Below are 144,179 nucleotides of genomic sequence, written 5' to 3' on the forward strand. Positions count from 1 at the left end.
AAAATATAAGAAAGAAGAAAATAAAAGTAAACACAACAAATATGAGTTAGAAAGAGAAAAGAGTTAGAAAATGAATGAGATGAAATGCTCACACAAAGATCATATTTATAGAGAAAAAAATGGGCATGTGCAATTAAACTCATTAAAAACAAATATATTGATTCCTTTTCTAATTTTAAAAAATAACGATTTTTTTTAATGATAACAATTATTTGACTTTTACACACATTAATTCACTATTAATGAAAGGCATATGTATTCCATTTGATTATAAAATATAAAATAATAATAAAAATAGTAGAATATAAAAATTAATAATAATTCCTTCCAATAAAATAATAGCAACAATAATAATAATTTCGAAATTTATTATAAAATATTTTAAAATCTATTATTATTTTAATTTATATTTGAAAAAAAAAAAAGAACTTTTATAAAAAAACTTGCACGAAAATAATATATTAATTTCAAAATAAGGGAATTTTTAATCAAATATGAATTGTTTTTAAAAATATTAATTTAATTATTAATTATTGTAATAATAGCATTTAATATCAAATGCATGAGGATTGAAAATGAATGAGAAGATGAGAGAGAAAGACAAATAACCTTGACTTTATTCATATTATAGATTACCTTATATACAAAAACTATCATTAATATTATTAGTCAAAATTGATTTGATCCTTAATAATAGTAAATGATAACATGATATGGACAAAATTGAATAGGGGAATGAGTAATTGGACAAATCCACTATTAAATGTTGAATCAGTTAACATGTTCGTCCACTTATAGTAATACTAAATAACTTTTGCAAAAAAAACATTAAATGTGAGGAATGAGGTTGAATGAGGAGAGGAGAGAGAAAGGGAAATAAGTCTGGCTTATTACATATTATAGATAGACAAAGAAAAATCTCAAAAGGGTCTTAAATTAGGGACGGAGGTAATATAATAATTCTCCATTTTTTTTCTTCTTCACACTACTTTGTCATCATCAACTTCATCTCACAAAGTAAAGAAGATTATTCTCACGATTAACCATACTTATAGAAGAAGTACTTTTCAAAAATTGTTTCTCTCTTTTATGGTGCGTTTGGTTCTAAGGATTCTAAGGAAAGAAAGTGAGAGGAAAAAAAATTACGCAAATCAATGCATGAATATAGAATAACATTAGTCCAAGTTTATGCATTGATTTGCGTAATTTTCTTTCCTCCCACTTTATTTCCATGGAACTTTTGCAAAACATCAATGAATTTTGAACATTTAATTTGTATGTGACAAAGCTCTCAACAATAAGGACACTTTTTTTTTAAACACCAAATGTTTTTTTTTTAAGAGGCCAAAATTTACACACCACCAAATGTTACTAATATTTATAGGATCATGCTAAACAGTATCTCGTGACACTGGTTAAACATACTAAAAAGGAAACAAATGACAAAATTAATGATAAGAGAGAATGCTTTATACCCTTAACTAGTGTCCCGGAGGCACTATTTAGGATTTTCCTATGAATTCTAATTGTAAAATTAATGTACTTTTTCAATGAGCATTAAAAGTGTACATAAATGTTCCCCTAAGTTTGGGTTAGGATCCAAAAATAAATTCCCTAAAGGTAAGATAATACAGTACTTCAACAACTTCTTTTATGCTATGTTTGGAATAGAGAAAAGGAAAAGAAAACATTGAGAATGATGGGCACCAAATTCAGGTTTTAAAAACGGTGAATGAACACAACCACCAACACGGTAACAACCAATAACCCACTGACCAGCAATAAGAAATAACGACCATTTCTAACCACCAAGGCACCGATATGAGGATGACGAAGAAATAGTGACCACCCTTCCCAAAAATCAGCACTTATTTGACTCAATAAAACCAGGATATCGTTGTCACCCAAAACGTAAACAGTCACCACCAGGCACCAACAACAGCAACACCATTAACCTAGATAACCCTAAACTCTTCGGGGCGGAGGAGAATATCCAATCTATGAAACTAAGCGCTTGTTGGAAGGAGAGATGGAAACACGTGGAGCGGAGTATAGAACTCATCTTTCCACCCCCGTTGCGGCTACATCAGTCACCTGTGATGGCATGACGCGAACAAAGGCGTAGCAGTGATGGTGCGAGGTGGTGTGGCATTGAGTGACAACACAATCTGGAGCGGTGGAGATTGTAGGATGAGAGCGAGATTTAGGTTCACGTATGATGGATAATTTTCGCAAGTGAACGAATTACCACGTAGTAATAAAAATATCGATCCACAGGGATTGTGTGATTAAACTAGTCGAATAGTGCTCATAAACATTATGCAAGAAATACACATAAATTGGGGGTAAGTTGAGTGATGAATTGATAGAAAACGTGCTTTGATATAATGGAAAAGCGAGGTAGAGTCATCGGAATCGCCTAGTCTATAGCTAAACCACATACAATCTACTATATCATAGGAATCTACTCAAGTGTGGACAACTAGATCGACAAATTAGTGAATCGCAATCTCTTGTCAAAATCCACTCTATTCGTTGTCGATACTCCCCCGATCTCTCGGGCGGAAGCTACCTACAACGAATGATATTAACGCGCGTCAATCGTTCGCTACACTCTATGCCTCAATCTCTCGACCGGAGACACTCGAGCGCTTAATGCAATTCAGTTCAGAAATTAAATCAATACTCTCGCACGTGACTTAACTCGAAATCATTACAACACTAATGAAGGATTATAAAGCATTAAACATCGAATTGCATTAAATCAACACTATGAAAAGAGTAGTTTCTTACACATATAGCAGATTACATGAGGTCTATCTACATCCTAGGCTATCCTAGATCCTACCTCCGAAGAACTTAGCTCCTCATCCCCCTTTGTTCGCGTCCGAGCTTCAATGTCATGGCTTGTGAATCCATGCTATCGATGTGCTTGGAGCTATCCTTCGGAGTCTTGAATCCCAATCTTGAAGTTCCAAACCCAGAATGTAGATCAAAATTGCAGAATTTTCCAACCCGAAAACAGAATTATGCAGAAACTATATATACAGAAGGCAACCACGCCGCGCGCCAGATCTATCACGCCGCGCGTGGTTGCAAATCCATCAACTACGCCGCGCGTGGTAACAGAATCACGCGGCGCGTGATCAAGTCAGAGAGCAATCTTCTTCTTCAACAAGGCTTCACGCCGCGCGTGGTAAGGCATCACGCCGCGCGTGATCAGAGTGAAAATCTTGGCTCCCTGTGAGCTCCACCACGCGGCGCGTGATGGGCTACGCCCCCAGCGTAGTGAAAAACATCCATTTCCTGCAATTTTTCCTGTTTTCTTGCAAAACAAGTAATCAAGCTTATGGTTAGATTTCTCTTATATTTATTGCTAAAAACCTACTAAAATGCATCCAATGTTGCTAAAATAGGCCTGGATTAGAGAGTGTGACGTCGTCATCACAACCCCAAACTTGAACCTTTCCTTGTCCTCAAGGAAACAACTTTTACCTCAAGCTTTTGTGTCAAGACCTTGGCATTTTCCTTAAATTCACTCGAATCATACATACGTGAGAATCACCTGATGATCAATGATCCACCCGCAAGCAATGCTCAATTGCACACTCGTTCCCGCAGGACATTTTCAAGTAGTTCACACTTTTCGACCAAGGCTCTATGATTTCATCACACTACTCACATGCACTCTTCAGTTTTTGGTAATTCACTCAAATCAACACATCAATGCAAGTCAACAATAATTTTGCAAGTAATCTAAGAATTCATTCGGTTCACTTTGTGCACACACATTAGAGGTCTTTTAGGGTTATAACGTGGCTTGGCTAGGGTGGATGGTGGCATTTTGGATAAGTAGTAGAAAAACTTGGAGTTAGATCCCCCTATTAGTCAAAGAACATTTTCATAAACCAAACCCTTTTGAAATATAGTGGACTAGAGGACTTTTTCAAATCATCAAACAAAGTTTTGCAATTCTTTTGAATTCAAGGCTATCACTTCTTTTTCATATTTCTTTCACATTCATTCATCATGTTTGGTTTTTGTTTTTTTTTTCATTTTTTTTTTTTCATTTTCTTCTTTGCCTTGCAATTTTTGAAATTTTTCAAACAAACCTTTTATAAGTTCTCTAGTACCCTCACCCCAAACTTTATTTGTTGCTAATTCCAAAAAGCAACCCCAAACTTAGCGGTGAGCAATGCGCATCAACCACTAATTAGGTGCCTAACCTCCAAGAAAGTCATTCCTTTTTTTTTTTTTTTTTTTTAAAAATGTTCCCAAGGTTGTACAAAATAACAATTTCTTTTTCAGCTCAAATTGGTTAAGCAAAGGATAATTATATGTAAGGGTGGATAGAAAGGCTCAAAGGTACCAAGGAACATGCCTCGTGTGTGCTACAAAAGTACCAATCAAATAAAAAGACGACAAGCAAAATCGAGAGACAATACATGAGTGGATATCACACATAGAAGGAAAAGGAGTGTTTGGCTCAATACCTCTCGGTTGGGTCGAATCAAAGAACCGGTCAAAAAGTGTGTGTTCCCTTCCTTTGCCTCTTGATCACATGAGTGCAACAAGCTATTGCACTGCAGGTTTCACATATCACACACGGAGAAAATCAAGCAATTGATACTCAAGTAACTAGAAGGAACATGCCAAAATATTGAAACAAACTCTAGAAGTATAAACCATTCCACAATTATACAAGGGAAGATTCAAATTCAGAGTACACAAATAAAATATCCAGCCAATATCCAAGCAACATCAAAATATTATTACAAACCAACGAAAGTAAAAGACAATTAAGTAAAGATAGAGTAGTAGAGCAGCAGCAGCAGAAGATTAGATAGATGGATCTGAGGCCTAAAACCAAACACCAGATTGTATACCTTAATACCTGCAAAAAAAACCCTCATAGCTTGAATTAATGAAATGAAGGTTTACTGAATTCACTTGCACTGATTTTAGGCTTCACATCGCACTTAAGAACTTAGTGAAATTTATAGATCTGAAGCCTAAAACCACGCAGATGAATTTGAACCCTGATGAACGGTGCGTCTTTAGCTAGAAATTGAGAGTTTAAATAATCAGAACAGAGTCACCTGATGACGCTGCGCGTGACTTACTCCACGCCGCGCGTGATCTTTTTCAAATTCCTCTTTTGCCCAAAACTCCAACGGTCATGTTGACCCAATTCAAACGGTCAGGTTGACTTGACGACGCCGCGCGTAGTCTTACTCACGCCGCGCGTGATCATTTTAACAAAACCACTTTCCTCTCTGCCTTGTTCACGCAGCGCGTGAAAGATACCATGCCGCGCGTGATCACTAGTCAGAGAGCTAACTTATCCAATTCCATCATCACGCCGCGCGTAGAAAGTCTTCACGCCGCGCGTGATCGCTACTCCAGTGGCACCCTTTTCCTCAACTTACACTACGCCGCGCGTGATTGCACGACGCCCCCAGCGTAGTTCACTTCAACAGTCCTCTGTTTTCGCTCTGTTTGCTGCTGAATGCTGCGCACCTACCTACATATTGCAAAACAAAACAACTAATCATTAGAAACCGTTGGGTTGCCTCCCAACCAGCGCTTGTTTAACGTCCCGATGCTTGACGTTCCATGCCCCTAGGGGTCTTGGAAGAAAAGAGCCACATTGTGCCGAACGAGCTCTCCACCACGATAAACTTTCAACCTTTGACCATTCACCTTAAAACTCTGATTCTCCTCCCCTGATTTGAAGATTTCCACAGCCCCATGTGGAAACACTTCCTTAACTACAAAAGGACCAGACCACTTGGACTTGAGCTTACCGGGGAATAACTTGAAACGGGAGTTAAACAGTAATACCAACTGTCCTTCGTGAAACTCTTTTGGAACTAATTTCGCATCATGATAGCGTTTAGTCCTTGCCTTGTACAGTACCGCATTCTCATATGCCCTTTCGCGCCATTCTTCCAACTCATTGAGCTTCAACAACCGAGCTCTACCGGCGAGTGTGGCATCCATGTTCAGTTGCTTAACAGCCCAGTATGCTTTATGCTCCAGCTCTACGGGTAAATGACATGCTTTTCCATAAACCAACTGATACGGGGAAAACCCGAGGTGGGTTTTAAATGCAGTACGGTATGCCCATAACGCATCATCGAGTTTGAGTGACCAATCCTTCCTAGAGGAGGAAACCGTCTTCTCAAGAATCTGTTTCAACTGGCGATTGGGCACTTCAACTTGTCCGGAAGTTTGAGGATGATAGGGAGTAGCAACCTTGTGCTTAACATTATACTTCCTCAACAAATTTTCAAGATGCTGATTAATGAAGTGCTTTCCCCCATCGCTGATTAAGATCCTTGGCACCCCGAACCTTGTAAAAATGTTCTTTTTGAGAAACCGCACCACAGTGGCTGAATCATTAGCTTGGCAGGCTGTAGCTTCGACCCACTTTGTAACATAATCCACACAAACCAAAATGTGCACATTAGATTGGGACGAAGGAAACGGTCCCATGAAATCGATCCCCCATACATCAAATGGTTCGACTTCAGTTAGGCCATGCTGAGGCATCTCATCTCTTTTAGAAACACTCCCCGATCTTTGACACGCATCACAAGCTTTTACAAACTCCATACAATCTTGAAAGATCGTTGGCCAAAAGAATCCACATTGTAAAACCTTTGCGGCTGTTCTTGGGCCACTATGATGCCCTCCACCAGGTGAGTTATGGCAATGCCACATAATACCTCGGATCTCACTATCAGCCACACATCGACGAATCATGCCATCATTGCTCACCTTGAACAAAAATGGGTCATCCCAGAAATAATGTCGCGAGTCTGCGAAGAGCTTCTTCTTCTGTTGTGCCGTCATTTCTTCCGGAATGAATCCACTAGCCTTGAGGTTGGCAATGTCACCGAACCATGGAAACTCGGATATTGCAAGTAATTTTTCATCCGGGAATTCACACTTAATAGCTTCTTCCTTATTAGTCACATCCGGGTTGCTTAGCCTTGAGAGGTGGTCAGCCACCACATTCTCTACCCCCTTCTTGTCTCGAATTTCCAAATCAAACTCCTGCAAGAGCAACATCCATCGCAACAATCGCGGCTTGGAATCGCCCTATGTCAACAAATACTTCAAAGCTGAATGATCTGTAAAAACAATCACTTTTGACCCAATTAGATAGGAACGAAACTTTTCCAAAGCGAATACCACTGCTAGCAATTCCTTCTCTGTTGTGGTGTAGTTAATTTGATTCTCATTAAGGACCTTGCTAGAGTAGTATATCACATGGAAAAGTTTGTTCTGGTGTTGGCCTAGGACCGCTCCAACCGCGTAATCACTTGCATCGCACATCAATTCAAAAGGGAGGTCCCATTGTGGCGCAACGATCACGGGAGCAGTGACCAACTTAGTTTTAAGACAATTAAACGCAGTCACACAAGCCTCATCAAAAAGAAACACCGTATCCTTGACTAGTAAAGATGATAAGGGTTTTGCAATTTTTGAAAAATCCTTAATGAACCGCCGGTAGAACCCGGCATGTCCGAGAAAACTCCTTACCCCCTTTACATTTAACGGTGGGGGTAGCTCTTTGATTACCTCAATTTTGGCTTGGTCTACTTCAATCCCCTTTGAGGAGATTTTGTGGCCGAGAACAATTCCTTCTCTTACCATGAAGTGACATTTTTCCCAATTTAAAACCAAATTGGTACTTATACATCTTTTCAGCACATCATTCAAATTAGAAAGACAAAAATCGAAGGACTTACCGAAAACCGAAAAGTCATTCATAAATACCTCCATAGTGTCCTCCATCATATCGGAGAAGATGGCAAGCATACATCTTTGAAATGTTGCTGGGGCATTACATAATCCAAATGGCATTCTTCGATATGCGAACACCCCAAAGGGACAAGTAAAGGCAGTTTTTTCTTGATCTTCCGGATCGACGGTGATCTGATTGTAACCGGAGTAACCATCAAGGAAACAGTAAAACTCCTGCCCCGCTAACCGTTCCAACATCTGATCCATGAATGGCAAGGGAAAGTGATCCTTCCTAGTAGCGGTGTTGAGTCGGCGATAGTCGATGCACATGCGCCATCCCGTAACAGTCCTAGATGGGATAAACTCATTCTTATCGTTTTTCACCACAGTCATCCCCCCCTTTTTTGGCACCACATGGACCGGGGATACCCAAGCACTATCGGAAATAGGGTATATCATGCCGGCCTCCAAGAGTTTCAGCACCTCTTTCTTCACAACTTCCTTCATGGTAGGATTGAGTCTTCGTTGAGGTTGCACAACCGGTTTAAACTCAGCTTCCAACTTGATTTTATGCATGCAAAAAGTGGGACTTATTCCTTTTAGATCGGAGATAGTCCACCCCATTGCGGCTTTGTTGGACTTCAAGACCCTCAACAGTTTTTCCTCTTCCAAATGAGTGAGTTTGCTGCTAATGATGGCTGGAAACGAAGCATCATCACTTAAGAACACATACTTTAGATGTGAAGGGAGTTGCTTCAGTTCGGGAGCTTTCCTTTCGTCTTCCATTTGATCCTTATCATTCACTTCAAGGAGGTTTTCAAACTTAGGACTTTCATCTATCCGATTAGCATTCAAATTGCTAAGACATAACTCAATTTCTCGCTCCCATTCGTCTTCCAAATTATCCATGGAGTTAACTAACACTTTTTCAAGAGTGGAAGAGGAATGTTGAACCTTAAAAATATCTTCAATGACCTCGTCAACCAATTCAATTCTGAAACATTGAGTGTCATCATCATGTTGTTTCATAGCTTCAAACACATTAAAGAGGATTTGTTCGCCATCAGTTCGGAGCATTAGTTCTCCCAACTCCACATCGATAAGGGCGCGTCCGGTAGCTAAGAATGGTCTTCCTAGCAGCAGGGGTTCCCAATTCTTATCTTCTTCCATGTCTAAGACAACGAAGTCAGCTGGGAACACAAATCCGCCGACTCGGACTAGCACATCATGTAAGATGCCTTCCGGATCTATCCGCCAAAGAAGAGACTCATCTTTGTCGGCTTTGCTACGGCTCCCGGTATCTTCTTCATTATAGATAAAGGCATAAAATTTACACTTGCACCTAAGTCACACAAAGCCTTTCCAATAGTAAGATCCCCAATGGAACAAGGAATTGTAAAGCTCCCCGGATCTTTCTTTTTCTGAGGTAGCTTCCGTTGAATGAGGGCGCTGCACTCTTCCGTCATACTTACCATTTCATCATCTAATGGTTTTCTTTTCTTTGTGAGCAGCTCCTTCAAAAACTTTGCATAACTCGGCATTTGCTCCAATGCCTCAACCAATGGTATAGCCATCTCAAGCTTGTTCAACACCTTCATGAACTTCTTGAACTCCTTCTCTCGCTCAAGATTCTTAACTTTCTTTCTCCTAGGAAAAGGCATCCTAGCATATGGCGATTCATCAACTCCTTTACCTTTCTCAACCTTCTTACTCTCTTTTTCTTTTATCTCCCTCTGTTTTTCAACTTCTTCTACTTCATCCTCACTAATCTCCACTTCCTTAGACATATTTTCATTTTCTACTTCTCCTTCAACTCTCTCCTTTTCGACTACATCCTCTTGCTTATTTTCAACTTCTCCCTCATTGACCTTCTTTTTCAAGGGCTTCTCCACAGGTGGCCGTTCCGGTATCTCTCTACTCCTCAAAGTGATTCCATTGCAAGTTTCATTTTTCGGATTATCATGAGTGTTTCCACCAAAACCTCCTTGATTTTGCAACATAGAAAACTGTCTTGACAGCTGACCCATTTGCACCTCAAGATTCTTTATAGAAGCTTCATGATTCTTGTTAGAGGTTGCTTGACTCGATTTCATCGCTTCAAAGTTGCTTTGGGTCATGAGCATGAACTGATTTAGAGTCTCTTCCATCCTTGATGGAGGCCTTTGCTGCTGTTGCGGTGCACCTTGACCTTGCATACCGTTCCCCCACCCGGAACCGTTGTTATTGTTGTTGTACGGCTTCCGGAAATTGGCTAAGTAGCGAGCCTCCTCTGAACCCTCCGGGAAGCATCCGCCATTTGGGTGGTCCTGCAAACAAAAATCACAGCGCACATTGTCAATTTTACCTATTGGAGAAGATTGAACTTGTGGATTGGAACCGGTGGAACCTGTGGAACTTGAGGAACCGGTGGAACCTGTTCTTCTTCCATCGTTGCTGAAGTCTGTCCTTGACAGTCCGGTGTATCCCTTAGCAAAGCTGTTCCCCTTGAAGCTTGGGCTTCCCTTGTTGCCTTCCGAATTGCGCGAGCTGTCTTTTCAATTTCGGGATCGAATTGTAGCTCCGTGGGACCTGTTCTCCGCATGCACAAGGAAACACACAAGTAGAACGCTCCGGTAGAAAAAATATCAAACAGAAAATTAAAGAAAACACAGAAAATACGAACACTATTGCCTTGTCGAATCAATCACAATCCCCGGCAACGGCGCCAAAAACTTGATGGATAATTTTCGCAAGTGAACGAATTACCACGTAGTAATAAAAATATCGATCCACAGGGATTGTGTGATTAAACTAGTCGAATAGTGCTCATAGACATTATGCAAGAAATACACATAAATTGGGGGTAAGTTGAGTGATGAATTGATAGAAAACGTGCTTTGATATAATGGAAAAGCGAGGTAGAGTCATCGGAATCGCCTAGTCTATAGCTAAACCACATACAATCTACTATATCATAGGAATCTACTCAAGTGTGGACAACTAGATCGACAAATTAGTGAATCGCAATCTCTTGTCAAAATCCACTCTATTCGTTGTCGATACTCCCCCGATCTCTCGGGCGGAAGCTACCTACAACGAATGATATTAACGCGCGTCAATCGTTCGCTACACTCTATGCCTCAATCTCTCGACCGGAGACACTCGAGCGCTTAATGCAATTCAGTTCAGAAATTAAATCAATACTCTCGCACGTGACTTAACTCGAAATCATTACAACACTAATGAAGGATTATAAAGCATTAAACATCGAATTGCATTAAATCAACACTATGAAAAGAGTAGTTTCTTACACATATAGCAGATTACATGAGGTCTATCTACATCCTAGGCTATCCTAGATCCTACCTCCGAAGAACTTAGCTCCTCATCCCCCTTTGTTCGCGTCCGAGCTTCAATGTCATGGCTTGTGAATCCATGCTATCGATGTGCTTGGAGCTATCCTTCGGAGTCTTGAATCCCAATCTTGAAGTTTCAAACCCAGAATGTAGATCAAATTTGCAGAATTTTCCAACCCGAAAACAGAATTATGCAGAAACTATATATACAGAAGGCAACCACGCCGCGCGCCAGATCTATCACGCCGCGCGTGGTTGCAAATCCATCAACTACGCCGCGCGTGGTAACAGAATCACGCGGCGCGTGATCAAGTCAGAGAGCAATCTTCTTCTTCAACAAGGCTTCACGCCGCGCGTGGTAAGGCATCACGCCGCGCGTGATCAGAGTGAAAATCTTGGCTCCCTGTGAGCTCCACCACGCGGCGCGTGATGGGCTACGCCCCCAGCGTAGTGAAAAACATCCATTTCCTGCAATTTTTCCTGTTTTCTTGCAAAACAAGTAATCAAGCTTATGGTTAGATTTCTCTTATATTTATTGCTAAAAACCTACTAAAATGCATCCAATGTTGCTAAAATAGGCCTGGATTAGAGAGTGTGACGATTCGTCATCAACGTAGAAGAAGAGGACTTCACGAGATATGGAGGTAAGGGTTGAGTACTCTTATACTTCTTATAATTCAAACTTTGCTTATATGAAAAAATAAATAAAAATAAATAAAAGAGATATGGAGGTAGTGTTAATATAAAAATGCATTAAATTAAGATCAATTAATGTCTACTACAAAGTCTATATCTCGTGAAACCGTCTTCTTCTACGCAAACCTAAATTTCGTCATCACCCTACTCGTAGAATTAAGACTTGTGGTAGACATTAAATTAATCTCTCTATTAGAACGAATAAAAAACTTTTTTTTTTGTTTTTTTAGAGAATAAAAAACTAATGTATCCTTACTATAAAAGTCAAGGGTATTGTTGGTATTATGAAAAGTCGACACCAAAACTTTTATATCCTCTTTATATATACTCCCTCCGGCCTTATTTATAAGCAAAAGCCAACAAATTTTTTTTGTCATAAATATAAGCAAAAATTATCAAAATCAACTTTATTTAATGTTATTTTTCCAAAATTACCTTAATTAATTGTTCTACTTTTTAAGATGATTGTAGAGTCTCAATGCAAAATCTATACACTTGACACGTAGAGAACGAATTTTGGACACTGTAGATTTAATTCACTTATGCCACGTCGACTCCGTTTTAAATTTTTTTTCAAATTTGTTTTTTTGTCATGTTTTTGTCTTTTGTGGTTCTGCATAAAACAAAACCCATCGCCTTCCCCTGATATACCTTCATGTTTTTATGGTGCAGTCATTAACCGGTGGCGGTGGTTTAATTTTCCCTCCCATTCTCAATCACGCTGATTTGAATTCTGAATCACGCTTTTTGTTTGTGTAAAACACCTTCCTCAGATATCGTCTCGTCGTCTAGGCGTTATCTGGTGCTCTAATTTTCCCTCTACAAACAGTTTCATCTATAAATTTGGGTTGGGTTGAGATGGAAGGTAAATTGGTCATCGCTTCCAGTTTCTTCTCGTGTGTGCTATTTCTTGTGGTTTCATCTATAAATTTGTCATCGCTTCAGGTACTGTTGATTTGCAAAAGATTAGGGTTCTCGGTTTCATCTATAAATTTGAATTATGAATCCTTCGATTTTCAAATTTTTGTTGTTGGCCAGTTTAAATTGAAGTTCTTTGTATCCACACTGTCTATAAATTAGGGATGGAAAGGATTGACGATGCAGAATGAATGAACAGGGAGCACACACAACAACGGCGGCAGCCTCCGATGTAGAGGCAAGGATTCAGATCCATTCTATTTTGGCCCTCAATTTGTTTGTGATTTTTCTTCTTGCTTCTACTCACATCATGTTTTATTTTGTGCATGTGAAATCAGAGATTGCTATTCATGAGACTGAGTAAATAGGTATGATATTTAAAAATATTAGTTTAGCCTTGAGATTTGAGTTTTTGATTTTATATCAATGAACAACATTTCGATTTTGATTATTTTGTTGCAAGTTCAGTCTGTTGTAGCTATAACATATTTTGCCTTTTGTGCCATGGAATTGCATAAAAAATTTATGATGTAAAATCACATGAAGTGTAACATAAAAACTTCAATTTGAACTACTTAATGGTATGCAAGAGGAACTTTCATTCAATTTGAGCAGCATGGAGTTTGATTTTACTAGCTAAATTATCAAACCTGTTTGAAGCCTTTTTTTAGAATGATTATAATCTCATATGAGCTTTGCAATAAGAAACAAAAAATACAATGTTTGATTCAATGTTGGATTGGTTTCAAAAACATAAGATTACTTTTTAATGAATGTTTTGTTTGTGAAGAATCAATGAATGATTTTTAATGAATGTTTTGTTTGTGAAGAATCAATATTTTCTATGCAAAAAATAACATGTTGAGTGTGATACTATTAGGTTGGGTTAAAGTGTGATAGTCATTTAATAATAACATGCTACTTGAGAGGGATAAATGGTGCAGAGAATAAGAAAACATTGACTTCAATCATTTAAGGGTTGTTGAGGGGTATTGAGTACAAAGAGTATTTTAATTGTTTCCTTTAATTTCTATGTTTGGTATATGTATATTTTGTAGGGAGGTATTGATTTATAATTGAAAGGGAAAATTGGAACCAGCTGTGTTTGCTTTAATAACATGTTTACAGTCTGGCTTCAGATTCAAAGTCATGCGAAGGAATGCATAATGTTTGGGTGTTTTGGCACAGAACGGATGAAACATTACTTGCTGGCTTTGCTACAAACTAGAAGCGTTAATGAATGCATTCTCTTTTTAACCACGTTAATATTTCATGTCTCGTAAATTACCATTTTTGTTAACTAATCTTTTTCTGGCTCCATCATCCCTATTTGTTTTTGTTTCATATTTTTAAACCAATTTAATTTAATATAGACATGATAAATAGTGGGTACACTTGCAGGAGTGAGATTGATAAGGCAAGCGAGTATTTGACTGAATAGTTGGTGTTGTATACATATGGGTATGCATTGAAGTTTTCCCTTGCGATTAATTTTGTAAAACTTTATATTTATGCTTGAATATTGTTCCTTTATCATAATTTTATTCATGCAGTGAAACATAATGGCTCAATTGAAACTGGGATTCTCAATACCATATATTGTAAGTCATAGGAATCTTTATCTTAAAGAGGTATATTAGTTGTTTACTATGTGATGGTTTCTTTGTAAATTTGGTAACAGCTTTACAAAATCATCTTACCCACCAAGTAGTATATTGGTTTACTCTTTTGTTTTGTGACTGGGAGATGGTATCCACAAATGTACTTTTTTTTATATTTACAAATACAATGCTTGAATGTTAATGCCACTGATACAAAAACAAGTAATCTTTTTATTGCCTTCAATTCGGCCATTAATTGATTTAGAATTTTTATTTTCTGTTCTAAAATGAAATTGCATCTTTAGTTTTGTTTTTGTTGTGATAATTGTTTATGGATGTGAAGAGAAGACTTATAGTTATAACTATGAAACTTATTTGATAGTTTAAATTTGATGTTTTTATACTCTAATGTATCTCAAAACATGGTTTGTGAGTTTTTGAAAAACCAATTTGAATGACCATGCCACTGATACAAAATTTGATTTAAACATAAATAAGCCAAAGAAAATAAAAATGAATATAAACATGCTTTCAATATATCAGTAGGTACTACTACCGTGTGCAGGCAAATGTGTAGTTAGCTAATTGAAGCTTAGATAAATAAGTTGTTTTTTACCTTATAAGCTGCTTAAATACTATCCATTGCCTTTTTAGATATCATATGTTTATAATTCTGTTATTTTAAATTATTGTATAGCCTCGTGAAAGTTACCGACATGTTTGGTGAATGATTTTCGTGTATACATTGGTAATTATGCAATCTTGCAAGATCCAAGTAGGCATCGGATGGTGCAGTTGGTTATACAGGGATAATGGCATATAGATATAATTTAGTTGACTTTTCACAACCTTATATTGAATCTGACCTCCACATGGTGGTTACTGAACAACCAGCAAAATCAAAAACATGGAAATTTTTGGATGCCTTTACAAAAGAGATGTGGCTTTTGATAGCAGCTATTCATATTTTTGTAGGCTTTGTTATTTGGTTGATTGAAAGGGAAGATAATCGAGATCTAAGGGGAATTGGTTTCATGCTATGGTTTTTAGTCACTGTACTATTTTATGCACACAGTAAGTCCTCAAACATTAAATTTCAGCATGTTTATTTAACTAACTTTGAAAAGCATGCATAATAATCCTAATTTTGGATACATTTTGAATATGTGCGCAGGAGAACCAACGCAGGGAACATTTTCCAGCTAGGTGACTTTGGCTTTGTTATTTCAAGGATGGTTGCTATGACTTGAAATTTTTTATGATATTGGTTTAGGTGCTTGGGTTACAATCTTATTTGTAAAGCCTTGAATAAAAATAGCAAGGAAAATATTCTCACACCTTGCCATGTTGAATATGAATGAGAATTACTTATGTCCTTTTTGAAACCAATCTTGAATTGTGAGCACAATAAAGAAAAAGCACATGCTGTAAAAATAGCTTAACTTTCGCATCTTTAATTAGTTCACTACAAATTACCTGCAACTGCAAGTAGCCTACCGATATAAGAAAAACAAACAAATTCGAGCTGCATGTGAAATTATAGTTCAATGAATGATTCCTTACTATTTGATAGCTCTGTCATTATAATTAGCGTGCATTTCAAATTTATATATGCAATTGGTGTTACATAGTGGGTGCATTAAGAAAATATATTCATATATATATTTTGGTTTGCGGTGCAATCCTTATTGATATGTAAATATGTGTGTATATTAATTTTTATTAACTGAGTCATTTGATTGTTGACTTATAATAGACCAATTCCAATAAATAAAAGTATGTCAAAAAAAAAAAATAGTTACATCCGTGCGGAAGCACGGCTTTAAAGACTAGTTAATATATTATAAGGTCATTTTAGTAATTGTAATAGAATTTTTACATAAAATCAAAACAAAAAACTTCTTAATAAGTATGCAAATTAAAATACTATATTTACGTATAAAAGAGGTCGGAGGGAGTAGGTATAGATGACACATTAATTTTTTTTTTTTTTTTTTTGACAAGTATGACACATTAATTAAAATATAATTTTTGTGATAAATTGAACTAAGCCGTTAGATAATTTGTGATGTGAAGACCCTATCCTATATGCGGTCTTCACTCTAGACTAGAAGTACTCCCTCCGTCCCAAAATATAAGCAAAAAGTGGTTAACCAAAATGGATGTATTTGGACTAAATTTTTAACCAAATACATCCACTTTAGTTGACCACTTTTTGCTTATATTTTGGGACGGATGGAGTATTTCATTATGGAGGGAAGGAGGGAGGGAGGGAGGGTGTATTTATATTTATAAGCAGCATAGAATAGAAGGGACTGGGGAAGGGAGTTATCGATGATCTGTTGGGACTCACCACTGTGACACACTACACTTGGGTTGGGCAGGCATTACTGTCATATCTCTCTCTCTCTCTCTCTCTCTCGCTATGGTTGCTTCATTCATCATCGAATCTCTTTGGCAGGTTTTCTCCGTTCCCTTCATTCTTCTTCCATTTTATTTCCCCTTTATTATCATCACATGCATTTTTCTTAATCAATTCAACAAACAATCATAATCACTCTCTCATTTTCTTGATTACATTTTTCATTGCATATCGCGAGATTATGCATTTATTAGGGAGCAAAAACAGTGCTTCATCATAAATCATTGCATTTCAATATCAGATTCTTGTTTATATTCAAATGTATTCATAAAAAAAAAAAAAAAAGAGGAAATAACAAACAATGTACAACTTTGGAGTAAGAATCAATCAATATAACATTGTACCAATTTTGTTTTGTCAAAAAATTAATAAATAATATTATTTTAATTGAATCTTGCAAGTTCTTCTACATTGATATATATATATATATATATATATATATATATATATATATATATATATATATATATATATATATATATATATATATATATATATATTTATTTCAGTAGATTGTTTGATATAACATTTGTTGTTTGAATCAGGATTGTTGATCATAGATCGTAGAAAATAATGGTTTGTTCAAATTCTGCTACGCTACAGGGCTATACTGCTGCACTATTTGACAATAATTTTTGTGTTTTACTAAAGAGTGTATTGCGGAACTATAACAATTTATTCAAATTCCGCTATGTAATAGACTGACTGATATTTGACAAGATTAGTTAGAATTGAATTCCCATATTGTTGATTCAAATCTTAGAATAAAAATGTTGTTTGTTTCTTTTTGTACTTTGACTTTGGCTTGGTATATAATTTGGAGAAATGTTATTTTGACGACAATTTTGTTGTCCAATAACGTTTTTATATACGGTGTAAATGTGATTTTGTTTTTTTTATTAGTTTTTTCTCCTTCTCCAAGTCAAATCAATAGTTATAATTGATGTATTTGAAATAGAGTACGCTGTTAACTTTTAGATGTTCAAATAACATTCCTGACTTTTCGCGTTTTTATGCTGTAGTACTTGATCACAAATTTCAGTGACTTTCAATTGGCGTGTTTGGGGAGTTTCTTTATTCATGAAAGCGTTTTCTTTTTATCTGGACTACCTTTTATATGGCTTGAGAGGGCCGGATGTCTGTCAAAGTACAAAATTCAGGTTTCTCCATTTTCAATTCCATTGCCTCCTTAAACTTTTTTTATTTTTTATTTCAATGAAGATTAGTCTAGTGTTGTCAATCACTGAAAGTAACAGATTGTTTAAATTCCACTATGCTACGATGCTATAGACCTGATTTTTGACAATGCTGTGTAGTAAATACTAAATAGCATATTGTGGAACAATAGCGATTTGTTCAAATTCTGCAACATTGTAGCTGCTATTTGACAACACTAGATTAACCATTTTATGTTTTTTTCCCGTCTTTCCCTTCGAATAACTTGTGGCAAGTTCAAATGACAAACTTATTGATATGCTTCTCAGATCATTAGGGCAGCTCCATTTACATGATAATTGATATCAATCAATCATTCACCTTTTCCATGCCTTCTGTGTTGTACTAAAACAATGTGTTCTGGTATTTACAAGTTAAAGTTACAGTTTAGTTTCCTTTATAATGTTCTACGTTTTACTGTTATGACTTACGATACATGTTTTTGCAATATGCCTTTTATTGTTGATTGATTGTCGAATTTTTGGTTGACCATTCTCACCAAAATGAACACCCTTGAAAATATAGAACAATTTTGTTTGTTTCTTTGAACTTATGCATCATGAGAACATCTTTTGGTACCAGATGTCAGATAAATTTATTCCATCTTAGCTTGATATATAATTGTCTATGTGTTACGGACTGAATCCTATTTCTGCTATTGTTTGAGATCTGGTACTGCAGTATATATTATATATATATATGAGTTTTTCCCCAATTAAAATTTTATGGATAAGTTATTGATTTAGAGCATAGTAGGGATCAATCGGTATGTAAGATTTTGTTACTAATATACTCACTTTCATGTAGGCAAAAACTAACAGCCCTGCATCTGAGGAGAGATGTATTATTCGCTTGTTGATGTATCATTTTGGAGTAAATCTACCTCTGATGATTTTTTCATATCCTGTCTTCAGATACATGGGCATGCGAAGTAGTCTTCCTCTGCCGTCCTGGTACTTTCAGGTTTCTTTAGAAGACTGGTTCTCTTATGAGTTTCATGATGAGAATTCTTCTTAAAAACATTTAGAATACATTTTTCCATTAAGATTGCTTAGCAAGACTTGCTTTCAATTTTGCAGGAGAGTAGTTCTAACGCAAATAATATTTTACTTCATTTTGGAGGACTTTGTATTCTATTGGGGACATAGGATACTGCACACAAAATGGTTGTACAAACACGTACATAGTGTCCATCATGAGTAAGTTTTATACATGTTATGTAGTCTATCAAATATCAATGAACTGAGAAATGGTTTGCGGTTTTGCTTAAATCTCAAAGGTTTTTAACTATATTGTGAAGGTATGCTACACCATTTGGACTTACTTCTGAATATGCTCATCCTGCTGAGATACTTTTCCTCGGTTTTGCTACCATTCTTGGTCCTGCTGTCACTGGACCACACTTGATTACTCTCTGGCTATGGATGGTTCTTAGAGTCCTTGAGACGGTTGAGGCACATTGCGGTTACCATTTCCCATGGAGTCCATCAAACTTCTTACCTCTTTATGGAGGGTGAATTTCATGTTCCTTCTCCTTAACTTGACATCAACCTTTTAGTTTCAGTTATTATGCTCATTTCTTTGTTGTTAACAAATTTATATCTCCATTTTTCAGAGCTGACTTTCATGACTATCATCACCGTTTGTTGTACACTAAGTCTGGAAACTATTCATCAACCTTTACATACATGGATTGGTAAGTTTTTAACATATTCTTCTCAATATGATGGGATAACGTTAAATAACATTGGACCTGAATTCTTTGCCATTGTGATAACCTTGTTGTATTCACACAGTCACGTGATTTCAGCCTTCGGATCTTAATCTGACGGTTTCTATTTTGAGTTTGCAAAACATATCCAAAAATGAAGTCAAAACACGAACTGTCGGATCAAATTCATATGGTCTAGATAATGTTTTGACTGATGAGAATTCATTTCCATGTAACATTGGTTTATGCATTGGATATTCTGCTTGCTTAACTGACACCAGTGTGTGATATTTTTGTCCTTTATAATAGGGTATTTGGAACTGATATAGGATACAGAAAGTTGAAAGCATTAAAGAACGCTGAAGTTGAATACAGTAGCGAACAAAAGAAACATTGATGGAATGGAATAAATTGTGAATATTTAGAACCATTGAAAAAGTTGATTTCCAAACTTGAGGGAAAATTTGAAAATTGTCTTCTTCTGTGTTTTGGTTCTGGACATGCATGCCATGTAATTTAGAAAAGTTTAGTGAAAGTGGTTGCTTTTGGGATGGTTTCTTCCCCTATTCCACCATCTATTTTGTTGATTCCAATTCTTTCTTGGCAAACATTGGCTATTGTTGGATGTAAACCAGTTTAATGAAATGAAATGAAAGAGACGATTTGTTCTGTGACATATCTTTCCATGCAAATGACACTAGATATTGTGTGCTTCTAGATTTGTTACATTGTAAGAAGTGAAAAGATTTATTTTACAATTGACATTCTTACTTTTGAGAGTACTACACCTAATATTGTCTGTTAAGCGACTACTAACTTCATTTTGCTTACTACTTCAACCCTAATTATAAGCAAAAGTTTACTTTTCAGATTCATAGGATAATTTATGTATCTGATCATAGACCACATATATTAGTTATTCGGCAAAATTACACCAGAGGTCCTTTATCTTATTTATTCGTAACACTTTGATCCTTTATCTTTTTTTTTGTAACGTTTAAGTCCTTTATCTTTTGTACTACACACATATAGGTCTTTTTTTTTATTTAAAAAATATGAGTTGGCAAGCCATGTAAGAAAATCTTATATTTTTTAATATTAAAAATTTAAATTCTAAAATTCATATGAACATTCATCTCATGTTCATCACCTCCTTCATAAAATTAAAATCAATTGAGAAACAAATTCTAGATTTTAACCCAAAACCCAGTTTTTATGGGTGGTCTGAGCTCTTGTTGGTTGTGGCTATTACGTGAGTATAGTTTTTGTTGCAACATTCCTCATGTTGCCTCTCTACATTTTGATATTATGTCATTTCATCCTTTCTATTTATTGATGATTTATTCACTTCACTTGGAAACAATCAATAATCTACCATAATGATTAATGATATGGGGCTATTTTTGGGTTAAAATCCAGAATTTGTTTATGGGTTAATTTTATTTTTATGAATTTTGGAGATTTTGGGAATTTTAGGGTTTAATGAAAATTGGGGATTTCAATTTTGTAGTTTAGGAGAACATTGATGTAAACAAAACACATAGAGATTGATACTATTTTGAAGTGCATTTGGGAAGTAATTGATTTTGGTTAAGAATGAAAATGATGAATATATGAAGATGATGATGAAGGTATGAAGAAGATGATGAACATACATGGATTTTATAATTTTAATAAAATTAAAAAAATTAAATATTCCTATGTGCCTGCCACATCAGTCTTTTTTTAATAAAAAACAAAAAAAAAAGACCTATATGTGCGTAGTACAAAAGATAAAAGACTTAAACGTTACCAAAAAAAGATAAAGGACCAAAGTGTTACAAATAAATAAGATAAAGGACCTTCAGTGTAATTTTGCCTAGTTATTCAATGAATTTGAAAAATAAATTTTTACTTATAATTAAGGCCGGAAGGAGTACATGAATGCCCCATAGGCTGTTTTAAGGGAGCTTGAATTTTCATTTTGATATTTGAAACTGATTTGAGAGATTTGAAACCAAGCTATATTGTTATTCTAGAAAATACATAAAATGAGCTTAGCTAGGTAAATTGGAAGGTTACTCCATGCAAGTTCTCAATCTGATTAATTATTAATTATTATACAATGATCAGTTTTGACCTCAATCAGCAGACTGCAATAAAACCCCACGGCCTGTTCTTAAATCTAATAATCCTTGACCCCCTCAACAAAAATATTTGCCACTAGAGACAAATGTTGTTCTACAGGTTATATATGTTGATAGAAAATTGGAAGATTACTTTTGAATAAGTTTTATATGTTGATGGGTGCACTAAAGTATAATAAATTTTGAGTTTAATGACTAATGCTGTAAAATAGTTTTACACGATCGTTTAATAAATAGCTATCATTTTGTCATGTCATGTCAAGAAAGTGGGGGGAAGTGGGGTAATGTGGCGCAAAACATGGTTGGTATTGATTGACAGTGTAAAATTATTTTACACCGTCGGTGCATATCAATTAAATCCATAAATTTTTGACATTTAAATTTGACGTTGAACACAGAAGAAGAGGCACTAAAGTATAATTTGAAAATAAAACAGAATTGTAACATTTGAAAATATCTACTCGAAAGAGTTGTTTTTGTCCCGTATCCGTTCAAATTAAGTGTTCTGGAAAATGAGACTCAGACTTCGGCCTAAACTAAATAAAATTTGAACAAATAACCGTTTCACTAGGAATTAAACTTTGATTCTTCTAAACGAATCGTCTTAGGAGGCGCTCATTAATAACTTGAATTCAATGTCTTAATTTATTTTTTAAAGAATATGTATATAAGATTTAATCTAATTACCGTACTTAATAATAGAGAATAAGTCAGTGTCCTTCTATTTCAAAAAAAAAAGTCTGTGTCCTTCTCAACGGGCCAGTTTCCACCAAAAAATAATATTATAAACCCACATTCTTTAAACTGGTGATAATTTGTCTTTTGTTAACAGAAAAATATTATTTTTAATTAATATTAGTAAACTCACATTCTTTAAACTGGTGATAATTTTGTCTTTTGTAAACAAAATATTATTATTATTATTATTATTATTATTATTTTATCATAATAATACAAATCCATCCCTTACCTTACATCTAATCTAAAAATCCTTGACCCCCTCAACATTGGCCACTGAATGCTTCCAATGATATTAGCTTTCTCATCTCTCCACGTGGCACTTGCACCATCTTCATAGGCCCCTGCCGGTTCTGATTAGTCATCATCTCAAACATATAATAAAATAATAAAATAAAAATATACAAACAAAATATCACATAGCTTGTTACATTATTTTACTAGATTTGACAATAATAATTATTATTAGTAGTATTATTAGCACACGGTCCCCAATCAATTGACTTTCATAACAACCATAAGTTTGTTGAGAAGTTCTTACAAAAGGAAGGCCCTATAGGGTGCTAGCTAGTACAAAAGAAAATATACACATTTTTCATTATAGTACAATTTCATTCATATTTTGGTTGAGTTTGTGAAAGTGTCTGAGATGGGAAATTGTCAAGCTATAGATGCTGCAGCACTAGTGATTCAGCATCCAAGTGGGAAGATAGAGAGATTGTATTGGTCAGTAAGTGCAAGTTATGTCATGAGGGCAAATCCTGGTCATTATGTGTCATTGATCATGCCATTGCCTCAAGAACAAGAAGGGCATAATAGTAATAATAATGAGGTGAATAAGGCTGTGCTTTTCACTCGTGTTAAGTTGCTTAAGCCTGAAGACACTCTCACTTTAGGCCATGCTTATAGGCTCATCACAACTCAAGGTTAGTTACTTTTTTCCTTTTGAAGGATTTGTGTTTGTTTTCCCATTGTGTTTTTTTTTTTCCTTCTTCTTCTTCTTCTTCTTCTTCTTCTTCTTCTTCTTCTTCTTCTTCTTCTTCTTCTTCTTCTTTATGTTTTCGGTGTTGTCAATCACAGATCGTGAAAAATACCAGGTGTAATTCTACTATGAAATAGTGTTATAGTATCACTATAGTTGTTATTTCTGCTATGTTACACTCCTTTCAGTTTTTTTTATAAGAGACATTTCACCTTTTTAGATTCATTGAAAAATTAATGTATCTGGTCTATATTTCTAAAAGGATCGGAGGAAGTAGCGCTGATATAGCTGCTATTTAACAATACTTCATTATGTTTCTGAAAAAACAGTTTTCTGTTTTTTTTTTTTTTGGTTTGAAGAGGTTGAGAGGGTATTGAGAGTAAAGAAGAGGAGGACACATGGAAAAACAGTGGAAGGTGTGGAAATGGTGGAGCTGGAAAAGGAAAATTCAGCTTGTGAGAATGAAGGGATGTTGGACACAGGAAAGATGTATCAGGTTTGGTTCTGTTACTCATCTTCACCAGTCATTTTTGGCTTTTCTGTTTTGGTTAATGAGAATTGATGCTATAACTACATAACAAATTTCAGGCAATGAGAGCCGATAGACGGAGGCTAAAGGTAGGATCAACAAATCCTGCTGCACTGAGACTAAAATCGTGGCGCCCTTCGTTACAAAGCATCTCAGAGTTTTCCAATTGACTGGTGATATAAGCTCTTAAATGTGTTGTGGCTCATAACATCATTCAATTTCCTCTTTCGTGTTCGATTCCCCTCTGTTGAATTCCTGATACATGCATAGTCAAGGAAGTTCAACTGAGGTTAAAAAATTTCATATACTTCTCTTCCATTACAATCACCATGTTCAGTTACAACATGTTTGTATAGATAACCAAAAAGAAAAAAAAAATCAAAATTTAATTGAACTGAGATTTTTTTTTTATTGTTATTATACTTTTAAGGATACAGAATGTTACAAGCATATGATAAATCTTTACATTGTAAAAAAGAGAGAAAAATGTGAAAATACAAGTCATTTTGAGTTCCAAACTTCCCAATCTTCATCTACATGATTTTGTGCCCATAATAGTGATGCTCTGGCAGCCAAAGGTGCTCCAGGTAATTTCTTCTTCTTTAAAGCAACCAACATATCCGTGAACGGCGTCACCAACAATGTACCCGGACCTCCATACTCCTTGTGTAAAAACTCGCTAAATATCTGAAATTAAATATGTTTGAAATTAGTTCAAAGTGAAATTAAATATGCTTGAAATTATGATGAGTTTGACAAAACTACAGTGGTACTTTGATTTTGTTGAAGCTCCGAAGTATATTTTTTTCCAAATCACCGTGGAACACCGTAATTCTGTCAAACTCACCGCCAATCCATTATAAACAAACTTGACACTTATCTACACGAATCGAAGAGTTTGGAACCATAATACTCTGAAAATTACTTGGGAAACATTCATCATTAGTAACTGGAGATCAAATCACAGATACAACATAATACATATTTTACTTGCATGTAAAACAACAAAATAAAGAAGAAACATAAAACCAGTCCATTCTCTTGAAACAAACAAGTAACCTATTAAGTCATATTATAAATGTGCAAGTATCCGATAAGAACTAGCACAGACTTGACATATCAATAATCAACAATGCCCTTAACATTAATCGGCAAGCAAGGTGAATTCTTATGAAACTCATTAAACCAGTGCTGTTATCAAATGGTAGTATCATTTAATGGTTACAAACACAAAAAGTATTATCAAAGTATTATGTGCATATCTTTCAACTTCATTGTTAGTCCACAGATGACAAACACAGTATAATTCTTTGATGGAAAAGATAATTAGATTCAAAGGGAAATAGAGGCGACTTCTAGGGTGGGGAAGTGTCTCATATGATATGATCTATGGATGATCAATGCATGAAAATGGTCTAAAACTCCAACAACATCCGATGACACTCCTTATAAGTAGAAACTCATAGTATTGTTTGCCCTCGCAACTGAGATGGTGACTCATTCGGTGCCATTTCGGCAAAAAAATAAGAAAAAAAAATAGTGCTTCAAAACGCAATTTATATTCATTTTAACCCTTTTATTCGAATCAACCTCAATTAGATCATTGTCTCAGCCATAAGGACATTGAGGACCTTTTCTATTGTACAAACTACAGAGAAAGATGAGGAGGAACACAGGAAGAAGCAGATGAATGCTGAGTCAAATTGTCAACTGAGTGGCTGTTGTAGTTTATTCAATTCTGTACTTTAATTCTTAGGGTTACATAATACAATGCAGTGAACATGAGCCATGCCATACTCAACATCAACATGCAATTAAATCTAATTTGACTTTTGTGTATCTATAAGGTCCTGAAATATAGTTTACCAAAACCATGGCATTAAATGTATTGATAAGGCATGAAATATAGTTTAACAATGACACTACTTTCAACAAAAACTTATGAAGGTAAATGTATAAACATCACAAGATATTGACATCACAACTACTATGAAAATGAACAGAGCAGACTTTAATGTGAAAGACTAGGTTTCAGCCGTATTTGAATGAGTAAAGCTGTAAACAACTTTTATTTTAGAACTCTCACAATCAAATCTATTAGAAAATCTAAGAACTCAATCATTGACTCTACAATGTTGAATCATATAACCAATATCTTTGAATGGACCAAACAGAAAACAACAAAGTTGCACACATGTCCTACGTAATTCAATCATATTGAATTAAATATATTTGAGTAGTACCTATAATATTGACACTTTTGTTTTTGGTCTATCATATCGAATTAAATATATTCGAGTAGTACCTATAATATTTACACTTTTTTGTTTTTGGTCTATCAATCCATATTTTTCTTATAGGCTCCCTACATTGGATGTAATCCTATTGGAGATCCTATCAGACAGTAAATATGAACACCTCTTCTAACCGGAATTTGAATGTCGATTTCCCACATCATCAGCGACTAGCCTCTTCTATTAGACTCGACTCTGTTGGACGGAACGAGAATTATTAGAACTAAAAACAAAATTTGAGATAATTGTAGCGACTAACAGCATACTTAACTCATTTTCTAGTAATATTTTCAAAGAATCAATCACATATTTGGTTCAAGTATTTTCTCAAACACCTAGCATACAAAGTATATTAAATAAAAAATAAAATAAAAACTCAAAACTCTCAACTAGGTGAAATTTTGAAACAAACCCCCAAACGCAATTAACATAAAGTTTTGTTCTTGAGTAAAAAAAAAGGACATTAACCTGAGCACAAACGTGAATAACCGCATCAAGTTCATTACCAAACTCATCTACATCGTCAGAAAGCTTCTGAAAGAGCTCAACTTTGAACTTGTGCGTCTCAAATTCTGCAAATTCGGGACTTGGGTCAGGGTACACGTGCTGGTTGGTGAGTGAATGTCCGAGAACGCACGTGAGAGTGGTTCTGGAAATGGGTTTCGTAAAGAGCGAAGAAGAAGCAGAAGAATGCGGGCATTGGAAATAGTGGCGCAGGATAAAGCAGGGTATGCGTAGGTTAAGAACATTAGAAGATAATGAGTTTGTAGGAGAAAGAGTAACCGTTGGGATAGAAGAAGAAGAAGAAGAAGAAGAAGAAGAAGAAGGTGTACATAAGAAAGAGGAAGTGAAGAGCAACATTGGTGCACAACTTTGGATGATCTTCAATGTAATGTTTTTCTGAAATTTGTTTTTGTTTTCTATTATGAAATTTTTAAAAGTTTGATGTTTTTTCTTTTTTTCTATATATTGGTAATATATTAAGTTAAATGGTTTTTGTTTTGAGTTTTAAAAATTAAAATCAGAGTGGTAGTTGTTGGAAATTTTTTTTTTCTACCCCAACAATCTTCCATCTACCCCAACACAAATTTTTTAATGACGAAAATGCCCTCCTATATAAAGTAAAACCGTAAAAAAAAAAAATCATTTTCCACTCACATTTAAAAAAAGTGTTCCGGTGTTGTGAAAGAGGAATTTGAGAGAGTAAGTACGAAAAACAAACCGGAACTCTTTTTTCAAGTGTTCCGGTATGAATATTCATACCGGAACACTTTTTTCAAGTGTTCCTGTATGAATATTCATACCGGAACGGTATGAATATTCATACCTCATACCGGAACTCTTTTTTCAAGTGTTCCGGTATGAATATTCATACCGGAACACTTTCGTTTATGTATTCCGGTATGAATATTCATACCGGAACACTTGAAAAAAAGTGTTCCGGTATTAAAATTTCTCATCTGTTTCGCTTGTTAATGTTTGCATACCGGAATACTCAAACCCAAGTGTTCCGGTATGCATTTTTTAACTGTATTTGCATTTTTTTATTAATGAATGTTGTTTTTTTTATCAGTGGCGCGTATCAGAGGACGCGATGGTAGAATTAGGCGTTCCGAAGATCTCGGACATGAAGAGTTTCTACGGCGCCAGGCGGAGGAGGAGCTTGTGCCGGAGGTGCCACCTGTGGTGCAACCTGTGGTGTGGCCTGGAGGACCGATTGATACTAGTCTTCTGACACGGTATCATGAGCACGTTGCTCGTCATGTATGGTTTGGCGAGGTAATCAATTTTTATTTATAGTTTTAGTTAAAGTTCAATGAAATGTATAGCAGTAGGATGTATCTTATGATCAATGTTTGGGAAAGAATCTCAGGTCAAAAATTATGAAAAAATTCACTTAATGTTTTGGTAACACTCGTAACCTAGTATTATTTATAAATAGCTATTGCATTTGTTTTGTTCACTTACTTGCTGCCTGATTGCATTTGTTTTGTTTTGTTTACTTAATTACTACGCTATTCTCTGGTTTCTGTCACCCATAATATGACCAAAAAAGTTGTAATTGTGATAAACTTATTTACAATCCTTTTCATATAATGTAGGAACGTCGTGGACCAAGAATTGAATTAAAGATAGCATCTCTCGGTGGCAAATTGGCCGAATGGGTTCCTGATCAACATCCACGATATGTTGAAGGTTGGATGACTGCATCTGGGTTGAGATCACTTGAGCGGACCAGTTTGAACAAGGTCGATCCGAATCTTATATCCGCATTTGTTGAGAGATGGCACCCTGAGACATCGTCATTTCACATGTCATTCGGTGAAATGACAATTACACTAGATGATGTTACCTGTTTGTTGCATATTCCGATTAGGGGTGACTTTTACACACCGTCATCGTTCACAGAGGAAGAAGCTGCGGCACTTGCAGCTGAGTTGTTGGGTGTCAATCTTCAGTGTGCGGCCAGAGAGACAAGAAAGCAGCGAGGTGGATATTTTTCTCAACAATGGCTATTTGATAACTACATAAGGCAGTGTGAAGTTGAGAATTATGATTGTGCTGCTAGGTCGTATTTGTTGTTGTTGGTCGGCTGTACCATTTGCACTGACAAGAGTTTTACACGCGTGGATGCAAAATATCTACCGATGTTTAGGGTTTTGTCTACATGTGGTAGATTTGCTTGGGGTGCAATTGCGTTGGTTGAATTATATGATACCTTGAATGATGCTTCTATCTTTACCACAAAGGGGCTCGCTGGGTATGCGACACTTTTACAGGTATTTAATATCCTTTAAATTTGATGCATTTTCTCAAAAAACAACAAACTTATTTTCAAATTATATGATATATTTTTTTCAAATTATACAATTACTTGTTCTAATCATTTTACTGAAACTGTTATCAATTTATCATCGAAAGACTAACATGATAAGAATCTAAACAACATGAGTATGTTATGTGTGTTGCTGATATATGTAACTGTCCGTAAAAAGTGATGCATTATTATTTTTCAGCTTATTGAAATAATGAAATTTTTGGTTGTAACAGTGTTGGATTCACGAGTATTTTCCTACCCTTGGAAGGCGGGCTGAGTCTGGTCTTGACTGTGATATTCCTGGTGCGAGTTTACCTCGAGCTAGGCGGTGGAGGTATAGGCAAGGGAATGTGAAGCTTCCTACTTATCGACCAGTACTGGATGCATTGACCCCGGATGACGTGATATGGCGTCCGTTTCAAGACCATAGAGCTGCACTTCCTTTTGACCTGGTGAGTATGTATAGTGGATATCTGCGTGGCTGCACTGTAGTTCGTTACTTGCCTGAGAGATGTATTAGGCAGTTTGGCTATGTTCAGTATATACCACCACCTCCAGCTCCTGCCATTGATGTTATTGATAGTGACTGGATCGGTTATGACATCGCTGTTGATCGGATTGTTCAGCCGACACGTCCAGCGACATATGCTGCTGAGGCTGCAGCTGATTACTTGTTGTGGTACTATATGGTATCACATCCTATAGTATGTCGCCCTGTTGATGGACCACATGGAGCACAACCAGTTCCACATTATATGGCAGCACAAGATGATCCGATAGAAGAAGATGCACCAGCTCCAGCAGAAGATGACCTCCAACGCGAACGAAGATGGAGAGGTATGATTGGTTCCGCGTTGGAGAGGTTTGTGTCGCGGTTAGATGTCGACAGAGATGAAGAGGGATTTGAAGATCTTTTTCTTGCACTGGATGTGGCTCGTGGTGAACATCCATGACTATCAGTCAAAATTACTCTAGGAAATATATCTTGCTTAGTAATTAATTCCTTCAACTTACCTAACGCCCAATGATAATTGGTCGTCTTCTCAGATTTCATGTAGGCAAATCCAATAGCAAATGTCATGTTAGTTGATGTTATGCCAGTAATTTCAAGCAGTGGCTGTCTATATTTATTAGTTTTGTATGTGCAGTCCATAACCAAAACAATGGGAAACAATTTCAACAACTTGATTGAATCTGGATGCGCCCAAAAAATATCACTCAAAACATCGGAGCCATCATCTTTTCTTCTATTCCAGCTGACATATTTTGCATCAATCATCTAACAACTGCAGCAAGTGTTGCAGCTCTGTTCTGGAGCCTCTTTCCTGTATTTGCATCATGTGTCTTTTCCTATATACAAGTGTGTCATCAACAACAGACTCTGGATTTTGATCTTTCAAATCTAAAACAATGTGTCTTGGTGCTACTTTACGCTTTGTCAAATCTTGAACACGTTTGTTTTCATCAGCGGTTAAACGTGCCTTGCGAGGATGACCATGATATTGGTCAGGTAGCCCGTGGTTGTGAACTCCATGAATAACCTGAACTTTCCATCCTGAACCATCTGTTGAAGGTGCAGCTCTAATTTTAAATGGACAGTTACATTTTTTCGATGCAGTTGTCGTGGAACTTTGTGAAGAGTCATATTTTCCACCTTTATCACAACCTAAAACCAACTTGTCATTTCTACCTCTTATTCCGTTCTTTTTATCTGACCGAGTAATGATAATACTGACTTTGTTGGCATCTCCAACATCTCGAGCCCATGTGAGAACAGCATCCGGTGTAGCAAATTTTTGATCAGTTGTAAAAACATCTGTAGTATCTACTAATATTTGACTTGTATTGCCGATTTGAGCCATATCTGTTTAAAAAAAAATAAAGAAAAATAAAATTAATTAAACTGCTATGCTATACCGGAACACTTTTAATGTACCGGAACACTTTTTACAACTTGTTCAACACACCGGAACACGCATGTAATTACCGGAACACTTTTTGTATACCGGAACACTTTGTTGTATACCGGAATACTTTGAAAAGTGTTCCGGTAAACAACAAAACACGTTTATGTATACCGGAACGCTTTGTTGTATACCAGAACACCTTTTGTGTACCGGAACACTTTTATAAGTGTTCCGGTATAGACACAACCGTTTCTGGAAAATTGTAATACCAGAACGATTTTGAAAAGTGTTCCGGTAATAAACTGGAAATTTAACAAACCGGAACACTTTGAAAAAGAGTTCCGGTAAATTCGACAAACCTGAAAAAAAAACGTACCGGAACACTGGGTGATGGGTGCAAACAGTCTACCCAAAAAGTTACAAACTAACAAAGTGAAAAAATAATAAAATATATTTAAATTTGATAAGGGTATAATGGGAATATTAGAAAAAATGTTGGGGTAGATAGAAGATTGTTGGGGTAGAAAAAAAAAATTTCTAGTTGTTGTTGCAGCAGTCGATAGTGGTGAACGGAATGGACGGATCCAGAAATTAGGTGAACGGCCTGGACGGATCCAGAAATTTTGACTAATAGGGTCCAAATATATAATAAATATTTTTTAGAAAAATTAAATGAATTTATAAGTGATAAAGTAATGTCATTATTTGTTAAAAAAAAAAGTAATGCCATTATTTTTTTTTTTTGAATCAAGTAATGTATTATTATTAACCAACAATGAGATACTACAGAGATGGGTAACTCAACTAGTTAAGCTAATTGAACTAAGAGTTAAAAAGCATGAGGTCCATGATGCAAATCCTGACAAGGAAGAAAAAACTAACATAACATTATAATACTAACAACTAACATTGTTTATAAAAAAAACAATGACATACTACAAAAATTATATAATTGTATATTAAAAAATTTAAGACATTTGTGATTAAGCTAAAATGGCTAATTAGCTCCTTAAACACGATTTGTTTGAAAAAATCTGTGTTTGATACTAAGGGTCTGTTTGGTAAAAATAAGCTATAAGCTAGCTGATAGCTGAAAAGCTAGATTATAGCTGATAGCTGAAAAGCTAGCTAATTGAAATTAAAGTGTTTGGTAAAATTAGTTTTTGAAGTGGTTAATAAATATAAAATGACATAATTGATAGTGGATAGTTTATTTTTTAGAGTGAGTAGTTATTAAATTAAAGGGTAAAAATGGAATAAAGTGTAAAAAGCTATAAGCTATAAGCTCAAACGCTACTTAAAATAGCATCTGGAAAAAAGCTATAAGCTAGTAAAAAACGCTTGTTATCAAACACCTCTAATTTTTTGAAACAAGCTTATAAGCTCATAGAATAAACTATAAGTTAGCTTATTTGTGTTACCAAAGACACCCTAAGAAGAATTTTTAGATAGACTTTACTTATTTCTACCTGACCAAAACCCCTTCCCCTAAAAATTGGAGGATTAACAAAAAATAAATAAATTAATTAAGACATCTTACAAATTATAATTGTTTTCTACAAATTTTCATATTTTTAAAGGGCAAGCAGAATTTTTTTATTTTATTTTATTTTATTTTTAACACTATAAAGTATATGTGTGTGACAGAGAACTAGATAGTTAGTTAAATTAAATATAATCAAATACAATATTGATTGTTCACAAAATGCATAGGAGAAAAACTCTTATCTTAATCTAAATTTATACTTAATACGGGGTAAGATAGTTTTTTTCTATGAAGGTAAAGAGTTAAAGTGTATCCAATACTAAGCTAAACAAGATATTTGTAAAAGAGTAGTGGGGGCAGCTGCCCCCAATTGATTGGCTGTGCATCCATCCCTGGTGAACGGTGGTAGTTTTGAATAGTTGAAGCGGTGGTGTAGCCAAAATGATACCCTCTCATCTCAGGGTGAGGCAAGGTAGCGCTTGCTCGTTCGTTGTTCAATATCTCGTCTCCAGAAACCATAATTCTAACTTTGAAATAAACAAGACCAGAGCTTGGTAACCTAAAAAAATAATCCTCTTTTGGAACTAGATTTAAGGTCACAAGAGGCATGTGAATATGCATCAAGCTAAAACTAATCATCATAATACCAATACAGAAAATCAAACCTGTTCTGCAAAAAGGAAAAATGAACGTTAGAAAGCTAGAACCAAACATGAAGCAATATTTACTCCTTGTATATGCATTCAACATTTGATGACAATTTTGAAACTCTATAGAGTATAAACCTAAAAATTTGAAAACAACAATCAAAACAATAATATAACACAAAAGTAAAAACACATAAATTAAATATATAAAACTAAAGACTCACTTGCGATAACTCTTCCAAGTCATGTACTGTGACAAAAACACAAACACCTTGAGTTCACAAATATAAAATACAATACAACATGTAACTAAACAAAGGGTTGAATCAAATTTTGATTTAAATCAATGAAAATGCATACATACCTTTATACAGTTCCCAAAATAACTCCATTGTTAGAAGAAAAAGAAACAATATACACAATAGAATAACAAATAAAACAAGAAACAAGTTCAAACCTTGAAATGAAACAGAGAATCAAAATCAAACCCTGCAAAAGAAAAAAAATCCAAACAAGCTCAGGAAGAACGAAACAAGTGAAACAACAAAGAGGTAAGTCAGCTTATATAGAGGAAAACCGAAAAGCAAACACACAGCGGACAAACATTCACGCACATCCCCCCCCCCCCAACACATCCTTCTACCTCCGTTTCTACAAAACAAGTTAAAAACCAACAAAACACACCCAAAAGGAAGAATCACCAGCGAATGAAAAGGGAAGGGAACACATATCATGCACAGAGCATTCTAAGACCATCTACAGGATTTTGGTTAGTTCGACTTTGTAAGGTGTATTGATATACAAGATAATTAATTTCCAATACAAAAAGGAGAATGTTAAGATGTGCCACTAGAGTTTATATTAAAGAAACAAATGTAGAAATTATTTGTTAAAACTTGTGCATTCTTACTTTTTAGCATTAAATTTTTTACATCATTAAATACAAAATTTCTATATTGGGATACAACACTCTTTAACTAAGGCCCAGTTTGAAACACTTCTTGAAAACACTTTTTTAGTTTTCAAAACTTAAAAAAGAAAAAATCTGTTTGGGAAGGTTGTTTTTAAAAACAATTTTTAAAAACTGTTTTCAATTTTCTTGTTTTTAAATCTAAAAAACTAGAACAGGTTTTACATGTTTTGGTTTTTAATTTTGGTTTTCAGTTTTTTCACTATTGCAAAAATGAGATAGAAAACACACGGAGAACACACCGTTTTCATTAATGACAACTTTCGTAATTATTGGCATTTTGTTTTCAATTTTTCTCCCCAAAAAAAGGTTGTAGAGCATCTGTTTCTCTTTCTCTTCCACCGGAACCTAATTGTGTAGAATACCCTAATTGCTAGAATACCCTAATTGAATACATATATAAAAATGGTCAACAAAAATGTAGTTTGGTAAAAAAAAAAAAGTAGCAAATAGCTTATGGCAGATAGTTGATAAGCTAGCTGATTGAATTTGTAGTGTATGATGAAATTAATTGTTGAACCAGCTTATAAATATGAAATTTTTTCCTTTTCAATGAAGACAAAAGGGTAAAATTGAGAGAAAAAATGATAAGCTATAAGTTACTTGAATTCGCTTATAAAAAACGCTATAAGTAGCTATAAGCCTATAATGTTTTGCCAAACAAACCTAGTATAGGTTGCAGAAACTGCAGTTAGTTTTTGTACTTGGTTACTTCTCCCTTTGGGGATTTGTCAGCATTTCTATTGTGCTTACTCATTTTGTTTTGTTTTTTTATTTTTATATAAGCAATGTTAGTTGTTAGTATTAGAATGTTACGTTAGTTGTTTTCTCCTTTGCCAAGACTTGAACCCTAAACCTCCTGCTCCTTAACCCTTAGGTCAACTAGCTTAACCAGTTGAGCTAACCATCCCACCGGCTTACTCATTTTGTGATATACTAATATTCCTTTCAATTTAAAATAGCAAATAGCAACATAAAATCGAATATTATTTGTTATCATGGATGATTTATTTTAATAGGGAAAAACAAGTACATAATAAAAATGGAAATTTGGATTTGCAATTGGAATGTGGAAAGGGAAGACGAAAAGAGGAAGAAAGAGGTAACCTGAGAATGAGAAGTGGATGTTGAAGATGAATGGGTAGAGAATGGAAGGCCATCAATGAATATCATGATTTAGCTGGTGTCGATCAAATGAGATAAGATCGGTTTTGATGTTGAAAATAAGCTTCTTTTAACAGCTGCTGCATTCGCCGCTTTTAAAGAAGCTATTTTCAACGCCAAAACATGTCTTCTTTGTGCCGCTGTTAAAGAAACAATAATAAAAAAGAGCCATCCGGATCGTCAGCTGCCTCTGCTGCACCATTTACAGCCATCCAATTGATTTATCCAACGCGCTATAAGATATTAAACACACCACAAAATAAAACTATGAGATATTAAACACCACAAAATAAAAAACCGTAAAAATATAGGTTTTGATTTTGATTTTGATGCTGACGGAGATATCAAACCGAGATCTAAGATCTGAGATCAATATCCAAAATCACAACTTTACTACTTCTATCTAGAAATGAATTTTTTTTTTTTTTCTATAATGAATTATTTAGTTTAATAGGGAAAAATAAGTACCTACTATGTTAAGAAACATGGCATCCATGGGAAGAGAGAAAATAGGTCAAAAGTGTATAATATTGATGAAGGAAAAATATTACAAATGAGAAAAGTGAAAGTAAAAGATTACATCAAAGCCTCCCGCAAGCTAGAACGTGTTCACAACTACACTTCTAGCTTGAGATAACTAATACAAAAGTACATCAAAATAAAGGAAAATACAATGAGATTCGCCGGAATACATCGGCTAAAAGGACAACTCAAAATCTCAAATACAACTAGTTGTGCTTAACCATCACAAGGAAGAAACACAACCCATCAAAGCCAACTAAGGGCAAATGCTTAACCATCAAGTAGAAGCCACAACTCAAGGCTAAACGACTCGGAGGAAGCAACAAATCAACGCTTAACCACCATAATAGGCAGAAGCAAATCAACAAAGCCAATTAAGGCACAAAGCTTAACCATCAAAAGTACCAAACACTCATGACAGAAGCAAAAAAGAGAATGTCAAAAGAGGTCCGATGTCTATAAAGTGAAGCATCAATACTCAAGTTGTGCTAAAGGTAATTAGCTCATCTAAGGACCAACAAATCAAGGAGAAAGATCAAGTAGCATGGTTGATGGCTAGAGAGTAAAGCATCAATACCAATGTTGTGCTCAAGATGAGATAGCACATCAAAAACCAACTAACCACTCGACAAAGCAAGCAAAGATAACTTGCTCAAGGTACGGCAGAAATCCAGCAAAGCCAATAATAAGGCGAATCACTACCAAGGAAACAAAGAGTAGATCAAAGAACTCAAACCGGTCTTCAATCTTCACGATAAGAGAAAAAAACTAGCATGAAACATCCATAATGAACAGTCCAATTGGCACTGCTCCCAGAAAAAAGAGAGAAACATGGAGCTTCATATTACTTCCAATTGGTAACAACTCCTCTGTAGTGTGGCAACAATAAATGATTTGAGAGCTTTAAATGTTTCACAAAAAAATCAAAGACCATCTAGTATGAAGTGATGCAAACTGAGACCAAGAAGCAATATGAATGGAGACACTCTCAACACAAAGTGCACTCATAAACTTTTACATAAGCCTTGAACCTATAAACCATTCTTGCACAGAGAAGTATCAAACCACTAATATGGTGCAGGAATACACACATACATTGTGCAACTTGCAGCCCATCAATTACCAATAATGTGAATTACCAATTAATTCTAGCAAGGACAATAGCACTAGAAGCCACAAACAGCACCATCAGGGAAATACAATCCGAAGGAAGAAAAGCAAAAACCAACTACTATCAATTACAAACAAAAGTTTTCACTTGCCTCCATGAATGTAATCACTTCCCTATTTAACAAAACTACAGAGTCTTCCGGAGCATATACTGACTAACGAAATCAGCTCCAAATTAATGTTCCATTTTCCAATATCAATATGAAGCAACAGAGTTAGAGAATCACACTATGAAACCATCCAACAAATCATGGCTTAGGGGTAAAATCGAATAGAAACTTCCAAAACTTTAAAATGAACAAAATAGAGTTTCAATCTAAAACTCAAGATCCGAAAATGCACCATAAATCTTTCAAATCAAACAGTCTAACCTTCAACAAAATCAACTCAAATTATACATATATGGAATCTTCAAAAGTTTCTTCAATTGCAGAAATCAACTCAAATTCGTTGCAATTAAGCTTCAAATCCAAAGAAAAGGAAGAACCAAAAGCATAACCATGGAAATCCATCTTCAGAGATAACACAGCAGATACGATAGAGCAATGAATCAACAATTCTCTGCACCAACTCACAGAGCCAAAACGACGATCCTCCAAACCCGTTCAAATTTCAGAAGTAACATATATAGCAACAAAAATTTGTGACTTTGTCACTATCAAGAATCAACAGTAGATGAATGTCAGTTCGAAACAAAATCGGGATCGGAACTTGAAGAAGATGATTCCGATCAAGTGAAGGAAAAACAGAGTCTAAGAATGAAACAGAAACGGTGATTCGAAGTCAAATCAAGGAATTGAAATCGAATTGTAAAACCTATAATTTGTAACTGCCTCGAACAAGAAATTGAAACAGGCATAGCCAAAGAATTCCAATCTGAACCCTAGAAATTGGGAAAGCTAGCACAAAATGATGAACAAGAATGAATCAATCTGCAAACATCACACAGATATGAGCGAAGCAATATCAAGAATGCAATCGAAAACGAAATTGAAGAAGATGATGAATCGGTGAAATAAACGGATAGGGGAAATTGAATCTGTGAAAGAAATTGGGAGAAAGAAAATAAAGAGATATGAGAAAATTGAATTTTCTCGAGAAAATGGAAAGGAAAATTTCTTTAAGGTGGATACCAAATTTGCTCTGATACTTAAGAAACAAGGCATCCATGGGAGAAGGAGAGAAAATAGGTCAAAAGTGTATAATATTGATGAAGGAAAAATATTACAAATGAGAAAAGTGAAACTAAAAGATTACATCAAAGCCTATATATAGGCATCAACAAACTACTAACTAATCCTCCTAATTACTAACTAACTATATCTTTAACATTATAAGATCAAGAAATTTGGATTTACAATTGGAATGGAACAATGAGGAATGTGGAAATTTCCAACGAAAAGATGAAAAAAAGAAGAGGATAGCTGACCTGAGAATGGGATGTAGATTATGAAGATGAATGGGTAGAGAATGGAAGATGGGTTGGTTGGCGTTGAAAATAAGCTTCTTCGATTGCTCTATGTCTCACTATCAACCATTAATCATTTAATCAATTTTTCAGCCTCTATACTAATCTTTTTTTTTTTTTTTTGAGAAAAGCCTCTATACTAATCTATACGGTTAATCTAAGAAAAACATGTTTTTAAAAGGCTTAATTAGTCTATTGGTCCCTTAAAGACATTTTAGGTTTCACAATGGTCATTTAAAGAAAAAAATGTCTGGATTGGTCCCTTAAAGAAAAAAAGACCCGGATTGGTCCCTTAAAGAAATATATGTTTGTCATATTGATCTTTTCCGTTAAATTTTAACTTCAAATATAACAAAAAATCTCAATGGTTAAAATTTTAAAAATTAATAAGGTTTTTGGTGGACCACTTACACTTAATGACATCCACAATTCAGTCAACTAAAACTAACGTTTTTTGTAAAAAAATGACAGAAAGGACCAATTGAGAAACTGATGTGTCTTTAAGGTACCAATCCAGACCTTTTTTTCTTTAAGGACCATTGTGAAACCTAAAATATCTTTAAGGGACCAAAATACTAATTAAACCTTTTTAAAAAGTCAATATTGCCCTAACCTTTCTTTAGCTGTCAAGTGTCTCGTTGACTCGTAAAATCTTGAGTTCTCCAAATTTTTGAATGAAACCAGGAAACTTTAGTTGTCAAGTGTCTCATTGACTTGTAAATTTTTTTGAATGTAACCGGGAAACTTTAGCTGCCAAGTGTCTCATTGACTTATAAAATCTTAAGTTCTCCAAATTTCTGAATGAAACCGGGAAAGAAGTGGAAGAGTACACTGAATAGTCTTTAATCTTATGTATTTGTACGTCACATATCTAATATATTTGTTTGCACAAGAAAACATAAAACTTCTTTTTACTTTCTCTTTTCCTTCTTTCTTATTCTTTCAGAATCTCATTTCATACCAAGAAAAACAGTCTTTAATTCGTTGTATTTGCATGTCACATCTCTGCTATATTTGTTTGCATAAAAAACCATAAAACCTCTTTTTACTTTCTCTTTTCCTTCTTTCTTATTCTTCCAGAATCTCATTTCATACCAAGAAAAACAGTCTTTAATTCGTTGTATTTGCATGTCACATATCTGCTATATTTGTTTGCACAATAAACCATAAAACCTCTTTTTACTTTCTCTTTTTCTTCTTTCTTATTCTTCCAGAATCTCATTTCATACCAAGAAAAACAGTCTTTAATTCGTTGTATTTGCATGTCACATCTCTGTTATATTTGTTTGCACAAGAAACCATAAAACCTCTTTTTACTTTCTCTTTTCCTTCTTTCTTATTATTCCAAAATCTCATTTCATATCAAGAAAAACAATTCTCTCTCGGTGAAAGAAACCAAAAAAGAAGGGGCAACATCTTGTCTTGTACCTTTGTTTTGTTTTGGATTAAAAAAATAATCATATTCTTCTTCTTTTACAAGAAACACTGCTATCAGATCTAAAGAAAAAAAATTACTTTTTACATTCATTCATGCAATTTTTTTATTATACTACAACTTTTGTTTGTGTTTCCTTATTATGATCAACAATCACCTTCTTAAACATTCTCTTTTTAGCTTCATTTTGTTTGTGTTGCTTTGGACCTGCTTACATCCTCTGGTTTGTGTTGTTTTAGATCTGTTTAACATATTTATCTAGCTAAAGAAACTATTATTTTTCCTCAGTCTCTGTGTTTGCTATCAACCTATTTATCTCTTTTTTTTTTCCTTCAAAACTATTTTTTGTGTTTACTATTTATACGTTTTGTGTTTATCTAACTATTTTACAAGTTTATATCATTTTTTTTTGTCAAATTATTATTGGTTTACATTTTTTACTATTTTTACTTTTTGAGTTTATCAAACTATTTTATAAGTTTATCTCATATTGGACTTTTATTTTTTTATTTTTAGTTACATATTTTACTATTTTGGCACTCTAAACACGCAGAAACCCTTGTTTCTTTCTTCTTCTTCTCACGTTCTTCTTCAATCACGCAAAAAAATTCAATCACGCAGAAAACCCTTTGTCTTCTCACGCGAAAACCCTTCTTCTTCAATCCCACGAAAACCCTTCTTCTCAGCCGCTAATCTCCGCCGCACGCAACCTAAAGGTATGCCTTATTGTGATTCTCTTACACAATGTTGTCTGCTGAACGTGTATTAGCAATTAAGGTTTGATATTAGGGATTTAGATTCCTAATTTTATATATATGTTTTGTTTTGATTTAAGTACATTTTTTGGTGCATTCCCTGGTTTAGATTCCTAATTGTTCTGTTTTGTGTAACTGTTCTGTTAGTATCAGGAAATTTATACTGATTAATGTTAGAACTGCAGTGGAAATGTTAATGCAGTGGTTATCATGGTTACTTTATTGCCTAAGAACTGATGGTTACTAAAACCAATGTTAATTCTACCTATGAATTTGTTTTTAGAATTTTCTTGACTTGTTCTTAGGATTCACATTGTTATAACCACAATAATGTTTTAAGTTAAGCTTTTAGTATGAAACAATCAAATCAGATCCGTTTGAGCTTCTAAGCTTTTAGTATGAATCTTAGAATTTTCTTGTTTTGGTTATATTAGCATTGGGTCTGTATGTATTTGGAGTTTATTTTTAGTTGGCTAATTTGCCTTGTTTTTATCTTTTGTATTTTCAGTGTAACTTTTCCCCACCTTAAGTGTATCTTATATTTATTGTTTGGTTTTCTTAATATATATATATATATATATATATATATATATATATATATATATATATATATATATATATATATATATATATATATATATATATATATATATATATATACGAGGAGGGTTATATTGACTCCAAGAGTAACTTTAAAGAGTTACTCCACATCCCCACCCTTGATTTTGTTTAGATCTAATGGACTAAATTTAATTCTTAATAATAATCATAGACTCATAGACCTCATCTTCCCTAATTATTCTTCACAACATTATGATTCCCTCTTTGTCAAAATTAATACTTTCCTTTTCTTTTATTCTATCAATTAAGGAACAACATAGGTCCCTAGATCAAAATCGTCAGGAAGTAGAAGACAAAGGTTCTTGACATATTCTTCTTTAGGGTTAGGTTTAGCATATATAAGATTAGAATTAATCTTAAGGAATGACACTTGACATTCTTGATAATGTTTACATGTCCCTATATAAAATCATCAACAAATTCATTCTGTTAAAAAAATCAACAAATTCAACTTGTTATTTATAGAGAGATGTAATATTGTCACTTGACACATTCTTTTTACTTTCATGGTTAAGAAATCATTCTTGCACAATGCACATGAGATTCAAAAGAATACGTGGATATTGCTTCTTCTTTTCTTATTTTAACAATTATTAATTGTGGTATAAAAAATATGATTAAGGAAAGAATGAATATTGAGTATAATAAAAGGAAACTATAAAACTGTCAACAAAAAAAAAAATCATAAATGTGATGAGAAATAATTGGGGAAGATGAAGTCCATCATTATTAATGAGAATTAATTTTAGTTCATTAGATTTAAACAAAATCAAGGGTGGGGATGTGGAGTAACTCTTTAAAGTTACTCTTGGAGTCAATATAACCCTATATATATATAATGCCGTTTCAAAAAAAAAAAAGTATGAATCTTAGAATGAATATGAGCAATTTGATTTTCATTCAATGCCTTTCATTTGTGACTACAAATTTATTTTTTTTGGTACAAATTTAAGTCTCAGCGACGGCTCAATTGCTCAGGTCGGACAGAAAAGGGGCAAAACCTAAAAGGGAAACGAAATTCAAGGCCATTTTGTTAATCGCTCAGTTTTTCTTCTTTTTTAATTGCTAATTTGTGATTTCATCTTTACCATGTTTTGGAGTTTTGTTCTTTGGTGTGTCTGTCGCTGCGTGGTTTCATTGTTTAACCTTAGCAGTTTTATTCTTCTGTTTGTTAAACAGAAAAGATACTTTGGTGTGTAAGAAACTAATGCCATATGTGAAATTGATCATATTGCCTCACTACACTATGTTGGATAATAAATTTAACATTTTATTTTTTAAAGAAAGTTTTGATTTTTTGGGTATTTTTCTATCAAATGGATTTATGAATATGGTTTAGGAATTATGATGAGTATGGTAGTTTGATCTTTTGATTTTTTGATTTTTGAACTAAGGAATATTGTAAGGTAATCAACATATTGATACATGAAAGTTTTTCAAAATTATGTTAACAATGTTTGGTTATTTATCAGTTGTGTTTATTAGTTAAGGAATCTTTTTGAAAAGGTAATCCTTTCTTTACATGTTTTTATTATGAGATATATGATCCTCCATTGCTATATCTTCAATGTTGCTCACTTGTTGATTTGGTACTCTGTATCAATGTGTGCACTTTGCGTTCTCCGGTCGCAATGTAACCATTCTCCGCCATCTTAGGGTTTCAGAAGACTGGGCTATGTGTGGCCCAAATTTTTTTTCTTTTATTACTAACTAACATTTGTTTATTTTGAATACAATTGTTAACAAATGTTCAGCTCTTACGGTGATTGACTTGATCCCATGAAGAACGTTAGAAACACGAAGAAGAGATTGGAGAGGCCAGTTGAGTTGGATAAAATCAACCCCGAGACTAGGGTTCAAGATGTCGCTTGGGTTTGCTCCCTTTCAGAATCTGAGATGGTAAGTTTATTATGTATTCTTTCTATCTTTTTAGTATTTGTCAATCTTTTAAAAAATGAACTTATCATTAAACCGATGAGACCTTAGGGTCCTGGTTCAACTGGTTTAAACAATTCAAATTGGGTTGAAAGTGCAATTGAAATGCTCAAATTATTGAACGGTAGTCTGTAGACAAGGTTGGTTTACGGTTCAATAGTCCAATTTGGTTTTTAAAACATGGATATTTCTAGTCACTAGGCTAAGCTTTGAGGCCTCTAGTAAAAAGTTTTATGTCACATTTATTCTCATAAAATACCTAACGTTATATTAAATAAATCACACTATATGCAATTTTTTATTCATTCATAAGAGAACAATAATAATTAAAGAGGATAGGAATCTGGCTCCTCTAACGTGAGTAGTGTGAGTGAAGTGAGAAAGTCAAGGAATGAATTGTTGATTCAACATACTTATGAATTGACTTATTCATTGGTGATTGATAGACTCTAGCTTTTCATTTTAGAGGAACTGGTTTCAGGGGATATAGTTGGTGAATGTTCAAAAGGGATGAGAATAAAATCTCCCCATATGATGAGCCCAAACAAGAAATCCAAGAACACCGTGTAGATTTCCTTCTTTTATGATAGTAATCCAAAAGTGATGAAGGAAATTGAGAGTTTTAACTGTTAAAGTCCTCTTTATATAACATTCTTGTGATATTTGGGAAGCAGTTACACTTTGGGATAAGTTCTTTCGTGTGTTGGCTGAATATTTGGGTGTGTGTGTGTTCTTCACCGTGTAGCTTGTTTTGATTGTGCATTTTTGTTCTATTTTTTATATTTGTTTAGATATTGTCCCCTACTCCCCTACCTAATATCTCTGTTCTCTCTTTTATAAAACTTCATTTTTTAAGAATGTGTAAGAATTGGAAACCAACATGCTAATAACAAATAAGTAATTAATAACCAGTTCATCAAAACTTTGTGGGTAATAGTGCATGTGGCTCTGACCAGGTTATACGTGCAAATCTAGTCTGAAGTTGATCTTACCAGACATGGGTAACTGTGCTATCTGTGTTTGATGAATTTTAGTGTTCAGCTTTGCCTTAGTGATTTTTCATGTAAATTTGTGATATTCAAAACTTGAAACCTTTGCAGGACTTTCTGATTAGCTTGAAATTGTTGATCACACAGCGAGCAGAAAGGATAGGATGTAAAAACTTGGCTGATAGATTTGACCTTAAGACAATTCGAGCTATTGGTATGTCGTATGTCGTATGCTTGCCTTTTAAAAATATTCAGATGTGTAATGTTCCTTAGTTTTGCAATATGTGTGTAATGTTCCTATAATTTGAATTGTTGAGATTTAGAATTGGATTTGATTGATTATTGCTGTACTATTTACAATTAATTGAATTTCTTACTACCATGTGCTTGGAAAAGTCAATCCAGTTCTTGAAATAGTAGCTTCTAGGTATTATTGATTAGTAGAACTATTTCAATAGTTGAATTCTCTAACGTTATAAGAACCTTTATTTATGCAGCATTTGTTTTGATGGAAAATCTCAAAGCTGAGTTGAAAGACACATCAACTATACCAGATACGATGGAGTCTACGACTTTCTTAGATGCGTGCAACATACTTAACTGTAATAATGAGGTTTCCGCAACTATTGAAGAGCTAAGCACAACTGTTGGTGCAGATATACAACCAATTCTAAGAAGGTACCTACCTCTACCAAACTGTAATGTTTGTGGGAATGAACTGAATAAATGATTATTGTCTGATTAAGTGTGCAAATTATTGTCCAAAGATAGCTATGGTATATGGAGTATGGTAGAGAGCTTGAGCTTTATTACAAATGGATACAAAGCATATGATATATTTTTCCCTTGAGCAGCTGTAGAAGATGAAGCACGTTAACAAAGAACTTGAATTTAATAATAAACAAATTCAAAGAAATTTCCACTAGAACTATATAAACAGAAGAGAACAAAGCTAATGAGTTTTTAGGTTTATTTGTCTTAAAATTTAGGTGGAGTTAGCTCAACCCTACAAAATCCCAACTTATAAACATTTTTTTCAGGCCATATATTCCAACGTGATACTATCAATACCTACTCTCTCATGTTCAAGATTGAACACGTGGAGTGTGACTTGAGTGACCCGATTAGAGCTTCCAAGATCTGTTGGGCCACCTATTACTGGGTCGCACTCCAAAAGTTCAGTCCTAAGCGAGGGGTTTGTTGGCTGTACCTCGGTGGATGATACATTTCTTTACAAGCTGTTTATAAGTGGGTGGTATACCTCAAGTTGAGTTAGGTCGAACCCAAATTCTAAGATAGTATCAGTCTACCCAACATTCATTGTGTCACCTGCTATCGGGTCACGCTCTAGATGTACAATCTTGGGCATGAAAGAGTCCTACATTGAATGAGTTATTATGAGATGAAAATGGGTTTGTAAGTGGGAGGTATCTCTCACCGTATAAATCAATTTTGTAGGGTTGAGTTAGACTCAATCTAAATTTTAAGAATTCGCGCGACCTTAACTATTACCATCTCCTTAAATTATGGCTCTTTGGTATGCTGTATACTAATTTCCTCACTTTATGCATCTTTCCACATGCACTTTTTGTAATATTTTTATTTATTTTTTTATACAGTTCACCAACTTCCAAAAGAAAGAAGCAGAAAGTTAGAAGCATAGAATAAATGATTTTGCTCTTCATGGAGGACCTCTAAATCCTCCTTATTGAAGTGTCTTCAATTTTGCCGGGAAAACATTGATTTTGGGTGTACTTATTGGCTAATACACATGCAGTAATTTTTTTATAATTTGCTTAGCATTAAAGATTTCATGCATGATTGTACACAAATGTGAGAACAAATTTAGTGGAAAAAGATGAAATTTTGCAATGTTTCAATAGGAGTTTTTTTTTTTTTTTTTTGTAAGAATGTATAGATAATGTTTTGTTTTAATGACAATTTATTTTGCTACTTGCATTGCATGACAGAAATAGTTTGAGTATAAATATGTTGATCGAATTTAGAAAGATGTTGCTTACAAGAATTAACAAGAATTAACCCACCTGTACCAGCCCTGCCCGACACACCGAGACAACTCCCATCAACATTAAGAACGAAACAATTTTCTTTAGATGGGTGCCAAGATGATGTAGGAGGATTTCTTCTGTATATTATTATTTTAGTTAGATTTAGTTTTATTATATTTTAGGTTGATTTCTTATTTTTATATTTCACCTAGGTTAGTTATTTTTATATTTTAGGTAGATTTGTAATTTTTATTTAGCTAGGTTTGTTGTTTTTATTTTTACAATCTTTTAGGAGATTTGTTAATTTTATTTTTCACTCCTATATAAACTAAATTATTGTAGCCTTGAAGGCAACTTTTTGATTGAATAAAAATACAGAGATTTTTCTCGAATTTGGTGGATTCCAAATTACTCCTTCTGGTGGATTCCGGAAGTCTAGTGGATTCTAGATTAGTTACTCTTTCTGGTGGATTCCGGAAATCTGGTGGATTCCAGAACCTTTATCTAATAGGATTAACGCTTGCTTTTCCTTCACGCTTCCGTACTGCGTCAGTTGGTATCAGAGCAGGTTTCTCCTGTTCTTTTCCTAACGTGATCAACCATGGTGACGAGGGCAGACCTTGCCGATTTAGCTATAATGGTCAAAGTTCTGTCGGATAAGTTGACGGCATTGACGACTAAGGGGGACGACGTCGCTAACAACAACCGAAACTGCAACAACAATAAAAACAATAACAACAACAGAAACGGCGATGACAACCGCAACAACCCATCTACTGATGACTCGAGTTCTGAGGATGAGGAAGTTGTGTCCGAAAAGGGAGGTGAAGAGACTTCAACTAGGATAAAAAAAATTGTCTTGTGCAAGTCTGGCGATCCACAACTTGATGTCGACCTACCTGTGGCGGCTCCGTCTAAGCCAGATGTATTTGTGCGAAATCCGGCAACAACCTCACCGCCACTAGAACCTCCGGACACTAGGATGCATGCAGCGAATTCCATCACAGCAAAACCGCCGCATCACAGCCGTCACATTGAACTCAATGATTTGCTTGTAGATCGGGTTTCATTCGGGTTTTACCTTAAATCTTATGGTTTCGGCACTAACTCAAGCATGTTAACCGAGTTGGGTCAAATACCCTTTTGTGATAAATTTCCAATTTTGTGTGCTATCTTTGAGCAATGGAACCCCGGTGGTCATTTGGATGTGTTGACACGAGACAGGTCCTCTCACTTCATTCAATGGGATCCAGGAGGGTGGTCTCTTGTTCATTGGAGGAGTCAACCTGCAAAGGAAGCTCTTTATCAAAACGAGAACTCGGGGTCGAGTTCTTTTGAGGTAGAGGAGACTGATGTAGGAGGATTTCTTCTGTATATTATTATTTTAGTTAGATTTAGTTTTATTATATTTTAGGTTGATTTCTTATTTTTATATTTCACCTAGGTTAGTTATTTTTATATTTTAGGTAGATTTGTAATTTTTATTTAGCTAGGTTTGTTGTTTTTATTTTTACAATCTTTTAGGAGATTTGTTAATTTTATTTTTCACTCCTATATAAACTAAATTATTGTAGCCTTGAAGGCAACTTTTTGATTTAATAAAACACACAGATTTTTCTCGAATTTGGTGGACTCCAAATTACTCCTTCTGGTGGATTTCGGAAGTCTAGTGAATTCTAGATTAGTTACTCTTTCTGGTGGATTCCAGAAATCTGGTGGATTCCAGAACCTTTATCTAATAGGATTAGCTCTTGCTTTTCCTTCACGCTTCCGTACTGCGTCACAAGAAACCAACTTAGGAGTAATTTGAGAATCCATAGGAGAGGGAAAGCAATTCAACAACAGGGAAGCAAGTCTTCTAACTTCAGCCACAATTTGGAATAAATGAATGGTGTCTTTTCCCACACAAACAATATTTCTAGCTCTCCAATTCCACCACAGACCAGCTAAGAATAAATTATGCAAGGGACCAGTAGCATTCAAATGCAACCAATCATCAATAATCATATTGCCAAAGAAACTAGAATTCGTAAAACCAAGGCTATGCCATATAGATTTAGCCACAACACAGTCTCGGAGGCAGTGAAAGATGGTTTCAACATGATTAGAACATCTAGGACAAATATTAGAAGGAAAAATATTTCTATTATTCAGCAAATCAAGAGTAGGTATGGAATGATGACAAGCACACCAAATAAAAAACTTGATTTTTTTCAGGGGCAAGAAGCTTCCAAATCCAAAGCCAAGACTTATGAGGATCACAATTTCTCTTTTTGTCAATTACAACCACCTATATCCAGCAGCTGCAGTGTAGTTACCATCTAAGTTCCCTTTCCAAATGAAACAATCAGGAGTAGAGGTGTTCAATATTAACTCACACTTTATGATAGAAGCTTGTAAGGAAGCAGGGACCGGCGTATATAATTGATTCAAATGCCAACAATCATGATAGTACAAGTCTTTAATTTGAGTTTGCGTATCATGAATAGCCACATAATCAACAAGCTTACAGAGAGGCTCATTAGAGAACCAAGGGGCATACCAGAATAATGAGCTACCATTCCCGACTCTAAAGCAATAACCATCCCTTAGAACATTTTTAGCTTTACAAATCGCATTCTAAACTGGAGAGCCATTGGACGTATCAGAAATTAACAAATATTTATTACACAAATATTTCTCTGTTATCATGTTGACCCAAGGCTTATTAGCATTATGTTGGATATCCCACACTAACTTCCCCAACATTGCAGTATTAGCATCTCTTGCAATTCGCACTCCGAGGCCCCCATCTTTTTTGGATTGAGTAACCTGATGCCAACCAACCAGGTGGATACCTTTATTGGTGTTGCCTTGCCAAATGAATTTTCTTGTCATCATGTCAATTTGAGAGCATATCCCTGTAGGCAGCCAGCTAATTTGCATATAGTAAGTGGGAATGGAATTTAACACGGATGTAGCTAAAGCCAATCTTCCTGGTTTATTGAGGAGCTTGTTCTTCCAAGAAGCTAGTCTAGAATTTAACTTATCCAAAATGAAGTTAAAGTCCTGCTTTTTTACTATGCCAGTGATCATAGGGAACCCTAAGTATTTACTCAAGGAATTTGTGTTTCTGATAGAGGACAAACTTGTCATTTTTTCAATCTTTCTTCTAGGTACCCCAACAGAATAGAGACCCCTGGATTTGGAACAGTTGATATTCAGTCCTGATGCATTACTAAACTTGTTAAAAATCTCAGCCATAAGCCTTCCTTGAGCACAGGTTGCTTTAGAAAACAAGAGAACATCATCTGCAAAGAAAAGGTGAGAAAATCTCGGTCCATTTTTTGACACTTGTATAGTCTTCCAAGAGTTATTAAGCACAGCATCAGATATGGTTAGAGACAACTTTTCCATACAAATAACAAAAAGATATGGGGATAAAGGATCCCCTTGTCTAAGGCCTCTAGTGGGAGCAAAATTTGGAAGACGTTTACCATTCCAAATCAAAGACAAAGAAGAAGCAGAGACACAATGCATGATTAAATTAATAGTGATGGACGGGAAGCCAAAATCCTGAAGGCAACACCTCAGATAATCCCAACTAACATGGTCATAAGCCTTTTCTAAATCTATTTTGTAAGCAACATCACCTTTTTTCTTTTTAGATTTATGCATTGAATGAATTATCTCTTGGAGGACTATAACATTATCACAAGTTCCCCTCCCAGGGAGGAAACTACTTTGAAAAGGGCCAATATTGCTATCCAACGGAGGTCTCAATCTATTAACCAACACTTTAGTAATTAGCTTGTAGATAGTATTACACAAACTAATAGGTCTAAAGTCTTTAAAATGCTTAGGACAATCAATTTTTGGAATAAGAACTAAGAGAGTCTCAGCAAGACAAGGATTGAAAGAACCTGTTTCGAATGCTTGGCTTACCACGTTATAGATGTCATCACCAATAATGTGCCAATATTGTCTAAAGAAGATTCCTTGAAAGCCGTCAGATCCAGGGGACTTCAAGGGGTGCATTTGGTTAAGAGCATTCAGAACCTCCTCCTTTGTAACATGCATGGCCAGAGAATCAACTTCAGTTTGGTTGAAATGAGGTACATTATTCACAATAAAAGGTGTTGTCTGGGTACCATGATCAGAACAAAATAACTTCTTAAAATACTTGTTGGCCTCCTCTTGAAGAATGTTGTGATCAATACACCAAGTACCACAAGGTAAGTGAAGCCCATGAATTCTATTTCTCTTCCTCCTTATGATAGTTTGAGCATGAAAGAACTTAGTATTCTTGTCTCCAAACTTGATCCATTTCTCTCTCGATTTTTGGTACCAAAGGACTTCTTCTTGAAAAAGAATTTGATCCAAATCTTGTAGAAGTTGTTGCTCAAGAATGACAAGTCTAACCGAATCAACTCTCTCTAAGGTATTTTGAATTCCTTTAAGTCTATTTTCAATGTCTCTTTTTTGCTTAAAGATGTTTCCAAAAACTTCCTTGTTAAAAGTAATGGACTCATCCTTAACTTTATTAAGTGCGGATACAATACAACCTCTCTCAGAAAACCAAGCATTATTCACCAAATGTTCATAATCGGCGTGATTAATCCAAGCCGCCTCAAATCTAAAGGGTTTAGTACCTCTAGCCAAAGGGAGTCCTCCACACCTAAGAAAAAGAGGATTATGATCTGAGTTAGCTCTACAAAGGGTCTCAATGAATGCTTCTGGAAAGCTTAAGCGCCATTGTAAGTTGACCATCCCTCTATCCAGTTTCTTTGCCATGATTTGGAGACCTCTGCGATTTCTATGCCAAGTAAATTTGCCACCAACATTGTCCAAATCAATGAAATTGCAATTATTCATAACAACAATTAAACCATCAGCTCTATGTTGATAGAAATTACCACCTCTTTGTACATGAGGGGATATAATCTCATTGAAATCCCCTATGACAAGCCAATGACCATTCACAGTAGTATTCAGATTGATTAGATGCTGCCAAAATTGAGTACGAGTAACAAAGTTTGGGCTGGCGTAAATACCTGTACAATACCATTTTTGTTGACCTAGACTAATGCTAAAGGTAATTGCATTATTGTGCACATCCTCCACTTGTACAATGTAATTGTTCCCAACTTGTTGTAAAATCCAAATTCCTCCCGCATGCCCTTGGGCTTCAACTATTGCAACCTTAGAATACCCAATTTGATCCCAAAACATCTTCATATTGTTGAAAGGAGAATGAGTTTCAACTAGCACAATAAAAGTGGGTTGTTTGCTTCTAACCAACTCTTTTAAGTATCTTTTAGTCTTAGAATTGTTAGCTCCCCTAACATTCCAAGAGAGCACACTCACATCATTAAACACTAACATAAGAAACAAAAAGCTGAAGTAACAAAAAAAACATTACGAGACTAAGTGAGCATGTTCTCATCCTCCATGTTTTGAGTTTCATACACAACTTCAACATCATTTGCTTGTGAATCATTCTCCACTCCATCCTTGTTCAGATTATTGTTCAAGAGATGATTCGCTGCTATTTGATTCGTCGAAGAATTCGCCGCTGATTGATGCACTGAGGAACTCGTCCCATGTAGCCGCTCCGATGGACTCGGCGGTTGTAGCTCCGCCCCATTAACTACCGGTGGTGGACGCGTCGTCCCATGAGCTATTGGCGGAGTTCGCGCTGCTGTAATAGCTGTCATCGGTGGTTTGTTGTTACTGTTCATCGCAATCCTGAGAAGGGGATTATCACTTTCTTGGTTCGTATGTTGGGCCACCATATCATGAGATCTTTTATTTTTTTTCCCCTATTTTTTTGAAAGCTATCATCCAAACCCATAGTGAAGTGGGCTGGGCCAATCTTTTGATTTTCCATACCATTTTTTTTTTCTTGGTAGTTATAGTACTATTTACCTTACCATTTGACTTTGGATTCGTACTATAATTGCCAATGTTTCTATTTGGAGTGACAGCTGGCTTATTTCTTTTCTTTTTTCTTGTAACTACCATCCAGTCTCCATGGATATCGGACTGCACGTTATTCTCCTTATTATTGCTATTTGATAACATTAAAGGCTCATTATTCTCATCTTTAACACAATTGTCACTTACAGTAATTTTATCCAACATTTCCGCGGCCACATTAATTGCTTCGTCTCCAACTTTTCGGGATTTCTCCGGCTGAATGATGGTTGTGGTTGATGGCTGCACTGGTTTGTGAGTACAATTTCTTGCATGATGGCCATATCTTCGACACGTTGAGCAAATAATATGAAGACCTTCATATTCTACCTTGTACCAATACCCATTCAACCAAATAATCTCAATACATATGCGCGCAAATCTACCTCTTTCATCATAATACACAAGATTAAGGCCAGGGAACCTGATCCAAACCAAAGTACGCTCAACCTTAGCTTCTGGAGAGATAAAGTCCGGGCTCCAGTGGGACACCGCAAGATAGTGATCGGATATCATCCAAGGTCCTTCTGATACCACCTTCTCCTTATCCGCAGCGATATCAAACTTAACTGTATAGAAGCCATTGTCAACATCGTGGATCTCAAACCCACCTAATAGCTTCCAAATTTTTTGGAGGCGATCCTTCATGCCTTTGTTTCCCAAGGTCTTACCCAACAACTTCACCATAATTGCATCGGTCCATGAAGAGCACATTCCCTTGAAAACCTTGTCATCAAGGTAGACCTTAGGTAGCAATCTATTTCCTCCTTCATGCTCAATACGCACAAGTTGTTGTGCAATAAGATCAACTTTTTCATGTGATTTAGGAACAGCAAGGCTCTCTCCTAGTAGCTTGTCACGGAAAGAGATTCGAGGAGTTTCTTTGATTTGGTTTATTTTTTCTGGAGGTTTTCGTGGCATTGCATGATGGTCACCTTCTGCTTGGGCAGAGAACACAATTCTCTCCATGAGTTCCTTAGCAGTAATTCCCAAAAGGTGATTTACACTAGGAAGATGATATAGCAATACTTACGGGCATCCTTCATCCAACATAATAAAAAAGAATGATATAAAAAAATGGTTTCATCAAACCACTTTCAAAATAATTATACAATCATTTGAATTAGAAACACACTCTTAGGTATTTTTTTCAAGATTCGAAACAATTGGTTTAAAAATTACTTTCAATCGATTTTTTCAGACCAATTTAAAGCATCCGCACACGCCAAGTTGAAACTATCTACACTGAATTAAAATGCTTCTTCATTAATACTGTATTATCTATGATCAAACTTTGTGCAAGTGCAGCACGACCCTTAGTAAATGGCCTAAAAAAATTTAGTGCGTCATAATTTTATTCTCCTATTTCTATTCATACATCCCTCAATTGGTGTTTGTACTTTTTCATTATGGGGCTCAATTACTCCTTGTTCCTTTCCCACATATTGGAATGCTACTTACAATTTAAATTTAAATAAATTTTTGTTTGTTAATTTGTTTTTTAATTAAAGTAGTTTGAGTTTTTGCATTTCATTTGGCAAAATATAATATTTTGAAATAATTTCTAATTATATTAAAATTGCACTTTCTTTTTATTTATTAATGATTCAATTTTTAAAATTAGAACATAACCTCCAAAATGTTTAAAACGATCATCAGTGTACCATATAATAGCCAAAGATTAAAGTGTACGTGACATTACAAAAATAAAAATTGCAGTCATAGAAGATTCGATCGTTTGATTAAGATCAAACAGTTCAAATATAAAAGAGATTTAATTAGATTGTATGACTGTTTTATATCTGGATCGTCTAATCTTAAATAGATGATCTGATCTTTCTTGAGCAAAATTAGAGAAAAAACATTAGGAAAAATTAGAGATGATCCAAATCATGCATAAATGATATATGTGTTATGGGAATGGGGACAATGAGTGCATCAAACGAACTTGAGAGTAATGCTATATCTCTTGCATTCACAAAAACCCTATATTGGAAACTCGCATAATTCTCACTTTTGAATCTTTAACCCTCAAGGGCCCAACCTTGATATAACTTTTAGCAGCCACACCACGAGAATATGGTTAATTTTACAACAAAAAGATATGAATTTTCAATATGGGTCGCTCCTCATCCTTGTCATATGGCCACCAAAAGTTGAAAATTCCAAATTCCTAACAAAAAGAGAGGATAAAAAGCTAGATACTACATCTTATTGAAAACCCCTCAAAGCCCTACCATTTATTGAGATGGGAAAAGTATAGTTGTCTTTTTGGTTATATACTAACTTAGGATGCCTCTCATCTCACTTTAAGCTTAATTCTTTAATGCAAGATAAAGAAGCAAGAGATGTAAAGGAACCTTCATGTATTTAGTATACACATTTATAAGGCAAAAATAAAAGGAAGCTAGCTCAGTGCTATATTGGTCCCCATTGCTATGTTGATGCACATGGCATCCTCTAATAGGTGTGCAAAATGCTTATTACTAGTTACTATAGTAACAAAATTATAAAATTTTCTGATTATAGTGACGATAATTACTATAAGGTTATAATTCATTTCCACACATGCAACAATAATAAGTAAATTGTAAGCTAGAGTGATCACATTACCCAAACTCCCATGTAAACTATTTGGCCCTCTTCGTGATATTGAGGATATTATGGGTGGGAGCCAAATGGTATGATAAAATCCAAATTGGAATAGTTCTCTCACTTTATGAGGCCAATGAAATGGTATCACGTATGGCCTCGTGCCCCAATTTGCGGATTTGGTAGTAACCATTCATTATTCATAAGTTAAAATGTTTTTTTTCCTCCTAATTTTTACAAATTTGTAATCCTTTCTAAATAGCAATGGTGAGATTTTGGACTAAAATCAAAATTTAAATCAAATATCTTTTTTTTTTTGTTAAATAGCCGAAATTACACTCTTAAGGTGAATAAGTAATGTATCTACGGTTCGAATCCGACCCCTACATATATAATGTGATGTCGCTCACGAAACTAATCAAATATCTTCTAACACCAAAGCAAGCAATGGTGAGGTTTGTTTGCTCCGCACGAATTCAAACGTGAAATTTAGCAATCGTGAGATTTATTTTAAGAAAGGGTAGCATTTAGCAAGAGGCCATTGCTATGTTTATGATAATCAAGTTTATAATATTTCCGACCCAATGTTTGTCCTGATATCTGTCCTATTAGTGTTATAATTCAAAAGTACCCTTTTGATTAATAGTTTGTCTCACATAAATCTCTAAATAAAGTTAAAATTATATTTGTTAACGTGTAGGTATGCTTATTAATCCATTGCAATCGTTTGATATGCATAATTAACCTGCTCAGTTTATTTTATATATATGGTGGGGTGGTGGCTTATTTGATTGATTAGATCTAAATTTAAATTGAAATGGACCCAAACAAGAGCGTCGATCTAATAAGAGAATGCAATATATATACTTGTACATTACTTTTAATTAATTGGTGTTGTTAAAATTGACAACTGCACTAAGACACGGGGATCCACATTGGGACCTCACCCTTTATAAAAACAGGAATAGTGTAATTTGTGTAAGACATGACCACGAACCACTCTACGTGTGTGATGCATTATTGATCTCGGACGTCTAATCTCAAATGAACCGAGTAAATGCGTGATATTTTAAATGTAAAGAATCCATATCCAATTTCATGTGTTAGAATTGTGCAAAGGGCAGACAATTACTAAGATAAACAAGTGTCTCATGTGGCCCGATGATTAAAAATCACTCAAAACATTCGCGACAACAAATATCGTACAATATAATTGGACTGGGCAATGGGCTTAGAGACATATCCAGCAAGCCCAATTAATATAAGAAGGAAGATAGGCCCAAATCCAGCAAGCCCTAAACACCCACTAGGCGACACATAGCCAAGGCGTGACCAACAATCACGTGACAACGCCCGGAAGTTGGATTCTGTATTATTATAAATATCTTTTTCTTCCCTGCGTTAGCAGCTGACTTGGGAAGGAAGAGACCAACTTCCCGCAACCGCCATAGCTTGGAGACCAAGGTTACCATCCCTACTTTCACGCGGCATCACCGAAGAAGACGTTAAAGATCGGATTTTTAGGAATCTTAGCTTGGAGAAGAAGACTAAGCGGTCTATAAATAGCTTCATACTTTCATTCGTAAAGGAGAGCTTCATCTGACTTATAAACTCCCAGGGTTGTTGGGATTGAACCAAGTGTAATCACATCATTTAATCAGTAATACAACCCCCTTTGAGTTTTTACCAGAACATTTTGGCGCCCACCGTGGGGCTGCGGTAAAATCATTTGATCCCAGCCTACCACACAAAACTAGACGAAAAATCAAACATTTCCACATGGCTGGAGAACACGGAAATAACGATAATTCTAGCGTTAACACCTTGCAAGCCGCCGTCGTAGAAATACGGCGCTTACAGACCCAGATTGCGGCCATCGAAGCCGAAAGAACACATGAGAAAGAAAAAGCGAATATGATTTCAGAGGAGGAGGAAGGAGAGAGCGTCATGGACGTACAGCCTCTGGCACAGCACTTATGGGATACCCAAGTCTTGGAAGCAATTAAGGTTCCCCACCTCCCTACCTTTGACGGAAAAACTGACCCTCGAGAGCATCTGATGGCAATTGGAACACAAACTGCCATAATCAATGCTCCGGAGCATCTGAAATGTAAACTACTAGCCGGTACCTTCAAGGATGTAGCCTTACGTTGGTACATGAACCTTCCAAGGAATTCAATAGAAAGTTATGCTGATTTTCATAAAAAATTCATTCACCAGTTCGCCGGATCGAAACACGTGAAAGTCACATCAACTAGCCTTTTCTCCATTCGCCAAAACCACGGCGAATCGTTGCGCAGTTTTCTGGCCAGATTTAGCGAGGCCACCATTAAGGTCTCAAATCCAAACCAGGAGATGTTCGTAGCGGCCTTCCACAATGGGCTAAAAGCAGGACACTTCAACGAATCCTTAGCCCAAAAACCAGCCTCATCAATGCAGGAGGTAAACAAGAGAGCGGAGTGTTACATAAAGGGCGAAGAAAGTAACGCCGAGAAAAGGCAAAGAGACGCCAAGGAGAGGGAATATGTGGGCCGTGCTACTAAAGCGCCAGAACACCCGCGACCAAAAACGGGAAATCATCAAGGAGACCCATGGCAAAGGCACCATGGTAAGCCCTACCATCAACCGCCAAGGAGAGAGTTCAGGAATCACCCCGCCAATGAAGAGTTTACGCCATTAAATGCTTCAAAAGTTTATGTGTTAAACGAAATTCTTGCCAGTGGTTTGGCAAATCTCCCTCCCAAAAGAACCAACGGTATCCCCTTGGGGCTCAATGACAACGCCTGGTGCGCCTCCCACAGGTGCAGAGGTCATTCTACGGAAAAGTGCTTCCGCCTCAGAGATTTGATCGAAGAACTGATTAAAAGCGGACACCTCCGGAGGTTCATTGACGATGCAGCGCAAGGCCGGGTCGTCGTGCCCAAAATCCCCAGGCAAGAGCCACGAGATACTCCGGGGCCAAGTAAAGAGCCTCCAAAGGAAAGGATCTCTGTGAATACAATAGCGGGGGGATTCTCAGGAGGAGGTGAGTCAAGCTCAGCAAGGAAAAGATATGTGCGCCGAGCCATCTCAGAGATATACCTCGTGAGACAACCGCAACCACTCGACGTTCCGGATTTGGCATTCACTGCAAAGGATGGACTGGAGGTAGCGCCTCATGATGATGACCCATTGGTAATACAAGTCCAAATCCTGAACTGTGACGTAAAGAGAGTACTGATTGACTCAGGAAGCTCAGCAGATATTATGTACTGGGAAGCCTTCAAGGCCATGCAATTAGCGGAGGAGCAATTGCAGCCATACGCGGGAGCCTTAGTTGGGTTTTCCGGGGAGCAGGTAGACGTAATGGGCTACGCCTCATTACTCACTACCTTTGGAGAGGGGAGTAACGCCAAAACCATCAAAGTGCGATATTTGGTAGTCAAAACGCCGTTCACCTCCTACAACATTATCATAGGAAGACCCGCTTTCAACACCTTGGGGGCGGCCATGTCCACCCTATACCTAGCAATTAAATACCCTCTCGATAACGGAGAAGTAGGAACAGTTAGAGGCGATCAGATACTCGCCAAAAAATGTTACGAGTCCAGCCTAAAGATAAGACATAGAGCCTCCATTGCAAGTGGAGTACCCGAAAGAAGACAAGCCACAGTTCCGGGCGGTATAAACGTCATTGAAAATTCAGACATGGATCCCAGAGAAGAATTTCAAGACAGAAGGGTGAGCCCTATAGAAGACCTGGAGCAAGTCCAAATCGGCGAACACCCACACCAGACAACCAGTCTAGGAACGGCGTTATCCGACCAGGAGAGAAGAAGAATCATCAAAATCCTGAAAGATAACGCTGAAGGGGTAGATGAAGGGGTAATCACCCATAAACTATCAATATCGCCCAGCACTAAACCAGTCTCCCAAAGAAAAAGAAAGGTTGGAGAAGAAAGGCGAGGTGCAATAGCTGAAGAAGTAGAGAAACTAAAAGAGGCTGGATTCATCGAAGAAATAAAATACCCCTCGTGGTTAGCAAATGTCGTCATGGTAAAAAAAGCCAGCGGAAAGTGGAGAATGTGCGTAGATTTTACGGATCTGAATAAGGCATGTCCCAAAGACCCATATCCTTTGCCCAACATAGACAGGTTGATTGATGGCGCTTCAGGATGTAAGATGTTGAGCTTCATGGACGCTTACTCCGGGTATAATCAAATAAAGATGAACCCCACAGACGCCTGCCATACTGCCTTTATGTCGAATACCTGCAATTATTTTTACAACGTTATGCCTTTTGGGTTGAAGAACGCGGGAGCAACATATCAAAGGTTGATGGACAGGGTATTCTCGGAGCAAATAGGGAAGAACCTGGAAGTGTACATTGACGACATGGTAGTGAAAACCTCCGAAGAGAATCGCCATGATGAAGATCTTATGGAAGAAAGTACAACATGAGGTTAAACCCAGCGAAGTGTTCCTTCGGGGTGCAAGCAGGAAAATTCCTAGGTTTTATGCTCACCAACAGGGGTATAGAAGCCAATCCTGAAAAATGTCAAGCCATCATAGACATGAGAAGCCCTACATCCGTGAAAGAGGTCCAAACATTGACAGGCAGAATAGCGGCATTATCCAGATTCCTATCATGCGCGGGCGAGAAAGGTTTTCACTTCTTCACATCTCTCAGGAAAAATGAAAGATTCTCTTGGACGCCCGAATGTGAAGAAGCCTTCAGACAACTAAAGGAATTCTTAGCGTCGCCGCCCATCTTGACGCGCCCATTACCAGGTAATACCCTTTACCTTTATCTTGCCGTTTCGGATAGAGCCTTAAGTTCAGCTCTGGTTCAAGAAGTAGGGGGCGTCAGAAACAGAAAATAAAACAGGGTTGAGAGGCCTTGGCGTCATCCATAGGGGGCGTTAGAAACAGAAAATAAAACAAGGTTGAAAGGCCCTGGCGTTACCTGCAAACCTTACGAGTAGGGTACATCAAAAACAGAAAATAAACCAGGGTTGAGAGGCCTTGGCGTCACCCGTAGGGGGCGTCAGAAACAGAAAATAAAACAGGGTTGAAAGGCCCTGGCGTTACCTGTAAACCTTACGAGTAGGGTACGTCAAAAATAGAAAATAAACCAGGGTTGAGAGGCCTTGGCGTCACCCGTAGGGGGCGTCAGAAACATAAAATAAACCAAGGTTGAAAGGCCCTGGCGTTACCTGTAAACCTTACGAGTAGGGTACGTCAAAAACAGAAAATAAACCAGGGTTGAGAGGCCTTGGCGTCACCCGTAGGGGGCGTCAGAAACAGAAAATAAAACAGGGTTGAAAGGCCCTGGCGTTACCTGTAAACCTTACGAGTAGGGTACGTCAAAAACAGAAAATAAACCAGGGTTGAGAGGCCTTGGCGTCACCCGTAGGGGGCGTCAGAAACAGAAAATAAACCAAGGTTGAAAGGCCCTGGCGTTACCTGTAAACCTTACGAGTAGGGTACGTCAAAAACAGAAAATAAACCAGGGTTGAGAGGCCTTGGCGTCACCCGTAGGGGGCGTCAGAAACAGAAAATAAACCAAGGTTGAAAGGCCCTGGCGTTACCTGTAAACCTTACGAGTAGGGTACGTCAAAAACAGAAAATAAACCAGGGTTGAGAGGCCTTGGCGTCACCCGTAGGGGGCGTCAGAAACAGAAAATAAAACAGGGTTGAGAGGCCTTGGCGTCACCCGTAGGGGGCGTCAGAAACAGAAAATAAACCAAGGTTGAAAGGCCCTGGCGTTACCTGTAAACCTTACGAGTAGGGTACGTCAAAAACAGAAAATAAACCAAGGTTGAAAGGCCCTGGCGTTACCTGTAAACCTTACGAGTAGGGTACGTCAAAAACAGAAAATAAACCAAGGTTGAAAGGCCCTGGCGTTCCCTGTAAACCTTACGAGTAGGGTACGTCAAAAACAAAAAATAAACCAAGGTTGAAAGGCCCTGGCGTTACCTGTAAACCTTACGAGTAGGGTACGTCAAAAACAGAAAATAAACCAAGGTTGAAAGGCCCTGGCGTTACCTGTAAACCTTACGAGTAGGGGGCGCCAGAAAAAGAAAATATACAGCGAAGAAAGGCAGGATTATCAACACCACCAAAGCTTACACATAGTCAAAATAAGGCGATTCATCATAACGTCAAGTCATAAGGTTCTAAAAGCAAGAAGGACACAACCAAATCGCTCGTCATGCAGCGAAACAAGGCGACATATCGCCATACCAGCTACAATCGCCAAAAAGGCAACAGGTATAAAGTTATTCCCAAATGATTCATAATCAATTTTAAAGTGTCTAAGACATCGCAGGTGTAAGGGTGAGTGTTTCCAAGGCAAGAATGATAGAAGGCGTTACCTCATAATGTAATATCAAAAGTATGAAGAAAGGAAATCAGACAAATGAAGAAATTAATAAAAGACCCAATAAAGGGCAAGATGTTCAGGCCACAAGAGGGCATACAAAATAGCTACAAAAGCCACAGAAGGGCAAGATTAAAATCCATTACAATAAAATAGAAAGGCATTCACTGAGGAGGAACATAAGGAACGAGTTTCCCATCAACAATCTGATTCATCACATCAGCTTCGCCTAGGCGCTTAGCATCGAGATCTGGGAAAAGAAGCTTGACCTGCTCAATGGCAAAAGAAAAGCCTTCATCATATTGGCTAGCGGCATAGAGTTGAAGCTCTGTGACATCACTCTCCAACCTGGCCTTCTCCTCGCCCAAGGTCCCTGCAGAAAATACCGCTTCATCCCTCTCTTTGGAAAGTTTAGAAATCTTCTCATCTTGAGCAGCAGCATTCTCCTTGAGCTTGGCCTCGGAGGCGACATAACCTTCTTTAACCTTCGCCAATTTCTCCTCATAATCCTTCTTCAACCTCTCTGCCTCGCCCTCCTGTTCTTTTTTCAGCTTTAGAATGTCATCCTCCAGCTTCGCCTTGGTCTCAGAATACCTCTTCTCAATATCAGCAAGGTTATCATCAACCGTCTTCACTTTGCGCCTCGCCTCTAGAACCTCTTGCTCCTGGCGGTTTGTCAGCAAATAATTGAGAAGAGTACCTTTGACTTCGTACTCTAGAGCCTTTTTCCTCAAGTCTTCTGTTGAAGTGTTGGTGAAGCGAGTCATGTCACCCACCATGGTCACTCCTCTCTCAATAAACTCCAGAGGATCAAAAGAGCTCCAAGAAAGGGAAGCAGCGGCATCGGCGTCTTGGGAGGAAGGTTGAGAAGAACTGGAAGCCACGCCTTTGCCTTTGGTAGCATCCTTGGCAGTTTGAGTGGCACTCTCAACCTTCTGCTTTTTGGGAGGAGGAGGAGCTACACCCTCGGTTTCCTTTGCTCCAGAAGCTGTTTTTCCTGGGATCTCGACACGGATCCGCCCATCATGTTTCTTTTTACTTCGCCCCTCTTTTGCAACAGCTTCCTCCACTTGTAGCTGCTTCAACGGGTCGCTCACAGCAACGACGGGATTGGCTTTCTGCTGGCGAGCTTTAGCCAAAAATGCTAGTCTCTCCTCATTCGAGATAGTTCTCATTCTCTCTACAAGGGAGGCAAAGAAACACAAGTTAGCAATAAGGCGAGATCAACATTAAACAAATGAAGAAAAATACAAATTTATTACTTACGCAAATACTCTTCCAAGGCTTCACTATTACCCTCACACCTAAGAATGTCAGCGGTATCCATGAGAGCATAGGAATCAAGGAAGTTGACGGTATCTTGTTCAAAATCACTCAAGGCCTCAAAGACGGCTCCCTTGATAAGCCTAGGGTTATCGGTCCAGTAGAAGGGAAATAGAGGATCTTCTACTTCATCATACATCAAATCCGGGAGCTGATCGCCACAGCGAACCCGAAAGAAAGAATTCTTAAAGTTCTTGAAGTTGGAGGCATATAGACTCAGGAGACGACGGTTAGGTTGACTGCTAAGGGAGACCAAAGTTTGAGGTTTTAAGTTTTTTATGTGGTAGAAAGAGAAAAAGACGCTAATTGAGGGCTTCAGTTCAAAACCTAAGCACATTACCTCGAAGGCTTTGATAAAGGCCCAACTATTGGGATGAAGTTGGGTAGGGGCGACATTAAGAACCTTCAACATCTCCGCCTCAAAGGGGGTAAAAGGCAGCCAAATGTTGAGGGGTTGGATCACGCCAGTATAAAGGTAGAAATAATCTGGCGGGGTGTCGTTTTTAGAGAATACAAACTCGTCCTCCCTGACCGGCTCAGTTATAATAGAGTCTTCATGAGAGGGGTCAGAAAGCTTGACGGCTTTCCTAAAGCTCCTCACCATTTCCACACTGGTATACTTTGAAGAAACTTCCATGGTGACGGGAGTATAACCAGCAACAACCAGATCCCGACAAAGATTCTTCCGCTTTCCTGTGAAAGAGGAAGGGGAGATTATGACGCAATCACTGTCATTACCACTATCACTACTACTACTATCACTATCACTATCACTACTACTACTCCCAACATCAAAACCCCACAATTCCGAGTAAAACCCTCGGCTATTAAGAACGCCGTTAGCCCTAGTATAGTGGGCGCGAACTTGTTGCGCCCATTCGAGAAAACCAGGAGAAGAAATAGGAACCCTCCCCTCATTGTCATCCAACTCCCTCAAAATAACCATCTTTCTAAACCTAATCAGAAAATTAGGGTTCCTACTCAAGACAGACCTAATTAGTGAAAAGAAGAAAGGTACGAGATGAAATACCTTAAGAAACTGACGAAGACTTCGAGCAAGGAATTGGAGTCGTCCCCAAATAAAAACTGTTGAGGAGATTCGTCAGAAAGATGGAGAAGAAAGCGTAACGAGAGTGGAAGATTTGGCAGAAGAAATAAAGAAGAAAGAAGGAATAGAAGTCCTACTTATAAAGTTCTAGTAGTTTAAACTGAAGTTGTAAAGTTGGAACAAGTAATATCACACGCGTCGTCGGATCACATACGTGTCAAAAGCACGTATCTCGAGAATAAATTAGAGAAGATTTATCGTCAGATAATCAACAATAACGCCTTTAAAGGAACGGTCTCGCCAGAAACAAGTATCTCGCCGAGAGTAAGTTAAACTCGCCTTTTAAGGCGCAACAAAGATAACAGGGGCAGCGCCCAAAGGGGATAATTCAAGGCCAAGGCAAAAAGCAAAATACAAAAAACAACACATTCAGTTCAAAACAGGAAAAGGAATCTTTATTAATGGCGGAAAATAAAGGTACAACGATGGGAAACCAAGCTACAAAAAAAAAACTAGTCCTAAAAGTCCCATCACTCAGATTCCGAATCCTTCTGCACAGGCTCAGGAAGCGTCACCTTGGATTCCACGGTGATCCAGGATCCATCTTCTTCACCCGACGAAGAAGCATGAGAAGAAAGCTCGGGAGGAACATACGTTTCCAGAAACGAAACGTAATCCCCATCAGCGCTGTCAGAATCAGAGGTATCAGAGGAAAGAACGATAATCTCCACCTTTTTGACTCCTTTAGCCCTTCGGGAACGGGTGGAATTCGAAGTGGTTATCTCCACCTTTGTCTTCCTTTGCTGAGAGTGAGACTTCTCAACGATGGGCTGTTTGGTATTTTTCCTTTCCATCGTGAGGACTCAGAACAAGTTGATGAATGGGTGAGTTAACGGTTGGTATTTATAGCCGATTATGTTCAACCCTAGCATCGTTATTAATGGTCCTAATTAATGCTTGGACGGTCGCAACCACTTTGGTTTGACTGTCTCGAAAAGCGTCGTTCTTATGTTTCCAAGGAGTCAAAATTTTACCCATTTTAGTCATTGAAGACTGCGAAGGGGGGCGATACAAAAAGAAATAAAAGAACAACACATAAGGAAAGGAAATTGCTTAAAATTCAAATTTTTGCAAAGGAAATACAACGGAAGCAAAAGTACGAAATGAAAACAACAAAGGTCCCAAAATACGGAAGCAAATTACAAACATAGGAAAAAAGACATAAATGGAAAGGCGAACAATCAAAGACTTCACGGCATGGTAGAACTTCCCAATTCACCAGCATCGGCGATAGCGATACAGTGCATTTCCTCCAATGCCCGTTTCACCCTCTTCGCCTTCACCATGTTCTCTTCAATGGGTTTCAAATCTTCTTTCAGCTCGCCCTGCTTGTCCAAAAGGTCCACCAGAGAATGACGTCTGGAAATTAACTTAGTGACATCATCCCTAATCTCACCCTGAAGAGCCCTCTTTCTCTTCAGGAGCGGCTTCATCTCTTTGTTCAACATCGCCAAACGGTCATCTACCCTTCGCTCTTCGTTGAAGCATATACCCAGGATCTCCTCCTGCACATCGATGGTCTCTTTCGTGATCTCTATCTGGCTATCGACGACTTCAGTAACTTCGGTATGGCACTCCTTAACGTTTTCCACGGCAATCACAAAGGATGCATTATCCTTTAACTCTTTCTCCAGACGCAACACACTGTCAAGAAAACGCTTCTCCTCCTTGGTCAACCTCCAGCAATAATCATTCAGCTCTTTGACGAATTCTGAGAACTCACCAAAATCGTCCATTAGGTCCTCCGTTCTTAGGGTCAACATACGCCGGAGCCGCTTAATGACAGGAGAAGCGGGGGATTGACCACATTCAAAGGGAGGATTTTTGGGAGACATACTGTAAAAAGAAGACTTTTAAAGTGAGCAAGTGAGAAATGATGAGTTAATCCTACCATCGAATGCTTCATTTTATAGAGAAAAATCTCATCGTGGCAGCAGTAAGTGGAGAGGCGGTTGAGAGATATGGCGTATAAGTATAAGAACGTGCACCAGAAAGTGGGAAAAAACGTGACAAAATTTACCTCGCGCCATAAATTTTAGAGGGAAAATTTGAATCATATTCAAGCACTTCACTCCTACGGACTTCGTGCTTGGGGGGCTGTGGACTGGGCAATGGGCTTAGAGACATATCCAGCAAGCCCAATTAATATAAGAAGGAAGATAGGCCCAAATCCAGCAAGCCCTAAACACCCACTAGGCGACACATAGCCAAGGCGTGACCAACAATCACGTGACAACGCCCGGAAGTTGGATTCTGTATTATTATAAATATCTTCTTCTTCCCTGCGTTAGCAGCTGACTTGGGAAGGAAGAGACCAACTTCCCGCAACCGCCATAGCTTGGAGACCAAGGTTACCATCCCTACTTTCACGCGGCATCACCGAAGAAGACGTTAAAGATCGGATTTTTAGGAATCTTAGCTTGGAGAAGAAGACTAAGCGGTCTATAAATAGCTTCATACTTTCATTCGTAAAGGAGAGCTTCATCTGACTTATAAACTCCCAGGGTTGTTGGGATTGAACCAAGTGTAATCACATCATTTAATCAGTAATACAACCCCCTTTGAGTTTTTACCAGAACAATAATCAATATAAGAAAGTTAATTGTTCTGAATAAGTCTAAACTACCTTTCTTAAGGTACTGTCATGTGAGGATAATTGATGTCCAAAAATTTGATGATTGAACTAAAAGTACATTCCTTTTCAAATGAAACCAAGTCATAGGAGCCATTTGGGACATTTGTGAGTGAAAAAGTGTTTTATCAAACTAGATTCTACATTATTCTACATTGTAATCAAGTCACTATGTCATTTATGTCTTTTTCAGTTTGAATGAAACTAAGTTATCTAAGCCACAAACACATGTGACATCTTTTTGCTTCTCTCAATGTCTCACCAAATTTTAAATTTAAAATTTTTCCCCTCATCACTTATTCAAAATTCTATATACACCGGATATTTTTTAACTGATATATAAATTTTAACTATCGTATACGGATTTTATAAATAAAAAAAAAAACTATCGTATACGAGATAAATTATCACTGATCAAAAATTCAAAATAATTATCACATGTGACACAAGTTATAACTAATAAAAAATTCAAAAAAAATATTTTGTACGGGATAAGTTCTAACTTATATAAATTCAAAACAAACTATGATATAGGGTCCATATTAGGGGCTCCCTATATATATATGGAAGGAACAAATTCTAATTGATAAAAAATTTAAAATACCAAATGTTAGAAAGTTCTAACCAATTACAATTTTTTTTTAAAAAAAACTATCTTATACGAAATAAGTTTTAACTTATATAAATTTCAAATAACTATCATATACGAGACAATTTTTAACCGATAAAAATTTCGAAATAATTATCAAACGTGCGAGAAGTTCTAAATTATAAAAATTTCAAAAAAAAAATTATACGGAATAAGTTCTATCTTATATAAATTTCAAATTAATTATCATATACGGGACAAATTCTAACTTATAAAGATTTCAAAATAATTATCATATGTGAGGCAAGTTCTAAATTATAAAAATTTCAAAAAACTTATTTTATACGGGATACGTTCTAACTTATATAAATTCCAAATTAACTATCTGTACGTGATAAATTCTAATTGATAAAAATTGAGAAATATTTATTAAATATGAGACAAGTTATAAATTATAAAAAAAATTAAAAAAAACTACTTTATACGGGATAATTTCAAACTTATATAAATTTAAAAAAACTTATTTTATGCGGGATAAGTTCTAACTTTGTTTTTCAATGTTCTTTTTTGGTTAACGAGAATGATGTAACTATTGAAAATCTTATGTCTTTTAGGTGCATGTTCAAAGTGAATCTTATGTCTTTTCACAATTTTACACCATATAACTATTTTTACCTTTAAAACTAATCAAAATTCATAATTAATACTTTGCAAAAAATATATTTGTCTGCATATTTCCAACAAAATTCTAAATACTTATTAAATACATTTAAATTTTAAAAACATTTGCTTTCAATTTTGATTACCAAACTATAACTTAAAAAAATATTATCATAACCGCACGGGTCTATTACTAGTTTGATATAGAACTTTGAGTCCTCTACTATTAGTTTTTGTCAAATTGTCACCAAATGTGTTATCATCTAAGTGGTAAAGATGAATAATAGTATTATAAGCTTCTATTTTGGTATATCTTACATGTGCCCTGTTAACAAGACCCTTAATTTATATGCACCGTCAGTGTAAAGTTATTTTATACATGCATCCAATAATATACTGACACATCATGTATGGTATTTAAAAATACATGATATGTCACATTCATTAAATGATGTGGCAACGCATCATTAGATGTATGTGTAAAGAATCTTTACACCGACAGTGCACGACAATTAAACTCTTCCACTAAATATACGTATCAGAATAAACCAAAAAAAAAAAGTGACTTTATTATGTCTTCAAATGATTCCGTTAAAAAATTAAATACTTCACCCATAATTTCCTCTAAATTATGTTAGACTTTAGAGAGAATTATTATCAAGTGAGTAAGTGACTTTATTATACATCCTCAAATTATGTTAAACTTTTTAGTAAAAAAAAAATTATGTTAGACTTTTAGAGGAAATTATTATCATGTGAGTTTATTATACATCCACAAAAGATGCATATATTTCATACATAATTTCCTAAAAAATCGTGCGACTTTAATAAGCATTTTTTTGTCACTCTTTTTTTTTTTGGTATACATTTACTTCTTTTATTATACATTTATTTTTTTATAAACTTAGTTCTTATTTTTGTAAGGTTTTTTTATTGTGATATATTTACTCAACAAATTCCTTTTAAATTTCAACGGAGTTAATTTCATGTTTTCACATGGTCAGTTGTATGTTACGATTTCAATAGTTACTTCTATAGATGATTAAAATATTGATTATCGACAAAGACGGTGAAGATACGAATAAGACTTATAATGTACTAGCATATATAAAGAAGTATTTCATAATATACTATCATTTCTGTTGTATGAACATTTTTTTCACTATCAGTTTAATCTGGTTCGGGATCAGTTCTGGCACAAGTGATTTCAACCCCCTCCCGATCGCAGTTACAGGGAATCGAATCGTGGTCCTCCCTACCAAGTTCAGCGACAATCAGCATTGAACCAACTAACGATTGATTGTTGTATGAACATTTTTCTAAATTTATTGTTAAACTAATTTTTAATGTTACAATTATTTATTTATTTATTTTTGTTACATATTAGGCTAATTAAATCCGTAATTAAAATAGTAGATCCTAGCTAAACCCGATCACTCCAATTTGTGTGTGAGTTTTCAATGACTTCGCTATTTCGTCTATAAAAAAAAAGAGTTTGATTGTTGTGCACTGTCAGTGTAATGAATGTGACACATCATGTGTTTTTAAATATCATACATAATATGTCGGTATATTATTGGACACATGTGTAAAATAACTTTACACACGGTGCATATAAATTAAATCTTTTATATTATAAGCTTGTATACACAAGCAAACCTTAAACCCTACTTTGTTTTCCCTCCATTTTATCTTGCAATTTTTATTAAAAAATAATATAATTTTGTCTTGACTAGAATTGAAATCTGCAACCCTTCAATGCAAAGCAATATTTCCAACCACTATGGCAAGTATATCAATTGTGATTAAAATTATGTGCAATAATTGATAAGCACCATCCATTTTAAAAGTATAAAAGTATATCATATCAAAATTATTGTTGCCTATATTATTCATCACGAAATATTTTTATGTCTTTCCTAATCCATGTTTTTTTTTCCTACCGGATCATAAATTTAGAGAATAATTATCATGTGAGATTTAGAAAGTTATTATCATGTGTGATTTGGAAAGTTATATATATATATATATATATATATATATATATATATATATATATATATATATATATATATATATATATATTCTCATACTATAACACCTTCAACAATATTGAAATCTATTAATAAAAAGCATCTTTCACATTTCAATGTCTCATGTTAACAACTTCACCACAATTCGACTTAATTTACTCAGAGGTGTGTATAAAATTTCATTCTGTTTTAACCCACTTGGGTTGGTGCATTGGTATTGACGTGTGCTCCTCTTGAGGTCTGAGGTTCGATTCTCTCTGGTGCCAATTTGAGTGGGCTAATTTAGCTTCTTCAAAAAAAAAATTCATTTTGTTTTGTGATTTATTATCTTTATTCCTGAAATCGATATTGTTTTAAAACTTTATGTTAACTTTAGAAATAGTTTGGACAAGTACTTCACATCATTTGATTGATGACATTTTGCACAAACAGAGACACTTGCTTGGTGCTCCAGGTATAAAATATTTTCACCTATTTCTATAAAATCATACTTATTAGTTGTTTATTTTTTTACTCATGTAACCTTGCTTCTATCACTTTTTAAATTATTTATTATGCAGTTTATTAAATTGTAGTTTTTTAAAATTGGAAAAAGAATTTTGTCAAAAAAAAAATAAATGGAAAAAGAATTGATATTTTTTTATAAATACCCTTTATTTTTACGGTAATGTATCCAAACATAAATCAATTATGTTGAACTCAGTTTTAACCAAAATCAAATATATCAAACTCAATTCTGCTAAATCAATTTTATTTGCAATACAACCAAACACAACCATAATCATGTCACTAATCACATTCATTATTTTGATTTTAACATTGCAAATTTAATATTAACCGATGATCAATTGATACAATATGCACTAGCAGATATTGAGATGATGTTACGTAGTTGTGGGAAGAGTTTAAAAGATTATCCTCCAATGCCTAGAGCAGACACATCATTAGTTCATGATATACAAAATAGTTTAATACACGACGAATTGAATTATAACAAACAATCATTAGCTGAGGAACATGTTAGATTGATGTCAACTATGACTTCAGAGCAACGTCAAGTATATGACACAATCATGACAAGAGTTAACGAAAACAAACCTGGTGTGTTTTTTCTTTATGGTTATGGCGGTTCAGGGAAGACATCTATCTGGAGGGCCATGTCAGCCGCATTACACTCAAAAGGTGAGATAGTTTTAACAATTGTCTCAAGTGGGATCGCTGCATTGCTTATACCTGGCGGTAGAACAACACATTCAAGATTTTGTATTCCTCTAAATGTTGACGAGTTTTCAACATGTACCATAGTTCCTAAAAACACTTTGGCGCTATTAATACAAAAAGCAAAACTCATTATATGGGATGAAACACCAATGATGCACAAACACAGTTTTGAAGCTGTTGATCGAACTTTAAAAGATATTCTCAAGTCTGTTGATGAAAAAAATAAACACATTCCCTTCGGTGGAAAAGTTGTTGTTTTTGTCGGAGATTTTAGACAAATTCTACCAGTAATACCCAAAGGTACAAGGCCAGAAGTTGTTCATGCTACTATTAATTATTCGGTTCTTTGGAATTTTTGTGAAGTTTTAACATTGACTAAATACACGAGGCTTCTCGGTGGTGCTTCGAGTGCAGACGTTGAACAAAGAAGATTGTTTTTTGAATGGGTTTTGGGTGTTGGCGATGGAGAAATTGGAGATGACAACGACGATGATTTAAAACTTGACATTCCATCAAATTTATTGATTCCAAATTCAGGTGATCCGCTTGCTTCTATCGTTGAAAGCATTTATCCTCAACTTTTACAAAACATGAACGATATAACGTATTTCCAAAATAGAGCTATACTAGCTCCTAAAAAATCAATAGTCGACACAATAAATGATTATATATTAGATTTAATTTCTGGTGAAGAAAAAACATATTTGAGTTATAATACTCCACTCACACAAAATGTAGACGGTCAAACAATGAATGATGTTCATACTTCCGAATTTTTGAACACGATTTCTACGTCGGGACTTCCAAATCACAAGTTGAGACTTAAAGTTGGAGTTCCAGTTATGCTATTAAGGAATTTGAATCAAAAATTAGTATTATGCAATGGAACAAGACTTATTATTACGAGATTGGAAAAACGTGCTCTTGAAGGAAAAATTATTTCAGGAAGTAATATTGATGATCAGGTTTTCATACCTAGATTTTCTCTGACACCATCTGACGTGATAATTCCTTTTAAATTTCAACGGAGACAATTTCCTATAATGATTTCTTTTGCGATGACTATTAATAAGAGTCAGGGACAATCTTTAAAGCATGTTGGAATATATCTTCCGTCGCCAGTGTTTTCACAGGGTCAGTTGTATGTTTCAATTTCAAGAGTTACTTCTAGAAAAAGATTAAAAATATTGATCATCGATGACGACGGTGAAGATACGACTAAAACTTCGAATGTGGTCTATAAGGAAGTCTTTCGTAATATAACATAATGGATTTAATTGATATGTACCGACAGTGTAAAATAATTTTATACCGTCAACCAATACCAACCATGTTTTCCGCCACATCACCCCACTTTACCCCACTTTTTTGACATGACGTGGCAAAATGATGATTATTTATTGGATAATGGTGTAAAACGAATTTACACCGTCGGTGCATATCAATTAAACTCTAACATAATTTTCTTTGTATGAATATTTATCCAAAATTATTGTCGAACTATCGTTTAATGTTACTCAACTTTTTTCATATACTTTACATTATTGGAATTATCATATTTTATTTAATTATTATATATCTTGCAGCTAATCAGATCCATGCACCGCAAGGATCAATGTTCTAGATATAAAAAAAAATCATTGTACAATAAAATCAAAAAAATCCAACGGAGGCGCGCATATTTATAATCAAACAAAGTGATGCAGAGCCTTCCAACCAAGACAGTATCTATTCTTTTTTCTCCTCACCAACCAACCACTCTCTTCCACACTCACTCCTCTCCCTCTCTGTGCATACTCACTCTCCCGCCGCCGATATATTCCCAACATTTCCGGCGAATTCACATGGCACATCAATGAATGACGACGAGCCTTTACCGGCGATCCTCATGTCGCTGTCTTGTATCTCCGATTGCAAACTCTTCTGCGGCGAGGAAACCACCGGAATCTTAACCGTAGATTCGACTGAATACTCCTCCGATCTCGATTCATCATCGCCGTCGTTGTCATCATTCGCATTGGAAGAGGAGGAGGAGTCCATTGCTGTTTTCATCGAAGACGAGCGTAAGTTCGTTACCGGATTCGATTACTTTTCAAGATTCCAATCTCACTCTCCAGTTGCCAACGCCAGAGAAGAATCCATTGCATGGATTCTCAAGGTAAAACAAAAACAATTTCAATATAGCCCTCTGTTTCATTCATATTACATTAATGCCACTCATTGAACTACTTCATCCCAAGTTGACCCGCGTGCGCGTTCTGTAACAGTTTCTCCGTAACGGAAATTCTAGATCCTCATCGTTACTACCGGTTCTTCTAATCGGCGTCGATGAATAATGGTTGACGGCGTTATAATGCGCGCTTTTTTTTACAGGTACACGCGTACTATGGATTTCAGCCGTTGACTGCGTACCTTTCCGTTAACTATATGGATCGGTTTTTGGATTCTCGACCTCTTCCGGTGAGTTCTCGTTTTTCGTCTGCTTTACTGTTGCTTCAAATTCCCTCTATGGCTAAGTTCCCATATAAGAGAAGATGCTTTTATTAGGTTATCATTGTCACAAATGCACGATAATTAGAATTGAGGGTATAATTGCAGAAAGAGTTGTTAATGTTGAATTAGGGACAAATTTTTGTTGCAAATGTGAAGTTGATTACTCCCTCTAGTCTCTTTTTATAAGAGACAATTCAATTTTCAAGATTAATTGAATAAATTATGCATGTGGTTATAATATGGATCAAATAAATTGTTTATTTAATAAATCTAAAAAGGTGAACTATTTCTTATAAAAAGATCGGAGAGAGTACTATCGTACAAAGCGGTAGTATTAATGTATCGTTTGATCTGACTTTTTTTTCTCTTATTTAGAGCTTATGTAAACAAGTTATTCAATTTTTATATATTATTATAAGTTTGTCAAGCTAGATTATGATAAAATAGCTTATAAAATTATAATTTTCACTACTGTGAACTTATAAAATAACATAAAATTTAATTTATATTGCATAAGCTCAAAAAAAAAGTTAGGCCAAACGGACCCTAAGAATATGTTGATTTTGAGTTTTCAAACGTCAAAAGAAATTATGCAAACAAATGTTTCGTATGCAGTGTTGACTTTTCAAACATGGGAAAGTCTTGCTAGTAAGTGCTTGCACCAATAAATTTTCATAAATCATTTTGTTTTCTTGGTACTATAGTTTTATTTAATACGAACTCGAATATCAAAATTTTGTCATCAAATTTGTTATCATGCGTTTTTTGTGTGTATTTTTAAATGTGTATAAAAGGCTTAATTAGTATTTTGGTCCCTTAAAGATATTTTTGGTTTCACATTGGTCCCTTAAAGAAAAAAAGTTCTACTTTAGTCCCTTAAAGACATCTCCGTCAGTCAAAATAGTCCTTTCCGTTAAATTTTAACCCTAAATGTATAAAGTGCACAAACATTGTAGATGGTCCATCGTAAACCTCATTAATGTTTTTTAATTATAACCATTTGATCTTTTTCTTAAAACCTCTACCTTTGAATCTTGCAAATCCATGATATCTAATAGTGAACCTCCAACACTTCATTTATTTTACTTTTCTTCATCTTCTTCATCTTCATCACCATCATCATAATATTCATAAAAAATCCAGATTTTTTTTTTCAAAACCCAAAAAACAACCCTCACCACCACCATTATATTTTTTTAGTTGTGTGGGATGAGAAAGAGCATACAAGTGGTAGATTAAGGTATCTGTTGCTATTACACAGTATAGAATCTTGCAATTGCAACATAAGATCCGACAATTTCAACACCTCTTCTTTCTCTTTCTTCTTCCAACAATCCCTCCGTCTTTAAATCCATCCGACCACCACCATTTTCCTCATTCTTTGGGTTTAAAATTGTAGATCTAAAACCCAATCTGAAATTGTTATTTCATAATATTTTGATTTTTCCCCATTTCAATTTTTTGACTCAATATGTAGATTGACTTTTCAAATAAAGCAGCAACTATATTTCTCTAAAATTTAGTTGTCCTGGAAGGCAGAGATGAGGCGGAGATGCGGCGGAGGATGGTTGCTGCTGGGTTGAAACTTAGGGATGATGAATCTGAACTATCAATTCTTATTTTATTTTTTTTTTACAGAACTATTATTATTATTATTCTTATTCTATTTTATTTAAAAAATATTTCTTTTAAAACTTTCAATCTGAACCATTAGAAATTTTAAATAACACATGTCACATATCTGTTAAGGAAATTGGTATTTGGTCATATTCCTTACTGTAGTAGATCAGGACCCATTTAGAAGTTAACGTTTTTTGAGAAATTTTAACAGAAAGGACTTGTTTGATTAACAGATTGATCATTAAGGGACCAAATCAGACTTTTTTTTCTTTAAGGGACCATTGTGAAACCTAAAATGTCTTTAAGGGACCATTTAACTAATTAAGCCGTGTATAAAAGGTAGAAACTAAAAAGTAGAAGATAGACTATACCAAAAAAAAAAAGAAGAAGATAGATATAGAGATGAAAATGAACTTGTCAGATACACATTTTAACAAAAGTTATGTTACAAACGAGTTGGATCTCATGGAAGGAATCCCAATTGTTTAATTTTTTTTTTTGGCTTTCACTGTCAGTTGAATGTGATTCGGGGGTCAGTTCTGGCATCAAGTGGTTCCAGCCCCCTTCCGATTGTAATTGCGGGGGATCAAACCGCAGTCCTCCCTACCAAGTTCAGTGCCAATCACCACTGAACCAACTAACGATTGGTGGAATCCCAATTGTTATGCCCAAGGAAATTCGATTATTTGGGATATCATTTTTGTTGAATCTAAAATTTACTACTAGATACTGTTTCATTAATCATTGATTTGGACTTATAAACAAATAGTAGTAGTTGTACTACTAGAGCAACACTTGGTTAGTCACAAATCTTAATAAAAAGGACTTGAGCACACACCAGTAAGTATAAAAAAGTAAAAGAGAAAATGAATTAAATAATGTTTATTTTTTAAATAAGCAAATGTGTGTGTGTCCACGTCCTTTTTATTTAAGCTTGTGCCCACACAAGTGTTGCTCAATAAACTATTATGGTGATCAGATAATGATAATAATATACTATAATTTATGTTAACAGGAATCAAAGGAATGGCCTCCGCAACTTTTATCTGTTGCATGTTTGTCTTTAGCAGCAAAGATGGAGGAACCCCTGGTTCCTTCTCTCTTGGACCTTCAGGTATAAATTATTTAATATTAATGATTAGAACTCCATGTTCAATAATTTGACATGTCAATGCATGTAGTGATACTGATACTAACTCATTTGTAATGGATATTAATACAAAATGCAGATTGAAGGTGCCAAATACATATTTCAACCGAGAACGATTCTTAGAATGGAGCTACTTGTTCTGACTATTTTGGATTGGAGGCTAAGATCAGTTACCCCACTTAGCTTCCTCAGTTTCTTTGCGTGCAAGCTAGATTCAACCGGAACTTTCACTCACTTCCTTATTTCACGTGCTACAGAAATCATCTCGTCTAATATCCAAGGTATTAATCTATTTCTTTACCCTTTCACAATGCTAGAAAATGTAGATAACACAATAGTTGCTTGATTGAATATGTACGGAGTAACGGTTAACTAACTGATTCATAAAGATTGCAGAAAGAGTGGAGAGAAGTGATTATTGCAAAATGCAGCCGCAACTACTGTTGCAATGTCATTGCAAAATTCTCTAAAATTTTAATATTGCAACCGTAATTACGATTGCATTTAAAACTATGATGTGATGATCTTTGTTGTGCTTTTTCAAGGTTAATGAATTTCATGTTTAAATACTCTGTCTGCAGATGCTGGATTTCTTGCTTATTGGCCATCATGCATTGCTGCAGCTTCCATACTCTCTGCAGCTAATGAAATTCCTAATTGGTCTTATGTTAAGCCTGAGCATGCTGAATCATGGTGTGAAGGATTAAAAAAAGTAAGCATAGTATATAGTAATGTGCTAAATTTATGACAAAAAGAACTAAAACATAATTATGGGTTTATTTATATATTTTCCAAAACACATGTGTATTGCAGGAAAAAATTATAGGGTGCTATGAGTGGATGCAAGAAATTATGATAAGTAATAACAGAAGAAATCCCCCTAAAGTATTGCCACAGTTGCGAGTGACAACTCAAACCCAAAGGTGGTCCAATGTCTCATCATCATCATCATCATCATCCCCATCTTCCTCTTCTTCATCCTCTTTCTCATTGTCTTATAAAAAAAGGAAATTAATTAACTGTTTCTGGTTAGATGATGACAAAGGAAACTCAGAGTGAAAAGAAAAAGAAACAAGAGTAATAAAGGAACAAGAGGAAATAAGACGGGCCAGGTTGTCCATAAACCTCAACACTTTAAAGAGGGTTTTCACAATTAAAAATTAACTACTGTATGTATGGAGGTTTGATGGGTTTGGATTTGGAGAGTATTTAATTATTTTTCCTTTTACGAGTGAAAGTGAAGTTTCTTTTCAAGCATAACTCAGTTTCCTTTAGAAAGGATACCCTCAACAAAACAAAACAACAGAAATAAGTTAAAGATTATGGCTAAATTTCGTGGACTTTTCTGATGGTACGTGTGAAGATGGACTTGGCACGTGCCAATCACGAGTGTTTTATGTGATTTTTTTGGCCTTGAGTTTTGGCCTAACTATATAATACAGGACTCCATTGCTTGGTGTCCAATGCGTGTGATGGGAAACACGTGTATATAGTTTTTTTTTTATTATATACTTGCATTTTTTATTGGTTTTGAAAGAGAGGTAAACTCTCTTTACATAGTGGCTTTGATAATGGAGGTGAAAAGGTCTTTGGGGCCTTCTCCTCTGCGCTGTGTATTGAATTGAATTCAATATTAATATCATATTGGTTTCATATATTTCTCTGATTTTTCACCTTTTTTTTTCTTGACTCATTCTTTAAATAAATCATGTGATTCATGGGCTCATTGAGTGACCCCAAAGTAATTTGGAAGTTATACATGATATTACTCTACTTCCATATACATCTAAAATGTACAATTTGAATTATTTGTTCCACTTATTTTATGAACTTGCATCCCACTGAAAAATATCTTGTATATTATTGGGTATTGCTAGCTTTAACTAGCACATGATTCTGAATTAAGTACTTTGTAAGTTTGCCATTTGTTCTTATTAGACTACTTACAATGGTTTTAACCATTCAACACCTTCAACACCCACTTTTTCACTCCACATCATTTTCTCTTTCTTCCACCTAATCATTCAACACACATTCAACTTTTATACTCTCCAATGGTTTTTCTATTCAACACTCTACCCCACCACTTTCTCTACCCCACCACTTTCTATTTCATATTCTTATTTAAATTTAAATTTTTGTTTTTATGATTAAATAAAATTATAATTATCGATTAAAATTAAATTAAAATAATACACTTAACAAAATTTATTTAAATATTTTTTTATTTTCTTAATTTAAAATGCAATACATCACACAAATAATGTAATTAGTACGATACAAATTAACTTAAAATGCAATACAACCACTCGAAAAATTTTCATTAACCATCGGCATGTAACCATTAAACGGGGGTGTTTGAGATGAATTTCTCAGCATAGATCCATAATATGGATGAAAGTTTGGAACAAAGGATGATTGGTTGAAATTTGGTGTTAAACCAAAATTAGGCGTGTTTTGAGGATGTTGGTTGAAAAATTGATTTGAATTTTGATAATTGTTGGGATTTTAATAATTGTTGGAGTTTTGATAATTGTTGGGATTTTGAGAATCGTTGGGATAATTAGAAGAATTGGTTAAAAAACGATCTGCAGCAAAAGCTCGATCGAAACCTCGACCTGAATACCTGAACCCCCAAAGGTCCAGCACATAACAATTAGGTAGAGAGTTAGTAAACATAATCACATACATACGAATATAGAAACGCACCTATATTCAACCTATCACGTATTACTAACTCACACACATGCTTCCATAAGCAATACACCAGATAACACATACTCACAAATACACAACCAGATAGTTTCACGTCGTTTCGGACAACACAAAGAACTCACATAACACATAACACATAATTGCACATTTACTCAAATGCGACTAATGCCAAACATTCAATGTCATGCCAACCTAGACACGACTAATGCATGTGGTACCATCTTCTTTATCAAGGAACTTACCATTGATATCCTTCTTTATTGGACAAGTCCAATATCCTTCTTTATCAGACAAGTCTGATATCCCTAAATAATGCATGAATTTATGAATGCCATGCATTTACCAAACATATGATAATCACTTAGCACGAAGCTACTGCTCACTACATGGAAAACATAATCCATTAAACTTCTTTATCAGACAAACTGATATTCTTCTTTATCGGACAATCCGATATACAAACATACATATACTTCTTTGACATTTTATATAAATGCCATCACACAACACAATTATTAAACATATAATAATTCCAAACCAAAACGAAACCAAATACATGGATACACACACTTTACAAACATCAGCAAAAATTGCTGTCACTGAGGCCTTCGCTAAGCGAGGGCTTAGCGAGACATGGCGAACCTCACCAGGAAGTCACCTGCTCATGGCGAGCATTGGCGAGCTTCAGCGAACCTGTTCGCTACAGCGAACTCCTGGTCGCTTAGCGAACTACACCAGAAAAATATCTGTTCTTGAGTTTCAATAAGGCGGTTTAACCTTGAATCCACTCAAAAATACATCTAAACATGTTATAAATGCATAATAAGTGATCAATCATGTATATACCATACATATATACATGTATCAACAATCAAAAACACCAAAACACATCACACATACAAAATCATGTCAATTTCTTGCAAAATAAGCAAAGTTGCATAAACATGCAAAACCATCATCAAACATATACATATTCCCTCCTAGATGTTCATTAAGCATACTAAGATGAAAAGACATGTTTATGATAAAGAAACTTCACCCAAAACCCCAAAGAAATTGGATGAGAGAGTTTAGGAATGGAGGCTAGACACCTCCCCTCTCTTGGATCACCCAAGCTTATGCTTAACCACTCTCACCTTAGATTGAATGATGATTCTTGGCCTCTAAATCTCTTCCCCTTGCTCGTGTTCTTCTCCTTGCTCTCCTAGGGTTCTTGCTTTGCTTCTAAGCTTACAAACTCTAACTTCTCATGAAAAATGAATTGTGATACTATTCATGGTTTTGACTTGGTTACTTATACTACTCTCTAATGGTCAAGAACCAAGCCCAATAGCCTAAGCCCATTAAGCTTCTAACACACGCCCAAGCCCACTAACACGACAAAGGTTTCGCTCACAAACTTACGTTCGCGATAAATAATTATAGGTCGCGTAAATAAATATTTAACACTAACCCAAAATATATGCAAATATATAAAATATCGATTTACTAAAAATCGGGTCGTTACAACTCTACCCCCCTTAAAAGAATTTCGCCCTCGAAATTACCTAAGAGATAAAACAGAGAACGAACCCTCAACGCGGCATCTTCGGTTTCTTGCATACCGGACTCTTGTGACCTTCCTCGCCACAATTGAAACAAAACACTTTCACCCGACAAGCATCGGCCTTGTGCCCAAACTGTCCACAATTGAAACACTTGTCGCTTTTCCTCGGGCAATCATATGACATATGACCCCGCTCTCCACATTTGTAACAACTTCCACTTCCTTGCTTCTTCTTTCCATTTCCATTGCCCTTGTTCTCATACGGCTTACCACGATCCAAACCTTTTCCTTTCCTATCATTCAGAACCTTATAGTAGTTGGTCTTGGCTTTGCTATCTTCATCATAAATCCTTGCCTTGGTCATAAGGGTCGGAAAATCCCTGATTTCAGAAAATCCAATCAAAAGCTTGATATCCGGACGAAGTCCACTCTCGAACTTGACACACTTATCCTCTTCGGCTTCCACCGTGTTGTAGTGTGGACTAAACACACACAAAGCTTCAAACTTAGCCGTATACTCGGCGACCGATAAATTTCCTTGCTTGAGCTCCATGAACTCGATTACTTTCTTGTTCTTCACATCAGCCGGAAAGTACTTCCTTAAAAATTCCCTTTTGAAAGTTTCCCAAACGATAGCAACACCGTCCACTCCAATCCTGAGTCTCACATTCCTCCACCAAACGATTGCCTCCTCTCTAAGGGCATAAGTTCCCAAAGTAGTCTTGTTCTCCTCAGAACAACTCATTGCTTCAAAGATGATCTCAACCTCATCTAACCACTTGATAGCTCCCTCCGGGTTATAGCCTCCGGTAAACAGAGTTGGTTTATGTGACATAAACCTTTCCAATCTTTTCTCACTATCCCTTCCCGGGTCATTATCCCTTACCACCAATGTAGTCAAAGCAGTCAAAGCTTGTGCAATCTGAGCGTTGGTCCTAGCAGCAGCCATGATTCCTGAACGAATCACAACTCGACGTTAGAATGTATTAACAGTGTACCCAACACATGCTTCATACAAGAGAAATAAAATCCTAATGGCTCACATGAACCGACCTGCTCTGATACCACTATTGTAACACCCTCAGCTAACTACCCTTAAAAACGTGATCTTAAAAACTCTTTAAAGATAAGTAGCCGGAGCGCTACAGAAAACATTTTTATAAAACGATCGTGCGCACGACACAAAACGTCGCAGCGGAAAACATTAAGTAAAGGATTTTCAAAGCAATGAACAAAATAGTTCAAAAGATAATTCATTAACATAAAACATAAGTTAAGATGTTCACATCGATATACGACGGAATACAAACGATCCCCGACTCGATGTTACAAAATACCAGAGCACTAATATACATCACAACCAAACTAACTTAACAAAACTATACAAAGGTAGCCTATACTAGCTCCTCACCAAAAGTGCTCCACACCAAAACGATCTACAGCTAAAGCTCGATCGAAACCTCGACCTGAATACCTGAACCCCCAAAGGTCCAGCACATAACAATTAGGTAGAGAGTTAGTAAACATAATCACATACATACGAATATAGAAACGCACCTATATTCAACCTATCACATATTACTAACTCACACACATGCTTCCATAAGCAATACACCAGATAACACATACTCACAAATACACAACCAGATAGTTTCACGTCGTTTCGGACAACACAAAGAACTCACATAACACATAACACATAATTGCACATTTACTCAAATGCGACTAATGCCAAACATTCAATGTCATGCCAACCTAGACACGACTAATGCATGTGGTACCATCTTCTTTATCAAGGAACTTACCATTGATATCCTTCTTTATTGGACAAGTCCAATATCCTTCTTTATCAGACAAGTCTGATATCCCTAAATAATGCATGAATTTATGAATGCCATGCATTTACCAAACATATGATAATCACTTAGTGATCACCGTCGTTGCGTGATCAAAATAATTTTAAAATAAGTAGTACAAGGTAGTGACCTTGGTCGTTTCGCAAGGACTCACGATCGGTTTAACAATATTAGAATGAATTTAAAGGTTGCAATTTGGGGTTTTTTTGTTTGTGGAAGCAATAACAGAGATTACGAATTTAATTAATATAAAAGCAATCAATCCATTGGTTTTAGGCAACTTTGTTTATCATCTATCATGGGTTCTTATATGAATATTCATACAGTTTATGCTTCGGCTGATTATAGAACTAATTTAACAAGCGAAAATCAGTTTTATAACGAATTCGTTGATTAAGCACCAGCGTGTTCGACTAACTATGGCGATGATCAAGCGTCACCAATAACACAGTTAAAAATCATAACAATAATTCGGCAGCCCTATTTTGCAAGCGAAAATAATATAACAATTTCCTATTCAGATTAATTTGAACAAGCGTGAATTAATTTGAATAGTCTCAATGTTATGAACGTGAAACAAAATAATTAAGCATCAATTGCATCAACTCATACACAAAAGAGAGACAAGAAAATTGATATATGATAAGCATAAACATAACGATTTGCTATTAAAACCGAACCTCAAGATTCGAGAACAAAGTTCCTTACACCAATGGATCAATAGAAGTTTAGTTCTCCATGGAAGATGACGGCTGCTCTAGGGTTTGAATATTTCGTGAACAGTGAATGAATAACCCTAGCTGCCTTTTTTTCGGTTTAAATAATACATGGAACGGGCCTTAAAACAATTGGGCCGAAAAATATAAAGTTGTGCTGAATTAAATTCGTCTGGAACATAAACGCAATTATTTGACACACTTGCGCTCCGAACTGGGTTTTGGCCTCAACATGAAAGTCGTAGCTCTTGATCTCAGCTTTCCAACGCATCTTCCCGCGCCTCAATCCGATATTTGTAACTCCAGTTATGACCTGCGGACCGGAAGGGTGTCAAAGTGCTATTTATTCATAAATTAAGTGCGAAAATAAAATAGAGTTAGAAATAAACTTAAATATAAAAACACCTTAAAATAGTGAAAATAGTAAATTAAACCATATGAATACACTAGTACAATAGTAGAAGAATGTGCATTAAAATGCACTGATCAAATTCCCCCACACTTGAACTTTTGCACTCCGAGCAAAACTCAAATGAAAAATTTAAAAACAAATCACAAGCAGTCAACATATTCCAGGTTTCAAGCTTCAAACCTTGGGTCAAAATTCAAAGATTGGCACAATTCTTATCTATCAACTTTCAATAATAATCTTGCGTGTGTGTGTACTGTCTCCCACTGTCAACCAAAGTAATGTCAAGATCCCTCTCTGAAACTACCATTCTAGATGCTAAGTTGTCATTCTTTTCCTATAATTTTGGATTTAACCAGAATTTCAGACTAGGGGGGGCTATTTCTTTTCAAGAGATCAAAAGCTTTTCAACATCAACTCAGGGGCAACTACCTTCAAGCTTTATTATAGTTTATTATTATTTATTGTTTTTAAGCTTTAGGTACTACTCCACCTTTTCACCTGACGGGATCTTACTTGTAATAAGTCCAACCTGTTACTCAGAGTAGAGCATCCTACACAGCACTTGTTCCTCCAGTTTCGGGCACAGGAACTTGTTCCTCCAGTTTCGGGCACAGGAACTTATTATATTCATTAATTTTAGCTCTTAAACAGTTTCCCTTTTTCTCAATTAATAGCAATGATCGGTCTATCTGTTACTCTAGCCTTTCCCCCACACTTAGTTCTAATCATGCCTCCATTATATTCAAATTAGAGAACTTAGTCTAAAGAATAAATATTTCAGAGATTTATCTAGACATTACTAAGTTTGACAGTGTTCAAGCAGTTGTGCATTAAGTTGCAAAGACTATCATGTCAAGTATCAAAACAAAAAACTCCAAAAATTTCACTGACCCTACAGCTATCTGCCCTAGCCTTAGAACATGTGACTACTCATGATGATTTATTTTATTATTATTATTATTTTTTTTTTAAAAAACACAAAAATGTAAATGTAAAATGTCCCTCCCCCACACTTAAACCAGACAGTGTCCGCAATGTAATCTAAACATAAAGTGAGAGTAAAGGAAGGAACACACCCGAGGGGCTAAGGTGTAGCGGCTGGTGCTGGTGCTTCTATGTCTGGTGGTTTTGGTGGAAGCCCTTCCACACTTTTATGGAGCAGCTTCAACCGCTGTCCTTTTGCTTTGAAAACCTTGCCAGTACCTGTACTTTTAATTTCTATAGCACCGGAAGGAAAAACATTAGTCACGACAAAGGGGCCAATCCACTTGGATCGAAACTTACCAACCATATCTTTCAGGCGAGACTTAAACAGCAAGACTTTTTGGCCAACAGAAAATTTCTTTTTGGAAATCATCTTATCATGGAAGTGCGTAGTCTTTTCTTTATCATGGGAGTGTTTGGTTGGGGCAGCCGGAATGTCAAGAACTTTAACCGTACAGACTGCCTCATTGACAACAACTTCACCTGTATGAATGTTATTATCCTGCAAATCAGATTCAATCTTAGCACAAACAGAGCAAAGGTTAGTGTTAGTAACTAAATCCATATAAAAAACAGAATGTTCTTCCACGGGATGTTTCATGGCATCAAAAATGTTAAACTTAGCGACAATGTCGCCAAACTCCATGGACATGGTTCCATCATAAACATCAACTTTTGTTCTTGCCGTTCTCATGAATGGTCGGCCTAGAATGATGGGTGCCCTGCTGGAATTAGTTTCTCCCTCCATGTCTAGAATGTAGAAATCTGCAGGAAGAATCAAGTCATTAACTTGCACCAGGACATCTTCTACCTTCCCAGCAGGGCGGGCATTGCTCCTGTTTGCTAATTGCACGATTAAACCTGTAGGCTGCAAAGGACCAATATCAAGGTTATTATAAATAGAAGTAGGCATAACATTAATACCTGCTCCCAGATCAAGCATACAATTTTCAAACTTGTGATCCCCAATGGAACAGGGAATACCAAAAACTCCTGGATCATCACACTTTTCTGGCATGGTCTGACTGAGAACTGTGACATTAGCTGAGGAACCAGTTTTGGGCTGAATGAAAGCAGAAACATTTCGTCCCAAACTGACTCTCTCATTTCCCTTCAACTTCCTCTTGTGTGTGCACAAGTCTTTCAGGAATTTTGCATATTTAGGAATCTGTTTAATTGCATCAAGGAGAGGAATGTTAACCGCACATTTTCTGAATACATCTAAAATCTCCTTGTCTTCCTCAACTGTCTTCTTGATATTTTTCTGCATCCTTTGAGGAAAAGGAATTGGTGGCACATATACTCTTTCTTTTTCGGGTTCGGTCTCAGTTGTAACAGAAGGAGGTTCAGGAGCAGATGATGATGCAACGGTTTTCTTCTTCTTTTTCTCTGGAGCTGGTTCTGACACTCTTCCAGATCTCAAAGTAATTGCACTCACATTCACATTCGGATTCGGCACTGTTTGTGCAGGAAGGTTACCAGAGCCTTGGGCTTGTAGTTGGCCTATTGCATTGGCCATTTGTCCCATCTGCGTTGTCAGGTTCTGAATGCTAGCATTTGTTCGTTGTGCCAATTGCTTGACAAGGTCTTCCAGTGAAGAAGTGACTGGTGGGGCAGCAGGGGCTGCAGCTTGTGACTGATTCCCATATTGGAGGTTTTGATGATTCCTCCAACTAGGGTGATATTTGTTGGTGGAGAGGTCAGGATTGTTGTACCTGTTTTGATTGTAAAGGGCTGCTGCTGCTGCATATGCTTGAGGAAGCTCAGTTATTGTTTCATCTTGTAGAATGGGGCATGTATCAGTCGGGTGCTCAGAAGAAGTACAAATACCACACACTTTTGCTGGTTGAGCTTTGCTAACTGCCAACTTTTTCACCAAGGAAGTAAGTTCATCAATTCTAGCATCAAACTTGGTTTCGAGCGCCTTGATGGAGGAAGAGGAAGACTGAATCTCATTTACACTTGCAGAATTATTTCTGGTTGTAAACTGTTGCGAGTTGAGTGACATGTTCTCGATCAAGGCCTTTGCAGCAGCTGGAGTTTTATCAACAAGTGCTCCACCACTTGCAGCATCCAAAATGTTTCGATCCATTGGTAGCAACCCTTCATAGAAATATTGGATGAGTAATTGCTCGGTGATCTGGTGTTGGGGACAACTAGAAACTAGCTGCTTGAATCTTTCCCAGTATTCTGCCAATGATTCGTTTCCCTGCCTAATGCCGCATATTTCTTTTCTGATTAACGCAGCTCTAGAAGCGGGAAAGTATCTCTCTAGAAAGACCTTCTTCAAATCATTCCAAGTTGTGATAGAATTCGGCTCAAGATAGTACAACCAATCTTTGGCAGCACCCTGGAGCGAGAATGGAAAGGCTCTAAGCTTGATATGATCCTCTGTTATACCTTCAGGCCTCAATGGTGTAGAACAAACTACCTGAAATTCCTTCAAATGCTTATGCGGATCCTCACCTGCAAGACCATGAAACTTGGGCAACAAATGTATCAAACCAGATTTCAATTCAAAAGGAATATCAACGTCAGTATATTGAATGCATAGACCATTGTAATTGACATCAGGAGCAGCAAGCTGCCTTAGTGTTCTTTGTTCAGCCATGTTATCAAAAGCAAGTTTAGAATCAAATAAAGTATGCAAAGAGAAACTATGTAAGAATCAGAATCAGACTCGTTAATGAAACAAATAGAAAGAAGAGATATGGTTAAAATAGATTCAAAAAAATATAAAAACACGAAATTTAGTCTAATTAAGTAAAATAAGAATTTTGGAAATTAGTTTGGAATTTTCTGAAACTATAAAAACAGAAATAAATTAAAATAAAATAGTAAAACACGGAATTTGGACTTTTTAGGTTGCCGTCACCTATTTTGTCCCAAAATAGGGGATTTTAAACTCTGATTTTTTTCTGATGAACAGGTACAGGAAAAACTCGATTTAGAAAAGATTTTCCAGAAAACTGTTTTTTTACGAAAACTGATTATTAGGGCACGTAAAATCCAGAAAACACGAGAAAGCAAAGGCTAGAACGCAACCACACAGAAACTGAGTCTAATATTAGCTAAAATCAATTGAGAGTCCCCGGCAACGGCGCCAATTTGATCACCGTCGTTGCGTGATCAAAATAATTTTAAAATAAGTAGTACAAGGTAGTGACCTTGGTCGTTTCGCAAGGACTCACGATCGGTTTAACAATATTAGAATGAATTTAAAGGTTGCAATTTGGGGTTTTTTTGTTTGTGGAAGCAATAACAGAGATTACGAATTTAATTAATATAAAAGCAATCAATCCATTGGTTTTAGGCAACTTTGTTTATCATCTATCATAGGTTCTTATATGAATATTCATACAGTTTATGCTTCGGCTGATTATAGAACTAATTTAACAAGCGAAAATCAGTTTTATAACGAATTCGTTGATTAAGCACCAGCGTGTTCGACTAACTATGGCGATGATCAAGCGTCACCAATAACACAGTTAAAAATCATAACAATAATTCGGCAGCCCTATTTTGCAAGCGAAAATAATATAACAATTTCCTATTCAGATTAATTTGAACAAGCGTGAATTAATTTGAATAGTCTCAATGTTATGAACGTGAAACAAAATAATTAAGCATCAATTGCATCAACTCATACACAAAAGAGAGACAAGAAAATTGATATATGATAAGCATAAACATAACGATTTGCTATTAAAACCGAACCTCAAGATTCGAGAACAAAGTTCCTTACACCAATGGATCAATAGAAGTTTAGTTCTCCATGGAAGATGACGGCTGCTCTAGGGTTTGAATATTTCGTGAACAGTGAATGAATAACCCTAGCTGCCTTTTTTTCGGTTTAAATAATACATGGAACGGGCCTTAAAACAATTGGGCCGAAAAATATAAAGTTGTGCTGAATTAAATTCGTCTGGAACATAAACGCAATTATTTGACACACTTGCGCTCCGAACTGGGTTTTGGCCTCAACATGAAAGTCGTAGCTCTTGATCTCAGCTTTCCAACGCATCTTCCCGCGCCTCAATCCGATATTTGTAACTCCAGTTATGACCTGCGGACCGGAAGGGTGTCAAAGTGCTATTTATTCATAAATTAAGTGCGAAAATAAAATAGAGTTAGAAATAAACTTAAATATAAAAACACCTTAAAATAGTGAAAATAGTAAATTAAACCATATGAATACACTAGTACAATAGTAGAAGAATGTGCATTAAAATGCACTGATCACTTAGCACGAAGCTACTGCTCACTACATGGATAACATAATCCATTAAACTTCTTTATCAGACAAACTGATATTCTTCTTTATCGGACAATCCGATATACAAACATACATATACTTCTTTGACATTTTATATAAATGCCATCACACAACACAATTATTAAACATATAATAATTCCAAACCAAAACGAAACCAAATACATGGATACACACACTTTACAAACATCAGCAAAAATTGCTGTCACTGAGGCCTTCGCTAAGCGAGGGCTTAGCGAGACATGGCGAACCTCACCAGGAAGTCACCTGCTCATGGCGAGCATTGGCGAGCTTCAGCGAACCTGTTCGCTACAGCGAACTCCTGGTCGCTTAGCGAACTACACCAGAAAAATATCTGTTCTTGAGTTTCAATAAGGCGGTTTAACCTTGAATCCACTCAAAAATACATCTAAACATGTTATAAATGCATAATAAGTGATCAATCATGTATATACCATACATATATACATGTATCAACAATCAAAAACACCAAAACACATCACACATACAAAATCATGTCAATTTCTTGCAAAATAAGCAAAGTTGCATAAACATGCAAAACCATCATCAAACATATACATATTCCCTCCTAGATGTTCATTAAGCATACTAAGATGAAAAGACATGTTTATGATAAAGAAACTTCACCCAAAACCCCAAAGAAATTGGATGAGAGAGTTTAGGAATGGAGGCTAGACACCTCCCCTCTCTTGGATCACCCAAGCTTATGCTTAACCACTCTCACCTTAGATTGAATGATGATTCTTGGCCTCTAAATCTCTTCCCCTTGCTCGTGTTCTTCTCCTTGCTCTCCTAGGGTTCTTGCTTTGCTTCTAAGCTTACAAACTCTAACTTCTCATGAAAAATGAATTGTGATACTATTCATGGTTTTGACTTGGTTACTTATACTACTCTCCAATGGTCAAGAACCAAGCCCAATAGCCTAAGCCCATTAAGCTTCTAACACACGCCCAAGCCCACTAACACGACAAAGGTTTCGCTCACAAACTTACGTTCGCGATAAATAATTATAGGTCGCGTAAATAAATATTTAACACTAACCCAAAATATATGCAAATATATAAAATATCGATTTACTAAAAATCGGGTCGTTACAGGGACTCTCGTCAGACTCAGAATAGTCCACAAGATTTTCCTGTGCCAGAGATGTGGTAACATCTGGCACAACATTTGGCGCAGCGCCGGGTGTTGCAACACTTGGCGCAACATGAGTCTCAGGCTCTGTTTTCTTGAGAGACTCAGCAGCAACCTCATCATTGGTCTCAGTAGAAGCACCAATATTAGCGTCGACAGCAACAGGGGAGTTAGGAACACTTTTCCCCAAATTTTCAGACACAGTAGGGTTCTCTACTTCTAGGGTTTCAACAGAATTGGGAACATCAAGACCTAGATTTAGAGAATTCTTACCAGATGCGTCGACATTTTCTTCAGTAGGTTTGATGACAGGAGTAGCAACACCACTCGATGGAAGTGGATCAACATGCAGTTCAGACATTGTAAAACTTCGCCTTGATTCAGTTTTCGATTTCTTGCTTTTCTTCTTTGTTTTCTTAATTGAAGCGGAGGGAGATGAAGAGTTGAGGCTTATTTCCTTCTTCGAAGTTCTTTTCATCTTTTTCACAGGACTTAAAGGTGGTATACTTGAAAGAGGAATAGCGTTGACCACAATAGAATCTCCTCCCATTGTTGAATGAGTGCCGGCTTCCTTGATTGGAGAGGATTTTGCAGAGTTCGACATGATGCAGTTTGAATTGATGGTGGTGGAAGTTGATCGAGGAGGGAAGAATGTGAAAGATGAAGTTTCGTTTGAGTTTGGAGAGAGCGAAGGAAGTTGAGCGGTTGAATGCGTGTAGATGGAGTGATTATGGAAATAAAATAAATTTTGTAATGATTTCCCTATGTAAGCGTGCAAAGAGTGTAGGAGGGAAGAGAAAATAACTGTTGTACATTCTCCTTGCAATAACTGCTATTGATTTTCAAATAGGCAAATTCCTAATTTGCCCCTTAATTTTTCAAATTGACTTGCGTCCAAAGCCTTTGTAAAAATGTCTGCTAGTTGTTCTTCAGATGCAATGTGCTCAAGTGTAACAATGTTTTCTTCCACAAGCTCTCTTATAAAGTGATGGCGTATATCAATGTGCTTAGTCCTACTATGCTGAATAGGATTTTTAGAAATATTTATAGCACTTAGATTATCACAGTAAAGTGTCATGACATCTTGCTCAACACTATACTCCTTCAACATTTGTCTCATCCATAATAGTTGAGAGCAGCTACTTCCAGCTGCTATATATTCTGCCTCAGCTGTGGATAGAGACACACTATTCTGTTTCTTACTAAACCAAGATACTAAATTGCTTCCCAAAAAGAAACATGCACCAGAGGTGCTTTTTCTATCATCAGCACTTCCTGCCCAATCTGCATCACAATAGCCAACTAAGGTAGAATCATTACCATGAGAGTATAAAATTCCATAGCCACATGTTCCATTGACATATTTGAAGATTCTCTTTACTTGAGTCAGATGACTCATCTTGGGTTCAGATTGATATCTAGCACAAACACCTACTGCAAACATGATATCAGGTTTGCTAGCTGTGAGATATAGCAAGCTTCCAATCATACTTCTGTAGAGACTTTGATCCACATCAATCCCTTTCTCATCTTTGGTAAGCTTCAAATGTGTAGGTGCAGGTGTCATTTTGTGACTACCACCTTCCATTCCAAATTTCTTCACAATGTTTCTTGCATATTTTTCCTGAGAGATAAATATGGTGTCTTCCATTTGTTTGACTTGAAGACCTAAAAAATAAGTTAGTTCACCTACAAGACTCATTTCAAATTCAGATTGCATTTGATGCACAAAATGTTCCACCATTTGTCGCGACATTCCACCAAATACAATATCATCCACATATATCTGAGCTATCATTAGCTTCCCTTTCTTCTCTCTTACAAACAGGGTTTTATCATTGCCACCTTTCTTGTATCCATGGCTGACAAGGAATTCAGTCAATCTTTCATACCATGCTCTAGGGGCTTGTTTCAATCCATAGAGAGCTTTCTTTAGTTTGTAGACATGGTTAGGAAAACTTGGATCTACAAACCCTTTTGGTTGTTCAACATATACCTCTTCATTTAGATAGCCATTTAGGAATGCACTCTTTACATCCATTTGATATAACTTGAATTTTAAGATGCATGCCACAGCTAAGAGCAATCTTATGGACTCCAAGCGAGCAACTGGAGCAAAAGTCTCATCAAAATCTACTCCTTCTATCTGGGAGTATCCTTGTGCCACAAGTCTGGCTTTGTTTCTAGTAATATCACCATTCTCATCAGCTTTGTTCTTGTAGACCCACTTTGTACCAATAACATTTATACCATCTGGTCTAGGTACTAGATCCCATACCTCACTTCTTTTAAACTGAGTTAGTTCCTCCTGCATAGCATTGATCCATTATTCATCAATCAAGGCTTCTTTGACATTCTTTGGTTCAATCTTGGATATGAAGCATGAGTTAGAGATTGCTTCTTTTGATCTTCTTGTTGCAATTCCTTGATTTGGATTTCCAATGACAAGTTCCAGAGGATGATTCTTCTGTGTTCTAGTAGATGGTCCTTTGTTTGGTCTAGGAGCTTCTGTAGTAGATTCAGAATGTTGATCAGGTTCAGGTTCCGTTTGATCATCATCTAGTGCAGGGACAGGTGTGATGACATCTGTCTCTTCAGCTGGATCTGCACTTGTTGTATCACTATCATCAACAACAACATTGATTGATTCCATCATAGTTCTTGTTCTGGAGTTAAAGACTCTGTAGGCTCTGCTGTTGGTTGAGTAGCCCAAAAATATCCCCTCGTCACTTTTGGGATCCAATTTTCTCCTAGGTTCTCTATCTGCCAAAATGTAACATTTTGACCCAAACACATGGAAATATTTCACAGTAGGCTTCCTATTCTTCCATAGTTCATATAGTGTTGTAGCAGTACCTTTTCTTAATGTTACTCTATTGTGAATGTAACATGCTGTATTCATGGCTTCAGCCCAGAACTTGTAAGGAACATTTTTGGCATGCAACATCACTCTAGCAGATTCTTGTAAGGTTCTGTTCTTTCTTTCAACCACACCATTTTGTTGAGGTGTAATTGGTGAAGAAAATTCATGAGTTATTCTTTCAGCAGCACAAAAATCAGCAAATTTAGAGTTTTCAAACTCCTTACCATGGTCACTTCTGATTCTTACAATACCACAATCTTTCTCTTTTTGAAGTTGTAAGCAAAGATTTTTGAATTCTTCAAAAGTCTCAGATTTTTCCCTAATGAAATTGACCCAATTATATCTAGAGAAATCATCAACAACAACAAGAACATATTTCTTACCTCCAAGACTCTCAACTTGTATGGGCCCCATCAGATCCATATGTAGTAACTCAAGAACTCTAGAAGTGGACAAGTGTTGCAACTTCTGGTGCGACACTTTGGTTTGCTTCCCAATTTGACATTCACCACAAATGTTGCCTTCCTGTATCTGTAAACTTGGTAGTCCTCTGATAGCTTCTTCAGATATGACTCTCTTCATGCTCTTCAGGTTAAGGTGTCCTAATTTTTGATGCCACAGCTTAACCTCTTCATTTTTAGTTAAGAGACATGTAGATATATTAGCTTCTTCAAGAGGGATCCACAAGTAGCAGTTGTCCTTTGATCTAACACCCCTCATAAGGATGTCTCCTCCATTATTGCTGACAAGACATTCATTTTTTGTAAAGTTGACTTTCATGCCTTGATCACATAGTTGGCTTATACTGATTAGATTGGCAGTTAGCCCTTTTACGAGGAGAACATTTTCAAGTTTTGGCAGACCATGGTCAATAAGTCTTCCAATACCTTTAATTTCCCCCTTTGCTCCATCTCCAAATGTCACAAAACTTGTGGCATAGGATTTTACCTCCTTTAAATACTTTTCAACACCAGTCATGTGTCTGGAACAACCACTATCAAAGTACCAATCTTCTTTTGATGAGGCTCTGAGAGACGTATGGGCAATCAAACTTTTTCCACTGCTTTCAGCTGTATACTCCTTGATATTGGTTGTATCATCCTTTTGCTTCCATTCCATCCTTGTTTTAGTAATGGATGGATCAGACTCTTGAGGAATTTCACTTGGATACCCATACAATTTGTAGCAGTAGGGCCTTATGTGCCCCTTTCTTCCACAGTGATGACATCTCCATGAGTGGTACCTGCTTCAGTGTCTAGGTATAAATCTAGGTCTTTGCCATCTTTGCTGATGTGGTGCCACGTGTGGTAACACTTGTCTCTGCTGTCTAGGAGTCAGGTGTGGCGACATCCTGTCATGCATTTTTGGAGAAGGTTGTTTACTTATCTCAGGCATATATTTCCCTTCTTTGTTGTAATCCATAATCCTATTAACATTTTTATATTCATACCCAATGCTTGTTTTGGCTCTACTAGGAGTAGGCAATGTTTCTAGGATTTCATCTAGATCACTTCCTTTGAATAGCCTAAGAACATGCTTCTTTAAATTCTCAAGATGAGAGTTTAATTCAGTTACCTCTTCATTCAGATGGGCTATCTCAGTCAGTTGTTTGACCTTGTCTGCTTCTAAGTTGATGATAATTGCCTTCTGTTCCTCAATGATCTTTAAACTTTCTTCACATTTAGCACTAAATTCAGAGATTCTTGACAGATTGGCAGTTCTCTCAGTTTGCAACTTAGTAATTGTTTCTTTTTGCTTTTCAGAGACTCTGCAGACTTCTTCACTCTTCAGACACAGTTTTTTATATGATTCAGCAAGTTCATCAAAGGTCAGTTCTTCCTCACATGATTCAGTGTCAGATGTACATACACTTGTCAATGCATGTATAGCCTTTGCAGTATCAGCTTCTCCTTCAGAATCTTCATCTGACCAAGTTACAGTTAACCCCTTCTTCTGTTTCTTCAGGAAGGTTCCACATTCACTTCTAATGTGACCATACCCCTCACATTCATGACATTGAACACCTTTATTTGGAGCTGATTTCTCATCTATTACAGGTTTTCTGAAATTCCTGTAAGTGTTGCGACCAGTGTCAGCTGCACCTGTCTTTGAGCGTTTGTCCATTCTCTTTAGCACCTTATTAAATTGTTTTCCCAAAAGAACCATTGCATCAGAGATGCTATTTTCAGACTCTGTGTCACTCTGTTGATCTTCTTCCTCAGCATTTGAGACAAAAGCAATGCTTTTGTTTTTCTTATCCGTCTATTCATTTGTGGCTACCTCATAGGTTTGTAATGAACCAACCAGTTCATCCAGCTTCATATATGTGATATCCTTTGCTTCTTCTATAGCTGTGACTTTCATGTCAAACTTCTTAGGTAAAGACCTAAGCATTTTCCTTACCAGCTTTTCTTCAGGTATCTTTTCACCCAAGGCATCAAATTGATTATCATAATCAAGTATGGTCATGTGGAAATCCTGAATAGTTTCATCATCATTCATTCTTAGATTCTCAAACTTAGTGGTTAGGAGTTGTAGCTTTGACAGCTTCACTTTAGAGGTACCTTCATGAACAGTCTCCAGAATTGTCCAAGCTTCCTTAGCAGAGACACACTTTTTGATGAGTCTGAATATGTGCTTGTCAACACCATTATATAGTGCATATAATGCTTTTGAGTTTGCAAGAGCAAGCTCATCCTCTTCTTTGGACCATTCTTCAGCAGATTTCAACTCAAGAGTTGGTTTACCATCTTTGTCCATCTTCACAGGTGGAGTCCACCCTCTCAGAACTACCATCCATGTCTTGCTATCAATTTGTTTTAGGAAGGCCATCATGCGGGACTTCCAATAGTCATAGTTTGAAGCACCAACCAGAAGAGGTGGTCTGGTAACAAACCCTCCTTCTTTGTCCATCCTTGCCAGAAAAAATTTCCCTGGAGCTCACCCCAAAATTCAGAACAGGGTGCCTGCTCTGATGCCAATTGAAATTCCTGGCACACAGTGGACAGGTGTTGATCAAGGTGTATCAACACTTGTCTGTTGTAGACAGATGTTGTTACCGGTGCGCCAACACTTGTCTATAAACAGAGCACTTAACATAAAACAATAAAAGCAGTAAAGTAAATAACACACAAGAGTTGTTAACCCAGTTCAGCCTAAAGCCTACTCTGGGGATACCAATCCAGGAATGAAGTCCACTATCAGCAGTATTACTTCGAAGCTAAACTCACCCGTTTACAACTTCTCACTTAATCACTACCCAATGACACTTCTACCTAGGAACTCCTAGATATGAGACCCCGTCCCAATTCCCACCTTAACAACACAGACAACGTTGTTATTCAATTCAACGATTACAAACGGTGGAGACACACTCCTAAGAAACTAGGATTCACTCTTGCTTAAAAGCTTGCGAGCAAACCACACAACACAATAGAACAATCTCCGTACTTCAAAGCTTAGGAGAAGTTCACACTTACAACTCAATAACACTCAGGTCCTAAGCTTGCATCAATGAGACACAAGAAAGGCTCACAATCAACACTCTAAAATCCCTAACACACGCTTTGTAAGACACGATTTTAGATGATTGAAACCATATGCTTGCCTTCGTATTTATAGTAGTAGAACGACTTGGGCTTCAAGACAAAATTAGGGCTTCTAGAATTGCGGCAGCAGCTGATATATTTTTGAAAATAATAGTTCTATTTTTGAAACACAAAAATATATTTTCCAAAAATATAATTCCTTTAGAAAATATAACTAGGGTTTGGCTGCCTCCTGAAACACATTAAACACGTGCGCCTTCCTCTGTAAGAAACCTTGAAACAATTCTTCAATCAAATCTTCAAAAGATTGAGTAGAAATTAAAAACCGCTAGCTGGCGCGCACAGATACACAGACAGGTGTTGTTCCGAAGTGTACCAACATTTGTCACAACACTTGGGGTCAGCACATATGTCTCAACACTTGGCTAAAATATGTTTTTGCAAAATGTAGCCAACATACAAAAAACCCAACACTTCTTCTCCAAGAAACCTTTATTAAAAACAAATCTTCCACAAAAATATTTTCCTCAAATATTTTTGTTTCCAATAAACCTTCGATGGATATATATTAAAATCAAATCTTCCACAAAGATATTTTCCTCAAATATTTTTGTTTCCAAGAAACCTTCGCTGGTTATATAATAAAATCAAATCGTCCATAATTATATTTTTGCAACAACCTCCTTGAGCACAAAAATATATTTGACACAAATCAAATATTTTTTTATTCCTTAATTTTTTATAACAAACTTGAGAAACTTGAGGAACAAATCAACCTCGTAAATCTTTTGTTGACAGCTGGAAAAAGCGATGGCCAGCTCACAAGATATTCTTCAACAAACTCTTCACTCCCAAAAATATTTCTTTGAGAAAAGATTTACTCCAAAAAAATATTTCTTCAACTAAAAGATTTGATGCAAAAATATTGAAACATATTTTGTAACAAATAAAACAAACCGCCTTTTAAATAACTTGCAGTGGAAGGCGCGTTTAACTTGCTGGATTAGCACGAACATATTTGTAAATCAAATCTTCAAAAGATATCAACACAGAGTATAACGCGTCCTGTTTCTGAAGACACATGCTGTACAGGCATTCTACGGCATCTGGGTACAGCAGTTGGCTTATGATGTTTTTGCAAAATTGTAGCCAACATTCAAAAACCCCAACAATCTCCCCCTTTGGCAAATTTTGGCTAAAACAATCTTAGACCAACTTTTACGGAGAGATACAGAGAATACTTTCCTTCAAGTCAACTTGAACACACAGCTAAGAAGAAAAGCAAAACCTTTGCAACGTTATTTCTAAGAGAACTAACGAGCAGGTAATATCAGAGGCATGCAACAGCAGATGGAAACACAACTTGCCTCATGTAGTACAACTTGAGAGAAATAAACTCTCACATAGTAGATTCAGATATAAGGAGAAATAAACTCCTTCATTTAGAGCAATCTTCATATCTTGGAAAAGTAGATTCCACACATAGAATATGCATATGCTAATAGCAGAAAAATAAATTTTACTCCCCCTTACTTCATGCATTCACACTCCCCCTTAGTTCATACTTCACTCCCCCTTAATTCATAGTAGTACTCACACACACTACTACTACTACATAAGTCAGATGCTACAACATCTGTCTTCACATCATGCACATGGATCAGAGAAGACATATTACTCCCTCTTTTTAGCCCAAAATTCTGACAAATAAAGTCAGTAGCATAGAAAACTTGGAGTATCAGAGGTACCAACAAACAATCAACATATGTATCACCTACAAGTCTTTGATCAGACTTCTTCAGAGAAGCTTGACTCACTGTGTTCCTTTCCTTCAGACTCTCATGTCTTCAATTTCTTCAGTCTTCAACTTTTCAAGTGTTCTTTAATTTTGACTTGATAGATGGATTCAATGTTTGAGACAGTCTTACAATCCATATATTGGTTCTAGCAATCCATAGCCTTTTGATCACGGAAGCATCCAATCAGAGAGGTCAAGGCTTAATGGTTCATTCATAATTAAGCATGTACAAGTTACTCATATTTCTATGATTGTAACTAACTAAGTCACCCATATTGCTATGACTGTGATCCTAAGCATAAAAGTCATCCATATTTCTATGATTATGACTAAGCACGATGAATCATTCATATTTCTATGACTGTATGATTATGATCATGCCCTATGCTGCAAGTTTAAATGCTTTTGAAGTTCTTGTATGCACACCATTCAGATAATCACTCCTATCTAAACACTTGTTGATCTCGGCTGCAGAAAGTTTCACACCTTCCCCTTACAAGTACCTTCCTGAACTTCTTATTTAAGACATTATCACAGAACTTCATGAATATTTATCCAAGCTTCTTTCCAATTCGTGATATAGAGAGTCAAGATCCTCCACATCCACAACTTCTTTTTCAGCAGATACAACCATACCACAGACACAATACATAGACACTGTTTCATCATTGTGCTAAGGTTGTCACAGTACAATGTCATAACTATTTGCTCATTATTATACTTCCTTCAACATTAGTTTCATCCATAGTAATTGAGAGCAATCACTTCCAGCTGCAATATACCCTGCTTCAGCAGTAGACAGAGATACACTATTTTGTTTCTTGCTAAACCATGAAATCAATTTATTTCCAAGGAAGAAACAACCTCCAGAAGTGTTTTTTCTATCATCAGCACTACCTGCCTAATCAGCATCACAATAGCCCACTAACATAGAGTCTTCACCATGAGAGTACATCATATTATAATCACAAGTTCCACTTATATACTTGAGAATCCTCTTCACTTGAGTTAGATGACTCATCTTTGGAGCATCTTGATATCTAGTAAAAACACACTCCTTTTTCATTTTTGGTAAGCTTCAAATGTGTTGTTGTTGGTGTTCTTTTGTAAGTAGCACATTCCATACCAAATTTATCCACAATGTTCCTTGCATATTTGCTTTGAGAGACGAAAAAAATAGTATCCTCCATTTGTCTTACTTGGAGCCCAAGAGAGTAAGTCAATTCACCAACAATACTCATCTCAAATTCTGATTGTATTTGCTGCACACAATGTTGTACCACATGGCTTGACATTCCTCCAAATACAATATCAACAAAAATTTGTGCTATCATCAGTTTGTCTTTCTTCTCTTTTAACAAACAGTGTCTTGTCATTACCTTCCTTCCTGTATCCTTGACTAATAAGAAACGCAGTCAGCCTTTAATCCATATAGAGCTTTCTTCAATTTGTAGACATGATTAGGAACACTAGGACCCACAAAACCTTTAGGATGCTCAACATAAACTTCCACATTTAAGTACCCATTGAGGAAAGCATTCTTCACTTCCATTTGAAACAGCTTGAATTTCAGAATACATGCAACCCCAATAGCAGTCTTATGGATTCAAGACGAGCAATAGGAGCAAAAGTCTCATCAAAATCTACTCCTTCAAGTGTACCCTTGTGCAGCAAATCTGACTTTGTTTTTGGTAATAGTGCCGTTTTCATCAGACTTGTTCTTGTAAACTTATTTAGTACCAGTTACATTAGCATTTTGTGGTATAGGGACTAAATTCCATACATCATTCCTCTTGAACTGCATTAATCTAGTACTCATCAGTAAGAGCTTCTTTCACATTCTTGGGTTCAACCTTTGAGACAAAATAAGAATTATAGATAACATCATTAGCTCTTCTAGTAGCTATTCCTTGATCAAGATTACCAATAATTAGATCCATAGGATGATTCTTTTGAATTATGATGGATGGACCTTTCTTTGGAGTTTTGGGTTGGTCCAAAAAGAAAGGAACTTCAGTATTAGTTTCTGGTTCCTTCACAGTAACAGGTTCATCATCTTGCAGGTCATTATGCAAGTCAGATGTTATAGCATCATCTGCCACATATGTCGTCTTGTCACCTCCTTTGTCATCTATCACCATATTAACAGACTCCATCATAGTTTTGGTTATGGATTTGTACACTCTATAGGCTTTGTTGTTGATAGAGTATCCCAGAAAAAATTCCTTCATCAGCTCTTAGGACCAAACGTTCTCCTATGTTCTCTATCTGACACGATATAACACTTTCTTCCAAAAACATGAAAGTATTTAACAATAGGTTTCCTCCCTTTCCACAGGTCATACAGAGTGGATCTCTAGATAACACGATTATGAACATACCAGACAGTATTCATGCCCTTAGCTCAGAAACGATGAGGTAAATGTTTGACATGAAGCATAACTCTTGCTGATTTTGCAAAGTCCTATTCTTCCTTTCAACTACACCATTTTGCTAAGGTGTAATAGGAGATGAAAATCTTCTTGACTTTATTCCTTTAGAAAATTTAGCACTTTTAAATTCCTTGTCATGGTCACTCCTTATCCTCAGAACAATATTATCTTTTTCCCTTTGAGGTTGAATACATAAAACTCTTGAAGACATCAAAGGTTTCTGATTTTTCTCTAATAAAGTTCACCCAAGTATATCTAGAGAAATCATCAACAACAACATAGGCATAGCTTTTTCCACCTAAGCTTTCAACTTGCATAAGTACCATGAAATCCATGTGTAGAAGCTCAAGGACTCTTGTAGAGATAAGATGCTGCATCTTATGGTGTGACATCATGGTTTGTTTTCTAATCTGACATTCACCACATATATTACCTTCTTTAATCTTGAGCTTTGGTAAACCTCTAATAGCTTCCTCAGATATGGCTTTCTTCATACTTCTTAGATTAAGATGATCAAGCTTTTAGTCCCACAATTTTACTTTATATTCTTTAGCAACTTTGACACATTAACTTCCCCATAAATAGCAGTTGTCTTTTGATCTTACACCCTTTATCAAAAAATCACCCTTATCATTTGTAACTAGAAATTCAGACTTGGTAGAGTTTACCTTCATGCCTTGATCACATAATTGACTGATGCTGATCAGATTAGCAGTCAATCCTTTCACTAGTAAAACATTGTTAAGTTTAGGTAAGCTATTGTTGATCACCTTTCCTGTAGGCTCAGTTTCTCCTTTAGCTCCATAATAGTGACACATCCAAGAGTGAGGTTTTTCTTTGTTCATAGTTCCCTGATGCACATCAGATATAAATCAACAGTGCTGAAAACATATCAACGCTCGTAAAACAGATATCTCCTCCTTGTTTGCACAATATGACAAGGGCATAACTTCCTTGAGATCAGCAACAGAACACCAGTTGGCTGCTTGACAGATGATACAACAATATATGCAGCACTTGTCCCTTCAGATGGTTTAAACTCCAAGGACAGATCTGCCTCTCTAGCACAAGGCACATCACTAGTAGCGCATATATCTGGATGTTGGCTCAATATAATACCACATAGCAGATTGGAAATGCAATAGGCATTTTCACAGCAAGTGACTTGGCATGTTTATAGGTTTGATCAAAGGTAGTCCTAGTGCCAATAACATAGATGAATTTGGCCATCCCAATTGTGACCTCAGAGGTATGACTGGTAGGAGCCCAGTTGGTAACACCAATTTTGGTTAGCAATGCAGTGTTTTAAAAACCGGACCGGACATCGAACCGGCGAAAGCATTGGTTCACTGGTTTATTGGTCGAACCACTGAGTCATTGGTCGAACCGCATGATAAATCGGATTAAATCGGATTAAACCGGTGGAATAAACCGGTCTCTATATAGTTATTGAACCGGTATATAGGTAAAAAAATCATAAAAAATATGAAAATTTCATAAACTCATAATGTCAAAAAAAATATTTATTTATTTATTTATACGGTTAATTGTCAAAAAAAAAATTAAAAATATATTTTACCAAACAACTTTTAGCTTAAAAATAGCTTTGAAGCTAAAAAAACAACCACCAAACAACTTTAATTTTTTTTCTAGAAAGCTATTATTTTCACTTTTAGCTTTCAGATAGTTTATAACACTGCAAGAATCTATTTTAAAAAAATCTATAACAAACAGATCCTATTATTATTATTCATAAAAAGTGAAAACTATGAAATTATTATTACTATTACTATAAAAAGATCACCAAATTGAATTATTAATTAATTAAAGGTTCACTAATAAAATCATATTAAAAGGTAAATGAATCCGTAAATAAAAAAAAAGGGCAAATGAAACAACTATACTGTACATCTCAAAAGAAAGAAAGTTTTGTTTTTCTTTCTTATTTTAAATTTAAATAATAATTTAAATAAATAATTAATATTAATATGAAAGAAAGAAAGGCAGTATATGAAGAAACCCTATTTTGCTAAAAGGATTGCAGAAACGGCGCATCCCTCACAATATCATTCATTATTATAAAAAAAATTCACTTTCCCCTCTCAAACTTTTTCCACCTCCTTTGTTCTCTCAAACCCAAATCTAGTAATCTACTTCTCTCTCATTTTTGCAGCACATTCTCTCTCATTATTGTTTCTCGCCCAATCTTGTCTGATGTATCATAGATTCCTAGTTTACATTTGGGAAGGAAGATAAAGCAATCTTCAGATCTCGTTTTCATCCTTTCCAGATCTCGTTTTCATTCTTTCTTTTTTTTTCATTTTTCATCCTTTCCAGATAAAGCAGTAAGAGCCAAAAAAAAAAAAAGTAAAACGATGTCTTTTTGGGCTGAGTAATCAAACCGGCGGTTCGGGGAAACCGCCGGTTCACCGGTTTTTCTGGTTTTTTCCGGTTCCCACCGGTTTAACAGCATGACCGATCCAACGTCTGGACCAGACCGGCTAGTCTCCGGTTCGCGGTCCGATCGGTCCGACCGGCCGATTCGGTCTGGTTTTTAAAACACTGCAGCAATGCATACTCAGCAGTAAGTTTGGCAGATTGAATGTTGCCTGGCCATTTTCTGACTGTATTATTTGTGAGAGTCTTGTAGATTTCATCATTAGATACCTTCATCTCAGGTACATCTTCTCTACTTATACCAAGAAATTCATTCACAACAGCAGGGGAGAACTTAGTACATCTGCCTCTGTCAAACACCTTCTTATACTTCTGGATTTTCTGGATCATTACAGTCTTCACCAATATTGATCAATAATTCCTTGACAAGCTTCTTATAGCAGTCACCAAGATCCTTTACAGTCTTCATTAACCTGGAATCATTAATCATCTCGAGTTCCTTACATTGTAGAAGCTCTTCTCTCAGATTTCTTTCAAGTGATAGTCTTCTATAGTACACATATCTCCACTTGGTTGAGCCATCTTCAAAGTGAGAGGATATGTTGTCAAGGGGTGCAAAGGGAACATTCAAAGGTACTTTCTTTCCTTTGATAGTCTTTCTAGATGAGCCACCAGTTGTGACTTTCACAGTTTCTTCTCCTTATTCAGAATCACTAGAGAGTGGTTCTTTCCTTTTCAAGCTCTTTTTCCCTTTAACAGATGTTACATTGACTTTTCTAGAGCTTCTAGGAGGTCCATAATTCACAGGTTTCTTAGCAGTTGCAGGCTTCTTTCCTTTACTTGGTGTATTGGCTTGCTGACTAGTAGTAACCACAACTTTACTAGAGCTGCTTCTAAGTCTTCTAGACCTGTTAGTGGCAGGAACTTCTTCCACAAACTTTTCTTTTGATCCATCATGGGTTGTAAATTCACTCCACTGTTTCTTAGGCCCATATTGAATATGCTTTGAAACTTTACTTCCCTTTTTTTGTTGTCTTGGCTTACTTCATTAGTAGTGCACACAACCTTCCCTAAATTACTCCTCAGTCTTTTATCAATAGAAGGATGAGTCTTCTTAGCAGGACTTTCTCCAGAGTTGAGATCGTTCACAATAGTTATATTTCCATCTGCATTATTGTTTTTCTCAACAGGTCCTCCTTCTTTAATGTGTTCAGACACAATATTAAAAACTCTTCATCAAATTGAGAGATCACATCAGTGTTACCATCAGAAATATTACAAGTTGTAGTTGTTTCTGGAGCTTGCTTCTCATCAGCTACGACCACATTATATGGAGACTCAGGTATAACAGTGCTTTCCAAATTTTCTTTTCCACGTATGTTGTAGTATTAGGTGCAGCATCAGATTCAGGACTAGTTTCCTTGTGAGATTTCAACACAGAGCTACTTCTTCTTTCACTTTAACACAAACATACATATTTGAAAGAAAGTAAAAAATTCGCCAACACTACTTCAACGGACATCTTCAACGCACATAGGTAAAGAAATAAACTTCACCAAAAGCACCAGAGACATGTAGCAGTGGAATCGGGTTTACCCAGCGTTCACCGACCACATCAACAGAGAGAAATAAACTCTCATAAAGCAACCACACAGGGAGAGATAAACTAACACATGCTGAGAAAAATAAATTCTCACACAGATCAGATCATGATGTCTAGATTCGTAGCATAACACCTCCACAAACACCAAGCACATAAACTAGCAAACTATTAATCATAGCATAAGTTGCAAGATCATCAACAAGCTAGCTATATTCTGCTACTCCCTCTGAGTACATCAACTCATGCATATCATAATGAGCACAAGTATACAAGCAGCACCTTCTTCTTCTTCCTCATATCCTTCTTCCTTGTCCATAGTGCCAGAAAGTATCTTCCCTGGAGCTCACCCAGATACAGAACAGGATGCCTGCTCTGATACCAATTGAAATTCCGGCAGGCTGGCGGACAGATGCTGTGACAGATGTTACAGCATCTTGTACCAGTACAGAAAACAATAGACAAGTTAAATAAAGTGCAGAACGTAAATAACACCGGTTATTTGTTAACCCAGTTCGGTGCAACGTCACCTAATCTGGGGGATACCAATCCAGGAAGGAAATCCACTATAATAGTGTTAATTCAGAGCTAAACTCCCCCGTTTACAACTCCTCACTTAACCACTACCCGTGCTAACTTCTACCTAGGAACTCCTAGATATGAGACCCCTCTCACTTCCTCTCAATCACACAACCTGTGTTTTCAATCAACGGCAATCTGCAAGGAGTCACACTCCAATAAAACTAGATTCTACTCTCGCTTAAAAGCTCTTGAGTAAATCACAAATTAAAAACAAACTAACTCCGTACTTCAAAGCTTAGGAGAAGTTCACAATACTAATCTCCTTGCTTAAAAGCTTTAGAGATATTACAATACTCTACTCATTACCTAAAGGTTTCTGAGTGAGGACATAGTGACCATCTCACAACCCGAGTGGTTCACTTTACACCAACTCTCCTAGAGAGTGGCTCAAAGACACGAAACCCTAAAAGACTACATCTTTGATATTCTATTTTTTCTTCAAGTTTCGGTGTATAAAACTAGGTCTTGAATCATCCTTATATAGGCAGAGCTTTGTGGGCTTTAATCAATATTCTTCTTCTCCAAGAAACCTTTATTAAAAACAAATCTTCCACAAAAATATTTTCCTCAAATATTTTTGTTTCCAATAAACCTTCGATGGATATATATATTAAAATCAAATCTTCCACAAAAATATTTTCCTCAAATATTTTTGTTTCCAAGAAACCTTCGCTGGTTATATAATAAAATCAAATCTTCCATAATTATATTTTTGCAACAACCTCCTTGAGCACAAAAATATATTTGACACAAATCAAATCTTTTTTGATTCCTTAATTTTTTATAACAAAATTGAGAAACTTGAGGAACAAATCAACCTCGTAAATCTTTTGTTGACAGCTGGAAAAAGCGATGGCCAGCTCACAAGATATTCTTCAACAAACTCTTCACTCCCAAAAATATTTCTTTGAGAAAAGATTTACTCCAAAAAAATATTTCTTCAACTAAAAGATTTGATGCGCGCAAAAATATTGAAACATATTTTTGTAACAAATAAAACAAACCGCCTTTTAAATAACTTGCAGTGGAAGGCGCGTTTAACTTGCTGAATTAGCACGAACATATTTGTAAATCAAATCTTCAAAAGATATCAACACAGAGTATAGCGCGTCCTGTTTCTGAAGACACATGCTGTACAGGCATTCTACGGCATCTGGGTACAGCAGTTGGCTTATGATGTTTTTGCAAAATTGTAGCCAACATTCAAAAACCCCAACACACCTAAAAATTTTCCTTTTGCTGTACTTTTTATGGTAGATAAATGCATATATTAGTATATTTTTAATATCACGTATTACTGTAATTTACTTTATATATTGTCAAACGCATATATTGCATAATATTCCTATGACTATATCACACAATGTTAGTATTTTATTTTATAGATCCATGTTGGTATAGTTAATATGTCTTTGCTCTACCAAAAAAAAAGTGTTTGCATTCTTTTATTTAATTTATATTTAATTATTGCAACATCTAATGTTTATTGAAACAGTACTAAAATTGAATATGAAATAAAGCTATGATAAGAATCATTCTTATTGAACTTTCATCAAAACAAAAGGAATTGAGATGTGAAAAGAGAGTTTGAGGGAGAAGAATAACAACTTCACCAATCACATAACTCACAAAATACCTCTACTACCCTATTAATAGTAACTCATGTCCCCACATAGTCTTATTATTTGGGCTTAAGTTAACTAACTCCTATTTAAGCCTATCCAATATGGTGGGTTCATTACATTTATTTGCTTAATGTACGTGCACAAACCATGAAAGTGTTATTTCAAAACGATTTGGATGAAAAAGAAGAAATTGTCATTTACCCATTAAATAATTTCGTATGTTTGTACCTAAAACTTAATAAAGCCAAATACAAATACAAATAATCTTGTCAAATGTCTTCTTCAATCTTTTTTTTTTTTCCTTTTGTGGTCATGGCACAGTGGACATATAGTTAATGTTCATATAAATTCAAATAAACTGACCCCATGGCTTCAAATTTCAATGTATAAAAAAGAAAGCTAAAGAAAATAACGTATATGACTAATTTTTTTTAGAAAGATACACAATGTGGGATGAAACGGACAAACCGGTTTGTCCATGGTGGTAACACTTTCCCTTAATTTCTCAATTAAACGATTAAATTAAATTGAAGTGGATTATAAATTAAATTAAATAAATTGACTAGTTTATAATAATGTACTTAGTACAAATATCTATGTTTTCATATGTTTTCTTGTACCCAAGAAAACGATAAACATATAATATTAATCAATAATCAAGATAGATTAGGGAAACAATGCATATGCAACTAAAAATTTCAAATATAACAACCCTGAAATTTAAGTGATGTTAAAAGAGTCCCGCATCAATCACATTTTTTTAGATAATTAGTTAAGAGAAAAGCGGACATCATTTTACAAATTAATTTCGTAAAGATTAGGTCCGATCCAAATTTTAAGCTAAAATCAGAGCTTATATTTTAAAATTTGTTGGACCATCTATTATCGGGTCAATCGAGTTACACATTAAATGTCTAATCCTTTTATAGCATGTGTTGAGAATACCAGATCAAATGAAATATAACTTAAACCAAGTGATAAACTTGTCTTATTTTATAAGTTGGTTTTATAAGGGTAATTGAAATCAAATTCTAAGAAGTGAGGATTTTGGTCTTGCAAGAAAATGTATCGCGAATTGTTCATACTCATGTCTTGTTACCAAATAGAACCCAAGTGGGATCACTAATTGGTGAAGTTCTTAACTTCTCCCATTGACTTATATATTTATTGTGCATAAAAATCAAATGATGGAAAACTCTACCTAACTTTAAATAAATGAAATATTATATCTTCTTTATACATAAATAGGAGCAATACCGCCCAAAAAACTGCATGTATATATGGTGTCATGTATACTTGATGCTGTTCACTAGGCAGTGAGAAATGGTTACTCACCCAACATTTAATTAATTTCCATTTATTTTCTTTAGGTTTCTTAAGTAAATGCAACTATAAAAATAAATTCTAATGACTAGTCTTGTGTTTGATATTTGACATCTAGGAAAAAAATAGTTGAATTCAAGGAAATCATGATCATAATAGTCTTTGGTAGGGAATAAAAATTGAATGCAAAATGGTATGTTAATGTTACTAGCCGACAGAAGATTATGGCACAGCTTAAGTTTTCAAACTATATAGTACATTGTTAGGCACACATGGAGAGAGAGTGCTAAAAGTAGAAATAGATATGATGTGTTGAAAGTGGATTATATACATTTACTTACACAATGGCAAATTTCAAAGGTTAGCTAGAAAATAGGATAGATGTTTGTGTTTTGAATTGCATTTTAAAGTTATTTGTTGAATTGAGAATACAAACTTGTCCTATATTTTTAATAAATGATTGAGGTCATGATTGAAATCTCTTGATTATGTGTTTTTTCTTGACTTCATGAAATCAATTTCTAATATGTTATTAATTTTTTAAGGATCACGCTAACAAGTATATTAAAATAGTTGTTAAGAAGTCAAAAAATAAAATACGTGGTAGGTTTTATTTAGAAAAAAATAATTTTTAAAATTTCAATTTTTTTTAACTTCCTAAATAGTACCCATAAAAATATTTGTTAGCATTTCTCTACTTTTATCATATGCAAGGAACATGGAGAATATTCGGGTTTTGATGGGTTATGATTCGTGCCTATCAATTGATGTGGAAGGGTGTAGCGGTGGTTTAGCTGTTATGTGGAAGGAGAGTAGTAGTTGTAGAGTGATGAACTACAGTCGTAACTTCATTAATCTTCTGGTAGAAGACCAAAATAAAGGTGATTGGAGAATAACTTGTTATTACGACTATCCAGAGCGGGGCAGAAGAAGAAATGCATGGCAGTTGCTTAGGGATTTGTGTGATATGTCACAACTCCCTTGGTGTATTATTGGGGACTTCAATGTTCTTCTATCTCAAGAGGATAAAAGAGGGGTGCATCCTCATCCCAACTGGTTGTGCTCTGGTTTCCGACAAGCAGTCAATGATTGTGATTTATCTGATATTGAGATGGCTGGATACTCGTTTACTTGGGTGAAGAGTCGAGGGACACCTCACATGATAGAGGAACGACTTGAACGTGCTATGGCAAACCCTGATTGGTTGCACCTTTTCCCGAATGTGAAGCTCTCCAACTTGTTAACATCTCACTCAGACCATAGTCCTATACTTCTTCAGTGTGAGCCTTCTACACAGGTCCGAAGTAACTATTTTTTCAAGTTCGAGAATAGCTGGCTACAAGAGGAAGATGTGGGGAAGGTGGTACATGATGGATGGGGAGTGGGTGAATTGAGAGAGATGGAGGAACGTGTAGAGGAGTGTTCTACTAAGCTTATTGAATGGGGAAGAAGAAAAAGAACAAAATTTAAAGAGGAAATTAGAGAGTGTGGAAGGGAGTTGGAGGAACTACGAGGGCAATCCAGTGAAACGAGTGGAAGATGGTACAAGGAGGTTAGCGAAAGACATGCAAAATTGCTTATTCAAGAAGAAGCATACTGGAAGCAACGTGCAAAAATGCATTGGCTCAAGGAAGGTGACCTCAACACTAAGTTTTTTCACATGTCGGCCACAGCTAGAAGAAGAAGGAAGAAGATATCTAAGCTTGTGAATGAGGAGGGAGAGGAGGTATCCAGTCAAAAAAGTCTGTGTGATGTGGCTCAAAAATACTTTGATGAGTTGTTTAAGCCTAGTAATGGTACACATGAATCGGTGTTGCGTCTTATCTGCAATAAAATATCACCAGATGATAACGAGAGGCTCACAGCCCCAATAACTAGAGAGGAGCTGAAGGATGCACTCTTTCATATGCACCCGGATAAGGCACCAGGACCCGATGGTTTTAATCCGGCATTTTTTCAACACTTTTGGAGCATGTGTGGTGATGATGTATTCACGGCTGCTAAATTATGGCTTGATAGAGGTTACTTTCCTACTAGTTTGAATGATACTAATATATGTCTGATTCCTAAATGTGATAATCCGATGTCTATGCGGGATTTACGCCCTATTTCCCTTTGTAATGTGTTGTATAAAATGGTGTCCAAGCTGCTTGCTAACAGGTTAAAGGAATTTATTGATAGATGTATATCCCCGGAGCAGTCTGCTTTTATTGAAGGAAGGTCAATACTTGATAATGCTTTAATAGCCATTGAAACCATTCATGCTATGAAGAGAAAGACTAGAGGAAGGAGGGGGGATTTGGAATTAAAAATTGATATAAGTAAGGCATATGATCGTGTAGATTGGAGTTTTTTGAGGGGAATGTTGGAGAGATTAAGCTTTGATGATAAGTGGATTAGATGGATGATGATGTGCGTGAGCTCGGTTAATTACTCTGTTATGTTGAATGCTGAAAGGGTGGGCCCTATTGTCCCGGGGCGTGGATTAAGGCAAGGAGATCCCTTATCACCCTATTTGTTTATTTTGGTGGCGGAAGGTTTGTCAGCCCTTATTCATGAGGCGGTTGGGAGGGGGGAGTTGCATGGAGCAAAGATTTGTAGAGGGGCACCAGTGGTGTCCCATCTTCTTTTTGCCGACGATTGTTTGTTGTTTTGCAGGGCTAATTGCTCGGAGGCAAATCATTTACTACAAATATTAAAAATCTACGAGGAAGCATCAGGTCAGCAAATCAACCTAACTAAGTCTGAAGTCTTTATAAGTCGCAATGTTAGTCCTGCAGCTCAACTGGACCTTTCAAGAATCTTAGGTGTCCGTCATGTTCTAGGAACGGGTACTTATTTGGGGTTACCTTCAATGATTGGGAGGAGCAAGAAAGCTACATTCTCATACATCAAGGACAGAATATGGAAAAAGATCAACTCTTGGCGAGGTCGGTCGTTATCTAAAGCCGGGAAGGAGGTTATGGTTAAATCTGTGTTGCAGGCTATCCCTTCGTACATTATGAGTATCTACACTATTCCTTCAACTACCATTGCTGAAATTGAAAGAATGTTCAATGCATTCTGGTGGGGTGGAGGAACTAATAACAAAGGAATTCGGTGGTTAGCTTGGGATAGATTGACATGTCCGAAAGAGAAAGGAGGTTTGGGTTTCAAAGATCTACAAGCTTTTAATATGGCGATGGTGGCGAAGCAAGGATGAAATTTAATTCAAAACTCGGAGTCGCTGGTGGCTAAGGTGTTAAAAGCAAGGTATTTCCCAAAATCAACCTTTCTTGAAGCTAACCTTGGTCACAACCCGAGTTATGCGTGGAAGAGTTTATGGAATGCTAGACATGTCATGTTACGTGGATGCAGATGGGTGGCTGGTGATGGAAGCAATATCAGTGTCATGGGAAGTCCTTGGATTCGTGGCCAGCAAGAGAAATGGATACATTCACCACAACAACAATCAACCTATAACATATATGTGAATGACTTATTGGTGGAAGGAGAGAAGAAATGGAATGTTGCAAAGATACAATCATTGTTTTCTCCTGATATGGCTGAAGCTATCATGGATGTACCCTTATTTCCCATGATTAATAATGATAAATTAATTTGGGACGGAGACAAGAATGGTGTGTACACTGTGCGTGTGGGTTACAAGTTGGTTATGACGGAACTGTTAAAGAGAGATAGCAGCTATGTGAATGGTAATTGGTCAGCACTATGGCGTGTTTCAGCCCCATCGAAGGCTCGCCATCTAGCGTGGAGAGTGTGCGGAAATTGTATTCCGACGCGAGATATGTTATTACAGCGACATGTTGAGTGTTCACCTGTTGTCCTCTGTGTGAGGAGCATGTTGAGGATGCAGCTCATGTGTTTCTTACCTGTTCAAAGGCACGCACAAGCTGGGCGGCAGCTGGCTTGGAAGTGGTGTTTAACTCTAGAGCACATTTGTTTCAATCTGTTGCAGATTTTATTTTTGATGTATGTAGCACAGAAAATAGTTTTATTGCAGGTCGAGCAATCATGCTTATGTGGTGTATTTGGCAAAATAGAAATGATATGGTTTGGAATAATCACACAATTGATGCTTATCAACTAGGACAACAAGCCTTTAGCATGTGGAAGGATTGGTTTGATGCACAACAAAGGAAATAACCCAGCAGAAATAGCAACACATTACAAAACAATTCCAAATGGCAAAAACCCGCTCAAGGGTGGATCAAATGCAACATTGATGCTGGTTTTTTCATGGAAGAAAGTATTACATCTTTGGCATGTTGTTTCAGGAATGCATCAGGTGAGTTTTTGAAGGCACAAACTAAATGGATAAATGCCAAGCTATCCACCATTGAAGGAGAAGGAATGGCTTTCCTAGAAGCAATTTCATTTGCTGTGCAAAATGGATGGGATAAGATCATATTTGAAAGTGATTCACAAATATTGGTTGAAAGTATTCATGCTAATCAAGCGGGTGTGTCTGAGTTTAGTTATATCACTAATAGAATAAGAGCTAGTTTATCTTGTATTAACAACTTTGAGGTAAAGTTCGTTCGGCGACAAGTGAATATGGTTGCTCACTCACTTGCGAGGGCAGCCATTTCTTGGGCTAGTCACCATGTATTGGATATGAGTCCTCCTTGTATTGATTCCATGTTGATTAATGAGAAAAGTTAAGTTGATTTGTTTCAAAAAAAAACTATTGAATAAAAATTACTGTAAAAAAAAGAAGACTATTGAATAAAAATTAGACGGTTCATATTTAAGTCGTTATTGTTATGAATAATAATATGTAATGAATGTCCATTATTGTGTAGGTTTTCTTGTCCCCTAAATGTGTCCTATAAATAGGACCCTTTTGTTACAATGTAATGCACACCTTGAAGAGAATATACAAACTCTAATCTTTCTCTCTTCTCTCCTTCATCTCTATTCTTCTATATTCTTAGTTATGTTTAGATTAGTTTCATAACACGTTATCAGCACGATAGTCTCTCCTCTTTCAAGAAAGGTATAACAACCATGGGAAGTGATAATTTTATTTTTTGTATGATTTTTTTATTCTATTTTTTATCGGATCATTTTATTCCTTCTCGTTTTTTTATATTGATTCATAGTCTACGATCCAGAAGTATCGTGATAATTTTTTTTAAATATGAATCCTGAAGATTCATAGTTTGACAAAATTTTAAAATATGAATCCTACGATCCAGAAGTATCGTAGTGAAATTTTTGAATTATGAATCCCGAAGATTCATAGTGATGAACTTTTAAAATATGAATCCTGAAGATTCATAGATATAAGAATGAATCCCGAAGATTTATAGATATAAGTAAAATGAATTGGATAAATAACTGATTTGATCTTATTATTCATTTAGAATTCCAAAAGAATTCAATATCTATATGCATCCCTGAAGGATTGCACTAATATATTTCTCATACTTTATAGTATATATTATACAGTTCCTGAAGAACTCAATGTTATATATGCATCCCTGAAGGATTGCATAAAGAATTATTTTTACATTATAACGATATTATATCTTAAAGAACTTAAAAATAAATAATCAAATTATTTTCTATATATGCATCCCTGAAGGATTGCTTAAAGAATGATTTTTACAATATAACGATATTATATAGTTCCTGAAGAACTTAAAAAAAAAAATCATGGAATATTAACTCATATGTATTGTGAGAGTTTTAAATTACTACAAGCGTATTTTATCTCTTTGCTTATGCATAGAATTATATATAGAATTTTATGAAAATGAGATAAGAAGAACATGTGGTATAATTTGTTAGTCCCTAAAGAACTAAACCCTTTTTACGTTATTATTTTAATTCAAATAAAGAGTGAATGTAAATACATTTACTATTTTGTAACCTGTTGGATCATATGATTTCATATTAAGATTACATTTATGAAAATATGAAGATTTTGTAACCTCTTGATTTTACCCTTTTATGTTCTTATTAAAATACATTTACTATTTTGTAACCTCTTGGATCATGTATGAAAACGTTTTCATCACTTTTAAGAGAATTAATTCCAATTTTTGTACATTAATTCCGATTTTTTCAATATTAAGATTTTTTTGTTTGGTAATATATCTTTAATTCTTTATTCTTTATTTTATTTTTACATGCACAATTATATATAGTATTATGAATTTTAGAAGAATTCAACATTCAAGCATCCTTGAAGGATTGCTTAAATAATGATTTTTCTTGATCATTGTTTATGAAAATTATTTGTGATATAGTAGTTCCCGAAGAACTAAAGAAAAAAAAAACCTTAATATTGAAGTATCTTTGAAGAATTGCTCAAAGAAAGAAGTTTGATATCAATGTTTGAAGATTTCAGACATAACTCTTGGAGAACTATAAATTTAATACCAAGCATCCTTATGAAGATCATTTGTGATATAGTTCTTGAAGAACTATATCACAAAGAATATGGAATTAATATTAACGCATTATGGATGGATTGCTCCAAGATTATGGATTTCCTTAACTATTGTTAATGAAAAAAATTATTTGTATAGTTCTTGAAGAACTTAAAATCCAATATTAAAGCATTCTTGTAGTATCGCTCAATGAAAAATTGTAAAAATTGTGAATTTCTCCGACCATTCTAAAAAGAGATTTGTTATTGAGTTCCTGAAGAACTAAATTCTTACGGCAGATTACAATCTATATGATCTATTTGATCTTGGTATAAGATGGACCAAAATTAAAGGAAATTAATAGAAGAATTGTTTATGTCTCTCGAATATGCTCCTGAAGTAGCAACTTTGAAAAGATAATTTCAAGAATATTTTGTATATCAATTGTTGCACATACATTGGATGAATATTATTGATATATTTAGCTCATGATTGAATGCATGGTTCATACGTTTTTTTCCCCTCTCATAATAAAGATTATTCTCTTCAAATATAAATTGGTTTTAATTATTCGGTTACTTATTTAAATCAATTTATTGATTTTAATTTTAAAAATATTTTAATTGTTACTATCTTCTAATTTATTTATTTTATTTTGGTTACAATCTTCTAATTTCTAATTCTGCTGAAATCCACATAAACATTATTCTGTTATACTTTATTTTTACTCTTTTAATTCTCAAACAAATAAATTATTACTATTTTTTATTATGTTCTACCGAAAAGAATTTTTTTTGCTGAAACATATTTTTGTTAGCATGAAAGTATATATCTATATTACTATTCATAAAAAAAAAAAAAACAATTGGAAGGAATTAAATCCTATGTTTTATAGTACAAAAATTATTGAAGCTCCAGAAGAGCAAATACATTGTTATATCGAGAAACAAAGTTACACTTTGCTAATTTATTGTATATTTTAAAGTCTTAAAGAAATTTAGTATATATGCTTGGAGGATATTCACATAAATAAATATCATATTGAAACAAGTAATGGAGGAGATCTTGTATCTCTATATTACGAGACACATTATCAATTTTTGTCTCTAGTTTGGGGCATACTTATAATATTAGTGCAACTCAGGCACATATATGTTTAAGTAAACCAGAAGTTTACAATTTAAATCATATTAAGTTTGTAATTGGCAAGATCGGATGGGTCATCCCGAATCTATTATGATGTGAAATATAAAATAATTTTATATGAATTGAAGGGCCTGAAGTTTCTTCAATCTAATAATTTTATGTGTTACTAGTTCCCGAAGGAAGTTGATAAATAAAGTAAATGAGCATCTTTTATTTTTTTAGAATATATATAAGGTGATATTTGTAAATCAATACACCGATCACGTGGACCAATTCGATTCCTAAAATTTTAATTGATGCATCAACTAAATGGTCACATGTATGTTTGTTATAAACTCACAACCAGAAGTTTGTGAGATTATTTTTAAGAGCTCATTTTATATATATTACTCTAGAAAGTATTTGATAAGTATCATATGTTAATTGAAATTTATACTGAACATTTTGTAGAATATGTTCATACAAACAAAAATAATGGACTTGAAGATCCATTCTTTAGAGGTCTAAAGTTAATTACACGACCGATACTTATGAGATCATAAGGGAACACTCAAACATGTATGTTGAGATATTAAATAGCATCATGCCAACAAATTATTATATACATAAACTCTCCCCTAATTTATTTGAATTTTGGTTTATAAACCTAATTTCCCATATATAAACATTTTTGGATGTGTTGGGTACGACTCAATTGCTCCAATATAATGCATTTAAATGGGTCGTAAAAGAATATTGGGAAAATATATTTGATATACCTCTTCATCCCTTATAAATTATATCGAGCCAATAAGGGACTTGTTTATAGCCTAGAAGGCTAATTTTCAAGTGATGAATTAGTTTTCCCAATATTAGGGGGAGGGAATAAGCAGCTAAAAAATATGAACCAGAAGTTCAAATGAATCACTTGAAATAAATTATTATTATTATCTCATCTTGATCCTCATATAAAATAGCTTGAACCAAATGTTCAAAAGATAACTCATTTGCAAAGTTTATGAAATCAATCAATAGCTGCTAATGCTCCGATAAAAATAAATGTCCCTGTCGGACAATCTAATATTGCAAATGATTCTTAACCACGCTTGAAGCATGGTAAGCAAATCGGTTTCAAGGATAAATTCCTCAAATAAAATAAGGAGCTAAAAAGAAAGATGACTCAAGGGAGGATATGAAAAATTTTGAAAAAAGTATTTGACATAATTAATTTTTCAGTTCCAGAAGAACTCATCAGGTACCTGTAATTTATTAAAACAAAGAGATCTCAATAAATTATGTCATGAATAAAATACGATGGAACCGAGATGAAGTCAACGTTGACACTATTTTTGCACATAATAAAGCGCTATATGTGATAAATGACAATGAGGATCATGGATCAAAGTCTATTAAAGATTATAGACAATGAAATTATTGACTAAATAGGTAGATGTGATTGATACAATATTAAACTAGCTTTGCAAAGCAAAAGGTTGTTGGACGAGCAGTCCGTACACCTGAAGATGAAAATAACTAGTACAAATTAGTTTTCGCGCGAAAAGAAAATGATAAACATCTACCATTAATTTTCAAGAGGCGTATTCACCTGAAGTGAATTCAATACTTCTTTATAATTGATTAAGTTTTGTAGCACGTGAAATGCTCGATTTATTTGAAAGATGTGTTACAACGGCTCATTAGATAATGATTATGTGAAAATCCCTGAAGGATTTAATTTTAGTGAGACATGTAAAATAGACTATTGAATAGATGATTTAATAAAAATGAATAAGTCATTTTGTCTCTCAAACAGTTTTGATGCATGTGAATATTTCCAAATGAGGAATATGAGAAGGACATCATTTATCCATTTTTAAGAAAATATTTGAAAATGAATTTGTTATATTTGAGGCTTATATCGATGATAAAAATATCATCAAGACTCCTGAAGAGCTTATGAGATATTGTCATTTTTCTTACAAAATAAGTAATTGAAGAATGCTTCGTGAATCATGAATCTTATAGAAAACATGATTCTATATGAAATTGTTGTAAGTTCCTCAATAGTGAATTACTAATCGGTCCTGAAGTACCATATATCAAATGCTAATATATTTGTTTTTTTTTTTTTTGACAAACAACAAATCATATTATTTCATTAATCAATAAAGTAGTAATACAATGAGGTAACATCTCAAAGATATTGCGACTAGACCAAGACACGGCCGCCCTAGCAAGCGTATGAGCAACCATATTTGTTTGTCGCTTAACAAACTTAACCACAAAGTTTTGATTTGACATCATAATATTTTGAATGTTACAAATATATTGCTAATATATTTGTTGAGAAATATCATTTGCTGTAAATATTATCAGAACTCCTGAAGAGCTTCTGAAATTTGTAGATTAAAGAAATATCTGGATGCGCAAAATTTATTTGGAATTGCAAATTTATAATTTGAATAAAATTTTGTGCCTCAATAAAATGATATTTGACATTGACAAATCTAATTTGTTGTGTACTAAAATGGATGCGATGTCATTTGATGTGTCAAGCCTCAAGACAATGATGAAAATATGATATCTTAATTCAATTGTGGACACTAATATATTTTACTCGTTATACATGTAGTATTTTATTTTAGTCTTTTCAGCCAACACAAATAGTGGAACAAAGTCAAGCATATTATTTACCTTAAAGAAACAACAATATCATCCAATCATATGAAGATTTTAGCACTACATCAAGCAAGTTGAGAATGCACTTTTGTCGAGCCCCGAGGCCTGTAATTCAACGCATACAAGAAACTTGTTGTTTTTATTACAAAAGGATGGTTCCCGCAACAATTCAATATGAAGATAACATAAGAAGCACTGCTAACTTGGAGAAGAGTATAATAAAGAAAATATGTCAAATCTTTCTACAAAATCAACTTCAAGCAAATCTTTTGAGGAACTAGCACCGAAGATTATTTGGTTTTTTCATCTCATATATATCTATTTTTATGAGGGGGAGACATAAATATATATGTTCTGCACTCTTTTTCCCTTCACCGTGGTTTTGTCCCACTGGGTTTTCCTGGTAAGGTTTTTAACGAGGCAGTTCACATATAAAGGATGATATGTACTCTTTTTCCTTCACTAGGATTTTTTTCCTAATGGTTTTTTCTCTAGTAAGGTTTTAACGAGGCATATCCTTGATGGACATTCAAGGGGGAGTGTTATGAATAATAATATGTAATGAATGTCCATTATTGTGTAGGTTTTCTTGTCCCCTAAATGTGTCCTATAAATAGGACCCCTTTGTTACAATGTAATGCACACCTTGAAGAGAATATACAAACTCTAATCTTTCTTTCTTCTCTCCTTCATCTCTATTCTTCTATATTCTTAGTTATGTTTAGATTAGTTTCATAACAGTTATATTTTTATTAAATGATTGAGATACTTGACTTCCACTATGTTTGGACGTCGAGAGAAATAGAAAAGAGAGAAACCGGAAAGAGAGAAATATAAAAGAGAGAAATAGCAAAGAAATAGAGTAGAAATTGCATGTTGTTTGGATGAATAGAAATACAAAAGAAAGAAGTACCAACATTAATTTTCACTTTTTTAATGAGTGCAAAAATAAATGAACAAAAATAGCGAATGACAATTTTATCCTCATATGTTTTTATCTTTAAAAATATTACTAATTAAATCTTATAAATACCATCATTGATTTTATTTATAATTTTAAAAAATATTAAGTTTTTTTTAATGATTTTAAAAAATATTAATTTGTTTCGATATTAAATAAAATAATAAGAAATAAATTAATCAATAAAAATACTTATCATCCAAATTTTTTTAGACTTATCATCCAATTTTTTTTAATATTTATCCACTTGTTATACTTATTTTATTAATATTTTTTTTAAGGAATAACTACTATATAGCATCGCAACATCAAGTCAATGTGGATAAACGTAAACCAGTTTCTAAGTGGCTCATAAAAAAAATTCAAAAGGAAGCATGCTTTTGGAGTTTTGGTACATTAAGAATAGGAAGCATGTTGATAGGGGTATAATTGGAAAAACCAAAATATACATCTCACAAAGCTAAAATGTCGTCTTTAGATGAGAGAACTTTTTTTAGTGGGCCTCATGCCATAAAATTTCTTTCTCTCCTATTTTCTATGTTCTTTCAAACTATAGAAATAATTTATTTCTATGCTATTTCTCTCTCTTTTATTTCTCTCTCCTCATTTCTTGCGCTTATGCAGTAATGCCAATTTCAAGAAATCAAGTTTTAAAGGGTAAGTGTTTGGTTTCCAATATGGAATCATGGTTTTGTTTTTTTGTTGTAAAAACACGAATCATGGTTTAAGGAGAAAAAAATTGTGTCTTAAACTTTTTTATTACAATTTGATAATTTAAACATAATCCCAAACACACGACAAATTAAGGTGGAGAATAAGCATGTGAAAGACAAAAGCTTTTGATGTTGGCTGGCACATATAGAAAGCTTAGACTTAAGATGGTGGCTATTGGAAGCACCAAGATATATAGGAATGCTATATTCAGCGAAAAAAAATTCGCAGAATTTCACGACGGCATATTTGTGAGTTAAAAAGGAAACCACATATTAAGTGAATTAGCTTCAATCCCGGAATTGGTGGAAATCACCCGGTAGTGGTCATATATAGCCAATCACACTCGTTCGTGGATACTTCGTGATAAATATTTTTGCTGAATTTAGCATTTTTCAAAATTTTCGTGTTGAAATCAAGATCTTATAATTTCAAAGTTGATTACATAACGTGTGGAATTATTGTGTTGGCATCAGTGAAACAATTGTTGGTGGTTTATTGTAGGCCAAGCTTCAAAAAGCTCAAGACACTCGTATTTCACGTTTAGGGGTTTAAGGCTATTTCCTGACAATAATATTTTGAGGTTAAGGTTGGTATATGGTGACTCAAACGATCATAAGATCAAGACATGGATTGACGCGGCGCCGTTCATAACGGTTTCCCTCGTCAATAGTCCACTATTCATTGTTTAGGGTTGATTCAACGTGTATAGAGTTTTAAAACAAAAAATTAGTGACACTTTAAGAAAACATAAGGCTTATAAAAAAAAGGTTTAATCGCACATTTTATCCCTTATGTTTATTTAGGTTTTAAGTTGGTCACATTTGGTCTCCTTTGTTGAGGCAAAATCCACTTTTGATGTTTTAAAGATTACAAACATCTTTAATTATATTTTAAATGATTCTGATCATTTTGTTATCTAACAAGTGCTTTTGAGTGGCATAAGATTAAATAGATTCTAACAAACTACTTGCAAAGTAAAAATCCTGCAAAGCTGTTTCAAGACCATTCTGAGAACATTCTTAGCAGACAGACTGCAGTTTTGCCTATAAGCACGTTTTGGAATAAATGCTTTCTGGTTTTTCAAGTCAACTAAGAACAAAACAAATAAGCACTTTACAATTGATTTTTGGACCAAATCACTACAGGAGATAATCTCTTTTGGGATCAACAACATGTGATGGAATTTAAGTATATGCTTTCCTAGTCATATATCATGAAGAAAACCATGAGCTTGATCAATTATGGTATTGGCCAACCAATGAATATATCTGATATAATATCATAGACCAATCACAACGGAACAACCAGTTATGAGTTGTATTGTACTTATGCAAAGTACACAAATGGAACATTCTTCTATGGTGGTGTCATAGAAGTACTTTTTGTCTCATATGCTCTTGTACTATTCCAGCTGGTTTTATTCTCAAGCTAAGGCTACTACTGATCAGCCCTTAGAGCTATTGTACAGCTGCATGCCACAAGAAAGGAAGGATGAAGGTTCATCTCATTTACTGGTGCAGTCAAGACTGTTTCAAGACTAATGCAAGACTGATCCTGCACACAGTTTTTCAAAACCATTTCCAACTGTCATGAGCCCTTTTCTGAGCATCCAAACGGCTATATCTGATACATGACAGTGGAAGGAAGTAAGAAACAACTCATATGTACTTGGTAACAGCTCACACATATTTGGATCTTATGGATCAAAGCCAAATGGAAATCAAGACTGTTCCAAGACTGAACAGAGAATCTGCAAATTATGCAGAAGTTGTCTGCTGCATGTAGAGCACTGAGTAACAGCTCTATTTTGCCCTCTAACTGATATACTTGAAGGCCAAGCTTCAATCTCAAGCAAGCATCTATAAAAGGCAATCAAGTCCAAGGGAAAGAGCAAGAGTTTTCAAGCAATTCAAGTGATATAAATCTCATTCAATCTCTTTAGCTCATAGTCCTTTTGAAGTCACTCTTTTGTAATACAATCTGAGTACAAACCTCTTTAGAGTGCTTTCATCTAAGCTTCTCTTTTATAGTGAGTCTGAAATTAAGCTTAGAAACAAATCATCTATATTGTAATTGCTCAAGTCAATACGTGACTATTGATTGAGTGTTGTTTGGTCAAGGTGACTAGGAAAGTTCAAAGCTCTAGGAGCTTTGGTAAGTTGTTGATCTTAGGTCAAGATCAAGGTGAATGTGTAAGTCTTGGATCTGTAACATTTAAGTGATTCTAGTGGACAAACTCACAGGTGGTGGGGACTGGACGTAACCCAAAGATTAGGGGTGAACCAGGATAACTCTTTGTGTTTATCTTCTTTCCCTTAAACTTTTATTTTCTGCATCTGTTTTTACACAGCACAGATCATTCTTAGAACGATCTCACTGAGCACAAAATTAATTTTATTACTAACCTTTTATTTTGTGACTTAAGTTTAATTTTAAAAAGGTTCACAATTCAAACCCCCCCTTCCTTGTGAAAAACTTTGCTACTTCAATTGGCATCAGAGCTCTGCCTCTAAAGGTTGAGCATCTAACAAGTGCTTAGAGGAAAAAGATTCAGGAAGGAAGTATGTCAAAACCTGCAAAGTTTATTTCAGAAGGTGGATCATCAACTAGGCCACCACTATTTGAAGGGAATGACTACTACTATTGGAAAGACAAAATGGAGCTGTTCCTAAGATCACAAGACAATTACATGTGGTCAGTGGTTGAAAATGGAGAATACACACCTTTGGCAAAAGACTCCATCACTCCAAAGCCTCAAGCTGAATGGACAACCACTGAAGCAGATAGGGTACTCTTAAATACTAAAGCTCAACTATTTATTAAAAGTGCTTTGTGCAGGGAAGAATATGATAGAATCATGCAATGTAAAAATGCTAAAGAAATGTGGGAAACTCTCAAAACTCACCATGAAGGAACCAGTCGTGTCAAGGAGACAAGACTTGATATTGGTGTAAGAAAGTTTGAGTTATTTGAGATGAAAGAAGATGATCCATTGATCAGATGTATGGACGATTCACCATCATCATAAATGAACTCAACTCTCTTGGAAAAACATATACCACACATGAAAGAGTAAGGAAGGTACTAAGATGTCTACCTAAAGAATGGAGGCATATAGTAATAGCCATCACAGAGTCAAAAACTCTCTCTGAAGTTAAAATGGAGGACTTAATTGGTTCTCTTAAAGCTCATGAAGCAATACTTCAAGAGGATAAATCTCCAAAGAAAAAGATGATTGCTTTGGACTCTCAAACAAAAGAATGTCTTCAGCAGAAAGAAATTCTTTTCAGCAAAGACTTGCTTGATGAAGATAATGAAGAAGAATTCGCTCTACTCTCAAGGAGAATTCAAAGACTCATGATGAGAAGAAATCAAATGAGAAGAACATTTCCAAATAAGAGAAATAGTGCAAAATCTGAAGTTGACATGAGCAAAATTCAATGCTATGAATGCAATCAATTTGGACACTACAAAAGTGATTGTCCAAAACTCAAAAAACCTTTTGCAAAGAAATCAATGATGGCAACCTGGGATGAATTAGATGAACTCCCAGAAGAAGAAGAGAAACAAGAAGCAAACGTATGCCTTATGACAAGATCAGAAACACAAGAGGTAAATGATGAAACTTGTTCTTCTTGTCAAAAAACTGAACATCTGTTTGATAATTTATTTTATGATAGCTTAAGTCTAAATAAAAAAATATGATCAGCTTCAGGAAGAAGTAACCAAAATTTCCAAAGAAATGGATGAATATAAAACTGAAAATGAGACATTAAAAGAGATAATCAAAAACATGGAAATTGCTCATAATAGAAAATTAGAAGAACTTAGAGAAAATCAGAAGGAACAAATCAATCCTAACATACAAATAGAAAATAGAATACTAAAGGAAAATATTTCAAAACTTGAAAATGACATAACCAAATTTGTAAAGTCTACTAAAACCTTTGAAAATATTCTAGGATCCCAAAAATGCAGTTCTAGCAAAACAGGCCTAGGTTTTGAAAATTATAACAATCAAAAATTATACAAGAAACTTTTTGTTCCAAATAAACCCATATACAAATGTTCATACTGTCATAAGGAAGGACATCTTGAACCTTTTTGTTTTAGAAAATCTAGACAACAAAATTATCATAGGAAATATTTTTTAGAACGTTCTCAGAACAATCTTAAAAAATCAACCTTTAAACAAACATATAGGAATTCTTCTTACCAACATAAGAAGAATCATTATAACACTAACCATCAAGGACCCAGAAAAATATGGGTACCTAAAAACATGCTAAAAATAAATGCAGGAATGTCTTCTCACAGTCAAGAAGAAGCCATGGTACTTTGACAGTGGTTGCTCCAGACATATGACTGGAGATAGACAAAGCTTTCTTTCCTTTGAAAAGAAAGAAGGAGGATCAGTTACTTTTGGCAATAATGAGACAGCTACCATCAAAGGTAAAGGTACAATTGGTAAGATAAACTCTGCTAAAATTGAAAATGTCCATTATGTAGAAGGTCTTAAACATAACTTAATAAGCATTAGTCAATTATGTGACAATGGTTTTGAGGTTATATTTAAACCTGATACATGTGAAATCAAACACTCATCTTCTGACAAAATTCTTTTCAATGGATCAAGAAAGAAAAATGTTTATATCATATACTTAGATGAACTCCCTGATGAATCATGCTTTGTGTCTCTTGAAAAAGACAAATGGATTTGGCACAAAAGGGCAGGACATATAAGTATGAAAACCATTTCAAAACTTTCTAAACTTGATCTAGTAAGAGGATTACCAAAGATAAGCTTTGATAATGATAAGTTATGTGAATCATGTGCAAGAGGAAAACAGGTAAAAAGTAGTTTTAAACTAAAAGAATTTATTTCAACCAAAAGACCTCTTGAACTACTTCACATAGACTTATTTGGACCAGTCAGAACCACAAGTCTTGGAGGTAAGAATTATGGTTTTGTTATTGTAGATGATTATTCCAGATTCACATGGGTGTTATTTTTAAAACATAAAGATGACTCTTTTGAAGCTTTCAAAAATTTTTGCTTAAAAGTTCAAAATGAAAGAGAAACAAAAATTATCTCCATAAGAAGTGATCATGGAGGTGAATTTGAAAATACTTTGTTTGAAACATTTTTTAATGAAAATGGTATCTCTCATAATTTTTCTTGTCCTAGAACTCCACAACAAAATGGAGTTGTAGAAAGAAAAAATAGAACTTTACAGGAAATGGCAAGAACTATGATAAATGAATCAAATGTGGAAAAGTATTTTTGGGCTGAAGCCATAAACACTGCTTGCTATATTTTGAATAGAGTAACTATTAGGAAAGTTTTGAATAAAACACCTTATGAAATCTGGAAGAACAAAAAACCTAACATATCATATTTTCATATCTTTGGTTGTTACTGTTACATTCTTAACATTAGAGATAATCTGGGAAAGTTTGATTCAAAATCAGACAAAGGAATATTCTTAGGATATTCTTTAACTTCTAAAGCATATAGAATCTATAACTTAAGAATTCAAACCATAGAAGAAAGTATGCATGTAAAGTTTGATGAGTTTGAAGAACAAACAACCATAATTGCTGATGAGGAAGAAGAAACTACAAATCAGAAAAAGAAAACTGATGAACTAGAAGAATCCTCACAAGCTCCTCCAAGAACATGGAAAATGGTAAATTATCATCCACAAGATCAAATCATTGGAAGTACAGCAGATGGTGTAAGATGTAACACCCTAACCCATACTACCCTTAAAAACGTAATTTTAAAAACTTTTCAACAAGTGTAAAGGCAGAGTGCCACGCGGTAATTAAAACACAAGCATACACACAGAGCATCATGAAATTTAACATGAAAACTAACAGCGGATTCCAATCAAACCAAGCATGCATATATATACATATATATATACATAAGCCATATTCATCCCTAAGGATGTCACTTATACAAGAACTAGCATATCAAAAAGGTAACACCGATATACGATGAAAGTCAAGCGAAAACCCCGACTCGATGTTACATTACCAGAGCATTTACTATTTACAAACTCTAGTCAAAAGCTAGTACTAAGAGGAGTAATCTATGCTAAGTCTCCTCACCAAAAGGTACTTCAACACCACGCTAGAACAGCAGTCTAAACGTCGGCACAATCCTCAGCCTGAATATCTGAACCCCCAAAGGTCCAGCAAATAACACAAAGCAGAGAGTTAGAAAACATAATCGCATATCATACGAGCATAAGAAAGGTCTTGCACTTTCGAACTACATCATACATATTCTAACTCACGCCAAAACATCGCACTAAACGATTATCAATTAATAAAGTTCAACACAATTCAACCAGATAATGTCACATACCATTTATCAAATATATGCGCATTTACCCTAAGGTATCTAATGCCAATTAATTCACTGTCATGTCATCCCTAGACATAACTAAATGCATGTGGTACCAAGGTGTCTCACCAACGGTGGACCAAGAACAGTTTTATATCATGCTGGATATGTCGGAACTTACCGAACCATCTTATCTCCCTTGGATAAGCCAACACAGTTTTATATCCTGTTGGATAGCAACTCCGGACTCATGGATTCATCTAATCCGATCCTCGGCTTCATTATGAATGCGGGAACACAATCCTAACACATTCACTTAACATTGCACATTAATGCCAAAACATAACATTGCTCATTTTAAGCTACAACTTATTGCATACACGTTTATCATTCATATAACGATTAACAATAAGCATTAACAGTATCAACATGTATCAACAATCATGTAAGGATACTCTTAAACCATGTTACAAGTGCCTAACCACACTTACAAACATCAACAAGAATTGCTGTCACAGAGGCCTTCGCTAAGCGAAGCCTTAGCGAGACATGGCGAACCACACCAGGAAGTCACCTGCTCATGGCGAGCATTGGCGAGCTTCAACGAACTATTCGCTGAGCGAAGGCTTAGCGAGCCTAAGCGAACCTCACCCGGGAATCACCTGCTCATAGCGAGCTTCGGCGAGATCCAGCGAACCTGTTCGCTACAGCGAACTCCTGGTCGTTTAGCGAACTACACCAGAAAGAAAATATCTGTTCTTGAGTTTCTAAGGCGGTTTAACATTAAATCAACTCAAAAATTCATTCAAACATGTTATAAATTCATATAAACAGCCATTCCAAACATATATGGTATCAAGGAACATTAATCATCCCTTCCAAACATCCAAATACCTCTAATAATCAAAATCATGCCAATTACTTGAGTTTTAAGCAACTTTCATAAACTTTTTCAACATGATCCAAATACATGCATATTTTTCATGAAATCAAACTAGTGATTAACACATACAAAGTGATGATGAAGGACATCATACTCACATACAAAAGCTTAATCAAAATCTAAAAGAAATTGAGTGGGAGAGTTCGGGAATGGAGACATAGACAATCTCCCCTCTCCTTGCCACTCAAGAATCATGAATTCTAATCTCTTACCTTAAGTTTGGTGATGATCCAAGCCTTCTCTTGCTCAAGCTTTCTCTCTTGATCAAACCCTAGCTTAGCTCTATGGTTTTGCTCTTGCTCTACTCACTCAAAACTCAAAGAAATGAATTGTAATACTATTCATATGTTTGACTTGCTACTTATACTACTTCCCATGGTCATGAACCAAGCCCAATTGGCTTAGGCCCATTACCTCTCACGCCCATAAGCCCAAAACAAAGGTTCTCGCGTCTAATAACTTACGTTCGGCTAAATAATTATTCGTCGCTCACTAAAATAATAAAAGCCAATTAATAAATAAAATAACATTTAATAAAATATACGAATACGAAAAACGGGTCGTTACAATTCTACCCCCCTTAAAAGAATTTCGCCCTCGAAATTACCTAGAAACAGATCGGGATAAGAATCTCTCATCTTGCTTTCCAACTCCCACGTCGCATTCTCACCAGCCGGTCCTCCCCACACGACTTTCACGGATGCAATCTCTTTGTTTCTCAACCTCTTCACTTCTCTTCCTTCGATTCTCAAAGGCACAGTCTCGATGGTCAAGTCATCCCTCACTTGAACATCGTCCGATTCAATCACGTGTGTCGGGTCAGACACATACTTGCGCAACTGTGATACATGAAAAACATCGTGCAAATTCGCCAATGATGGCGGTAATGCAATCCTATATGCAACTTTCCCAACTCGCTTCAAAATCTCAAACGGCCCAATAAACCTCGATGTCAACTTCCTTGACTTCAACGCACGTCCTACTCCGGTAGTCGAAGTAACTCGTAGGAATACATGATCCCCCTCTTGGAATTCAATGTCCTTCCTCCTCTTATCATGATAACTCTTCTGTCGACTCTGAGACACTTTCATCTTCTCACGAATCATCCGAATCTTCTCTGTTGTTTCTTGTACAATCTCTGGTCCAAGAATTTCACCTTCTCCAGTTTCATACCAACACAGAGGTGTCCTACACCTTCTCCCATACAAAGCCTCAAACGGTGCCATTCCGATACTAGAATGGTAACTGTTGTTGTATGTAAACTCTACCAACGGCAAACAAGAATCCCAATTCACGTTTTGCTCCAAAACACACGCCCTCAACAAATCCTCTAAGGATTGTATCGTCCTCTCCGACTGACCATCTGTCTGAGGATGATAAGCTGAACTCAACCTCAACTTCGTTCCTAAAGCTTCTTGCAAGCTTTCCCAAAATCTAGAAGTAAATCTCGGATCTCTATCTGAAATAATACTTGTTGGAATACCATGTAGCTTCACAATCTGCTCCACATAAATCTCGGCCAACTTAGGCACCAAAGTACCTTTCCTGATAGCAATGAAGTGAGCACACTTCGTCAGACGATCTACCACTACCCAAATCACCTCGTTACTTTTCTTGGTCTTCGGTAAACCTCCCACAAAATCCATTGCAATGCTATCCCATTTCCATTCGGGTATAAACATTGGTTGTAACAAACCAAACGGCTTCTGATGTTCAATCTTCGATTTCTGACAAGTTAAGAATGAATAAACAAATTCAGAAATTTGCCTCTTCATTCCCGGCCACCAAAATAACTTCCTCAAATCCTGATACATCTTGGTTACTCCAGGATGAATACTCAAACCACTTCTGTGACCTTCTTCCATGATCATTCTTTTCAATTCGGGTACATCCGGTACACAAACTCTTCCGTGAAATCTCATGACTCCACTTTCGTCAATCTTGATATTGGTCTCCTTGCCTTCATTGATGAGTACCATCTTCTCCATCAATTTCTTATCCGATTTCTGACGTTCTTTAATATCCTCGAGAAAAGGATTCGTCAACTTTAACATTCCAAGCTTCACACTTGAAGAAGTAACCTCGCACACAAGACTCAAGTCTCGGAATTCTTCAATCAACTCTAACTCTCTCACCATCAATGATGACATATGCAAAGTTTTCCTACTTAATGCATCGGCCACCACATTGGCTTTTCCGGGGTGATAACTCAATTCAAAATCGTAGTCCTTTAAGAATTCGAGCCATCTACGTTGCCTCATATTCAACTCCTTCTGGTCGAATAAGTACTTCAGACTCTTGTGATCACTAAACACTTCAAACCTCGATCCATACAAGTAGTGTCTCCACACTTTCAAAGCAAACACCACTGCGGCTAACTCCAAATCATGCGTCGGATAGTTCCTCTCGTGAACCTTCAGTTGCCTTGAAGCATATGCTACCACATTACCCCCTTGCATAAGCACTCCACCAAGTCCTAACTTCGAAGCATCGCAATACACGACGAACGACTCTTTGGCATCAGGTAAAATCAACACGGGTGCAGTAGTCAATCTTCTCTTGAGCTCTTGGAAACTCTTCTCACAAATACCATCCCAAACAAACGCTTGATCTTTCCTCGTCAACTTGGTTAACGGTAAAGCCAACTTCGAAAAAACCTTCGATGAATCTTCTATAATAACCGGCTAAACCATGGAAACTTCTAATCTCTGAAACAGATTCCGGCGTTCCCCACTGTGACACAGCGTCAACCTTCGCAGGATCTACCGCGATTCCTCCACTTGAAATTATATGCCCTAGGAAACTCACCTCTTTCATCCAAAATTCACACTTTGACAACTTGGCATACAACTTCTTCTCCTTCAAGACTTGCAAAACAATCCTCAAGTGCTCTTCGTGCTCTTCCTCGGATTTTGAGTAAATCAAAATGTCGTCAATGAACACCACCACGAATCTATCCAAAAATGAATGGAAAATTCGGTTCATATACTCCATGAAAACTCCAGGTGCATTGGTCACACCAAACGGCATAACTGAATACTCGTAGTGCCCATACCTCGTCCTAAATGCAGTCTTAGGTATGTCTTCCGTCTTCACTCTAATCTGATGGTATCCAGATCTCAAATCGATCTTACTAAACACACAAGCTCCAACTAGTTGATCCATCAAATCATCTATCCTCGGAAGTGGATATCTATTCTTGATCGTCACTTTGTTCAACTGACGATAGTCTATACATAATCTCATGCTTCCATCTTTCTTCTTCACAAGCAATACTGGCGCTCCCCATGGCGAAACACTCGGTCGAACAAACCTCTTCTCAAGCAGCTCTTCAAGTTGCTTCTTCAACTCATTCAACTCAGATGCTGACATTCGATACGGCGCCATCGATATCGGACTAGTTCCAGGTACTAGGTCGATAGAAAACTCTACCTCTCGCTTTGGAGGCACGTCAGATATATCATCCGGAAACACATCTGGGAATTCACAAACGATCGGTAACTCTTCTATCTTAACTCCTCCTTCGAGTTTCAATGATGCAAACATCATGAACATCTCGGCATGTTCTTTCAACGCTTCCGATACTTCCTTCCCGCTCATCAAATGCAAGTTCTCCTCCGGCCTCGGAAAAACAACGGCTTTCTCACGACAGTTGATATGAATCCGGTTGAAGATTAACCAATTCATACCAAAAATTACATCCATACCACTAAGTGGAATACACACTAAATCCATACCAAAGTGCCTACCAAAAATGGTTACGGGGCAGTTACGACATACTTGTCGGGTAATCACTGAACCATTAGCAGGAGTTTCTATTTCCATCCTACCCGTCATATCCGTTACTGGAATACTAAGACGCTTCACACAATCCAAAGAAATAAAAGAATGCGTCGCTCCCGTATCTATAATCGCAATTAAAGGAGTGTTATAGATGAAACACGTACCTCTAATGAGATTGTCCTCAAGGCTAGCATCCTCTCCACTCAAAGCAAACACCTTGCCCATCACCTTCTTGGGCTTCTTACAAGTTGGACTCTTGTGGCCTTCTTCACCACAATTGAAACACACCACTTTTGTCCTACACACTTCGGTCTTGTGGCCCAGCTTTCCACAATTCTTACACCTATCCCCTTTCTTCGGGCAATCATAAGACATATGACCCCTTTCTCCACAGTTGTAACAACTTCCATTCACCGGCTTCTTACCACCACTTGTATTCCCTTTACCGCGGTTGTCATAAGGTTTTCCGCGCTCTTGTCCTTTCCCTTTTCGGTCATTCACAGCCTTGTAGTAGTTCACCTTAGCTCTACCATCTTCATCACAGATCCTACTCTTGTTCACAAGGGTCGCAAAATCCCTTATCTGTGAAAATCCAATCATATGCTTAATGTCTGGACGTAGACCACTTTCAAACTTCACACACTTGTCGTTCTCCGCTTCCATAGTGTTGTAATGCGGGCTAAACGCACACAAAGTCTCAAACTTGACGGCATAATCAGCTACCGTCATATTTCCCTGTTTCAACTCCATGAATTCCACCACTTTCTTGTTCTTCACATCAACAGGAAAATACTTAACCAAAAATTCTCTTTTAAACATTGCCCATGGTATAGCCATACCACCGGGTCCTAGCCTCAACTTGGCGTTCTTCCACCACACGTTCGCTTCCTCACGCAACACATATGTCCCAAGGGTTGTCTTCCCTTCCTCGGAACAATCCATTGCTTCAAAAATTATCTCAAGTTCCTCCAGCCACTTGTGAGCTCCATCCGGGTTGTAACCTCCGGTAAATGTTGGCGGTTTCTGCTTCATGAACCTTTCCAACCTCATCTCTACCTCTCTTCCAGGTTGGTGATCTCTAACCACAATGTTGGTGAGTGCGGCCAAAGCCTCCGCAATCTGAGCATTCGTTCTCGCAGCAGCCATGATTCCTGAACGAATCACAACTAGACGTTAGAAAGTACTAACAGTGTTCCCTACACATGCTCATACGGGGAAAAGAAAAGTCCTAATTGGTTCACACGAACCGACCTGCTCTGATACCACTATTGTAACACCCTAACCCATACTACCCTTAAAAACGTAATTTTAAAAACTTTTCAACAAGTGTAAAGGCAGAGTGCCACGCGGTAATTAAAACACAAGCATACACACAGAGCATCATGAAATTTAACATGAAAAGCAACAGCGGATTCCAATCAAACCAAGCATGCATATATATACATATATATATATACATAAGCCATATTCATCCCTAAGGATGTCACTTATACAAGAACTAGCATATCAAAAAGGTAACACCGATATACGATGAAAGCCAAGCGAAAACCCCGACTCGATGTTACATTACCAGAGCATTTACTATTTACAAACTCTAGTCAAAAGCTAGTACTAAGAGGAGTAATCTATGCTAAGTCTCCTCACCAAAAGGTACTTCAACACCACGCTAGAACAGCAATCTAAACGTCGGCACAATCCTCAGCCTGAATATCTGAACCCCCAAAGGTCCAGCAAATAACACAAAGCAGAGAGTTAGAAAACATAATCGCATATCATACGAGCATAAGAAAGGTCTTGCACTTTCGAACTACATCATACATATTCTAACTCACGCCAAAACATCGCACTAAACGATTATCAATTAATAAAGTTCAACACAATTCAACCAGATAATGTCACATACCATTTATCAAATATATGCGCATTTACCCTAAGGTATCTAATGCCAATTAATTCACTGTCATGTCATCCCTAGACATAACTAAATGCATGTGGTACCAAGGTGTCTCACCAACGGTGGACCAAGAACAGTTTTATATCATGCTGGATATGTCGGAACTTACCGAACTATCTTATCTCCCTTGGATAAGCCAACACAGTTTTATATCCTGTTGGATAGCAACTCCGGACTCATGGATTCATCTAATCCGATCCTCGGCTTCATTATGGACACATAATCCATTTTCGTTATTGGAACCCAAGTTTCCAATGTTCACATACAATCATGAATGCATGTATGCATACACATATCAACCATATGAGATTCTCTAGCTCGAAGCTACACTTTTATGAATGCGGGAACACAATCCTAACACATTCACTTAACATTGCACATTAATGCCAAAACATAACATTGCTCATTTTAAGCTACAACTTATTGCATACACGTTTATCATTCATATAACGATTAACAATAAGCATTAACAGTATCAACATGTATCAACAATCATGTAAGGATACTCTTAAACCATGTTACAAGTGCCTAACCACACTTACAAACATCAACAAGAATTGCTGTCACAGAGGCCTTCGCTAAGCGAAGCCTTAGCGAGACATGGCGAACCACACCAGGAAGTCACCTGCTCATGGCGAGCATTGGCGAGCTTCAACGAACTATTCGCTGAGCGAAGGCTTAGCGAGCCTAAGCGAACCTCACCCGGGAATCACCTGCTCATAGCGAGCTTCGGCGAGATCCAGCGAACCTGTTCGCTACAGCGAACTCCTGGTCGCTTAGCGAACTACACCAGAAAGAAAATATCTGTTCTTGAGTTTCTAAGGCGGTTTAACATTAAATCAACTCAAAAATTCATTCAAACATGTTATAAATTCATATAAACAGCCATTCCAAACATATATGGTATTAAGGAACATTAATCATCCCTTCCAAACATCCAAATACCTCTAATAATCAAAATCATGCCAATTACTTGAGTTTTAAGCAACTTTCATAAACTTTTTCAACATGATCCAAATACATGCATATTTTTCATGAAATCAAACTAGTGATTAACACATACAAAGTGATGATGAAGAACATCATACTCACATACAAAAGCTTAATCAAAATCTAAAAGAAATTGAGTGGGAGAGTTCGGGAATGGAGACATAGACAATCTCCCCTCTCCTTGCCACTCAAGAATCATGAATTCTAATCTCTTACCTTAAGTTTGGTGATGATCCAAGCCTTCTCTTGCTCAAGCTTTCTCTCTTGATCAAACCCTAGCTTAGCTCTATGGTTTTGCTCTTGCTCTACTCACTCAAAACTCAAAGAAATGAATTGTAATACTATTCATATGTTTGACTTGCTACTTATACTACTTCCCATGGTCATGAACCAAGCCCAATTGGCTTAGGCCCATTACCTCTCACGCCCATAAGCCCAAAACAAAGGTTCTCGCGTCTAATAACTTACGTTCGGCTAAATAATTATTCGTCGCTCACTAAAATAATAAAAGCCAATTAATAAATAAAATAACATTTAATAAAATATACGAATACGAAAAACGGGTCGTTACATAAGAACAAGAAGAGCTTCTCAAAACAAAGAAAATAATTTAGCTATGATTTCTCAAATTGAACCAAAATCCATAAATGAAGCAATCATAGATGAATCATGGATTGAAGCTATGAAAGAAGAGCTTCTGCAATTTGAGAGAAATGAAGTTTGGAAGCTAGTACCTAAACCTCAAGAGAGTTCAATCATTGGTACGGGTTTTTAGGAATAAACTTGATGAAGAAGGAAAAGTTATAAGAAACAAGGCAAGACTTGTGGCTCAAGGATATAATCAACAAGAAGGTATTGACTATGATGAAACTTTTGCACCAGTGGCCAGGTTAGAAGCAATTAGAATATTACTTGCATATGCATCTCATAAATGTTTAAAACTTTTTCAAATGGATGTCAAAAGTGCCTTTCTAAATGGATTTTTAAATGAAGAAGTCTATGTTCATCAACCACCTGGTTTTATTGACCAACATAGACCAGATCATGTTTTTAAACTAACTAAAGCTCTTTATGGGCTTAAGCAAGCTCCAAGAGCATGGTATGAAAGATTAAGCACATTCCTTTTAAACAATGGTTTTTCTAGAGGAAAAATAGATACCACTCTTTTTAGAAAGGAAAACAAAAAGGATCTGTTAGTAGTTCAAGTTTATGTTGATGATATCATCTTTGGAGCTACAAATGAAACAATGTGTGAAGAATTCTCAACCCTCATGCAAAGTGAATTTGAGATGAGTATGATGGGAGAACTTAGATTCTTTTTGGGTCTTCAAATCAAACAACTTGAAGAAGGAATCTTTATAAGTCAAGAAAAATATGTCAAAGATCTCCTCAAAAAGTTTAAGATGAATGAGGCTAAAATTATGCCTACACCAATGCATCCATCAACTAGTCTAGACAAAGATGAAAAAGGAAAGGATGTATCTAAAAAGGAATATAGAGGAATGATTGGATCACTCCTTTATTTGACTGCAAGCAGACCAGACATTGTCTTCTCAGTAGGATTATGTGCAAGGTTTCAATCATCTCCAAAAGAATCACATCTCACTGCTGTCAAGAGAATTTTTAGATACTTGGTGGGAACACCAGATACTGGTATGTGGTACAAAAAGGGTTCACATTTTGATCTCATAGCATATTGTGATGCTGACTATGCTGGGGATAAATTGGAAAGAAAAAGCACAAGTGGAGCATGTCAATTTCTTGGAGAAGCACTTGTAAGTTGGTGTTGCAGAAAACAAAATACCATAGCACTTTCAACAACTGAAGCAGAATATGTGTCTGCTGCAAATTGTTGCTCTCAAGTGATTTGGATCAAAAACCAACTTGAAGACTTCTCATTAAGGTACACAAATATTAAAATTTTATGTGATAATACTAGTGCTATCAATTTATCAAAAAACCCTATTCAGCATTCAAGATCAAAACATATTGAAATAAAACACCATTTCATTAGAGATCATGTTAATAAAAAGGAAGTTGAATTAACCTTTGTGGATACTCATAATCAATTAGCAGACATTTTCACTAAGCCATTAGTAGAAGTAGGCATGGCAATGGGGCGGGGCGGGGACGGGTTTTGCCCTCCCCAAACCCAAACTCATAAAGTTCGGGTTTCCCCAAACCCATCCTAAATTCGAACGGGGATAAAAATGATAACCCCAAACCCATACCCAACGGGGATCGGGTATCCCCATCGGGTTTCGGGTATCCCCATTACACCTTTTTCCACATGAATTTAGATTATATTTTAGTATTTTTTTATTAAAAAAAAGTTAAATGTCCAAAATTATATTATCTCAACAATATTTTTTTAAACAAAGAAAAAAAAATAGAGAAAATGGTTTGTTTAATACCCAAATTAAAATAAAAAATAAATATATGAACGTAATTTAAGAGATTGTTTAAGCGTTTCTAATTTAAAAGAGGTGAAATCTAAGTTTTAGTATTAACGGGGCGGGTTCGGGGACGGGTTCGGGGTGGGTATCAATGTACCCATTACCCGCCCCAAACCCATTTTTGAAATCGGGGAAAACCCAAACCCAGTCAACTCGGATTTTCCCCGTCAAAACGGGTATGGTTTGGGTGGGTACCCGCGGGTATGGGTTTTATTGTCATGCCTAAGTAGAAGAACGTTTTAATTTTATTAAAGAAAAATTAAAAATAATAAGAAACCCTGTTTAAAGAACAGTCTTAGAACGTTCTTTATTTTAGGTCTAAAAAACACTCGCTCACTTTTAAATAAAAATTAAATATTTGAAGGTAATAAACTTATGAAAACCAGTTGTACTTCCTACATGCTTTAATTTACTGTGTTAATTAGTAGACAAGTACAATTAGTGAAAGAGCTAGTTAGGTTTTCTTAGAGTCCCAAGACAAATAGTGTACTCAAGTACACCTACTCCACTCTTAGCATTCTCAAGACAATCTCTCTCCCTCTTATCTTCTCTTCTTAAAACCACTTAGTAACCGTTACTCCATCACTCATCCATTTCCTTCAACAATTTTCTTCATCATTTTTCTCGCAAATGGCTAGAACAAAGAACACCGGACGACTTCCTGTTCCCATTCCTCCACCAACTTCTGAAAATGAATCACCATCACTACCACCTGTTCCACCACCTTCTCCAATCTCTGAAACCATTTCTGAATCTCTCGCAACCGCTCCAAACTCTGATACAGAGATTTTTCAACAAAATCCATTTCCCTTAATGGAATTAGGAAACACTGAGAAAATTATTGCTGAGACTATCATGAAACTATCTCAAGAAGACAGTTCAAAATCAATTTCTCAATCTTCTAACCCTGCTCCAAAACCACTTATTGTTTACACAAAATCCAAATCCAAATCAACCAAAATTCCTCAAGTAAGAAGATCAGCTAGATTGTTATCTGGTTGTGGAACTAAGAAACCTGTCATAGACAACACCATTTACGAAGTTAATGACAGTGATTCTGAAGAATTGGAAACCAACTCTCTTACTCGTCACACCAAACCTCTATCCCAAATTATTGAACCTACCAAATCAACTAAAACCACCAAATCTGCTCCTATCAAATCAAGAACTCCAAGCAAATCTTTCCTTGATCATTTGGAGAAATATGTTGCTGAAAAAGGAAAAACTTCAAGCTCTGAAGAAGAAGCTGAGAAGAACCCAGGAGTTGATGGAGAAAAAGGAAAATCTCCAGAAATTGAAGAACCAACCCTAACCCAACTGCTGCCCAAAAATATGGTAATTCCTCTCATTCATTACTCTGAAAGAGAAGACTTTGATTTATTCTGGAATATGAAACCTGTCCCTAGCTGTAGATACTATGACTTTGCAAACCTAGCTAGTGGGGGTATTGATGTGATGAAGCTTACTGAATCACAGGGTTGGACTCACCTGTTTAGAATGAGAGAAACTGTATACCCTAGAGTAGTTCAAGCTTTCTATTTCAATGCCAAAGTTGATCCTGAGAATGATCAAATTAAGTCAACCCTTATGAATGTTGAAATCAATCTAACCCCTGAGATCTTAGGAAAGTATCTCAATCTACCCATTGATGGAGCCAAGTTGATTGGAGACACTTGGTACTCTGAAGCTCAAATCAATAAGGAGGATTTAATTTAGGAAATGTTTGTTGCTGAAGGGGCAAAACTACCTCAACCACCTGCTTCTTACCTAAAAACTGAATACAAAGTGTTATTCAATATGGTCCAAAACCATATCTTTCCAAGAATAGGTACACGAGAGAAAGTTTATGATGGAGATTTAATGATCATGCATCATCTGGGAACTGGGAAAAAGTTGAACCTACCCTATGTTATCATTCACAACATGATAGAAGCTGCATCCTCTAGTTCTAAAATTACACTACCTTATGGAATGCATCTGACTAAGGTCTTTAGAGAATGCAAAGTAGAGCTCAAGAAGGAAAAGAGTTTTAATAACTCTAAAGTATTTGATTTGAAAAACCTGTCTCACATGAAGAAAGCAGCTGATGTACCTACTGTAGGTGAGAAAAGAAAGAGAGAAGTTTTTGAAGCTGACAAAAATTTATCTGCTACTGGTATTGCAGAATAGTCTGAGAACGTTCTCAACCTTGCTCCCTCTGCAAATCAAAGCTTGGAACCCACTCCAACAATTTCTGTTCCATTTGTTGATCTTGATGTCTCACTTGGCTTTGACTCAAGCTTTGGATTAAACATCCAACCTACCCTCTTCAAAAATGCTGCACATGTCCTTGAAGGATTGTCCACCAATCCAAGGTTCACCAACAAAGCCCTATTCTCTCCACCATACTATGATTCTCAATCCAGCTCTGATTTTCTTAAGAGCTTGCTTAAAATTCCAAGTCCTGAACCTTCCCAACATCAAATTCCCTTGTACTCTGCTGGTAATTCATTACCCTCCTTTCCACCACACTTTGGCTCACTAAAATCCTTTTGCTCCTCTGGTCAAAACATTGAAGATTCTGCTCCACATGCTGATAATCCTGCTGCTGCTGGTCCTAGCACCAGACCTAAGAGAACCAAAATGGAAAAGGATGTTTCCAAAACCAAAAGAGAAACCACTAAGATTTTGGAAGCCATGATGCAGCAGAACAATCTGCTTATGCATATCATGCTTGAACAACAAAATTATCGCAACTGGCTCTGTGACCATGTTTGCCCTCTTCTCAATATTCCTCATCCTCCAACTAATCCTCCTCCACACATTCCTGAGTTTCCTCAGCCAGAAAATGATCCATCCTCTGATGCTTCCAGCCCTACTGTGTCTCCCTAAAACTTTGCAGTCCCTCCACTTTTTGTGATGACAAAAGGGGGAGAAAAGAAAAAGAAGCTAATTCAAGAATGCTAGGATTTTTAAATATTTCTGCTCATGTATTGTGTTTTCTTATTCTACTGTGTTTAATTTGGAACTTTTGATGACTAGATATTGTAGGAAGTTTTAATCTTAGGATAGAACTTCTGGCATTATGTAATCTAAGTCTTAGGTATCTGATCTTTGTTGCTCTGAATCATCTTTTGATCCTAATCCTGCTGAACACATGATTTGTAATGCTTATTTAAAGCTTAAATGATTAAGGATGTGTTATGATTCAGATTTTTTATCTAGCTCAATTTTATCTTGATAATTTGAAATTGAATGCATAAATTGAGGGGGAGCTTTTTGATAAAAACACTAGTGCTTTCATCATTTGATTAAATCAGAAATCATTTTTAAAATCTAAATTAAAGAAGTTTGTCATCATCAAAAAGGGGGAGATTGTTGAGGCAAAATCCACTTTTGATGTTTTAAAGATTACAAACATCTTTAATTATATTTTAAATGATTCTGATCATTTTGTTATCTAACAAGTGCTTTTGAGTGGCATAAGATTAAATAGATTCTAACAAACTACTTGCAAAGTAAAAATCCTGCAAAGCTGTTTCAAGACCATTCTGAGAACATTCTTAGCAGACAGACTGCAGTTTTGCCTATAAGCACGTTTTGGAATAAGTGCTTTCTGGTTTTTCAAGTCAACTAAGAACAAAACAAATAAGCATTTTACAATTGATTTTTGGACCAAATCACTACAGGAGATAATCTCTTTTGGGATCAACAACATGTGATGGAATTTAAGTATATGTTTTCCTAGTCATATATCATGAAGAAAACCATGAGCTTGATCAATTATGGTATTGGCCAACCAATGAATATATCTGATATAATATCATAGACCAATCACAATGGAACAACCAGATTTGAACTATGAGTTGTATTGTACTTAGGCAAAGTACACAAATGGAACATTCTTCTATGGTGGTGTCATAGAAGTACTTTTTGTCTCATATGCTCTTGTACTATTCCAGCTGGTTTTATTCTCAAGCTAAGGCTACTACTGATCAGCCCTTAGAGCTATTGTACAGCTGCATGCCACAAGAAAGGAAGGATGAAGGTTCATCTCATTTGCTGGTGCAGTCAAGACTGTTTCAAGACTAATGCAAGACTGATCCTGCACACAGTTTTTCAAAACCATTTCCAACTGTCATGAGTCCTTTTCTGAGCATCCAAACGGCTATATCTGATACATGACAGTGGAAGGAAGTAAGAAACAACTCATATGTACTTGGTAACAGCTCACACATATTTGGATCTTATGGATCAAAGCCAAATGGAAATCAAGACTGTTCCAAGACTGAACAGAGAATCTGCAAATTATGCAGAAGTTGTCTGCTGCATGTAGAGCACTGAGTAACAGCTCTATTTTGCCCTCTAACTGATATACTTGAAGGCCAAGCTTCAATCTCAAGCAAGCATCTATAAAAGGCAATCAAGTCCAAGGGAAAGAGCAAGAGTTTTCAAGCAATTCAAGTGATATAAATCTCATTCAATCTCTTTAGCTCATAGTCTTTTTGAAGTCACTCTTTTGTAATACAATCTGAGTACAAACCTCTTTAGAGTGCTTTCATCTAAGCTTCTCTTTTATAGTGAGTCTGAAATTAAGCTTAGAAATAAATCATCTATATTGTAATTGCTCAAGTCAATACGTGACTATTGATTGAGTGTTGTTTGGTCAAGGTGACTAGGAAAGTTCAAAGCTCTAGGAGCTTTGGTAAGTTGTTGATCTTAGGTCAAGATCAAGGTGAATGTGTAAGTCTTGGATCTGTAACATTTAAGTGATTCTAGTGGACAAACTCACAGGTGGTGGGGACTGGACGTAACCCAAAGATTAGGGGTGAACCAGGATAACTCTTTGTGTTTATCTTCTTTCCCTTAAACTTTTATTTTCTGCATCTGTTTTTACACAGCACAGATCATTCTTAGAACGATCTCACTGAGCACAAAATTAATTTTATTACTAACCTTTTATTTTGTGACTTAAGTTTAATTTTAAAAAGGTTCACAATTCAAACCCCCCCTTCCTTGTGAAAAACTTTGCTACTTCATCCTTGACCAAAGTTCAATCCCTTATCAATTTGAAATTTTTAAAAGATAAGAGACCAACTTGAAACCTAAAATAAAGACAAGGAACCAAATGTGCAATTAAGCCTATAAAAAATATCAATATTGCATAGTTTAGGGATTGAACTTTGGTAAACGAGACATGAGGGTCTCATTTTGAGCAATTAAGGCTAGGCAAATATATATTTATAATTTAATTTTTTTGGAATCCAAAAATTTTGAGACTTAAAACCTTTACTTGACCCTTAGGATGATCCTGCTCATGGTTGAAGTCGATGTAAATATCCTCTCAAAACGAATCAATGTATGTCGTTCTAATCCTAAAAATATTATTCCATGTTATTATACTAACTTGAGCATTAGAGCAGGATCGACCTGCATCATGTCCAATGACCTTTATGGAGCTGAGCCTCCATTTTTTTGGGCCTAAAAAAAATGTTATTTTGTAGTAAATCTCTAAAAAATGAAAAGGCTAATTCAAAAAACAAAATAAAAAGGTTTCGTGTTTTCTTAATCTGTTTTTGTTAAAAAAATGAAAGTCTCAATTCAAAGTCTATTAAAGTGACCTCCATTAGTGGCCTCTATTTTTTGTTGAACATATATTTGATATTGTTAATGACTATTTTTATGCTATTGCAATATAAATGAGGATTATAATTTTTTTTTATCAAGGGGTCTATTTTTAAAATGAATTTATATACACTGTCAGTGGAAAGTTATTTTACATATGCATCTAATAATATACCAACACATCATGTATTGTGTTTAAAAACACTTGATATGTCACATTCATCAATCATCAATCAATCAATCAATATATAATTGTAAAGCAAACTTTTTTTTGCTGATGTATCATCTCTACAAAAACTCTTATGGTTATGTGTCATCTCTACAAAACTCATATTTTTTCATATACATTGTCACTAGGAATAAACTCGTGCGTTGCACGGGTTCGATTAAAATATATAATTAAAATATTTTTATAAATAAAAAAATAATAATTGTGATAACTATAATCACATATAGTTAAATAATATATATTATTTTAAAATATGATTATGTTTAATATTAGTATATGAGTAAAAAAAAGTTGTTTAGAAATATTAGATTTTTTATTAATTTATATTGTAGTTTGTTTATATTTTAATGTAATAGATCTCTTATAATATTTCATAAGTTTGAAAGGGTGTATCATTTTTTATTTTATTAGTGTAATCATATAAGATTTTAGTTTTCTTTATATGAGTTGCAATTTTATAGTCAAATGTCACTTTGTTTTTTATTTTTGATGTATTCCTTATTTTATTATTTTCAATAAGAGTTGGAGGCATACCTAATTATACTTGTAGACAATATTGCTCATGAGAAATATTAAAATAAGTTTTGATTATAGAATATGATTCATATACGGTGGCTTTGCCTATTTGTTCCACGTGATCTCATTTTTTGAAAATTATGTATCAAATAGTGTATTTGCTTACTACGTTCTATGCAATTTAAGGTTCCAAATAGCTTATCTACTTACTCATCTCTCGTTCTCTTGGAGTTTATTCTCACTTATTCACTTGGTGAAATTTTATTCCAACTTTATTAGTCCCAATTTTTTAGTCTATTGTTTGGTTCACATTTATTTTTGCTTGGTCCTTTTGTTTTTGGTTTGTTTTTCTTTTTCTTGGCGAGGTTTGTGTCTCTTCAAAATTATTGTTAGTTTTTGTCCCTCTTATTTAATATTTTCTTGAACATTTATTTTATTTTTTCTTATTATATTATATAAACTCGAATATTTGTTGTTGTTAATATATAAGTTTGGACGAAGATTTTATATATTTGAATTTAGGTTTAGTTATTTGGTTAAGGTAAAGAAAGTCTTATAGATGAATTTAAGATTTAACATGTGTCATCTTCTTATTTGCTTAAAGAAATGTCATCTTATTCTTATAAATATTCCACTATTTTATTTTCAGCCGTAACGTAAATAATATTTTAGAATATGTACTTAATTTATCCAAAAAATTATATTATTATGTAAATTAAATTAATAATTTTTGAATTATTGATGAATTTTAGTTGTGTGTAAATATGTTTAAATATATGTGTGATTATATTTTCTAAATATATGTAAATATATTTTAACATCTACGGTTTTAATAATTTCTAAAATTTATTTTGACAAATGAGCATCAACAATTTTTATTTAATAATTTTTGTCTTTTTTTAATTTAATTTAGAAAGTTTTTAGTACAATTCTAAGTGGGAGGAAAAAGTATTTAGCACAATTATTTTCATCGATTCATTTTATGGTTGTAAGAATAAGATGACATGCGTAGATTAAAATAGGACCGTCTATTAAAATTCATATATATTCATATTGAACCATCCAGAATTAGGCAAATGTTATACGATAAATGCATGAAGATTATATATTTGGACAACCTCTAAGTCAAGTTGAATCAATATACTTCTTGCATGTATTACAATTATAAGAACCGCATGACTTGAGTGTCAACTACAAAAAAAAAAACTTATTTTAATTTCTACTTTGTTTTTGTTTCTATATTTCTCTTGATCGAGATCAAGTAGATCACCTACACATTGTAGACAATATAATATTTAAAAATGAGAGACATATTTATATTTCTAAATTATTTGGATTGTCCTCTTTTAATTGAATGCCTCCAACATCAATATACCCTCGATCTATATAAATTTTAAGGCACTTCAAAATCAATAAATAGAAGTCTCTTTTATCCTCTTCAACTTATTCACATGAAAAAAATTAATTATATTCCTATTAATCAACCATTTTTTATACAAATCTTCTACCTTATATAAAATAATAAATGAAAAAGAAAATAAGAAACAAATAAGCTAAAACATTAGACTAATAAAATAATAAATGAAAAAGAAAAGTTGTCTAATTACAAACATTATATCAATTAAAAAAAATGATGGTTTACAAACTCCTATTAGAGTTAAATACACATTCTTACATGATGTGTCATTTCATAGGCTTTATAAGGAGCAA

General features: G+C 35.6%; 8 protein-coding genes and 1 long non-coding RNA gene across 11 annotated transcripts; 7 read left to right on the top strand and 2 right to left on the bottom strand.

Moving 5' to 3' along the window:
- The first annotated feature begins 13,037 nt into the window (after window positions 1–13,037).
- On the top strand, window positions 13,038–15,690 carry LOC123895584. Its single transcript, XR_006804412.1, has 5 exons — window positions 13,038–13,072; window positions 14,106–14,165; window positions 14,258–14,305; window positions 15,281–15,379; window positions 15,480–15,690. It is a non-coding gene; the product is annotated as an uncharacterized LOC123895584 (long non-coding RNA).
- A 919-nt stretch (window positions 15,691–16,609) lies between these two features.
- LOC123895575 (methylsterol monooxygenase 2-2-like) lies at window positions 16,610–20,324 on the top strand. Its single transcript, XM_045946014.1, has 7 exons — window positions 16,610–16,766; window positions 17,750–17,887; window positions 18,750–18,895; window positions 19,022–19,141; window positions 19,243–19,455; window positions 19,558–19,638; window positions 19,963–20,324. The coding sequence occupies exons 1-7, from the start codon at window positions 16,731–16,733 to the stop codon at window positions 20,048–20,050; spliced, it is 822 nt and encodes a 273-aa protein (XP_045801970.1). The 5' UTR covers window positions 16,610–16,730; the 3' UTR covers window positions 20,051–20,324.
- Window positions 20,325–23,010: 2,686 nt separating this feature from the next.
- On the top strand, window positions 23,011–24,445 carry LOC123895579. The gene is made up of 3 exons (XM_045946019.1): window positions 23,011–23,443; window positions 23,859–23,995; window positions 24,088–24,445. Exons 1-3 carry the CDS (start codon window positions 23,167–23,169, stop codon window positions 24,196–24,198), a joined length of 525 nt encoding a protein of 174 aa, XP_045801975.1. The 5' UTR covers window positions 23,011–23,166; the 3' UTR covers window positions 24,199–24,445.
- Window positions 24,413–27,240, bottom strand: LOC123895577 (protein PLASTID REDOX INSENSITIVE 2, chloroplastic-like). Its single transcript, XM_045946016.1, has 2 exons — window positions 26,791–27,240; window positions 24,413–24,715 (listed from the first exon to the last, which is right to left on the bottom strand). Exons 1-2 carry the CDS (start codon window positions 27,181–27,183, stop codon window positions 24,530–24,532), a joined length of 579 nt encoding a protein of 192 aa, XP_045801972.1. The 5' UTR covers window positions 27,184–27,240; the 3' UTR covers window positions 24,413–24,529.
- On the top strand, window positions 26,884–46,168 carry LOC123895580. Of its 3 annotated transcripts, XM_045946022.1 has the most exons (6): window positions 26,884–27,211; window positions 27,896–28,101; window positions 43,040–43,184; window positions 44,321–44,423; window positions 44,707–44,887; window positions 45,829–46,168. In XM_045946022.1, exons 3-6 carry the CDS (start codon window positions 43,065–43,067, stop codon window positions 45,875–45,877), a joined length of 453 nt encoding a protein of 150 aa, XP_045801978.1. In that variant the 5' UTR covers window positions 26,884–27,211; window positions 27,896–28,101; window positions 43,040–43,064; the 3' UTR covers window positions 45,878–46,168. The 3 variants fall into 3 exon arrangements, with proteins under 3 accessions (XP_045801978.1, XP_045801976.1, XP_045801977.1); XM_045946020.1 differs by lacking the exons at window positions 26,884–27,211; window positions 27,896–28,101 and adding an exon at window positions 39,821–40,625; XM_045946021.1 differs by lacking the exons at window positions 26,884–27,211; window positions 27,896–28,101 and having other exon boundaries at window positions 41,355–43,184.
- LOC123896081 (protein MAIN-LIKE 1-like) lies at window positions 27,684–30,093 on the top strand. Its single transcript, XM_045946522.1, has 4 exons — window positions 27,684–27,723; window positions 27,896–28,101; window positions 28,425–29,102; window positions 29,374–30,093. The coding sequence occupies exons 1-4, from the start codon at window positions 27,684–27,686 to the stop codon at window positions 30,091–30,093; spliced, it is 1,644 nt and encodes a 547-aa protein (XP_045802478.1).
- Window positions 30,412–31,002, bottom strand: LOC123896082. Its single transcript, XM_045946523.1, has one exon. The coding sequence runs from the start codon at window positions 31,000–31,002 to the stop codon at window positions 30,412–30,414; it is 591 nt and encodes a 196-aa protein (XP_045802479.1).
- A 26,214-nt stretch (window positions 46,169–72,382) lies between the features above and the next one.
- Window positions 72,383–77,612, top strand: LOC123895573 (cyclin-D1-1-like). The gene is made up of 6 exons (XM_045946010.1): window positions 72,383–72,850; window positions 73,066–73,152; window positions 75,821–75,919; window positions 76,035–76,236; window positions 76,537–76,667; window positions 76,769–77,612. The coding sequence occupies exons 1-6, from the start codon at window positions 72,548–72,550 to the stop codon at window positions 77,012–77,014; spliced, it is 1,068 nt and encodes a 355-aa protein (XP_045801966.1). The 5' UTR covers window positions 72,383–72,547; the 3' UTR covers window positions 77,015–77,612.
- A 33,508-nt stretch (window positions 77,613–111,120) lies between these two features.
- On the top strand, window positions 111,121–112,445 carry LOC123896083. Its single transcript, XM_045946525.1, has 3 exons — window positions 111,121–111,475; window positions 111,739–111,901; window positions 112,058–112,445. Exons 1-3 carry the CDS (start codon window positions 111,121–111,123, stop codon window positions 112,443–112,445), a joined length of 906 nt encoding a protein of 301 aa, XP_045802481.1.
- Window positions 112,446–144,179: the final 31,734 nt, after the last annotated feature.

This window comes from Trifolium pratense, linkage group LG7, assembly GCF_020283565.1.
Source record: "Trifolium pratense cultivar HEN17-A07 linkage group LG7, ARS_RC_1.1, whole genome shotgun sequence".
Classification (NCBI taxonomy): Eukaryota; Viridiplantae; Streptophyta; class Magnoliopsida; order Fabales; family Fabaceae; genus Trifolium; species Trifolium pratense.

Bases quoted from the DNA above. Each gene is read 5' to 3' on its own strand.
- LOC123895579 (XM_045946019.1), top strand. From the start codon at position 23,167: ATGGGAAATTGTCAAGCTATAGATGCTGCAGCACTAGTGATTCAGCAT. The intron at 23,444-23,858 runs GTTAGTTACTTT...TTTGGTTTGAAG, and splicing joins TAGGCTCATCACAACTCAAG to AGGTTGAGAGGGTATTGAGA. The intron at 23,996-24,087 runs GTTTGGTTCTGT...AACAAATTTCAG, and splicing joins ACACAGGAAAGATGTATCAG to GCAATGAGAGCCGATAGACG.
- LOC123895577 (XM_045946016.1), bottom strand. From the start codon at position 27,183: ATGTTGCTCTTCACTTCCTCTTTCTTATGTACACCTTCTTCTTCTTCT. The intron at 24,716-26,790 runs GTTAATGTCCTT...ATTTAATTTCAG, and splicing joins TTATTCACGTTTGTGCTCAG to ATATTTAGCGAGTTTTTACA.
- LOC123896082 (XM_045946523.1), bottom strand. From the start codon at position 31,002: ATGGCTCAAATCGGCAATACAAGTCAAATATTAGTAGATACTACAGAT.
- LOC123895575 (XM_045946014.1), top strand. From the start codon at position 16,731: ATGGTTGCTTCATTCATCATCGAATCTCTTTGGCAG. The intron at 16,767-17,749 runs GTTTTCTCCGTT...TTTATGCTGTAG, and splicing joins TCATCGAATCTCTTTGGCAG to TACTTGATCACAAATTTCAG. The intron at 19,142-19,242 runs GTAAGTTTTATA...TATATTGTGAAG, and splicing joins GTACATAGTGTCCATCATGA to GTATGCTACACCATTTGGAC.
- LOC123896083 (XM_045946525.1), top strand. From the start codon at position 111,121: ATGTTACGTGGATGCAGATGGGTGGCTGGTGATGGAAGCAATATCAGT. The intron at 111,476-111,738 runs GTAATTGGTCAG...AATCTGTTGCAG, and splicing joins AGATAGCAGCTATGTGAATG to ATTTTATTTTTGATGTATGT. The intron at 111,902-112,057 runs GTTTGATGCACA...ATGTTGTTTCAG, and splicing joins TTTAGCATGTGGAAGGATTG to GAATGCATCAGGTGAGTTTT.
- LOC123896081 (XM_045946522.1), top strand. From the start codon at position 27,684: ATGAATATTCATACCGGAACACTTTCGTTTATGTATTCCG. The intron at 27,724-27,895 runs GTATGAATATTC...TTTTTTTATCAG, and splicing joins ACTTTCGTTTATGTATTCCG to TGGCGCGTATCAGAGGACGC. The intron at 29,103-29,373 runs GTATTTAATATC...TGGTTGTAACAG, and splicing joins GGTATGCGACACTTTTACAG to TGTTGGATTCACGAGTATTT.
- LOC123895573 (XM_045946010.1), top strand. From the start codon at position 72,548: ATGAATGACGACGAGCCTTTACCGGCGATCCTCATGTCGCTGTCTTGT. The intron at 73,153-75,820 runs GTGAGTTCTCGT...TTATGTTAACAG, and splicing joins TGGATTCTCGACCTCTTCCG to GAATCAAAGGAATGGCCTCC. The intron at 75,920-76,034 runs GTATAAATTATT...TACAAAATGCAG, and splicing joins CTTCTCTCTTGGACCTTCAG to ATTGAAGGTGCCAAATACAT.
- LOC123895580 (XM_045946022.1), top strand. From the start codon at position 43,065: ATGAAGAACGTTAGAAACACGAAGAAGAGATTGGAGAGGCCAGTTGAG. The intron at 44,424-44,706 runs GTATGTCGTATG...TTATTTATGCAG, and splicing joins TAAGACAATTCGAGCTATTG to CATTTGTTTTGATGGAAAAT. The intron at 44,888-45,828 runs GTACCTACCTCT...TTTTTTATACAG, and splicing joins ATACAACCAATTCTAAGAAG to TTCACCAACTTCCAAAAGAA.